Source organism: Alosa alosa, chromosome 19 (genome assembly GCF_017589495.1).
Source record: "Alosa alosa isolate M-15738 ecotype Scorff River chromosome 19, AALO_Geno_1.1, whole genome shotgun sequence".
Classification (NCBI taxonomy): Eukaryota; Metazoa; Chordata; class Actinopteri; order Clupeiformes; family Clupeidae; genus Alosa; species Alosa alosa.
In genome coordinates this window covers 27,905,884-28,025,883 of record NC_063207.1, presented here as the reverse complement: position 1 = coordinate 28,025,883, position 120,000 = coordinate 27,905,884, and the positions used below count along the sequence as shown (strand labels likewise).

The 120,000-nt window shown below is 42.3% G+C and overlaps 4 protein-coding genes across 8 annotated transcripts; 2 read left to right on the top strand and 2 right to left on the bottom strand.

Annotated features, from left to right (window-relative positions):
* Positions 1-2,872: 2,872 nt before the first annotated feature.
* On the top strand, positions 2,873-29,014 carry efr3ba (EFR3 homolog Ba (S. cerevisiae)). Of its 4 annotated transcripts, none has more exons than XM_048228554.1 (23): positions 2,873-3,289; positions 8,750-8,826; positions 10,296-10,423; positions 10,946-11,096; positions 12,581-12,702; positions 12,964-13,110; positions 17,532-17,660; positions 18,205-18,283; positions 18,364-18,499; positions 18,705-18,863; positions 19,485-19,596; positions 20,693-20,744; positions 20,990-21,162; positions 21,436-21,511; positions 22,965-23,126; positions 23,343-23,468; positions 23,657-23,724; positions 24,588-24,715; positions 25,064-25,155; positions 25,641-25,689; positions 26,113-26,219; positions 26,543-26,592; positions 26,734-29,014. In XM_048228554.1, the coding sequence occupies exons 1-23, from the start codon at positions 3,157-3,159 to the stop codon at positions 26,831-26,833; spliced, it is 2,556 nt and encodes an 851-aa protein (XP_048084511.1). In that variant the 5' UTR covers positions 2,873-3,156; the 3' UTR covers positions 26,834-29,014. The 4 variants fall into 4 exon arrangements, with proteins under 4 accessions (XP_048084511.1, XP_048084512.1, XP_048084514.1 ...); XM_048228555.1 differs by lacking the exon at positions 2,873-3,289 and adding an exon at positions 4,764-5,161; XM_048228557.1 differs by lacking the exons at positions 2,873-3,289; positions 10,296-10,423 and adding an exon at positions 4,764-5,161.
* Positions 29,015-29,222: 208 nt separating this feature from the next.
* Positions 29,223-31,411, bottom strand: pomca (proopiomelanocortin a). The gene is made up of 3 exons (XM_048228572.1): positions 31,230-31,411; positions 30,600-30,739; positions 29,223-30,243 (listed from the first exon to the last, which is right to left on the bottom strand). Exons 2-3 carry the CDS (start codon positions 30,735-30,737, stop codon positions 29,671-29,673), a joined length of 711 nt encoding a protein of 236 aa, XP_048084529.1. The 5' UTR covers positions 30,738-30,739; positions 31,230-31,411; the 3' UTR covers positions 29,223-29,670.
* LOC125284577 (angiopoietin-related protein 7) lies at positions 30,528-53,902 on the top strand. 2 transcript variants are annotated; one of them, XM_048228570.1, is made up of 8 exons: positions 30,528-30,776; positions 45,928-46,077; positions 47,105-47,708; positions 49,771-50,005; positions 50,874-51,011; positions 51,331-51,547; positions 51,818-52,013; positions 52,525-53,902. In XM_048228570.1, exons 3-8 carry the CDS (start codon positions 47,316-47,318, stop codon positions 52,669-52,671), a joined length of 1,326 nt encoding a protein of 441 aa, XP_048084527.1. In that variant the 5' UTR covers positions 30,528-30,776; positions 45,928-46,077; positions 47,105-47,315; the 3' UTR covers positions 52,672-53,902. The 2 variants fall into 2 exon arrangements, with proteins under 2 accessions (XP_048084527.1, XP_048084528.1); XM_048228571.1 differs by lacking the exon at positions 30,528-30,776 and having other exon boundaries at positions 45,911-46,077.
* A 644-nt stretch (positions 53,903-54,546) lies between these two features.
* Positions 54,547-74,544, bottom strand: snx9a (sorting nexin 9a). The gene is made up of 18 exons (XM_048228346.1): positions 74,159-74,544; positions 71,950-72,036; positions 70,650-70,724; positions 68,949-69,038; positions 65,211-65,322; positions 63,772-63,907; positions 63,024-63,108; positions 62,771-62,896; positions 62,513-62,630; positions 61,766-61,896; positions 61,297-61,400; positions 60,854-60,957; positions 60,690-60,767; positions 60,501-60,577; positions 57,575-57,664; positions 57,143-57,257; positions 55,833-55,924; positions 54,547-55,676 (listed from the first exon to the last, which is right to left on the bottom strand). The coding sequence occupies exons 1-18, from the start codon at positions 74,168-74,170 to the stop codon at positions 55,629-55,631; spliced, it is 1,680 nt and encodes a 559-aa protein (XP_048084303.1). The 5' UTR covers positions 74,171-74,544; the 3' UTR covers positions 54,547-55,628.
* Positions 74,545-120,000: the final 45,456 nt, after the last annotated feature.

The window sequence follows — 120,000 nt, the reverse complement described above, 5'->3', positions numbered from 1 at the left end:
CACAAATACATAATGCAAGTACAATGATAGTACAGTACCTGATAGTACATGTTATTACACAGGTTGTACCACTGTACCTAATTAGGTACATGTAGGTACACTGTAACAGCGACACATTAAAATAAAGTGTTGCCGATGAATTTCCCCAGTAGTGGACAATAAAGACTTCTATTCTAGCCTACACGTCACATGTAGCCTACTAGAAGTGATGTTTCAGCTAGAAGTGATTATACTAATCATAAATTAACCCTCCAACTTTGCTGATGCACAGAACAGGTGTGCTGAGTTTTGTTTTTGGCTCTTCAAAGTGTTGTAAGTAAGGTGGTGTAAGTAGCCTACAGTATAGGCAGGTGGTGAGACAGGTCAAGAAATATGGTGCAGTACTATACAGTTGATTTTCAGAAGGTGGTTTAGAATAGTATAAATGAAATATAAATATGTGCACTGTATTACCTTATAAGAGCAGAATAAATATGGCTATGAATAAAAATGTCAGTTCATATTATTTTAAATGTTGGTGACACTACATTAATAAGGAGAATAGCAATAATAAACAATAATGTGAATGCAATATCAATGGGCAATAAATGGAAATCAACAAATACTATAACAAACAAACAATGACTCAGAACAGCCTAAGTGCATGGTGAACAAATATGTCTTTACACCCCTGTAGACAGGTGCATGCAAAAACACAGAAAGCAGACAAGGATTTTGTTTTTATAACACATGTAATAAGCAATGAACATTTGAAGATGTATTGTTTTGTTCTTCTAACATCAATAGTAGTTGTGCAGAGGTTGTAACATAATGATAAATACATGCTGCCTGTCACATTATGAATATATACCCTGTCTTGTCTTGCACATCAGAAGCAGCAGCACTATGCTATTACATCGTTCACCGTAGGGACTAATATGAGGGAGACTGAGCTGCCAATCTCTCTTAACAGGTCCTGCACCATATCTACAAATATCTGTTCTGCTCTACACAAACATAAGCAGGGTCTGATTTAGCGTGGCAGAGTGCTGATTGACAATAACATGGTTCCCTGCAGTGTTTGGTTGATTCCCATTGATGTTTGTGGGTTCTGTTTGACTGTACATTTTATGTGTGGCATCTCATTCCTCAGTTGTCTAACATGTTTTCTGACGGCCACCGATTGCATTAGCAGCTGAAAGACCAACTTGTAACAAGGTCCCAATTGTGGATACACCCATTAACAGTCCTTGCGACCAATGACATCCAGATCAACTACAAACTTTTGATTGATTTTCAACAATGAACAGTTAGTTCAGTGTAATATGTCCAGCTCTCTCCCCCATCTTAATAAGTCAACATTATATGATATGACCCTATTTTTACATTATAGCCTACATATGTTATAGCCTAACCCTTATCTATAGGTGACTGATGATATTCATGTTAGCATATATTTATTGGCGACACAATTAATATTGGAGCTATTTCACTGTCGCAGACACAGACGTGCTTGGTAGCCTAGGCTACGTAGTCATAGGCCAACATAAGACTTAAGCCCTCGTGTCGTCATGACTTAGGTTAGCCTATGTTCTTACTGTTGTTATTATCTGTAGGACATATTGTCTGTGGAACACAATTGTAGGCTAGGCCTATATTTGATTTTCAGTAAGCTTATATATCAATGATAAAGCTTTTTTACTTTTTTGGTGTAATTATTTAGTTTTTTTTTTTTTTTTTTTTTTATCTATGTAGGCTATTTCTTTAATGTTACATTATTATTTTGTTAATACATGGAATAAATCACCACAAACACACGCGACGGTAGCCTATGGGCTTTTCCTGTAGCCTACCAGGCTTGCGCAGCGTGGCTAACAACGCCCCGAAAACAAGTGTAACCGTCGGCTCCTCGAGGCTTATTACTTAAACGAAGTTACAGCAGCTATTAGGCCCGAGGTGCAGTGAAATGGCGTCATCTGGTGGTCATACAATTCACCCGCTATTAGACCCGAAGTGCAGGAGAAGTGGATATTCAACCACGCCATCCTTCAGGTCGCAGCGACACGTAGGTGTACTTTATGTGCTGTGTCATGCTGCCATCTAGTGGTTGTGGAATATTTAACACCCATTATAGTTCTGGGAATAGATGTGCCCTCGAATAAATGTACTTTGTTACAAATTATTTGGGTAATCCATCTGATAAATTGTGTTTTTCTTTTTATACTTCGTACCTTTATAAATTAAAGTGTATCATTAAGGTACCTTTTTCAATGTCATTACTCTGACATTCGACATTAGTCGACCATAAATTTGGGCAATGGGCACATTGTTAGGGGTTGACACTTTGCATAAGATTTCTCCACATTACTTGATCCAAATTCTGTGATTTTTGTTGTATAAATGTTGTACAATTATGTAGTTTCGTATCAAAGTGGAATGGTGGTTTTCATAAGTCAGCGGCGTTAGTTTGAGCACATAATTGGCGTTTTGTTTACATGTGTTCAATGTAAGTCAATGGGAGCCGGAAATCCATAAATAGCGGCGTCCAAAGAATCTTTTGCCGGATAGCATGACGGCGGTCATCAGCAAGCCATATAGCGCTAGCTGGCTGTCGCTAACGTTAGCCTTCACCGCTTGAGGAATGCCAATATTCTTATCCTTGCCAGCAGATTCAGCATCGCGTTTGCAGGTAGAAATCAACTGAAGCAATTTCAGCTCATGGCATCAGATATTTGCATCTTCCACTTAATCACGACCTATCCTTAAACACCTTAAGAGAAAAATCACAGTACTTGAACCTGGATATTAGATGCTTTCCCACATTATTCACGGAAGTGGGAAATCTATCCGTTCCTATGGCAACGAAGACCAAGCCAACATAATAGCATACGTTTTATACACGTTTGCAGATTCGTCACAAAGTCTGAATGTAGTTTCCTGAGCCCTTCGTTTTCTTTTCCAGAGTTGAAGTTGAGGGGAGACAGAGAGAGAGAGGGAGAGAGAGAGAGAGAGGGAGGGAGGAGGGGCAGAGGGAAAGAGGAGGAGGGTCAGCTCTGAAAGAACTCTAACAACTCTCAAAAGTTGCTGGCAGCTGAGCTGTAAATGGGATCACCTACCTTCAATGCCCCTCCATGATTTTTCAACACTGTAAGGAGCTGGAATAGGCCTACTGTGAAGATGCCATTGCCACGTTTGCCACATATGCCAAGAATGCCATATTGGCTAACTTTGTCAAATTTCCCTAATCTGCCAAGTCCTCGAACACTGTTGTTGGATTGCTGCACAGTTTTGGATCACCAGGTTGGTGGTGGTAAGTTTACTTGTAAAATTTGTATTGTAATTTCTCTAGCTTCTACTCAGTCATCTCTAAATGATCTCAGTCCAGTGCAGTTAAAAATATATCTTCATATTGATAGATATAGGCCTAAAATGAAATGCCATTGTCTAAGATAGAACTGCCATGACACAGTTTAGGCTACTAACCCAGGTCTGGAAAGTCTAAAAAAATCTGCCTAGGCTATGGAATTATGAAATAGCCTACATTTACCAGACCTGATGTAAACTTAGCCTATGTGAATTTGGGTTGAAGTCTTTGAAAAGGTCTGACAATTCTGCTCATGGTAAAACAAAAAAATGCAATAAGTTATGTATAAAAGTATAAGTATATTCTTTTGATCCCTTGAGGGAAATTTGGTCTCTGCATTTATCCCAATCCGTGAATTAGTGAAACACACTCAGCACACAGTGAGGTGAAGCACACACTAATCCTGGCGCAGTGAGCTGCCTGCAACAACAGCGGCGCTCGGGGAGCAGTGAGGGGTTAGGTGCCTTGCTCAAGGGCACTTCAGTCCCTGGTCGGGGTTCGAACCGGCAACCCTCCGGTCATCAGTCCGAAGCGCTAACCAGTAGGCCACGGCTGCCCCAAATGTGAAAAAGGTATCAAAAGTTAGGCCTATGGAATACACATTGAAATAATAAGCAAATTAATTCATTATAGTTTTACAAAAAGATTTGTGTGACTAGGCCCTAATGAAAACACAGTAAATATTTGTGTCCAGAATAGGGATTTAATTTTCTTGTGTTATGATTTGTGCCACAACCAGATTAACACTGAGCCAGTTCACATGGCAAGGATCATACAGGCCCCACACAGTCTTTTCTACATCAACTAAAGCTCCTAGGCTACTTAAAAGTGTTATTAAAAATATAAAAAATGTTTATTCATTTATATATATTTTAAGTAAACTCTACCTCATAATAAGATTAATTTATTGATTGAAAAAAAATCATGAAAAAAATCATTATTGTATTTTGAGGTAAACATAACATCAAAATAACATTAATTCATGGGAATATATCCTTTCTGTTTAGGCAGCATTATAATGAATTTGTAATGTTTTATTTTTTATTTTTCTATAGGCCTAGTCTTAATCCATCAGAGTAAAATACACTTAAATTCAGGTTAAAATAAACCATCACTAAACATAGGGTAATTTCACCACAGCCCTCTGTCAATCCATAGCACTGTAATGATTTCAGTAGGATGCTGGGATGTGCTGTAGAGATGCTGCCACAGTAGGGCTGGGGTGGGTTGGGGGAGGAGAAAAAGAAGACTGATGTCTGGTTTCACCAGTAGATTCTCTCCTTTCCCTTATTTTTCTCTCTCCCTCCCTCACTGGTTCCTGCACCCACTCACACACACACTTCTGCTGTCCCTCCCATCCCCCCCAATCCCCGCCCCCCGCTCTGTCTTTGTTATGCATGATTGGGTAGGGGGCGTGTGTGTGAGGTTGTGACGGGAATGCGTGTAGTCTGTGTGTGTGTGTGTGGTGAGTGAGAGTGCGGCAAGCGTGCATGTGCGCGCGTGTTTTTGCACCTGTGTGTGTGTGTGCAGCCAGCATTGTTCCTGGGAGATTGAGCCAAGCGGTGCCACGCTATTGGGAAAATCCAAGGTCATGGAGTCTGGTCACATGCACCGTGTGTGAGTGTGTGCACTGTTGAGAACGTGACTGTTTGCGTGTGTGTGTGTGTGTGTGTGTGTGTGTGAGAGAGAGAGAGAGAGAGAGAGAGAGAGAGAGAGAGAGAGAGAGAGACAGAGACAGAGAGCATCGCTCTGACACAGAATAGGCTTCAGGCTAAGAGCAGCAGGGTGGAATATCAGCGGCGTTTCCATCGATGTACGGTAAGGACAGTTCCCCTGCACTGTGTACAAGGGCAATTGTGTGTGCATAATGTGAGAGTGAACATTCAGCCAGCCTGTGGGTGTCCGTACCTGTGTGTGTGTGTGTGTGTGTGTGTGTGTGTGTGTGTGTGTGTGTGTGTGTGTGTGTGTGTGTGTGTGTGTGCGTGTGTGCATGTGTGCGCCGTGTGTGTGTGTGTGATTGTGATGTGGTGTGTTGGTGTGGTTGTTTTCCCTGTCTTGAGACCCAGTGACTGTTTTCTCTCCTCATTGCATCTTTATCATTAGCTGCGCTTGGGGAATTATGTGTTTTCCATGGGAGGCTAGTGTTTTTGACAGAGCAGCGCAAAATATCTTATCCAGTTTCTTTCCGGTAACAACTGCATTTTCATGGATAATCTTAAATAATAATTTAGAAAATGTGGTTGCAGATTGTTGTTCAGTACTTTTGTCTGTAATCAGGCTGGTTATTAAGCTGGTATGATAGTCAATGACAGAAACATATATGACCTTTGACTGGCCCCAGATTTGTTTACACTGTCGGTTGTTACTTCCTGCTCTTTGAAATGCACACACAGAGGGATTGAGCGAGAAAGAACTTATTTCTGGCAACTCCCAGGAGATAGAAGATTTCATATTTAATCCACTTTCTGGTGTGAAGCCCAGACTCCTCCTGTAATTAAAACATGCTCTGAGTCTAAGTCTTACTTAGAATTTGGAGCTCCATCACTCCTTTTTAGAAATTGTATTCCTCTGTCACAAAATACAGCAGAAAAGCTCTCTTAAACAAACGTATGGTTGGCTAGTCAGTGGCACTGTCCTATTCTGACTAACTCCACAGTTTCTGATTTATTTGATATGAAATATTTTTTTACCATACTGTATGAAATCTAATCAAGCATGTAATCTAAAGCTATAAGTTATGACATTCAGTTGTGTATCCGTGAAATACACCCATAAAATTCAGTATCATATGCAAACAACAGTCGTCCTATGGAACACCAAATCTTTGTGGTGGTATCTGACACTGCTTCTTGTTGGACATTTTTCCTGGCCAGGTGTGTGGTTGCATTTCACACTCTCAAATGGCTTTGTGGTGGGAGGGAGAAGCTACAGTAAGCACAGTCTGTGTGCTGCCCCCAGAACTACAGTATGTACTGCATCAACCTTGGACTTGTCTGAAAAAAAATCTGTTTCAAAGGGATTGCAGGCTATATTTAGTGTTGTATCCTAGAAAAAGAGATCCTCCCATTGCAGTTACACAGGACTGCTTTAATGAACATGCACACAGTGTTATGTAAGCAAAGTAGTAGTATTGAGCGATGCTCTAAGTTGGCTCATGTCCAGGGTTTCCATTCCTTTTGTTTACTTGGTGGCAGGAATAATGGGAAGCTCGGCTTGCCTTTGTAACATAGGCCTAATCCTGTTGTCATGTCTTTCAATTGCCTCATTTTGAACGGTTCCCAGATGTGGCATGCGTGCAGCAGAGGCATAGTTCATCATGGCACCAGCACGTGATGTATGTTTTGTGGGACTAAAAAAAACATGCAGGCTCCCAAGTGCCTGTTTATTAAGTCTAACACTAAATTGAATTGTTTGTGTATACATGTAGCTGTCTTCCTGGGGCAGGTGGGCTGAAAGGGATAGTAATGTCACCATTCATTAAAAAAAAAAAAATAAACATAAAGAGTGATTTAAACGTTCCTTCTGCGAGCTGTGACAAAGCTGCAACGTTTGTTGGACCCTGATCCTTGGCCTCCCTCCGGTGCAACATTTCCTTTGCAGCCAAATTCTATGGCCCACATGATGTGAATGAGTACACGCTGAAAAGAGAGTTATGAGGGGCATAAACGGACCTCAGCCCTCTGGCCACAGTATTTATGCTGTTGTCAACACGGAAGGCTGCCAGCAGGAACTTACCTGGAGTAGGAGAGAGAGAGGGTGAGAAAGAGAGAGAGACAGAGAGATGGAGAGAAAGACAGAGAGGATTGAGAGGAGAGTCAGAGAGATGGAGAGGAAAAAACATTCTCCATATTCTCCTTGTCAGTAGCATTTCAGTTTTCATCATCAGGGTTCATTTTGTCAGTATCTCCCCTCTTTCTTCGTCCCTAGAACAAACAAGTGGTCTCCCATGGCCAGGACTGTTGGCTGTCCTAGTGACAGCAGGAGAGATTTAAGACGTCAGCCTGTGATAGATAATTCACGGTCGAGGAGGTAGTGGACAAGCAAGGTGGGCTAAACCATGCATCTGTTATGGCTGCCATCTCTTTGTCTGTGGTGTCTGCTGTCTATCTTAGGGGTAGGCTCTGTCGTGCATACACACACACATACACACACACACGCACACACACATACAGAGACACAGTCGATGGAGAGAGAGAGACAGAGAGCCAGTGCAGAGTGGTGAGCAAGAAGCTGCCGCCGCGTCTTTGGGTGACTCACTGGCGCTTCTCGCCCACGGCCTCACGCTTCTTTCAGAGTCGGCAGCGTGCTCTGGCCTCCTCGCTTGCAGGAGACACAGAAGAAGAATCATTTCAGGGCAGAAGAACGCCTGCATGGCTGGCTCCTGGGAGGTGTCTTTCTGGAAAAAAAGAAAAGATAAGACATGGAAGATTTATGAGTCATGAATAGTTTAATAGCTGGTCCGGTAGTCTGATTGCAATAAAAATAGTGGAGGTCTGATTCTGAAAAGCTATTCTGTGCCTGAATCATAAGAAAAGGCACCAAATCTTAAATTTTGTCAGTGTCTACTATAGCTAATATTTGTTGCGCTTGTGGCTTGCCTGGCCAAACAGCTTGCATAATGAGATTATTGCTGCTCAGGGTTGGCCTCTTTTTTATTCTTCTTTTTTTCCATGCTGTTTGATCTTTGGATCTCTTAATCATGGGCAAATTAATTCTTAAAATCTCACCCCCTCAGGACCACGATGCCATGTCTCTGACGCGTTAGCATAGGTGGGGGTGGGCACGAATGCACTGTTGATCTAGTTAGTGCAAGGGCTGCTTGTCAGAGCAAACAAGATTTTCTTCCTTGGGGCTGATTTGTCAGTGGTGGGCAGAATGAGTTGGCAAACAGAAAGATTTCCCAGGCTTGTTATCATTCACACTTTACATACGGTGCTTTTTGCATTTGAGTAGCCTTGTTTTCTTGGTTGTTTTTATTTTATTTTTATTGTGTGTGTGTGTGTGTGTGTGTGTGTGTGTGTGTGTGTGTGTGTGTGTGTGTGTGTGTGTGTGTCAGAAACTGCAATCGCGGTGAAAGAGTAGGGAAGAGTGATTGCCATTTTCTGTAAACTGAATCACTTTGGCACAGTCTGCATCTCCCTACAATTTATTTAACGAGCTAAGCTAATCAATTAAGTCAACAACTGCTTATGGCTACAGTCAGTCAATGCAGAGACACAGGAAATGAGCTAAACTGATCATGATGATGATGACGATGAAGCTGGTTCCTTTGAGGGTGGTTCTTTTTCTTTTAAACTAGGCTTTTAACTGATTGTTAATAAAGCTCACAGTAAAACCCAGTGGAAGTCTGAAAGGTTCACTGTTGCCTTGTGTTGTTTCTCCCGGCTCCTGTTTTCCCAATCCCAGGTATTTGTGGATGTTGTGGGGCCCTGCGACCCCGGTACAAAAGACTTGTGGACAACATCTTCCCTGAGGATCCAGAGGTAAGACTGCCCCCAAGACCTGGATGTGCTAGTAAATAAGCCACTATGTCAACAACACCACAAAACTGCATCTCAGCATTTGGAGATCACATTAAAATCTTCATTGGAATTACAGTATGTAGACTATCTGGTTTAATTATAACACACATATAAGACATCTTAAATGTCCTTGCTGAATATTTTCCATTATGGAGAGATCTATGTCAGCTCTTGCACCCAGAGGAGAATCCTTTTGCTGCAAATCAGACTTGGACAGGAATCATTGAACACTCCTCCTGAAAAAATCAATGCACTGATAAATCTACTGTGTTGTATATGCGTAACCTGGTATAGGTGATTCCACATCATCTCCTCTCGGGTGACCTAAGGACAAACATGGTCATTCCAAAAATACACACTTTAGTTCACACAGTTTAGGTCATTAAGTTGTTTATTTACTCATGTGTATAAGACTGATCTATTCTCCTCCTGCAAAGCTGGCTCCAGCCAGTCTCACAACAGTAGAACAAGATAGGTGGATGTTCCACAACTCTAGGGATGATGTTCTGTGTGCACATGTTGGTCAAAGGTCAACTACCTTACACACAGAGGATCTCTTCATGCATGCGATGGAATAATAGAAGCAGGAGCCTCCTGTTTAGAGTAGATTGTCTGCTTCAGGGCTTGCAATACCTTGCAATTACGCAAAAAACAAATATCAGGAAATGTCAGAATTATTTCAGTGTGGATGTTGATAAGCTGAAATTAAATAGAGGTTGACTATCACAATACAATAACAAATAACATCTGCATTGAATTTATTTTATTTAGTGGATCTTAGGTACAAGACCACAGTGACAATAAAAACATTATCAGAAGGAAAGATCTGCTTTCAAGCAAAAGTTGTATATATATATATATATTTTTTTTTTAAATAAATGGTGTAAAAGTTTGTCTGTGGCTTATGCAGTTGGCACAAAAAATAGTGTAACATATTATGTTAATGTTCCGAATCCTATCGTATGGAGGCCTATATGATATCATGCTGAAATGCAGTTGGTATGCTGTTCTTGCAACAGCAAAGCCCTCTGGTAAATGTCATATGAAGGCAGCAAGTGTTTTTAGTTCAGTAGACTGTGGATTACAGGTCATTGCCCTCCGTGTTAGAAAACTGAAATGAAATCCAGCATATATTTTCCAGCAGCCACATTGATTCTGGCAACACCAGGGCTATTTCTGGCAACACCAGGGTTATGTAATGGAATTAAGTCTCATAGTGGTATATAGATCTTTTATTTAATCAGGCTGTGGCACTTCCTAAAAAGCAGGGCGGGGGAAAACAGCAACACTCCACACACACACTGCCTTACATACATGTTATTAAAGGAGGGATCAGAAAGGATTCTCACTGAAGGAAATGAATGGCTCTTGTGTTCCTGAAAGCCTATAAACAGCTCCGTCATGTCCCCGCCCTGTGTGACTGTGTGCAGGACGGCCTGGTGAAAGCCAACATGGAGAAGCTGACATTTTACGCCCTTTCTGCTCCGGAAAAACTTGACCGCATCGGCGCGTACCTGTCAGAGCGCCTCTCTCGAGACGTGGCCCGCCACAGATATGGGTGATTTGTGTAATGTGTACTAACAAACAACTCATATAAACAACACGTGACATTTGGTTTGCAGTGTGACAGGGAAGTCAAATCTTCCAATGAGCTTTTCCAGATGGCTGTGTGTCTTGACTCATGAACTGCCTCATTTTGCAATGGAAAAAAGTGTCGGCCAGCCAAAAGTAAAAGGGAATGGCAGCCGTTGTGGAAAACCTTGCACAAATGCAATAATTAAGTAAGTGTGTGCCAGGATGGGCTGTGTTCACACTAGTTTTAATGACAGAAATCTATTGTATAAATTGTAGAAAGACTTGATTTCACCAAGTTACAGTTTTATTCAAATGATGTTTACATCAGTAAAAAGGCCCTTTGACAACTGAGAACTAACAAAAAATATGTTACAGCATTACACCTCACCCACCAAAACAGAGGAATGCATAATTATGTGTGTGTGTGTGTGTGTGTGCGCGTGTGTACACCTGTGTGTGTGTGTGTGTGTGTGTGTGTGTGTATACATCTGTGTGTGTGTCACAGGTATGTGTGCATTGCCATGGAGGCTCTGGACCAGCTGCTGATGGCGTGCCACTGCCAGAGCATCAACCTTTTTGTGGAGAGCTTCCTCACCATGGTGCGCAAACTCCTGGAGGCCGACAAGCCCAATCTGCAGATCCTGGGGACAAACTCAGTAAGTTCACACCTCCACCCGGCATCCATTTATTATTCAGTTCACATCAGGGTTCATGGCTCAGTGACAGCTCCTTATGTGGATGCTGTATATCGGCATGTGTCAGCCTGCTCCGAAATCCTGATTTGAATGTCCAGAAGGAAAAGGAAATTATTACAAAGAAATCAATTCCATTCTGTGCAGATACCTCAGGGATGTTCATAGGCCCAGCAATTACAATGAGACAGCTGAAGAGGAGAAAACCTGTAAAGGAATCACAGTGTGTTGGTCCTTGTATACTGTTAGTATTTTAATGGCGTCCCTATGGCAACAAGGTTGAAGGAACATCAGCAGTATGTGTTAGTATGTGGGAGATGGACGTGTGTGTTTCTGTGTGTGTGTGTGGGTGGGGTGCTGCCCCCGGGCCAGAAAGGCTGACCCGGAACTACTACGGGAAAGGAGAGATCCCAGCTCAATATGATTATGCTGGATGGCTGACATCCCAGAATCATAGTGTGTGTGTGTGTGTGTGTGTGACAGACAGTGGAAGAGACAGAAGATAAGATAGTGAGAGAAGTAACAAAAAGGAGGGAGAAAAGAGGAAAAAATAAATCAGAGAAAGAGAGAGAGAGAGAGAGAGAGAGAGAGAGAGAGATTGCCGGCATTAGGCCTCATCATCGCTCTGACATGTCATTACGGCATGAGCCAATCCCTTTCCAGCATCTTATGCCGTATCCTTAATGCCAGTGACAGCCTGCTTCCATAAAGGCTGCCTGCCTTACCAAACAGTACTCAATATTTGCACTTGTTACAACCCCACCACGACTGGCAGCTTGTACAAAACAAACATGACAAAGTAGCCCTCTCACAGTAATGCATAGTAGTAAAGGACACATCTATTGCGGTTATGACTCTTCCCATTCTTCAATGGGCCGTTATTTTTGACAGTGTCGACAGTGTTTGTGGGTGGCACGTCATTTCTCATCCCCTGCAGAAACCCAAGAAAGTTGTGTGTTGGCGCAAATATGTCCATTTTCTGCAGAACCATCACAGCTGGCCAAATGGACAGGAAGGCTGATCCTGAGAGAGAGCGAGAGAGAGAGAGAGAGAGAGAGAGAGAGAGAGAGAGAGAGAGAGAGAGAGAGAGAGAGAGAGAGAGAGAGAAATATGAAGGCTTAAAGATTAACGAGAGATTACTTTCGCAGATCTAGGACAGCCAGGACCAGGGCTTAAATTGCATTTCCGATAAATATGATGGTGGTGGAGTGTAGCGCATTAGTCACGGACGTTAACATCTCTCCAAGATGTTTTTAAAAAAAATAATAACAAAAAAAGTTTTCCAAAATAGGCTGACTCACAGATCTCTATGCAGGCTTTGATCCACTTGCGACAGATGTGTCATACCCCCCCCCCACCTCTTTTTGTTTGTTTCTTTAAGCTTTGATTGCACCTGTCACTTGTTACCACACATCCTGATGAATGTTTTCCTGTACCTCTTCTCTCAGTTTGTGAAGTTCGCCAACATCGAGGAAGACACACCCTCCTACCACCGCAGCTATGACTTCTTTGTCTCGCGCTTCAGCGAGATGTGTCACTCCAGCTACGAAGATCCCGACATCCGCATCAAGTGAGGAAACACACCTCACACTTTTTTTATCCCCCCCCACACACACACACACACACACTCCCTCGACACCACCACACTCCAAAGGCTCCACATTAGCACTCAACAGCTTCCGCTTACACTCCTCTCCTGATTAGTGGGAAACGTGCTAAATGAGTCTCGAGTGCCTAATCAGGCTGGCATGTGCGACAGGAGAGTGTGCAAGGGAAGCAGACTAAACGCAGGCTCACAGACTCACTGTGCGTGTGGGTTTCCCTCCGCCAGAATCCGCATGGCGGGCATCCGAGGTCTGCAGGGGGTGGTGAGGAAGACGGTCAACGACGAGCTGCAGGCCAACATCTGGGACCCGCAGCACATGGACAAGATCGTCCCCTCTCTGCTCTACAACCTGCAGTACCAGGCCATTGAGAGGTAAGGGCAGGGAAATGGCCTCCACTGCTCCATGGCGTGGGGGGTCGGCAGAAATATCCCAAATATCTCCGACTATGTTAGAATTAATAGATAGATATATACTAACATGAACTATTAGCCATCAGTTGCCATTCAATTAAGGACACCAAAAACGCGTTTGTAGGATTATGAACACTAGTTTTGTATCACAAAATAAATTATTTGTTTGTGTGTGTGTGTGTGTGTGTGGGTGTAGCAGGGCAGCCCTTGTATGTAATAATTTTATATGAGAAGCATCACTTTTTATCACTGGGAATCTGGTGTCTTTGTGTGGGCATACAGTATAAGATGGATAACTAGATGCAGGGTCGGCGCCAGAGAGCAAAGAGTGGGGGGCCATGAGCACTGACAGAGGTGCACCTCACCTCACTTGAATTAGTTACTTTTCCAAAATTGCCATATAATAAAGAGCATTCTTTGGGCCTTTTGGATAACTGAAACAATATGATCATGGTGGAAATAGTGCAAGAACATAGCGGTCATAGCGTTTAATAGAATAGCGTTGCATAGGCTACAATACAAGTATATAGGCTATAACTGACTCACCACTAGCAGGCTACAGCTGAGTGTGAAATCTCATCATCACTGTGTCTCCATTCATTTCTAAATGTTCTTGTAAGATCCTGCTCAAAAGCAAATTGCAGATACTGATATTACGACTGCGCAACATTGCACATAGGCTATGGGATCAATCAAGTACAGAACAAATTCTAGCACAATCACAAAGTGGCTAGGTAGATGCACCAAATGTGATGGAAAGTTTAAGAGCGAACAGGACACTCGGCCTGGCTTTTAGTATTTTGTGCTGCTCTGACAGTCTATTTTTATTGACTGTTAGTCTACTGTTTTTGAATTTGGAGAGGTACTGTTTTGCAACGACAGGCTACGAATGCTGACTCCACAACTGACACATTTCCCAGCCAGGCCCATGATAGGCTTTTTGTCACTGCATCCAAAAATGTCTTCCTCCGGATAAAGCATTTTAAGACCCGTGCTGTGTTGCGCTAAAGCGCGATTCCATCTCCCCTTTTAAAGTAGCCTACATGACCCAAAGCACTATACGGGCTATCTTGCACACCAGCGCAATTGACTTTGTATACTCGCGCTTTTGTCTTTCCTGTTTTGCAGTCAGCGCATATTGGAATTTTCCCTCCACAGGTACATGTGCTGGGCATTTCAGTGAAAAAAGGGGGGCGTGTTGCGACGCAAACGGTCCCTGTTGAAATTTGGCAGTTTCAGAAAACAATTCCGCCACAGACCAGGAACCTCCTGGTCTAAAGTCAGTAGTGCAAATTCAGATGCTATTTTAAGGGCGCATGCATGGCCACAGGCCTGCAGAAATGAATGCTATGCACACCGATCTACAGACACCCTGTGCACAGATGGAAACATTCAAAGCCTTGATAATATTTGTCCGTTTCCTGGTTTTGTTTGTGCATTGGTCAACTAAAAATTTAGTAGCTTATATAGTACATCTACATGCAAGGATACAAGGAAGTTTATTGTCACATGCATATAGTTACTGGAAGTAAGAAATGCAGTGAAATTATGTCTGGTGTGCAATATCTTTACAACAACAACGCCTAATTACGACCTATTAATTTGGACAACTTTATACAGCCCTATAAAGGCTAAAGTTACCTTTAGTTTTGTTCCAATTTACCGTTGTGTATGGCTTTAAATATCGTGTGCGCTTTAACATCAGCCTAAGCATTATTCCAGCTGCGCTAAGGTTTTGACAAGCACCACAATTTTGCCTACCTTGTTGTAGCCCATCTGAAATAACTCCAAACTTTGCTACTGTATGTTCCCTCCATCCTTTCGGTTTTTTTTTTCAAAAAACATTTATATCCATGATGGCCTTGAAGTCTTGAGTTTGTGAATTTGCTTAAATAAGCTTATTATGTGCTGTTAACCAGCAACCATAGACAGTAAAAGAAAGCAGCAAGTAGCCTTGGCTACAATTTTTGTAGTTGCTGCGTCCATTCATTGTTATTCTCTCTCCTGCTCAAACAAAAGTTGTGCGTGCATTAAGTTGATGATAACGTGTTTACAAACTCTACTTTACATAAAATAAATATTGTAAATAGCCTACTGTCATGCAGTTAATGGGATACTGTGCAGAGTTGGAAAGTTAGGTCAACTTGGAAACTGTTTCTTGTTGTTGCCTGTTGGTAAGGTACAGCCGTAGCTTACACCTGCAGGAGCGCTTGCTTTGGCGCCTGTGTTGCTCAATGCACTTTGCTCCTCTCATCTATATGACGCAGTTCCCATTTCTCCAAACCATACATAATTACAAGGACAAATATTGCTACACAAGGGAAATCAGTGTGGTGTCCAATGTGAAAAAACTATATATAAATAAATATATAGCTAGCATATAAATATAAATAAATACAAATCTAGCGAACACATTTCCACGAATCACGGATGTGTTGATGACATAAATTAGGAAATATTAGAGGATTTAATGAGACGTGATGTTGAACTGCATGCCGATGCCATTTAACCCAAATGCCCCAGCAGCAGCACGGGAGAGGAGAACTTATCTGACAGATCTGCATTGTCTATAGTGAGGCAATGTTAGATTACATTGCAAAAATATCACCATGCATTCATAACCTCGTGATTCAGTGAGAGTGATCCCATAACATGGAAAGTGACATTTCTGTATTACATTTTGGAGGAAATATCAATAGCAAACTGTTCCCAACTGACTATAGCGCTGTGAACCGTTCCTGGCTGCGCCTGGCAAATCCGCCATCATAATAGCATTCCGCTATGGAACAAGCGTGCCTGTTGTTAAAGGGAATGTGAGATGACGCTCTGATTGTTTTTTTTTTTTTTTTCATTATCTTCCCAGATTTATCGTGAGACCTGTTACTGGAGTTCTTATGTAGCAGTGTCAAAAAACCCTAGTCAAGTGCAGAATCCCTCTTCATCGCGCAATTTGGGCACACTATCAACAGTAGAATAGATGACAGAAGAAGTGTCAGTCCGTGTCATGTTTCATTTTGAGTAGGCTAAATGGTCAACATCAGTGTGTATTTAACTTCAATCATAGCCTTAATAATATTTAGATGGATTTTTTTTATGTCAGGGAGAGAACTCAGTTGAGGGGCATATTGGCCTGTTTGGACGGGCCTGAGCCCTCAAGGGCCGCCCATGACGCCCACGCAAAGCGCTACAAAATATGACCGCCGCTCAAGCCTGCACATTCTCCCCGCAAAAATGAATCACACTTATCAATTTGTCTCCATCTCCTACTCCATCCCCTACTGTTTTATGTGGGTGTGTGTGTGTGTATATGTGTGTGTGTTCGTTGACACAAAATCACTGGAGAAAACAAAATCCAGAAGAAAATAATTTCTGACTAAAGCTATATGACCGCCGCTTCGCTATGCTAACTATGATAACTGGCCTCTACAGTGGGCACTGTGGATTTAAGTGTATTACAGGCATAGTGGAATGACTCATGCAGATATAATTAGTGGTGAATGCTCTTAGCACAGAATGTAATGCTATGAAGCAGGGCTCAAGTGCACAAGTTAGAACAGGGCAATCTTATCAGAGCCATAAAGGCTACGGTCAGCAGTATGCTAATTGCATATGTCCACAGTGAAGGAGTCCATATTAAAGAATTACATGTCTAGAGATTCTCTTTCCCCCTCCTCCTCCTCCTCCTCCTCCTACAAACATACATACTTTTACATCTGCTCATCCTTTCTCTCTCTCCCTCTCTGTCTTTCTCTCTCTGATTGAGGGAATGTTGCAGTGTGCAGTGTGCAGTGTGTGTGTGTGTGTGTGTGTGTGTGTGTGTGTGTGTGTGTGTGTGTGTGTGTGTGTGTGAGTGTGAGTGTGTGTGTGTGTGTGTGTCTGTGTGTGTGAGAGAGAGAGAGCTGAGTAGAGATTTTCTGATTAGACCAAATGGCATCTTGCAGCTCAAACACAGACTCCTACAGTAGCAGTGCGTAATAAATATGCCACTATAAATAGATGACTTTGCACAACATAGGGAGAGACTGGATGAAAGATGAAAAGTGAAGGAAGGCGGGAAAATGGTAATTATAAAATATGATTCCACCTTAGGGCAACCATGTGTTGGTGAGAGAAAGCAGCATAGTATTACTCTGGCCCTAACTTTTTTGTGTTTGTTTGCGTGTGTGTGTGTGTGTGTGTGTGTGTGTTTGTGTGTGTGTGTGTGTGTGTGTGTGTGTGTGCTATGCATATGTGTTTAGAGAATGTGTGTATAATTGATATGTTCATCTTATTTCACAAAAATAAAAGAACACAAATATGATGTGCTTTACCATGTCCCTGTAGAGAAGTCTCAGTATCTCCTCTCTGCTCCTTGTGTGTGTGTGTGTGTGCGTTGTCTGCAGCCAGTCCCCCTCTCCGGACGCAGAGAAGGATAAGGAGTGTCCTGCGGAGCTGACCGAGCGCTGCTTCAGGGAGCTGCTGGGCCGTGCTGCTTACGGGAACATCAAGAACGCCGTCAAGCCCGTCCTCATGTGAGTCACTGCCGCTGACGCACGCATTCACATGTACACCTACAGTATGCGTAGTGAGGTGGCAGCAGATACCTTAAGAGGAAGAATACAGTCCAGCGGTGCAGCGATTACAGGAGCCATAACAGTAAGAAAGGTGCATTAGAACTCACCAGGGCTGTGCATTGTGGTACATCATAATACAGGGCTTACGATTCAGTATGGTGCAGTATATTGTGTTTTTTTTTATTTAATTTTAAAATTTGTTTTCAAATTTAAATGAATTTAAATTTAAACTAACAAACATTTATTTTACGTACATAAACATTTGAATATTGACTGTGTATATTATAACCTTTATTTAGAAAACAATATATTGTGTTGTTGAAAATAAATACAGTATTGACTCCTACACTCCTAGCACAGTGAAATGACATGCAACATTGTTGTAAGATACAAACTTCTCCAACCTAAAATGAGCTTTCATTTTTTCATATATGTAGTGCAGTTTGTTTATTGTTATCACATGAATGGATGCTGATTGCACCAAATGTATTTGTATCTCAAGGCATCTGGATAACCATTCTCTATGGGAGGAAAAAACGTTTGCAGTGCGCTGTTTCAAGATCATCATGTACTCCATTCAGGTAAAAAAATACATTCTATTTAAAACATAGACTAGACTTATATTATATTATATTATATTATATTATATTATACCCCACAGTCCCAGCATTCTCACCTGGTGATACAACAGCTGCTTGGCCACCTGGATGCGAACAGTAAAAGCTCGGCCAAAGTGCGTGCTGGGATAGTGGAGGTGCTCTCTGAGGCTGCCGTGATTGAAGCCAGTGGCTCCGTAGGTAGGGGAAGCTGCAGTACATGTTCACACCATTAGAGGGATCTCTGGGACCCTGTCATCAACATGGGGAAATAACGGACATTGCAACTGAACAGAATAGGGTTTTAGACCCCTAACCATTAGTAGATACCTTTTAACTTGTTTAACTTTTAAGCTGTATTAGTAACTGTAGTTGGGATGTCAGTAATGTGCTGTGTTGTGTCCAGGGCCCACAGTGCTGGAGGTGTTCAACACCCTGCTGAAGCAGCTGCGCCTCAGTGTGGACTATGAGCTCACAGGCGCCTACGACTACAGCAACATCGGCACTAAGATCATCAAAGAGCATGAGGAGAGACAGTTACAGGAATCTGTCATCAAGACTATCGGTGTGTGTGTGTGTGTGTGTGTGTGTGTGTGTGTGTATGTGTGTGTGTGCGTGTGCGTGTATGTGTATGTGTGTGTGCATGTATATGTGTGTCTGTGATGCTTGTGTGTGCGTGTGTGTGTGTGTGTGTGTGTGTGTGTGTGTGTGTGGCGCGTGTGCATGTGCATGTGCATGAGTAATCATTACCAACAACTCTTACAGCTTGAGGGTTCTTTCACTGCTATGTAGTACACATTAATACTGTAGATGACACAGATGAGTGTATGGTTTAGGTATTCAGCAGTCGCTTTAGCATAATGCAAGAAGCATAATGCAACAAAATGCATATGATTATATTTAAAATCACTTGATAGGTAAAGACAAAAAAAGACATTGATTCATATTATGATAGGAGCATAGTTTATTGTTATTATTATGATAAATGCAGACATGATCAACCAAACTTTACATTAAATTAGTGGATTTAGTTAGTAATATTACTAAAAACTGTTGCAAATAATATGGATTCACTCTCTGTTGTTACATTAATATACTATATATCCTGTGTGTGTGTGTGTGTGTGTGTGTGTGTGTGTCTCTGTCTGTCTGTCGGTTACATGTGTGTGTGTGTGTGTGTCCACAGGCTCATTTGCCAGCACGCTCCCGACCTACCAGCGCTCGGAGGTGATGCTGTTCATCATGGGGAAGATCCCGGTGCCCGGCATGTACCCAGCCCTGGGCTCGGCCAACACAGGGTGGGAGAACCCTCTGAGAGCAGCGCTGTGCATGTACTGCCCCCGAGCCGACTAGACTAGACACATAGCATAGAGGCCTAGGCTCCACCTGTCTGTCGGTCTGCTTCAGAGAGTAGAGATGTAGAATAGACATTTGCATGCATACATATGATATATGTAACAAATGATGCATATGCATGCATGTGATATACACACCATGGATTAGACATATACAGTACATTCTGAACCAAGCTTAATGATATATACTGTACTGCATGTGTAACATAAACAAGTCAAGATGTTTGTGTAGCTTGTGGACTACTGATGATAATAATTCATGGATTAGAATAATGATGTTTGTAGTATCTCTCTGATTTAAAACAGTGATAGACAGTATTTCTGTTTGGTGAGGTGAGAAGTTGTAGGTTTGCTGTTCTTTTGGTTCAGGGTGCTGTTGTGCATGTAATGTTGCTGTTATTAATGCACTTACTCTTCGGGATAATAACTATGTACAACATACTTGGGGTGGAACAATCAATGTTAAAAAAACATTCTCTTCCTGTTGTTGAATCAGTGGTCTGAATTTGTTGGTCAATGAAATGCTGGGTTAGAGGTCATTGGTAGCATCAGCTGGAGGGACAGATATATGGCTGGACATAACTTTAGTTTTGGCTTCTGGAGTAGACTATTGATAATGTGTGGTTCTAGTATTCCTTCCCTATACTGATGATGTATGGCCTCATTTAAACATGGAACTGGTACCCATGATTGGCAATGTGACGTAACTACACATTTTAGCTGTTTCAAAAGCTGTTCAAAAGTCAGAACCTAATTTTCCTCGCTGACATGACCTCTTGGGAGGCCATTAACTGTTCCCGTTTATGCAGGATTTGTTGCCTTGCATAGACTACCCTGTCTGCATTTCAATTTAGTGTCCCAGTTCATTTTGGATGCGTGTGCCAGTGTGTTTGTTGATCTCATGAATAAATGACGAGCTTTGTGCTTCACTAAGTGGGAGAGTTTCAAGTGTCTGTTGAAAAAGAGACACAGTCTGCATGCCCCAGGGATCCTGTGAGAGACCTGTCTAACAGTATGCTTCTCCTTTGTTCTCTTACAGGTTTGAGGGCAGTCGCATGATTCAAGTCATGCTGCTCAAGTCACTTGTTCAGGTGCAGTAGTATTCTTAAAGGCTTAACATTTCCTGACTAATTCTGAATGGCATTCTGTCTCTGTATAACAGACGCTTGACTCAACACTGAAACATACGCACGTAACGTGACAGACCTCTCCTCCCTTCTCCATCTGTTTCGGTGGCCTCTCACCTCTCCCTCCCTCTCCCTCTCCATCTCCATCACTCTCTTTCTCTCTCTTTCTCTCACACCCTCTGTCGCTCTCCCTGCCTGTCTGCCTGCAGGTGACCGTGGGCTTCCAGACCACCAACATGCTGACGGCCCTGCCCACGTCCTTCCTGGACCCACTGCTCTCCTTCACGCTGATGGAAGACGCAGAGGTCCGCCTGCTGGTCCTGGACATTCTCATCAGCCTCATTGATCGCCATGACAACCGTCTCAAGTTCTCCCCCATTAGGTCAGGCTGCACTGCAATGATGGGAAATCTAAACAAACAAACAAACAGTGAAACAAACATCTGAATAATCTGACAGATGACAGATTTATATATTTATATATTAACACATTAACACAAGTTACATCATCATGTTAATTAAATCAGTCTGAAAATATGAATGATTTCATAGTGGAATAAATTTGACAACATTAGTACACTGCAGGTGTACACTAGTTCAGGATATTCCAGATAGGAATATGTCATTAACATGGACACCACCTTCCTGTTTCTCAGTATAATCAGAGATATCTCAGTGTTGAAACTGAAGTTGGACAAATGCTCCCGTCAGGACAATCTCTTCATGAAAAAGGTAATGTCTTCCTATACACTCATAGACACACATATACACAAAATATGAAATGAGGATATGTTAATCCAATTAAATATTTAAGATGTGTTGAAATGCATTGCAATGTACCAGAGGGACCAGAGTAATGCTTCAGCATGCAGTATGTTAATAATGTATTATCCAAAGTATGTTTCTTCGTTTACATGCAGTGCAGTTTATATTTCTTTGTTCAAAATGTAACTTTTCATAATTCATAATGATTTTATTCAGGATAAAAAGTAAGCAGCAGTAACAGTATTCCTGCACATTCTGCCTGTCTTTTTTGATTGTTTGATTGTTGTATGTGTGAAAATACATACAAATGCAATAAAGTGACAATTAGAGATGCACAAAAATATTTCAGAGACCTTGGGTTTGAGAAAGGCGCTATATAAAATAAACATATTATTATTATAATTATTATTATTAAGATAAGATAAGATATACTTTATTGTCCCTCAAGGGGAAATTTGTCTTGGGCTGTAAAGTGCCTTCTCTGTAAACAACAATCACATACATGCAGGACAACAATCACATACATGCAGGACATGGCTCTGATCCAGGGAGATTTCTAAAATGTATGTTTCCTTCCTTCCCTTGTTTTATTCAGTAGAGCCACCGACGTAGGGAGAAGGACTGCTTAAAACGGTTGCTCTTATAGATAATGGCCCTAAACCGCTTCCTTGATTGCAGTAGCTTGTATTCGGTATGGAGAATATGAGTTGGGTCATCAAGAATTTTATGTGCCTGGTTTACCATCATCTTTTCAAAAAATGGATTGAAGGGATGGGTGATCCCTTCTATTCATTACCTTCATCGCTGTTTACTAATCTAGATAGATAGATAGATAGATACTTTATTGATCCCCAGGGGAAAACTTTATTGATCCACCTTAGAGTTGAGCTGTACTGTGAGAGGGTCAAACCAGGCAGCCATACCATATCTGATTAAACTTTACAATACAGCATTGTAGAAGAGTATCATAATTGGTTGGTTCTTACACCAATCAGTCTCAACCTGCGTAAGAAGTGTAGTCTCTAGCCCAGCTTGGCACAGAGACACTTTACCTGCACATTCCATTTTAGTTGATTGTCAACATGGATTCCTAGTACTTATAGGACGCTACTTGCTCAATCTTTATGCCTCCTATAACTACAGGGTTATGGGGTCCCACTTTCTTAGGGTCAAGAGTTAGGGTTAGGGTTTCTGAATCAACAACAGGAGGTGTATTGTGTGAAACGCAGAGATAAAATCTGCAAAAAGGACTCTTATTAGTATTATTATTATTAGTAGTAGTAGTAGTAGTCGTCACACTCTTAGAATTATAGTATTATTGTTGTCCCCAATAGCAAAAAACTGCAAAAATGCAGGCTTGTTGAGCCTTGCCGTTCAGATTGACAACATCTTGGGCCCTCATCTTCTCCTGCCCTAACAGAATGCCCAGAGGCTCTACCGCCACATCTACCTGGTGTGCAAGGAGGAGAACAGCGCCCAGCACCACTTTGAGTCGCTCTTCTCCCTGCTGGCTCTCCTCTCTGTGGAGCTGGCCAACGAGGAGGTGGTGGTGGACCTCATCCGCCTGGCTCTGGCTCTGCAGGTACAGCCACCTCTAGACATTGCCCATGATTAGCACAGCTCGGCCTGAGGGTGGGTGTCTTAAAAAGGGGGTTGCACGGGTCACTTCATTTTGAAACTGGAGGCCCTCCATCCAAAGGACAGCTCTATCCAAGGGCGGGCAGGTAGTGTGTGGGGGTGAGAGTGGGGGTCTTTTTCCTCCAACTCACCACCATTGCGCCCTTGTTTCTCTCCCCAGGACTTGGCAGGCGAGGAGGCACTTCCTGTGTATAATCGCTGTGCCATTCATGCCCTCTCGGCTGCCTACCTGAACCTCATCGGCCAGCTGACCACCGTGCCCACCTTTTGCCAGCACGTACACGAGGTTGGACACCTTTTTCTCCTTTCCAGATCTTATTCAGATCCTCATGAAGTGGTGGTCACTAAGAAATGTAAATAGTCACTTAGAAATCTTAGAAATGGTTGCAGTTTAGTGTCTCTCAATCAATATCTTTCTCAATCTGTTCGAAAATGATCCGCAGAAACAACAGTTTTTCCTTATTTCCATTTCAGGTGATTGAAGCTCGACAGAAGGAGGTCCCTTACTTACTGCCAGAGGATGTATTCCTGGATAAACCAAGGTCAGCTGCCCTTACAATAGAATCCATTTTCCCTCTCTTTTACGTCGTATTTTTCTCTCTATCAGATGACTCATGGTTTAGTGGACTTTCAAACCAATTGTAAGCCAAGCATTTGCACTGGCAGGAGCTGAAATAGTGACGCAAGTTTTCTATGATGATCAATATTAAATAGCCGCCTTTCATCCCCCTTACCTGTATACGGCTAATCGACTCTATTGAGTCACTGCAGAGCAAGCAAATACCTGTCCATTTCTCCTTGTACTTTCTTTCAAACTCCTGTGAATCATCTGAGGCATCTATGAATGCCTATATGAAAGATGCTTTAAAAGGATGTATCCCTGCCATGGTCCATACAGGGTCCATGTGCTTCTTTATCTCTCTCTGTCCGGCCCCTTCTTCTATTCTCTTGCTCCTCTACGCCCTGAAGCAATGGAGCATCATTTGTAAGGGGGTAACATCTGCCCTGGCTTTGCTGAAGGCTTTTAAAAGAAATATTTCACAATATTCTGAGATCCAGAGAGCCTGTGAGCTTTGGCACTGTTTGGCTTCAGAGAGGTTTCTCTCTCTCTCTCTCTCTCTCTCTGATCAGAAAGTACATTACAGACACTCTTGCCTCATGCAACTTTAAAGATGTTATCTGAAAATAATGTTTCATGATGCTAGACTGTGATGGCTCAGCTGTGTACTGTCTGTCTGTCTCCCTATGTAGCTCTTAATCTCCCTCTCTATCTCTCCCTCTCTCTGTGTATGTGTGTGTGTGTGTCTGTCTCCTTTTCTCTCCTCCCTCTCTCTTGCTACTCCTTTCTCTCTCTCTCTCTCTCCATTTCTCTCTCTCTCCCTTTCTCTCTCTCTCTCTCTCTCAGACTGCCAGAGAGCCTGCCGAAGCCTGGAGGAGACGTTGTCTTCCTGCAGTCCAAAATAGCCGAGACGCTGGGCGGGAGCGGCTACAACACAGAGAGGCTGGCCACTCCTTACATTCCACAGATAACAGGTACGGTCCGCCTGATTACCTGTAATCCTAATGTAGATGCTTCCATCAGGGGCTAGTTACCTTATACTGAAAAGAGTCATAATATACTCAGTGGCTGTTGAGTGGACCAATGACCTTGGTGTTGCTAATGCTATTCTCAGTTTATTTTGATCTGTGCAATTGCATCCAATTAGACAAATAACATGTCGGACAACATTAATAAGGATTTGAGCTTGAATGAAGTGCAAAACTAAACTGTTTTCTTGCAAGGACAGCTGACGCACAATTGAAAGGTCATGCCGTGTTTGTATGCGTGTGTGTGTATTAGTGGCTGAGTTTTCCTGTGGTTGTTGTGTCTGTCCCCTTCAGATGAGGACAGGCTGTCAAAAAGGAAGAGCATCGGGGACACCATCTCTCTCCAGCTGGAGATGGATTCCAGACACAGCCCAGAGAGAGAGCCGGTGAGACAGACACATGAACAAATGGACAGACAGATAGACAGACAGAGACAACACATAGCTTAATTTACTAACTAAGATCGTCAAATAATTATTTTTGAGGTCATTCATTGGGCTAATCAAGTGAAATAATATTTTACTTTAAGTCAAATTCTTGAATGTAATTGAATGGGGAAAAACTCTCTTTCTAGATATCAGTTTTGTGGACAAATGTGAGCATCAAATATAACCATAGAAACAGGTTTCAAACTTGTGGAAAGCAGAACTATTTCAGAGAGAAATAAATGACAGTGTAGCCTGATAAGTGATGTAGTAAGCACATTTCTATCCTATATTAAATGAGCGCGTGGCCCTTGACTGTCCTCTGTTTTCTATTTCTATCTATAAGAAACAGTCCAAGGCCTGCCCTCCAGGTGTGTGCTCCAGCTATTCAGGTTAAACTTTGCTTTGCAGCAGTCACATGAAAGCTCTTTTCTCTGTGCCCACAGAAAACTCCAACTGAACAGATCACCTTTGAAACACTGAAGCAAGCTATTGGTAAATATTGATCACTGATCGGTTAGCATTGACAAAAATAATCATATGTGACCAGTATGTTAACTTTTCAAGAGTTTGAAGCTCTGAGGATTAACAATTTTTGGTCAACTGTTGAGCTGGACATGCAAGAAATGTCCTAATTCTTGCCTTTACCGCTGCCTGTTAAGACTACTGCACTTAATTACTTAACTAACTGTATTCATATGGAACTTTCAGCTCCTCATTGCTAATACAAGACATTATCAAGGAGAGAACTTACTTACTCGTAGAACTGTCTGGTGATACCTATGCCTATACCCAATGGCAGGACAGAAAAAAACATTAACCTTGGTTGAAATCGCTGGCAATAAAGTAAGGGTCTCTTAATGGTAGCGCTGTAGCGTATGTGTTGGCTGATGGCGTCTGCTCCCTGTGCTCCCTCAGTGGACAGCGTGACTATGGAGGAGCAGGAGAGGGAGCGCAGGAGGATGGTGGTGGAGCGCTTCCAGACGGCGCCCTTTGAGGAGATCGCTGCACACTGTGGTGCACGGGTGAGCTCTTCAGTCAAGTCAAGGCATTTCATTTGTGTAGCAGTTTAGAACACCCTAACGTTGTCCAAAGAGCTTTACGCACTAAAAGAGCAGAAAAGAAAATACACAAACCACATTGACAAAAGGCATACAAATCCACAACGTTTTCAAAAGCAAGGGAAAGCAAGTGATGATGATGTGATGAAAATGATGATGAAGAAGAAGAAGAAGAAGAAGAAGAAGAAAGTGACGATAATAATGTTAGTGATGATGATGATGATGAAAATGCTGCTACTGATGAAGATGATTATCAGAATGACTGTTAACTGGTGTTTCCCTCTCAGGCCTCACTGCTGCAGAGTAAACTCAACCAGATCTTTGAAATCACAATCAGGTATGGAACAGTACAAGCATCACAACTAGCTACAGTATGTAGCTTTAACCTTTCTGCCATTGTAGTTACGTTAAATATTTGTGTCAACGTCTTTCTGACTGAACTCTCATTTGGACTAAACCCATACCTCCGTTCCCCCAGGCCACCCCCGAGCCCCTCAGGAACGGTCTCTACTGCACACGGACAGAGCCGCTCCATACCCGTCTACGAGATGAAGTTCCCCGACCTCTGCGTCTACTGAGAGAACCATATGTCTGTGAAGCCCATTGTTATGTTTGTTTGTTTGTGTTGCATCTGTCACCTACATCAGAATAAGAGGATAATGAGTGTGCAGGTGTCATCATGGAAACGTTTGAGGGAAGAAGATTGATGATGATGGATGATGGATGATGGCGACAACAAAAATGGATTTACGTGGGAATTATACAACAACCCTTCAAAAGAAGTTATATATATATGAAATCACTTAGATGCATTGAACAAGCCACTAATCAGTTAGGAGCTTGTTGTTTTCTTCTTGTTTGTTGGGGTACAATCATGTTAGTTGTTCAGGGTCAGTGCAGAGTGCAAACTCATGTCTACCTTAAAAAAAGGCACTGAAGTATGGCCGAATGTATTCAATGCTACACACTGTAGCCTCCCTTTGGAATGTCTGTTTGTGCATTGCTTTTGTTTGTAAGGTGCAAGAATAATTGTATGGATATCCATATATGTAAGATACTCGGTGGAAGCTATTAATTGGCATACTTGTACAAAAAGTGAAGACTGCCTTAAACGTCGACGTTCAACTTTTGTCAAAGAATGTAAGAATGATGAAGAAGAGTCATCACGTGTGTTCTCTGTGTAGTCTCTCATCAAGACAACTGTTTTACCACAGATTCCTAGTAGGGACATGTGCAAGTGTAGTACAGTACATATCTTGTAGTGCATGTGTGTGTCTAGTATATGTGGCGTGTCAATATGCTGCAATAATTTTGTACCGAGAAGCAATAATCCCTGAAAGGAATTAGCTCAAAGCCATTGGAACAGACACAGACACTGGCAAGGTTATTTCTGGAAAGCTTCAGAGAAAGCTCAAGAGGTCATTGGTATGCCTTTACAGGGTTAGATTTTAAGATGATTCATTTGAATAAGTTTATTCAATTACATTTTGATGTTATTGTAAGAAACGTGGAATTCTTTTTGTCAGTGAAATACTATATTTGTCATCGGCATTAAGTGATTGCTATACTCTGATATATACATCAACAATATTCCATCTCATGCTTCTTATAATTCACACTCAGACACTATATTTCATCTCAAGAGTGGGAAAGCATAACATCTCAGTGGGAGTGGATTTCAGCTAGGCAAAGATATTTCTCTCATGTGAACGACGATGAACATGATGATTGTAATGACAGAATGTGTCTCATCTATCTGCCATTTAGTTTAAGGTGATTTGAGCTTTAAGTGGTCGTTAGCTCGGGGAGATGCTTGGAGTGGATTGTGTGAAGCTGCAGCAAGGACACAGTGTATGATACCACTGCCTCTTGTTTTCTAGAGGTAGCCTGTTGGTCTTGCAAAAGATGAAGTGATCATTCAAACAATTACACTAAATCGTTGCTCTCAGTCCTTTTGCATCGTCTGAAAATGTCGTACCTCATATTTAACCTCATGTTTGTGTTGTACTGTTGTGTTCCATGCTACTTACTTGGATTGCCTGTCTCATCTTTGTTGTGTGCTGTCGTGAGCTTATTTTTAGATGGTATTATTCCTTTTGTTTGTTTGCTGCTCCTACCCCAGCTGTTGTTGACTGATATGCACTTTCCTCTTGTTTGTACTACGTGTGTTCCATGTCTCTCAGTGAGATCTATGCGTTTTGCATGATGTCGTTCTGTAAAGTCTGATATGCTGTAGTGTTAGTGCTCTCATAGCTGCCTTTCACAAGCCTGTCTCGCTTTGGTCCTAACCTCATCATTAGTCTCTTTTGTTTCCACCCTGCTGCTAAAGAAACTGCTATTTTTTTAAGAAGAGAAGATCTCTTAACAGAACACAACTCTCTCTCTTTTTCTCTCTCCAGTTTTGTTTGCTGGGAGTATGGTGAAGATTGTGCAATTGTGCAATGGTTTTGATGAAGAAAACATATTTGTGAAATGAACTTTTACATGTTTGGAAGTATGTGGCAGACTTCGTCCTTTGAGTTGCTGCATGTTTTCACTGTGCACAAACCATTAAGCATTCTTGTGTGTGTGTGTGTTTGTCCGACAGGTACTCAGAAAAGAGCACTGTTTAAGGCATTTTCATCTCAAAATTGACTTTGTATAAATGTTTAATCCTTTGAAGTGCTAAATCAGTGATGTAAATATGTTGTATGGAAATGGTGCAAAGATTATATGTGAATATAAAATAAATAAGTAAGATATAATTTTATCAAATCACACACAAGTCTTACTGTTTGTGTGTGTGTGTGTGTGTGTGTGTGTGTGTGGTGGGGTCTTTTACTTGTTGTATTTATTTATATATGTATCTTGATTGTAATCTTTGTGATTATTTTAGTCTCGCATGAAAGATTAAAGGAACTATTTACCAGTTCAATTCTTAACATGATAAAATGAATCATCATGGAAATAAATAAGCATACCTTAAAGTGCTTGCAATAAAATATTTTTATGTATCACATGTAATTAGTTTACAGTATAGTACATCAACAAATTAGATGATTCACCCATCTTCTCATTAATACTCACAAAAGCATATGTACAATATTCAGAATTTATTTCTTGATAGCAGTGTTAATCATGGAGTAACTTGTAAAACAAAGTGCTTGTGGTCAACAAAGCCTTTTGATAGCCCCAATAATATTACAAATCAATCTACTTACTGTGTGCTAGGATCATTAGGGGGAGGAATAAGCAAGTATGTCTCCTCTTTACGGAGGGAAACAAAAAGCACGGGCAAAATCTCACAGGTCAGTGTCATGGATCCTTTTTTCCTTTCCTCACCTTCTCTTTCCTTCACTTTTTCTCCTCTCATCCATCTCCTCTCCTCTGTCGCTCCTTCTCTCCACCAACCCACTCTCCTCCCCCACAACCCCGCTTACTGACTTTTCTTCTGTTGTCCATCCTTGTTGATGACGTTCTTAAAGAGCGTGAGGAGGGGCTTCTGGCTCCTCTCGTCCCACGACTTCATGAAGCCGCCGTAGCGCTTGCTGGCCGGTGGCCCGCTCCACCTGAAGTGGTTCATCTTGTACGAGCCGTCTTTCTTCTGCTGGAGCAGCCCGGCCAGCGCTGCCTTCTCCTCCGCCTCGCCACCCACCGCTCCGTAGTCCACGTCGTTGACCGCCGCCGCCGAGCGCCGCATCTCCCCCGGCAACACCTCGGCCGACTCCTCTTCCACGCCGTTGGGGTATACCTTGATGGGCCGGCGCTTGCGGCCCACCGGCTTGCCCCAGCGGAAGTGACCCATGGAGTAGGAACGCTTTTCCTCCTGCCTGGGGAAGGCCTGCTTCACCTCGGGGGATGACTCCTCGGGGGAGCCCGCGGCAGCAAGGTTGAGGGTGGGCAAGGAGTCTGCGTCAGTCTCCTCAGGCTCTGGTGGTTGGAGGTGGCCCTCGCCAGGGTACACTGGGGTCTCAGCTGTGAGGTCTGACCTACACAGCTGAATGCACTCCTATCAGTGGGCACAGTAATCACAAGGCATTAGATTAAGATGTCCTAGTTTAACACAACAGTAAATACAGAAATAATTAATTCATTTAAAATGTCCACATTGTACACAACAAAAATATATACAATTCCATTTCATTCCAAGAGTAGAGAGTTTTTGTTTTGATAATGGAATGAATCCTGATGGCCTTAATCAATACACACTTCTCTCTTACAGAAATATGTTCAGGATCAGGATATTCCCCTCAGGGCTTTGACCATTATGACTAACTATCAATAGATACAAATACATACACACTACATTTTACTGTAAGAGTTTAAAAGTATCCCAGCCCAACCTCCTCTCTTAAGAGTACTAACCAACATGTTCTCCTCTGTGCTAAGGTCTTGGCAGTGGGAGCTCTCCCAGCATTGACTGCTGACTTCCATAGTGAGTATGCACAGCACCGCCACAGCCAAGGGCCATACAGGACACAGCGTCTTTAGTTCTTTCAACATATCTGCAAGGGACAGAGATCAGCATGTTATAGGTTGCTGGTGAGTATGATGACAATGCTATTCAATTCAATTTATTGTTATTCAATTCAATACAATATATTGTTATTCATGAATGACTTTCAAATTATCTGTATGACAAAAGAGATAAAATGGAACAACTATTTGTAGCCAACACACCTACAATGAGCACACATATGCACATTTTCATAAAATGAGAAAAAATAATTGATTTAGACAGTCCATGTTAATATATTCTCGAGTTCACAAGGAAAAAGGTTAATTTGAAAAGTTTTGAGTTCATATCTCAATAAGAACATTGTTCCATCCTGCATAAAAAACCTTTCTCAGTATGATAATTCAAGATGGAAGTTTCAAGATTTTAAATGAAACAAATTATACAGCTTTCCCATTAAGTAAGTAAGAGAAATGACTCTAAATTGGGTTATTTAATAGTCTGACTGCACATAAAATGGATATAATAATGTGACTCACCTGTTGCACAGTAAGAGAGTGTGCTGCCTCTTCTCTGAGAAGTTTCTCCTTGTCTTCTCTTCCCCTACAGACTCTTGGTCTGTGAACGAATCTGCTTGTTTGGCTGTGTGCGTGTCTGTGTGTTTGTAGGCGCGCCACTCCGTACTCTTGCACTCCCTGATGCCTGAACACCATAAGAGCCCTTTTATAGCGCACAAGAGAGCCAACCTCTCAAGGACAGTAGATTGTCCACCTTCTTTCCACTCCACTTAGCCCACCCGAGTCACAAGCAGTTCCGGGGAAAAAAATAACCATAAAGGAAAAATAATCAGAGCCCTGTTTGTGGCAATGAATGTTTTTAAAGGTCAAATGACATCAGAAGAGATTAGCAAGTAGATATCAAGTCAGGATGACCATTTTCACCGTTGGACATAAGGGGCACAAGGCTCCCCTTACATGGGTTCAACAGCAAAAGATTAAAATCCAAACTAAAGGTAGTCATAGATGTTGTCTGTTCTGGCACAGAACAATTAAAGGTGTTAATTCCACTTCCTAAGGGTTTGGTAATGGTGGAGGAGATTATTCAGATATTCTTACAGAATTATTATGACGGATACATCTAGAAGCAAAGTCTACCTAGATGCTTCAACTTCTCTCCACTTTTTGTAGAATATTATCACTGCTAAGTAAGTGTCTGTGTGATCTAAAGTTTACCAAGTTGAGTGGAGCAAAACTACACTTTTTTGACTTTTCCTTCAGTATTTCTCTTTTCTTGTATTTCACTATCTAGACGCACCCTAGTGGCAGCAAATGTAATTTGCAGCCAGGGTAGTCAACTCACGGTACCAGAGAATGTCTAATAAGGGACGGTACCGATCCACTTGCACGACACGTCATACGCATGGGGTCGCGCTGCCTCCCTTCGTTCAGTCATGTGTGGGCGTTTTGTTTAAAATGTCAGTTACCAGCTCATATTCAGTTTGTTTTAACGTATCTTAAGTGTTTTTCCACAAATGGACCACAATTTAGGCATGTACTTAACAGTATACAACGTCACGGTACCGATCCACTTTCCACTCTAGTCCTATGGGTGACGTCAAGCGACTTTAACGTGCCCGCAAAGCATTCCGGGAAGGCAGCGCTGCATAAATTATTGGAAATGTTATTTGTTGTTTATTCTAATTGCAAACCACACACATCCATTCGTAATCACACGTACACTTTTAATACCTTGAAAAGACGCTCATTTCATTTATTTGATGTTGCCTAGCAACGCAGCCTTCAGAGCAAAGATTCTAGAACAGGGCTTCAGAGAGACACGTTTATAATGTCGCGCGTCAAAAAGCTGGCCGATGCCCAGCTTTATGCAAATGAATCCGTTGAACGTGAGGCGGCTATCCAATGAAAGCACGAGGTTGTAGGTCCTTTGTACTACCACAACAGTGCCTGTGAAACTTTGGTTCCGCTTACAAGACAAATAATGTTTTAACGATCTCTTCCACGACCACCCAGTAGGCCATAAAACAAACGAAACTAGGATTTGGATGAATATATTGACTGTTGGTCTTTCTGGTGAGGATTTGAGATTGCATTGAGTAGTTTAAATAAAACAGGATTTCGAAATGGCTTGCATAGTTTGTTTAGGCTGTTACTGTGTATTTCACACCAATTTTGAATAAGCCATACTGCAATACAGATTTCATGATTGCACCATGCACATGTTCGCCGATTATGTGGCCCTCAGTAACCTATAAATTCAATGATGTGGCCCTCTATGAAAATGAGTTTGACACCCCTGTTTTAAACGAAAGCCCTAACACGACTGAACGAGGGGAGGCAGCGCGAACGTCAGCGTCATGGACAAACCGCAGATTGCGAACGCTGTCAGACCCAAGTAGAGGTCTGCACTCCCGCAGTAGACATGCAAAAGAGTGCGGCGCGGGACAACTTTTGAAAGCTCTTTGCGGGAGCGGGCGGGATGAGAGAGGTGCGTTCGCGGGTGCGGGACAAACCGATGATTCACTGCACTCCCGCAAATTAAATATGTGCGTAAAATTAAATATGGAAATTATTAAAGTACTGTTCATAACTATAGTTCAGCTGGATGTTCTGTTAGGCAGCATTAAAAAAAGTGGTTTAAGCATAACTGACGGATAGCGGGCCTATTGCCTTTATTGTCGTTTACGTGGGTTCAGTTTGTTCCTGCTGCTCATTGTCAAAACTCGAAATCGAAAGCATGACAGAGGAAGAGGGCACCAGACTAGGCCTACTTCAGTTGTTAGCCTACATTCAGAACCAAGAAACTGACATCTGGAGTCTTTCTCAGGTGTGTGTGCTCCTTTCGTGAGACAGAAAGAAAAGCTGAATAGGCTATCCCTCCTGCATGCGGGCTTTAGCGGGCGGGAGCGGGACATCATGTTACAGATGCGGGCGGGAGTGGGACTAAAAATGACACATTAATGCGGGAGTGGGACAGAATATTGCGGGAGCAATCCCAACGGCGCCATAGTTTGTCTGATCGGCCTGCTGGTATAAAATGAATTGCGCTGTCTGTCTGAAAAAGACGCGCTCTCTTCCCATGCAGTCAAAATGAATGGTAGTCTTCAGAACAGGCTTGTCACCCTGACATGACAGTGCATAAAGTAGCCTATAATGTGAATGACTTGTTATTTTTTATCAAGGATTTCTTTCTTTTTGCAAAAAATAAAGTACAATAGGCATTAATTAGTAGGCCAGCAGCATGTTGAAATTATGTGCCAAATTGCGTTTTTTATTACAATGATAAAATTGTAAAAGGACGTGACTGAAGCTGAGGCAAGCCAGGCAATAGGCCTATAGGCCCGACGGTAATTGTAAAGCAATTTACAAAAGATTCACTGAACAAAAATGCTGATGTGGTACATGAAAATGTAGCTAAAAATGTGGAGAATGCAATGCAATCAAGCATTTTGGACGATGTGGAGAGACAAGCCGGCAGCAGATTAAATGCTCGAGAGAGAGAGAGAAAAAGATGCTGTTTTAAAAGGAAGCTGCAGCAAGCAGGTGATATTTAGACATTTACTTCACAAAATCCAAGACTAAGAACAGACAGACTATGTAACTGGACACATTGAGGCCAAAAATATTGAGAAGGGAATGTTGAAGACGAAGGAGTGAATAGTGGCAAGAGGCAAGCCGAAGGTTGCTGACAAGGGCCCGATGCTATTGTAAAGCAATTTACAAAAGATTCACTGAACAAAAACGCTGATGTGGTACATGAAAATGTAGCTAAAAATGTGGAGAATGCATTTTGGACGATATATTGGCACAAGCTGGCACAGGGCTCTCAAGTTTTGAAGTTTGCAAGGAGACTTTGTTTCTCAGGGAAGAGGGGGCGTGGCATTGGCACAGTGCCACGCCCCCCCCCCCTGATCGAAGTACATGAAAGTCCTACGTCTGCTTGAACTACTCGTGGCGCCACGCCCCCTCCCCCCTGCCCTCCCCATGTCCCATCAACCCAGCTTCATGAGAGAGCACAAATTCCATTATTTCAAACACACTATTTTATTTATTCTAGAACCCTATAGTAAATAATAATAAATAATAATAACATAAATTATAATAATAATTTCACCCAAATGGGCCCTTTGAACAGCAGTGGCTCATTCTGCTCTATACAAACAGAAAACAACCAAATGAGAAAAAGCACATTTAGCCCCAAAATGGTCTCTTGAACAGTGGTGGTTCTGTCCGTGTGTGTGTGTGTGTGTGTGTGTTTATGAGTGATGTTGTGTGTTGTAAGTGTTTGTGGCAGATTTTGATGCCTTGATGACTGATACTGGGGGCTCCCATTTAAAGCACTGTTGTTCAATGTCAGCCATTTTCACAGTCATGAGGCCATCCTTAAAAATATTCTTGTTTGCAGTAACAGCCAAAAAAATAAAAAAAATGGGTCGGTAGGTAGGTCAATATATTTTTTTTCCAAGATTCAAAGTAAAAAAAAAAAGTACAATTTTGGTCATGGTGATTACGTAGGTATGAATTTAAACAAATGTCCATATTGTGACGTAACTGACTGGGTCCTCAACCCGTGCCTTCAGGCGCATCACTGCAAACCTAAATCTGATGCAGGTTATGTAGACCAGCCTTTCTCAAACTTCTTTGACCGTGGGGTATACTACGAAGCACGTTAGACATACAGTATCTAGGCTATGTAGACATAGCAAGGCTTGACAAAGCCTTGACTCAGGGGTATACGTTAAGTGATACTACGATAGCAGTTATGTGATATATTTGTCAAACTAGGCTTTCAGCTCAGATCTGTCTTGGCGTTCGGTGTTGGGATGGCGTTATTGTCGTGGAAACGTGGAGACGCACAAGACCGCCTCTATTTAAAAACAATTACTTCCGCATTCATGAGCGATAGCTTAATCTACACTGCGGTCTTTTTTTGTGTCATCAAATATCAAACATCAAATAAATCAATTGTCATCAGTTGTTGTATGGTATGCACGTCCATAGTGGGATATTTGCACGCACAGCACTGTTAAAGCGGATTCGAGATCCAAAATGTTAGTAGAGGCGGAGTTCCACCTGTAAGATATATGACAGAATCCTACACGTGAGATAACTTAGTTTTTAAGACAATTGATTGGTCAGTGTACGGTAGATTACACGATTTGAGCTATAACTTTGCACATAACCTCCTCCCGACCAGGTTTGGTTGACAGCATCCCATGGTGATATAGCGACACTAAAACAGATCCACTTTCGTGTCACAGCATAGCCTGGCTTTGAGTGCAACATACCTCGCTAACCCACTAATCGAGACTCGTAGTACACCCCACGGATGTAACGATCCTGTGTTCTGTGTTTGTCTTGCCATGTCTCAGTTCCCTGTGTGCCCCTCACCTGTTCCTCATTATTAGTCTGCTAGTTTAAATATAATTTCCAGCCCTGTGTTCACCTGTCTCTTGTTTCTAGTCCACTTGTGCCTTGTTAGCCTTGTTTAACCCCTGTGTATTTAAACCCTCTGTCTCCCTCAGTCCCCTGTCGGTCATTGATGTTGTTTCGTGATTGTAGTGTGCAGTTGCATTAAAGATTCCTGGTTTCAAGTTTAAGTGTGCCTCGTTCTCGACTTGCCCTGCGCCTCGGTCCAGCTCTCCATACTGCAACCCTGACACCTGAGGCCCAGTCATGGCAGACTTTGGGGTCATAGGGCTCATCTACACGTACACAACCCCACTCCCTCCAAATCAAATTGTAATTATCATTATCACAATCATTATTATGCCTATATTGTTATACATGCACTTTCACTTAAATGTTTTGTGACATGCACATCAGAGGACTGCTTTACTAATGTAAGATATAATTAATTTCATTGCTTTTGCATGGTTGTATGATGCTTGCATAAGAAAAGAAATACTTCTCAAAACAGCAACAATTATATGGGTGCTATTGTTTTGGGATTTTTCCCTCATGCAACCATCATACATTGGTAGGAAATGGAGAAAAAAAATACATGTTTTTTAATGAAGTTTAATTTGAATGCCTGAATGTAAGGATTCAGGAAACACAAAACCAGCTTTTTTGGCGAGCAGATAGGCGTAAATCACTGATCTGTTGATCTTTAACAGATAGAAAGAAGGCTACAATAGCTTTTGGCCACGTTATATTCAAATTTGACAATACAATACCTGACTCTCGCCAGATGAATTTCGTTCCGCTTAGCTCCGCCTAGCTTCACTCACATCCATCTGGGACCTCTTCCATTGAGAGTGATTTCTGCACCCGATTTTATGGTACAGCCAATCAGGACGCAGGGCGGGAGTTTCATAAATGTGACCAGTGTTGTGTGTAACGCGTTACAGTAACGTAACTACTTTTTCGAGTAAAAAGTAGTGTAACGCGCTACTACTGAAAATTTGGTAAAGTAACGTAGTTCCTTTTTCATATCGGCGCAAAGTTACTTTTCCCAGGGACAGGTTTGACAGCGACACTGTTTTCTCAGCTGCGCACTTGCGCAATAGGCACGAGCTCCAAATGGCAGCCTACATGACAGAGGAAGTGCAATCATAGTTCCACATGGTACGTGACAGGTTGGTGGCAATGAAGCAAGACGCAGCCAACGCTAACTTCTGAGGGATGGACATTACTTCGAACTCGTTGAAACTAAGGGGAGGAATGTGAGTGTTAGTTGTAGCCTACACTGTGCCCTGATTTTGTCCACTGCCGTTAACTCAACTGCCAGACTATTGATACGATTTGCACTAGCTTTGCACCAAATTTCGGAGGAGCGCCTGTTTAATGAAAGAGTATAAGGCTATAAAATAAGCCCTCATATATTTTGTGCTCACCTATATGCCCAAGATGAATCGAGGCTATGTTATTTGATATTGTTTCATAGGGCTTTAGTGGTGGTTGTTACAAACACGCCAAGTCCACCCTGACAAAGACACGAAAACTGCAAAGACGCCATCTCTGACAAACCAAAACAAACAAAAAGGTTACAAAGCTAGCTCACTTACCTGCTACGTTGTCTAGGGATTCTAAAGTAACTACCTGCTAGCTAGGACCTGGATTGTAACGTTAAACTTGCCCTGCAGTGTATGTGTAAATGTAAAGTTGAAAACTAGGTCAGTGTGGATGAACTGTGGGTGCGACTAATGAGAAGGCCAGGAGCGTAGCTTACCATCCGCCGAATAACCCAATCCTTACTCCCAGCGAGTGGCCAGCCCAAGCTCCAGGTCCTTCAAGTCAAAGTTCTGTCTTACGACGACAGTAGTCCACAAAAGGAAAATGTCCAAACGAAAATCCTAAAAGATTTGAGAGGTCATGGGCACGCTGCGTTGCAGACACAGAAACTCACATCATGGGAAACGCTCATCACTTCAATCAGTCACCTGTTTCCCATTTTCAAACCTTGGTGCATCAACGCCCACTAATCAGCTGACGCTTCCACAGCCTTCTCATATCAGTGTGTAGTTTCCCTGACTGTCCACTACGTAACATGGTGTTGAAGTATAAGCCTAGCCTAGAAATCTAGACGCACCCTAGCGGCGGCAAATTAATTTGCTCAGCCTGTACGTCTAGTCTCAAACCATAGGGATTTCTATTGGCTAACACCGTGGATGTTATTCAATCACAGCGCTCTATTTTGTTAGAGAGTCTTAAAGCGGGCTTAACAGGATAACGAAAGTCCTGCGACGGTGAACAACAAGGAAGGTGGCTATGGCAAACGAAGAGCGGTTGTTTGAATTGGCGTTGGCGTCAACTTTGGAGAAGTTGGATTTGTGCTTTTCTTTGAAAGTTGAGCAACACAATGCACTGAAGTCATTCCTTTCGAAGAAGGATGTATTTGCCGTTTTGCCGACCCGATACGGATATGGTCGTAGCGCTGGCCTATTGCATGCCTAGGCAGTTTGAAAGACAATTCTCTGCCCGCCCCTTGGATTAAGCGAGGTGAATGGTTCGATGCCAGACTATACATTTCAATGATATAGGATGGCCCGCCAGGCTAGTATAAGCCCTGTGTTTTCTTGTCAAGTGCTCTGTTTGTGGCATTTTTTTTTTATAATAAATAGCACAAAAGAAATACCTGTTATGTCCTCCATAGTAGAACTTTATGTAGGCCTACACATTTAGGAACAGATATTGGGTTCTGCCCAAAGTCGAGCAACATAAAATAACGTAAAAGTAACGAGTAACGTAAAAAGTTACTTTCCAAAGAGGGTAACTAAGTAAAGTAACGGGTTACTTTTTTGAGTAAGTAACTAGTAACGAGCAAACACTACTTTTTAAAGGAACACTGGATGTGACATAGCGTAGAAGCGACTGTGAGACTGTTCTCAGCGTCACGGGTTGGCTTCGATGTGAGTGGTTGAAGTAGCACGTCAATAAGATGACGGACAAGTGGCTTATTCAATCATATGCAAGCATTTTTTGATTAGGCCCAGTCTTCTGAAGCAACACTCCAATGGATTGGTCCCAGATGGATGAGTGGAGCTAGGCAGAACGAAATTAATCTGACGAGAGTCAGGTTAACAATACTAAGTGCTATACAGTGTATTATACAGTCTCTGCTCTGTTTCTATGGAAGTTCCAAAAATAAACATTGTTCTATTAAGTGTCGTTAAACAATTAAATAGCATTCAACAGGTTGAAGCGGAGCTTTGATACCAACGTTATCGATTAGTTTCAGTTTCTCTCGCGCAGACGCCTGCATTGAATGAACGCTCCTACCACCACTTTATTATATGGCTCCATGTTTAATGACATCGAATGCAAAAACGTTTGTTTTCTTTTTTTGTCGGTCCACGGTATCTTGATCAACTGCGCAGCAAATTATCAGACGAAGCACTGGGCCTAATTTCACTCCACGACTCCGCGGACCAGCAGTCTCCACGTTGCGGACACACATCAAAACAAAACTATTTCCTGATTGGTTGAGAAATCCTATTTTCTGATTGGCCCATAGGTTAGTAACTGAACAGCAGCTCTCTGAGCGCACAGACAGTTGTGACACGTTTGTAAAATATAGCCCTTAGAAATTTCTGTGCGGGCAAGTTAATCATTTCTCGGAGTGAGAAATGCAATGTGTGGCGTGTGATCGTGTGAAGTCATTAAAATGCGTGTGTCTCACGCTCAATGCGTGAGACTTGAGAGGTCTGAATGCTGGCAGAATAGGCAACAGGCCGATGTGCGTTTTATTTGGAGACTGTTTTGCGAGACAGAGACTGAGTTTGCTGCTGATATTCTGGGGATAGGATTTTAAAATTTAGCATTTTAATATATTTGCGGCATTGGATCAGTCTTTCTAGAACAGGCAAGAGCTTTCTAGCCTCACATCAGCAGCGCCGCAGCATCACCCATACATTAAAACAACCAGCAGATGCATGGCAGATAAGTTTTGCTATGCAGTTATGGTTGAAATAATAGCCCATCAGCGCATCTCTAATTTGTGTGCCTCTCTCTCGCTCAGAGGGGAGGGGGAGGCTGAGGGATCGATCAAGCATGGATTCTAAACTCTGTGGTGATATGATCTATAATTAGATGTTAATTAATATTACTACCTAGGTCAAGTACTCCCAAGTGCTATTGCGCCACACATTGTAGTTTTCCTGTTTATTCGCTTGGAAAATCGCCACGTTTCACGTTGTGTAACCTTACACATTTTTATCAACTACTTGTGCAACTGTATTTAAGTAGGGAAAACGTGGATGTGTTTGATTAATGCTATCTTCCTCTCTGTATGGCTACGTCTGGGCCTGCTAGCATAGCAACATGCTAACACATTCGCACCGCAAGCCAGAGCGTTTGAGTGCACGTACCGACACCGGAGAGGTATGACTCAACTCGTGAAAGTTAAGGGAAGAACATATATTAATACTGACATTGGGTGGCGTGTTCCTTTAAGGTTGCTTTACAAATACTTACAAAACTGGTGCTCTAAATAGCGATTCTGTTGTCTTTGAAAGGTTCTCTCATTGAACTGGAATTTGGATTAACACCTGCTTTTACAAGGCGGAAGTATTTCACATCTACATCTACTCTCATAGCAACACTTACAACAAGTCTTACTGATCCTAGCACTCACCAGCCGTTTTAAACTGACAAGTAACTGCTAAAAACAGCACTCACCGACGCACTTATTCTTACTGTACTCTAATGTTTTTTTGAAACTGTCCTAAAATTGTGAGAATTGTTCTAAAACTTACTGTTTACCATGTTGTTAGTCGCTTTGGTTAAAAAGCGTCAGCCAAATGTAATGTAATGTAATGTAATGTAATGTATTTAGGCACAGAATAGACGTGCGCTTTCAGGAGCAGTCTTTGTAGGCCTACTGTACATACCGCGGAATACATAATTAAGCGCTCTTTATGCTTCCCCTCCCATCTTTTTACGCTAAACTCCCACTTCCCCCTGGATCCTCCCATGAATGCATATGCATGACACGAAAAACACAATTAGCCATGTTCAGCTCCCGCGACAGGCAGTTTGCGCTTTTACATCATTGCGGCCTGTTTGTACATAGGCTACCTCGATTTTACACGCGCTTTGCGAAACAAATGCGCCTGAAGTGGGCGCAAAGGCGTTAGTACATCTGGCCCTCAGTTGGCTTGCGAGCTGGAAAAATGAAACTTCTATCAGGCCAATCACATTGTGTATAGAGTCGGCAACGGAATTTGAATTTCCTGCTACTTGAAAATTAAGAAGATGGATGCTGCTGCTGGCGAACAGCGGTCTTTGAATCGCGACTAGAGTTAAGCTTTTTTAAAATTGGCTAGCCAACTAGCTCTGCTGGTGGGAAAACGCATGGGACTCGTGAGTTGTAGCCTATCCTATTGTGTGCAGAGGACATTTGAAAGACAACGGTTTATGCCGCCCCTCGGATTTAACACTGCCAATGATAAGTTCCCAGACCCTACATCTTGATGTGGGTCTGGCTCGTCAGGCTAGTATTTCACTACTTTTCTTCTTAAATAATTCCTTAATAAAACAAGTTAAGAAAGAAAAGTTTAATTATAATCCCTATTCTGTGCAACGTAGACACACACACACATGCACACACACACTCTGACTGTCATGAGGTGACCAAACATGGACAAATCATGAAAGACCCTTGACTACAACCCTGAACAATGTAAGAATAACAAGCAGGTACCGTACATGGAAATACATTCTTCAGTAGTGTTGTTTACTCCACATGTTATTACCAATGTTTTTATTTAGCTTTTTAGAGTTTCTTCTAGACTTCTCCAGCTGGTGTTTAATCTCCCCTCTGAGCTCATCTAAATGGCCAGTAACCTTGATGTCATGAGTGTCACAAGCAGGACAAGTGAAATTAACATCCTTGTCTGTAGCATCACTCTCTTTCACTCTTTATGTAATTGTTGAGGGCACAAATACTGAATATAGTGAGTCCTATTATTTCCATGTTGCTTTCCAAAGGTTAAATGCACATTTGTATTATTTATGCCTTACAGGCTTCCTTTCTGCTCATCATCTTGATATCTTTTCAATGCAAGGATAGGGCAGGTAAAGAGCAAATGATTTCCCACCCGCTGTAAAACAAAAATGTAAAGGAAAAAAGAGACTTTGTTGGCCGTTATTCTATAGAGCAATTAATACTGTTTTGTGACCTTGTGGCTTTTGCAGCTGCCTCATGGCATGGTGACAAGCATAAGGGAAGGTTGTGTTTGTCTGAATGGAACCTGGTGAGTGGAAAAGCTTTTAGTGATGCTCCATGAATGAACTGCCGACCCCCAAAAGCATGAATGAGTTCTGTCACCACTGAGAGATTTCTATGACAAAGCAACTATTTTGTCCTGATGAAAATAACACAAATAAACAATTCCTCAGAATGATAGAACTGTATATCTTCTAAGCTTCTAAGTAAGATGATGGCGATGGTAGCATTGTGGGTAGGGAGCTGGGCTAGCAAGCAATAAACAGAAAAGTTGAGGGTTCCTGGCTGTTGATGTGTCTGAGCAAAGCACTTACAGGGATGCTCAATTTGCGCACAACCTAGGGTTCAAACTTTTGTTTAAGAGCAAAATCAATCAATCAGTCGGAGGAGTTTTGAGCTAAACAGTTTTTAGCTTTAGCAACAAAATGGCTCCCGACAACTGTCAGGCAAGTATGGTCCTTTCTGGGGTTTGTGACTTTTCAGTAGCTAAAGCAGAAGCTGCTGGCTGTCGGGGTAGTAATAACTCAGCAGTAAGGGGGGGCAGAGCACTTAATTGCATACACCAGCTGGAGCCTCCATCTGGCCAAGTGCAACGCTTCCCATTATAGTTCCTTCAGCCTGAGCTCCTAGCTATGAAGTGGGCACTTCAGAAATCTAAAAACTATCTATGGGATGGAAAGATGACAGTGACAGATAACAACCCCCTGGTCCATTTTCGCATTGCTAAAATGGGAGCAGTGCAAAAGAGATGGGTAGCCCAACTGGCCAATTTCGATTACCTGATCCAGGCCACAGATGGACGCTTCGGTGGGTACGTTCACCCAGAGCTGTCCTCATTGCACCCTTTATAAGAGTAGAGTGGATGGCAAAGCCCCTGTACCTGTAGTCCCTTAGGCCCCCTTCCACATCCTTATAAATGGATTTCCTGACTCTTGGCTGGCCGACGGACTGTTAACAAAAAACCTTGGTCATGAATAACTTCACTTGGTATTCTTGGTCTATCCCCACCGCAGACATTGTTGTTTATTATTGCTGTTCTCCTTGGTGTAGTCTTACCAAATTTTTAAATTGTTTACTGTTAAATTAAATTTTTGTATTGTTGTTATTGTATTTTTCCAGTAACATTTACTGAGTTGAACAATCAAGCATAGGGATATTTCCATAAGGTTCCAACCCTTGCATAACACTTATAATGACATATTGATCCCGGCGACAACCGACCAATTAATCAGCGGGCGGACATAGTGCAGACTTTTGCCCATCAACAGCCCCCTCTCCCCCGGGCAACTGCCTTTTAAGGTGTCCATGACCACGGCAGCCTTGACAGGGACAAATATTTTGCGGACATTTTTGCCCCTAAACAGAATCCCCCCCACCTGAAACTGCTCTTCTGTCTGTGACTGAAGCATTGAGAGTAGCTATCCTCTGCTCAGTCATCAGTATTAATTCTACTAGACTTATCTGCAGCCTTTGATCCTGTAAACCATGACAATCTCTTTTCTACACTATCTGAACTGGGAATTTCTGGGAAAGCTCTCGACTGGTTTGAATCCTACCATAAAGGTTGTATCAGCGATTTCAGGCCCAAAAAAGGCCCAAACATAAATGATCACATTCATCTAATCTTTCCTAACGATCTGCTAGCTGTCTGCCCCATAAGCAGGCCATCACAAAAACTGTAGGCAGCCTAGGCTCCGAGATCTGTACACAAAAACAATTGCTACCAACAAGGGTTGGCAACCCACTCAAAGGCAAAATAAACTGTTTCAACCAATAACCAACGAGATGCGCGTTTAGGAGAGTTTTAATTGCATGGGAGGGAGGGGGATGGAGTAGCGAGCTAGCTCTCTGTTTTGTTTGAAAATCAACAGAAGTGACGTATCCCCGCTATCGCTGATACAACCTTTAAAGGGCGTTCTTTCAGTCAAGCTTGGCAGGGACAGGTATCAAAGTCTCATGACCTTACCACAGGTGTGCCTCAGGGATCAGTATTAGGGCCTCTGCTTTTCTCTATTTACACCACTTTCTCCCATGAATTTGACTGTCACTGCTACTACATGCTATTTCTGCATGCCTTAATGATATTTCAGTCTGGATGAAAGATCGGCACCTTCAGCTTAATCTCTCAAAAACAGAGCTTTTTTCAGCTAAAACAGCTATTCCACCACAGATTAACATCCAGCCTGATTCATCTTCACTGACCCCAACTAGATCGGCATGTAACTTGGGCGTCATAATTGATGACCGACTTAACTTTTCTGAGCATGTAGCCTCAATTGCAAAATCATGTTGGTTTGTCCTTTACAACTTTAAAGTAGGAAGATCAGACCTTATCTGACACAAGATTCCACACAACTTCTTGTACAGGCCATGGTTATCTCCAAGCTTGACTATTGTAATTCACTGTTAGCTGGCCTGCATGCTTGTGTAGTAAGATTGTTACAACTGATTCAGAATTCTGCAGCACGCCTGGTCTTCAATCAGCCAAAGAGGACACATGGAACTCCTCTTCTAGTTACTTTCCATTGGCTTCCTACAGTGGCCAGAATCAAATTTAAATATCTCACCTTGGCCTATAAGACACTTACTGGATCTGCTCCCTGCTATCTCAATTCTATGATGAAGGTGTACATCCCCAACCGTCCAATGCAGTCTTCTGATGAGCGTCTGTTGTGTCGACCAGCCACAAACGCTAGGTCAAATTCAAGACTTTTCCTCAGTGGTTCCTTGTTGGAGGAATGTTTTTGTTCTTTCAAGAGGGGTCTAAAGACATATCTGTTCAGCGTGCAAGTTAATTAAGCATTTCTTATGAGTTATGGTTTGTATATTATATTATAGTATTTGTTTATTTCCACTGTTTATTTTCATTAGGCTATTGATTGCATTGACATTATTATGTTTATTATTGCTATTCTCCTTAATGTAGTCTTAACAACTTTTTTAAACTGTTCACTGTTCATTTTTAACTATTGTATTGTTTTATTTGTAAGTCGCTTTGGACAAAAGCATCTGCTAAATCCCATAACCATAACCATTCTCGCATGGCAGCTACCTCAATGCTGCATCAATTTTATTTTTCATCAAACAACAGGGTCCAGGTTGAAAAATGCTGGACTTGTCCTTTAACAGTCTGAGACTGAATATTTAATCCATGTACAATTTATAGTTATAACAACAAAAGGAAAATTGCGAGTTAATGCTATGAATGTAATTCATCAGTAGGTCGGGTTCTAACTGCTATTGTTTCACTGCATGTCTAAATATCATTCCAAGAATTCAGTTAAAGTTAAGTTATTCAGTTATTTTTTTATGCAACATGGCAGTTTATTTATGTGTTAATTAATGGTCATTATAAATATGTTTGGTATTCTTGTAGGGGTGTAAATGTTACACTGATAATGACCTGTGCTGAGATGGGTGTTTTGCAGGAAAAGAAGTGTGCTATGTACAGCGCCGCGGGTAGCACAGTGCCTTTGAGGAATCCTATTAGGGTGGATTATGAGGATAAGATGTCTTGTCAGTCCACAGAAACTCAGCTCTGCCCCACAGGTCTTCTCTCCCGGGAAAGAGAAATGTGCTGTTAAACTGCGTTGGCCCATTGCTGTGAGGACGACTTGTTTGTGCGTAAAAACGGGCAATGTTGCTCTTCTATCCACTGCATCGTGACTGGGGAGGGTGGGCGTCAGTGCACATCTAAGGGTGAGTGGCTCTCTGTATTATTCCACTGACAGAGCAATGGACCTAGGCCTGTGTGTTTCAGATTCATGTAACTTAACTGTGTTTTCTTCTACCTTGTGAGTGTGAGTATTGATAATAAGGTGTTTGTCAATGCAGAACTTTGTAATTATATTTCAATGCAGCAGCTATTAACCAAGGTTGGGTTGGGTGTTATAGTGATGAGAGAAATGTATAGATGTTGTACATCCTTAACTTACTTTATTAGACATAAATCATGGTAAAGTGTGGTAAAATAAACATAACGGTATTTAAAGCAAAGAGGGTTTCAAGGGATACATTCTCAAAAGTTCTGTAACAAAGAAATGTCACTACGCTGTGAGTATGCATATAGGGAAGTACAGTAGGTTTCACAGTATTATTTGCCAAATGCACATTACCAGTGCATTTATTTTTTCCTTGTATCATATTTACAAACAGCCACAATCCACATATAACATCTGGCAAACGGTCTGTTTTGTAATGTGCATTGTGTTTCTCAGGCGGCATGATAAATCCTGAGAGACTTCTCCAGCAGTTGTTTAATCTCCACTCTGAGCTCATCTTAATGGCCAATTACCTTGATGCCACAGAATCGAGTCACGAGTTGGCAGTTGCCGACTGAGGGGTAGCAACCTGACGATCAGTCCTCGGACTGTAATACGACTAACCTGAGATGACTGACCACAGCCATGATGGTGCTCTTAGATCTGAGCCATGTGTTGAGGCTGACTTTCCACAAGGCTCCACTTATCACTTGATAGGCATTGGGGAAGTCCACTTGATGTATATAAATTATCCTTCACTAAAGTTACCTAAGGCACCTGTGTGGTTTCTTCAAATAGATAGTCCCTGAACAGTCTGGAATGGCTTACTGCAAAGAGTTAGTGAGATGCTTAGTTGTCAGATTTCAGGTGATTATGCAAATTTGTCCTGTTTCTAAATTGCTGACACATTTCCCCAACAAGTTTCTGTACTGTTACTTACCCTAATTTGTATTCTAAATACACAGATCAACCAAATGTTGCTTGTGGATTGGCACTCCAGCATGTTTACAGACTGAAAAGACAATTTCCACAAAAAGATGTGAACGGACTGATGTCTCTCTCAGAACCTGAATGCAGAAGAGCCTTGGGTCTTTCTTTTGTGAAAAGCAACTGGCTGTTGCTTTCTCACTGGACCGGGGCCACCTCAGGACCTGACCTGCCGGACCAGACAGAACCATGAGGCTCTCCCTGGCCCACGCGCCGGTCCGGCTCGCTCTGTGGCTGCCGTGGGCCACGGTGACGGTGGCGTCACTGTTGCTGTCGGACAACTTGACGGGCTTCCACGGGGACGAGAGTGGTGGCACGCACCGCGTGAGCAGCGGCCTCATGCAGTGCGGTGAGTACAGCAACGAGGTGATGCCCAACGGCCAGTGCCGCCTGATGGCCACGCTGCCGCAGCTGGCCGAGCAGCGCTGCCCAGATATGTTCCGCTGCACAGACGAGGTCTCGTACTGGCTGCGCGAGAACGAGGAGCGCAAGCAGCAGGTGCAGGACCTGAAGGAGACCATATCTGAGCTGCAGGAGGAGCTACGCAGCCACCGGCACCGCATCAAGGTGCTTGAGATGCAGGTAAGGGCACGTGTGTGTGTGTGTGTGTGTGTGTGTGTGTAAGATGGGGGTCAAGAGCCACGAATCATGAAGGTGACTGAAATGCAGGTGCTTGAGAGCCAGCCTGACTGCAAATGATAGTGAGCCTGAAGTCAAGTTGGAGATGAGAAACAGACAAAATAAAAATAAACAAAGTATCTTTAACTTGAACCCATTAATAAATTAACTCAATTAACTCAATCCCTGCTCCAGAGTTAATAAAAGACTTAAAAGGTAAAAAAACAAAACAAAGGCAGTATTTTACATCCTTTGTAATGTTACATCCCCCAGCAGCAAACCCCATAGACTGGCCACCTTGGTGATATCACTCTTCCAGCAGCCTCTCCAAGCTGCATGCATACATGGGGGAAACTCCCCAAGCATCCACCCAACCAACCACGCCGCCAGCCACTTAACCAGTCTCTCCCCTAATGCCTCTTTAACCCCTGGACAATAACTGGATTAGTGCTGAGACCTGGCTCTGTCCCACGTGCTGCCCTGCCGCGGGAGTCAGTGCTCCTGACAGCAGGTGGCCCTGAGGCGACGGGCTCCTTACCTTACCCACAGCCTCCTCACTTGACATTTACAAAGGGCCCACAAACCCTCATACAGGGCTTATGCACACAACAACAAAGGACTGGGATATTTCACGCTGGACAACTGAAGCGTTCAGTTTTGTCAAGCTCTTACACTGTGCTAATCAATTTGGGTTTGTTTACATACAGTAGTTGCTAGCAGGCTACTGTTCTGACAGGGTTCAACCTGTCTGTAATACGTCTTAGGGACACTAGCCAAGCTGTGACTTGTTACCTCAGGTATTTTTTGTCTTTAAAACAGTTCCTGTTGTTTCACTTGTTTACAATACAAATGCACAAATGTGCTGTAATAGGTAGGCTAAATATAAAGCAATAGCTTCCTCAGCATATGGTCTGAGCTATTTGATTAAAGGATTGCTCCTCTCAGTGTTCTTGTTCTAATTGGGATTTGGTAATGGAGTTCAGTTTTAACCTCTGTCAAGACTTCAAGCTCCACAGGAGACGCCATGAGATACAGGTTGACATTCCTCATCTCCTCTCACAGGATAAGAATTGTGTATTACTTTGTGAGAGCCAGAACTGGACTTTGTGTAGCTATTGAGCCATAGCTTGACATTAGGGAGCCACCGGAAAATCTCAAGTGTTATAATGTAAATGTGGAAGATACTGCTGTTGCTAAACTGATTGGCGTATTCCAGAGCCTGATGGAATTGCTCTGCTAGATTACCATGATGACCACAGTATGGAGGCCATTTGATCACGTCGGGGTCACCACCCACAAGACAGCCCAAAAGTGTTCCTGAAGGTTAAATGAAATGACGCTTGACTGGAAGGCATAAGTGTGTTTGAACTTTATGACACAGGAAATGCATCAGTGGCAAATATTGTGGGAAACTATGATTTATCTGACTCGATTAAATTATTTGAATGACTGCTATATTACCAGGTAGTAGCATAAGCTTCCTTTACAGATAACAACCACTATCCCCAGCCGTTCTCTCTGTGGCAAGGAGGAGTTTAATTTAAATGATTTTGTGTAAACATTCCATTTTATTCAATTGGTCACCCTTTGTCCCCTACCCCTACCTCCTCAAACTGTTTTGCTTGTGTGCGGAGCAGGGGCGCCACTTGGGGGGCCCAGCACTGACATGGCGCCCCCAGAGAGCCCTCCCAATAATACTATATATTATCGGGAAGCCCAGAATTACTGTCTGTCATAGGTCCCAAATTATCTAGCAGCCCCCTGGTGCTGAGAACACAAGGCAAGCAGGAAACTGTTTGCAAACGTTTGTAGATGTTTGCCTATGTTTGCGAATCAGTTAACTTGTTAAAGGGTTATTATAATGTAGTTAAGATGTGGCCAGGTCATTGCATTCAAAGCACGAACACAAACAAGCCTTTTGCCACGTTCTACTCCTTTAACTATTCCTTTAACTGCTCCTGACCACTGCGGTGCCACTCCGTCACTTTTTCAATTCGGACTTTGTGGGCCCTCCTCCGTTTGGCAGCACCAGGCGCGTACGGGCTGGAACGCGTCGCTGGAGCAGCGCTTCCACACGCTGGAGGAGAGCTACACGGAGGCCACGGCGCTGCTGCAGGTGCACGGCTCTCTCATCTATGACATGCAGCGGCAGGTGCGCAACCTGTCCATGGTGGTGGAGCGCGTGCGCCGCAACCCCGGCTGCATGATCAACATCGTCCGCACCAGTCCGCTGCTTAATGCCCACGAGGTGCTCCACCCAGGTCAGTGCAGCACACAGACACACTCAGCCACTCGTCAACAACTCAAACTACATCTGGGGCAGAAGTGACCAACAAGAGGGTCCAACATGTCGTAGCTTTATCAGCTATACGTAGTCTATGTGTCACCAGACATCAGAACACCTCTGGAACCCTTTCAGCAGCTTCTGTCACCCTGAGAATGGACCCAGGCCATGTAGATATAAACCAACATTAGTTACTAGGCAATAAATAATGAAATAATAATGAAAAAAAGTGATAATGTTTAATAACATTAGCATAATGTTAAATAAGTTTGGTTGTTGATTGACCACGGGGGGAAATCTCCTGCGTACTGCAAAATACATCACAAATTATGGTTAACCTTTGCGTGCAGACTAACTAAGCTGGAGAGCTCTAAGCGTAGTGACAGCATGACTTAGTCCTGAGTCAGCACTGGGTGGATTACCTGGCAGGCCCACACAGAGAGCGCATCCTAACACGGGAGCAATGGCTAATTCTCATTTGTAATACTGTAGTTTGGTCCGTTGTGAGGCTGATGGACAGCTGAAATGATCGGAGTGGACACTGTTGACAAACAATGGTGGGGTAAACAAAGATTATGTAGGGGTAGTTCATTTTAATCCCCTTCATCAGCAAAGAGAGCAGAAAGGTGTCTGGCCGATCGTTTTCTTCTTGTCTGTCAAAAATGTTGGTTCATTTTTAAAACACATGTCAGCATCTAATTTTATAATCAGCAGTAGTATATCCCAATTTCATAGCAACGTTTCTCTCTATACTATATTTACTGCAAATGAATACAGATACATGAAATTCAGGATGTAAACTAGCTGCTGGAAGACCTTAAGAAATGCATCCTTTTCCCTTCCAGAAGTGCAGCACATCCGGAACTGCCCAATCGACTGTGCCTCGCTGTACTACAGTGGGGTCCACAGGTCTGGGGTCTTCACTATTGTCCCTTCACGAGAGGGCACACCTCTGGAGGTCTACTGTGACATGGAGACTGAAGGTGAGGAAGTGAACTATGGCCTTTTTCTGATCATGAACATTTTCTGCCTGTTCCCACTTTAAGTGTTTTCTTTGAGGCTAAAACTGTATTAATGTGTATATTTCTACAATAAAGGAAACGTCATACATTGCATGTAGATGGATGACTAAAATGTAAACAACAATGTAAACATTATGTAAAAACTAAACTAAACTAAACTTTTTCTTCTCTTTGCTCTTCAATTTATGAGCCATGCTCTTAAATGCTCTTAATACAGCCCCACGTAGTGGTAAGCATCAGCGTGCATGAGTCTGCATTTGACCATTTACCCTGATGGTAGGTGGTGGATGGACGGTGATCCAGAGGAGGCAGGACGGGAAGGTAAACTTCAACCGCAAGTGGAACGAGTACAAGAACGGCTTTGGGGATCTGCACACTGAGTTCTGGCTGGGGAACGACCACATCCACGACCTCTCCAGTCAGGGAGCCTACTCACTGCGCATCGACCTGGAGGACTGGAACGGCAAGCACAAGCATGCCTATTATGAGAGCTTTAGGTAAAATGACTCGCTCCTTATTCAATCCATTCATGTGAAATGAGATAGCCACAGCCATCATTGTATTCTATACCTAGAACTGTTGGCAGCTTATTAGAAGTCTCTCAGCTTAAAGCTACAAAAGAGAAAAAAGTCTACAAAAAACACCTTATTGTTCAGCCAATTTATCAAGACGTTTCCATCAGCCCACACATATTGATGCTAAAGGCGTCTCTTCCCTCTCCTCCTCCCCCACCTGTTCCCCTCTCTTTTCCTCCATCACCATGGCAGTACTGAGGATGAGGAGCACCAGTATCGTCTGCATGTGACTGGCTTTAGTGGCACAGTAGAGGACTCGTTCGCCTGGTACCATGACAAGCACAGCTTCAGCACCCCTGACACGGGCAACATCTGCGCTGAGATCTCCCACGGAGGATGGTGGTACAACCAGTGCTTCTTCACCAACTTAAATGGAGTTTACTACAAGGTGAGAACCCCAGAGTGGGTCTTGCTGTGCACATTATGTTGGTGATTTTCGCAAAACAACACATGACTCAGTAAATTATTAGTTATTTCACTTCTGACTGGAAAAACATAATGTGAACAATTTCAGATTTCCCACCTGACTTCTACTGTGAACTGTACAATAGTCTGGTGGGATAGATACAGTATGTCAGTTGAAAAAAAGGTGAAATTTAAAGAAAATGTAAAGAGATACTGTACTAGAAACGTAGATTTAGACCTGTCCTTTACATTTGTAAATTCCATTTCAGCATTTTTTTTTAGATTTCCCCCACTAACCACTAAATATGACTTGGGGCCCCATATACAATCATGTCTGTCTGTTAGCAATAACAATGTACATGTGACATATGTACACATTCAGAGTGTCAGGTCAAAGAGGGGAAGGAGAAAAGGGGAGAATCAGTTGCCAACTTTACAACTCTAAAATATATATGCATTCCATTGACTGGGACTATGTCTTCATTGGCCACCAGGGGGGGCGCTACTCTGCCAAAAGCAAGAATCTGCTGGGCCCTGATGGCATAGTGTGGTACACCTGGAAGGACTCAGACTACTACTCACTGAAGAAGGTGAGCATGATGATTCGCCCGCGGACATTCAGGCCTCGCCTTTCTCCTTGACAACAACAACAACTTGTCGAGAGCCAAGCCTGCTGTGACGCCACAGGGTGTAACGGCACGCCTTTGTCAGCCTTGTCTGCACACAGTTCCGGCACAAAATCTCACGGTGTCACAATATATCCATACAATACATGTTATCACACACACGCGCACGTACGTGTCCACACACGTAACTCAGATGAATGTCTTCAAATCCAGGTTTCTTATGACTTTGACTTTTGGATTCTTGCATGGAGAGCTTGGGTGTGAAGCATCACGCACATCAGAGTATGACCATGCTGCCACAGAGCAACTGCACTGGCATGGAGGACCTTACAAGAGCACTCTGCTATACATTGAACAACACTGTTCAATTCTCTCATTTATACTGTGTATATTTTCCTGTACATGCTTAACTTGCTCTGTATTAATAATTAGTATATGGGCATCACTAGCCCAGGACCATTTGAGGGCTAGTGACTTAACACAACAATATCCACCTCATTCACTCTGGATAACTGTATTCTACTACTTGTGTCATCACTATAAACTACTTTTGCCAAAGAGTAAAAGTATGCTTGATAAACACATTGATCCTAGTCTGTGAAGACATGTGATGTAGACGTGTGTGTTAGGGCTGAGGGAACCTACAGGAGGAGGATTCCCTCATATTGTTATGTGTGTGTTTCTCAATTATGATGCCATTCAGAATCCTCACGGTTAGTAATGTCCTCCGGGGACATCCTTCTCAACCTGATCCATGTTGCTGCTCTTTCCCACCTCATTAGGAAGAGAAGGACTACACTAACACAGCAGACACTATGAGGGGTAGATGAGAAGGAGAAAGAGAGATGACTTGTTTCAGGTGCATAGATGACACTACACTGTACTTTACACCATCACATCGACTTGTTCTGTGAAAATGTTTACATTTTTTAAACTGTTTAAAACTGTATATTGTGCACATATTAAATCCATCTGTTTGTAAAAGGTGAGGGATACTTACCTTCCGTGCTTTGAACCTAAATAATACAATATTGAGATGGCATCATAGTGATGTTCATGCAGTTGTTTATGGATGCTCTGCCTGCAATTTTGGTCAAGAAAAATATATATACATGTATACACATATAATATTTGGATGATAACATGGATAAATTATTGCCCATCTGTTAAATGTCAATATGAAAGTCTAATTCAGAACTATTTGGAGGTATGTTGTATGACTGTGTTCCCCACCCCTGTCTTCTTGCGTCCCCCCTGCCTGATAAAGCTATCTCCTTAATCCTGAAGTGTCTCTTGGTGCTATCTTCCTGCGCCAGGGTAGGGTGGAGAAAATGGTGGACAAAGAGGTTAAAAAACAGCTCCCTTATAAATCTTGGTGACATCACTGTTATAAGGGCTCTGGGGTGGGACAACAAGCCAGAGGATCCACAGCCAATATATTACTCAGGGCATCATGCTGCTTGGCTGAAATGTTGTCTTCAGAAATGAAAACATCTTTTACAGAATTACTCAAAGCCTCTTGGAGTTTGCAGAGAAGGAAATATTTTTTTTTTTTCAGGGAACTGGAAGTAAAAACAAATAACACCAGGTGACAAGAAAACCACAACAGCTACCACGCTACCACACACACACACACACACACATCTGCTCCAGAGGTTGACATTGGATAAACCTGCTGTTCATTTCCTTCCCTTCCTGTTTAGCGCCAGTTGGCTGTTTCCTCCTCCAGACTGTCTCTCACCAATCACTCTCTTTTTCATCCTGCTCATCCAGACTCACAAGATTCTTTGGATTCCCTGTAAAGTCTATCAGACTGTGCCCTAGTATACCTCTGTGAAATATGAAACAAAAGCTTTACACACCAACAACAAAGTACTCCTGCACACATGGTAAAGTAGTACAAATAGATATTATTTATTATTCCATACAATATATAAAGTTACATTCATTTAAGTGTAATGTGTATTGAGATGAGGATGAATATGATGACTTTACAATATAAGTATTACGTTGAAATGACACCAAATCTTACATGAAAATGAGAACTTTCACGTAGAATCTGGATTATCAGCTACATAACCAACTGTGTATGACATAAAAGCCCTTTCAGGATAAAAAAGATGCATTAAAGACATAGGGTATTAAGGGTTTTGCATTTGGTCACATGCCCCATAAGGACCAGCCTCAGTGACCTAAATCAGTGGAAATGACATAGGACCCTAATTGAAAAGGCCTACAGATGAACTAATGGCAATTTAATTGCGAGGCAAAATCCTTTGCTAATTAAATACGATGAGCAAGATCTTAAGATCAAACATCAGTGGGTTAACTCAGTGTTTGCCCACACCACACAGTGTTCATGCATAAGACACTTAGCTCACTGAGAGACTTCTTTGCCCATCATTTAAGTCAGGGCCCATGGAATCTACAACAAACATGGAGATAGGAGCAGGAAGCAGCACTGCATCTCTGAAGGCAGACTTAAATGACTGCCAATGAGATCACAGAAGGAGAAATTGAACATGGTGATGGTGAAAGTACATGTATGTTACACATATCTGTTACTAGTTGCCTCTTTGAACTGAATTCTAATGTTGTCTGGTGGCTCAGCAATGTTTAATGGCTTTAAGACACTAATTATTTGTCCAAATGCCACATTACCATCTGGACATGCTACACATGGTTTATTAGATGGATGGACATGTATTCATGTGATGGCAAGGCGCAAAACTCAATGGCATCCTCAGTTTGCTCTCAGTTCCTCTTTTCAAAGTTCAGTTCCTTGAAATGTCAAACCAAATTCGTCTGCAAGAAAGGTGCATTTGCTTATGTATCTATTTTAAACATCTGACTCACGTCACACTGAGAAAAGGCAATGGTGCATTGCACAGATTTCTGGTCATGTTAAAAAGAAGTTTTAGTTTGAAAGTGAAAAGTCACTTGAGTTACGCGGGAAGTTGAGTTACGCGTCTTCATAAATCGGCATACTGACCGAGTGCCTGCCTCAGTTTGTCAGCAATCTAAAGTAAAACACAACAAAGGGCACAGAGGAAGCGATTATACAAACACATTCATACAATGGCCAAGCATGAAGAAATATGCACAATAAAAAAAGGAACAAAGTTTTTATTCCACAATTACAGTTAACATTTGCTGTCCAATAAAGCAGTCGTTACCGTTTCATAGAACTTGACCTGTTGCTCAAGGTAGAGGCGCATGACCCTGTTGTAGTCATAGATACGGTTGCTATGGAAGTGGTTCATCTCGGCTGGGGAAACAGATGCCAGGTTAAAGGTTTAGGGTTACACCACACACAGGTGAGAAACAACACCACACTCTCGACCAAATTATACGGTAGGTGACTAGAGAAAAACACTAGATGGCACGCAGGTCTTGTGATAATGACTGTGGTAATGAATGACCACGCTTGACATGTGGCATCAGAGCTTCAACAGCAACAGGTAATGGAAACAGGAAGTAAAGTATACATACTCTTTTGATCCCTTGAGGGAAATTATGTTAGACATCCACATCCAACCACAATGGTATCAAGCCAATGAAAAGATCTGTTATGTAAACACTGTTGTGATATATGACACGTAAAGGCAAAGTGTGGTCTGTGTCTGGTCTATGTCTTTTTTTAATCTGGAGTCCTGGCTTTATGAATGGGAAACAAACAAGGTGGCTCAGACAGAGCCATACGCTATTATACCAAACAATATGTTGCTTCGTTGAGCTCAAATATCGCACATCTTTCCACTAGAATCGTGATATGTAGAGCAGTGGTTCTCAACTGGTCTGGCTTTGGGACCCACAATTTCCCATGTTCATTAAGTCGCGACCCATATTTTAGCGTTCAAGCCAATGGATATGGTGAGCTACATGGTAAGACACGCAAAGTGCCTGTAGGCCTACTTTTTTGGAACATGCGGATGTTTGGCATTAGCCTACATTTGTGAAGTCTTCAACTCTTGATGTCACCTTTCAAAGCACTCGACAGGTATGACTTTGACTGGGGTGCCTTGTTTCCATGTGGCATTGTAGTTTTGATGGTTTCATGCTCTCATGTGCCAGCCATCTACTGCACACCACACAATGGGGTTTCTGCTCTATTTTGTCCATATCCAAGCCTAGGCTACTTCAAATAATCAGAGTAGCAGCTTACTTGTGTTTACCACTAAAATTATGTCTAACACGACCTGTCACATAAACATTGTCTATGTCCATGGCAATAACTGAGGCTACGAATGAAGTTTATCAAAATAAAGGTCCGATATTAGATCTGATAAGGTAGCATTTTAAATTGGCAATTTTTTATTTATTTTTAACCACAAGCTCTGCGACCCACCCAGAACGGTTCCGAACCCACTTTTGGGTCGACCCACCAGTTAAGAAACACTGATCCTTTAAAAGGCCACTTTAGACTGTAGAGAGTGTATGACCTCTGGGGTATTTAGCAGAGTGCTAACAGTGTAGTGTGACTTACCCTGCAGCGAATAGGACATGGTGCTCAGGCGCTTAGCCATAGTAAGTTTGTCCTGGTGGTTGATTTTGTTCATGGCCACCAGACGGTCTGCCTCCTTCCATTTCTCAATGGCTGCCTGCAGAGACATATCAATATCATACACTGGTTTCTCACTGATGAGATTAAATCTAAATAACACCAACTTCTGATAGGATTCTTCTGCATTTATATACTGTACACCGACCTGATTGAAGCCAACAGTAGCTTGAAGTGTACATATCTTGTGTGTATAGATCGTAGATCTTGTACGTATCTTATTGTATTTGCTCTACAAAACCAATTGCTAAAGAAAATGATCCAACTGGGCCTCTTCAGCAATAATGATGAATGTTACAAAACAGTGTTAAGTGCCACACATACTTGACAGAAGTGGGTGTGTGCTTTCTACTGTACCTTATGGACTCCTATGGTGTCTGGGAAGCAGCCCAGCAAGCCTTTGTATTCACTGTTTGTTTCCAGAAGGAAATGCAGATCTTGCTTGGGCTGTGATAAGATGACAACAATATCAAACATGCAGTCCTCTTTAGGATGTGTCTGTTTTGTTCCTCAAAAACCTCAGCGATAAAATATATTTAAAAATAGAGGCTGGTGGAGCTGCACCCGTGTTGTGTCAGGGTTTAAGGTATCAGGGGAGGAAGTGAGGAAGCAGGCTGCAGTATCCGATGAGAGGGAGGAAGTGAGTGTGTTTTCAGCCATCGAAGGGTTCAAGGCCATGGGGCCGCACAAAGGATGCAGATAGGGGGGTCTCAGAAATATGGGGCCTGTGTGTGTGTGTGTGTGTGTGTGTGTGTGTGTGTGTGTGTGTGTGTGTGTGTGTGTGGTGTGTGTTTGATGACACTGGTATTGTGAAGGAAACTGAATAACCAAAGAGAAGAAATATGAAAGATCTACATAATAGGTTTCTGTTAAATTCATGAAAATAACTAGATGTACCGCATAGCGGTACAAAATATGACCGCCGCTCAGTCCTGTACATCCGTTCTGCGAAAATAAATCACACTTCAATTTGTCTCCATATTTTACTCCATCCCCCACTCTTGAAACTTTTGTGTATGCTTGTTTGGCATGCCTGAGTGTGTGTGTGCGGCTGCACAGAAAGTACCCTACTGGTGCTGAAAAGGTGAATAGATTGTAGAATAGCCAAAGATGTAGAATTGTTATAAAACCTTTAAAATCTCTAAACAATCACAAGTAGGGCAGTTCATCACAGTTCATCCATTGCAACTGGATTGATGAAAGGTCACTTACACCTGTAGGCTACATTGTATTTGGGAAAAGCAAAAGGTATCAGCATAATGTTATTTATTTATTTATTTATTTATTTATTTTTTATGTATTTTTAAACAAAAACATCTCTGTCAGTTCCATGCCGTTTTCAACAGCTATCAAAAACAAAGGTCATTTTTGGATGGAGGGATTTTTTGTGAATGTTTCTTCTTCTACATAAGATTTTAGTCATCTTTAGTTCATGTAATACTTTATTGTCAATGCACAAATTAAGTAACAGTAGTCTGAAACGTTATTGTTAATGCACAAATTAAGTAACAGTAGCCTAGTCTGAAACGAAATGCTGTTTTACATCTAACCAGTGGTGCAAATAACTGACATGTCCAAATGGGCCTTGATGAAATGCGTCGCTAGACTGTTCATACACATTTTAACGGGCCAAAGTTGAAGAGCTTTTGTCCGTTATTGTTAGTGCAAATATAGGCTGATTCATGTTCCCTTGCATTGTTTAACTGAGGTCCATGGCTAGTCTGGCTTTCATCAGACCAAGCTCAATCTTTTAAGAAATCAAAAAATAAATAGCGGCAGATCAGGCTGGGTTCACCCAGCCTAGTCCATAGGCACCCGATATTGTTTAATTTTCCGATTGAGATATAGCCTACACGCTCTGGCTATTCTAAATGCAAAAATGCATCAGGGAGTTATGACAAAACGGTAACTAACAAACTAGATCCTAATAGAAAGCTGTTAGCTTCCCTAAGCTACAGGTAGGATTATAAGGTAGGCCTATTGACAACATAAATTGTCAATAGGCTATGCTAACGACACAAATAAAATCTCCTTTGAAACCAATGGCTTACGCCTTACAGTATCAAGCGGACTTAAACTGTCATATCGTTGGCGAAAAGTTGTAATAACATTCACGCAGCTCCATGAGTCAAGGAAAAGCGAATGAAGTAGCCACTTCTAAATGGGACCCACTACACAGTAGCTTAAGGTGTTTTGCTAAAGCAGCCATAATGAAATGAAGGTGTCATTGTTTGGATACTTCACACACCGTGCTTTTAATTTCACAGACTACAACTACCAAGCTGTAATCAAAGCACATCGATTCCCCTCTCACACCCTGCACGCACTTAAAACAAAATAAACAGGCGCCTCAGTCTCACGCATGTATAGGCAAAACTGTATCAGACCCGGTGTAACGTTGGTAAATCTTCCATTGCACAGAATGATTTTGTAGCACGTGCAATAAATGACAGTCGAAGATACAAACAGTGCTGCTATACATTTGCTTGGTATAACCGCATTTATAGTTTTCTACAAATGCAATAAATCAAATGCCTCCATCACTCAACCAACGCTAACGGTAACATTACCTAGGTCCTTATTGATATTACAAGATTAACGCATTCCTGCAGTAAAACCAAGCATGTCCGATAAACATCCTCAGATTTATTTAGGCTTCAAGAAGAAATGGGAATTACACTTCATGTGAACATCGTCCTATCCTTATTAGATGTTAAGCTGCGTAAATTACAGTCCTTGTATGAAGCGTCCATTGTTTTTTCCAACCCACTTTTAACTTCCAACAAAATTACGCCTCACTGCAACGATCGCCATCTAGTGGACAAACGACTACTTCTCGCCAATACTGAAAATGCAGCCATGATGATGATGATGAATATTTATTTTGGCTTTCTTTTAATCCTACTGATTTTCATTTTTTACCGGGGGCAAATCACAAATGAGTGATTATGAGCCAGGTTGATGTGGGCCCTTGAGACCAACATACCATAAAAGATTCACAGAGAACTGTGTCTGCCCTACACTCCTTTCGGGGGGTCCAGTCCAGCGGGGGGGCTGCAGATGAAAACGAAAAACGATGGTTCCATGCTATCCATGTGGGGTTACATGCCCACCAAGTTTTGTCTACCCCGGTCTTTCAGTGTCCCGGGAATCATTGACGGAAATTTGGACATGCGAAAAAGAAAAAAAAAAAAAAAAAAAAAAAAAAAAAAAAATCTGACTAAACCTATATGACCGCCGCTCCGCTGCGCGGCGGTCATAATAATGCTGTACATTCTGTTACCTGTGATGCCACGATTTCTGCAATTTCTTCATAGGTTCTTCCTGTTGCAGTTAATGCTTCTGTGAGTGTGGTTTCTCCTGTGTGCAAAAAAAGGAAAACACTAAGTGTACTTTTTCTTTAGAGCACATACTACAAAAGAGTCTTAAAAGATGTTTTTGTCTGACAACAGTGTCTGTGTGCATACATTACCTGTATATCCACTGGTAGTGAAAACGTTGGAAAGGTTCTGAAACGCTTTCCCAATTTTTTGGTATTCTTTCTGTAGAGCTTGAGGACACAAAGTGACAACAAAAGTTTAGTTTAATGCTGATGTTTACTTCATGAAATAAAGCAAGCCTGTAATGGATACTTACGCCCTGTACACCTCTTCCAATGTAAGTGCCCAACGTTGAGCAGGTCTTTGACTCCATCGTCCATGGATTTTGTGAAACGGCTGTACATGTCACATTTCTGTTCACTGTGATAAATAAGGAAGAGAAAAAGAAAACTTCAGAGGATCTTCACAGGAGCTGTGCAAAGAGATAAGGGAAACCTGCACACCCACCGCAGTTAGAATGCAATATCAGTCCTCACGATAGTCAGTTAGAATCTACCACAAGTTTCTTGTAACATTAGCATTTTAGCCAGAAAGCATGGCATACATAGTATGCAGCAACTGTGTTTGCTACAGTGCCTTACTCATGAGGTGGTGCTTAAGCCCCGAGAGTGGTTAAGCATCACCGTTACACCTGCTTTAAGTCAGGAAAAGTGCACAGGTGGGACCAGTGATAGATAAATGGGGTTGGAGGTCACTGACACTTCTATGGGATCCAGATCGGGTGCCTCGGGCTCTATTGTGGAGAAGATCATCACGCCCATGGTTTCGTCTTTCTCTGCTTTCCTCTTCCCCACTTTCCAATCCTAAATCAAAACAGAGATGAATTCACGAGACTTCAAACCAAAATATCAGCATTCAATCTGTTAACATTGATGTAAAGTACTACGGAAATAACTGCTTTTTCATTTTTTTATTAAGTCAACTGAAACAGCTTTCAAGATATCAAGAGACTATCACTATACATTCACTTAAACAATCAAATACTTGAAACAGCTGTAGTTGTCCATTATTTTTTCAGCTTTGAAAAAAAAATGCCACCAGAGGCAAAGGCAAAACCACCAACACACAATGCGACAAAATCTATGTGCCTGCCTTATATTTTGCTCTGTAATTCTACATGATCAATAGCTTGATAAATCCTTCTGCAACATTATATAAGCGACATTACCCTCTCATCCTTGTAGTTGACAAAAAGCTGGAAGACTTCGCTCTCGCAGACGACAGGATGCCGACACATCCTGCTCATCCAGCCCTGCAGGCGCTCCATTCGAATCTTAATAAAGTCATCGTCAAAGCGCCCTGGGCACACACAGACAGAACAGGGCAGTTTGCATACCTAGTTTGTGTGGTTGGCACCGGGCAATGACTTACAATAGTTCGAGTTATGCAATAGTAGATATACCTCAGCATCAGGCTTTCAAAACAATCCAAAAAATGCTATGGCTATTTTATGTAGACTTCACATATACAGTGGCAGGAAAAAGTATGTGAACCCATGCTAAAGTTTACTAAAAAGAGTAACAATGTTTTTTTTGGAAATTGCCTTAATTAAAAAATGACACCAATTTTCTTTATGAATGAATAATGTTTCGTAAATAAATAAATAAATAAATAAATAAATGTTCTTTAGAATACAGGAGGCATAGGTATATGAACTCCTATGTTAAATTCCCATAGAGGCAGAAAACTGGTGTCCTTAAAGGTTGGATTTTTCCTCATTTTTTTAATTAAGGTATTAAGATCAATTTGTATTCCTCTTTTTAGTCAACTTTGGCATGGGTTCACATACTTTTTCTTGCCACTGTACATTGAATGAGCATCTTTTTACTATTCCCCTGCAACAAAATGCTTTGATATCTTTAAACAATTGACAAAAATATGCACCAAACAAACAGCTTCTGTAGCTGTGACAGACCTGTGATCTGCTTGTCTGGCAGACAGGGGATCGGGATTGCTGAGCCAAACTTTTCCAGTAGTCTCTCATACAGCCAGTCAAAGTGTTTGTATCTGTGGTTGACAGCTCTGTTTGTGGTCTACATAAAGGACAGAGCAACATAAAGGAAATTCATATATTCATTCACAAACAACTTCGCATATAAACATACTTGGGCTGTATTCTGGAAAATTAGTTAAATACATCAAGTATGCCACCAATAAGCAATGTCTGACTTACACTTGGTGTGATTTGATATTCAATGTAACTCTTCAAGCCGTACATTTTGGTGCCCTTTTTGGGATCTGCAACGATGCAGTCCAGAGGTGTTTGAGGATACAGCCACACAGGACCCACCTCTCCCATCTGGACATGGAAGACAAGACATTCAGAAGTCCACATCACTGCATATTTATTAGAATTCATCAGAAAGCAGAGCTTATGCAAAGTGTGTAAATTATGTTACAGCAGGTGGCCGCCAAGCATTTCTTACAAATATCGATAATCTTTCTTTTCCTTTGTTGGGAAGTTTTCCAAGAAGGTAGACCTCTGGATTTGGGGTCTTTGAAAAGGGAAACCTGCAACACACATGAAAGAAGACTTCATGAAAGATGGCCACAAAGGCTGGAGAAAAACCAGGCAGGTTTCAGCACTTTCTTGACTGGTCAAAATATTTTTTCATTTCAATATTTATATTGCACCATTTACAACACAACGTACTTTACAAGGCGCAAGCACAACCTTTTTCTTTTTTTTAAAGATTACCCATATATCGGAAAGTCACCTATTTACGCCCGTGCACTATTTTCACCCTTTTACGTGTATGTGACACATAATACTCATTTCTATACAAACCAAGACAGCGGATTCCTAAAGAAACGCATGCACCCATCCCATAAGTGTATGTAAATTAGCTATGTACCAAAAATGACATTGTACAGTGACTCGAAGCTGTAAACAGTGTTGTAAAGCTGCGTGTACAAATCTGCTTGGAGCTCCAGTGGGATTTTGATTTCCCAACGAGAATTCTCGGTCTAACCGTTGATGTGCCGAGTGAGTGGGGGAAATACGGCACCCACCAGCCCAGCACCAAAAAACAGATTTTGTTCAAATCTACACACCTACAGTATAGCTACTGAAAAATCCTAATTCCAATCATAATTATCGCTTGAATACAAGTGTATGCAACATCACTGAATGTTATTGCCAAACTGCGAGTGGTGTGGTTCTGTTAGCCTCACTTGTTGAGGGAGATTTTCATGGAGGGGTGTGAGGTACCCCCTCTCTGTGTGGCGCCCCCATCCTCTGCCTGGGAGTAGCCACCGGCTGACCTGCCATCATCAGATTCATCATCCCACTCGTCGTCATCTAAGGACCCTGTGAAACATACCCACGTAAACACACACACACACACACACACAGTCAGGATGAGACTTACAAGAGCAGTATCTCAGGTCTCATGGCCCGCAGTGGCCCGTAGTGCAGTGTAGTAAATGGTCAGAATATACACAGACACCCAAAGCTAGTTTAGTTCACCTAGCCTAAAAATAATGTAAGCAACTTTATGCATGTACATGATTTTTTTCTATTGTATAATACAAAAATAAATGTAAATTATTATAGTAAATTATTATTGCTGTAGTTTTATATAAAATACAATAATTATATATATATATATATATATATATATATATATATATATATATATATATATATATATATATATATATATATATATATATATTTATAATAGGCAGAACAAGACAAGACATTTACAATATATAATAGGCTGCTGCTATTTACCTTGCTCTGATTAACGAGAAAGTAAAAGCCTCCATAATTTGTCTAGATTTACAAATTACCCGGATTGTCTTGAAATCGTCTTCCTCAATAATTGAAAGATCCATTGTGGCAGCATATTAAAAATAATGTAATAATAGCCTTACTTTAAACACACAACCATGTTTTTAAGTGTTTATATATTTCAGTGTGCATGGCACATACATAAATATTATGATGACCATTTATAGACAAAGAAATACACACGGGTATAATCTCAAGCGGTAGCAAAACATCCCAGTATGAACATGATTTTTTCCACCGCTTACTTCAAAAGGTCAGTATGGTGTGAAATGAGTGCTGTGTGGAATGAATGTTTGTTTTCTAAACTCTGAGCTTCTCTGTGTGCCCAGTGTCTCGGCACAGTCTCCCCCTCGGTGGCCCCGACCCATCTTCATTCACTGACTCCCACTGACCCCTGTCTAATCTACAGCCACAGTAGCCATGGCTCTCGGGCGCCGGACAGACACTGATGAGATTCACTGCGTTGGAGAGGGAGAGTGCCCCTTTTCTTGCTGGCCGTCTTTTTTTTTTTTTTTTTTTTTTTTTTTGAGAGGGGCCAGAGAGAGGGGCTAGTCTGTCTGCAGGACCACATGAGTTGTGAGCGCCTTGAAAATTCTTCCGCCCCGAGAGCGGAGAGTGGCCGAGAACACAGAGGGCTGAATGAGTCCAATTTGAAAAAAGCTGCCAACACTGAGCTGGGTGTCAATGTTTGCCTTTCGGTTTTTAGTTCAGTTGTGTTTTTTGTGTTTATGTTTTTGTTTTGTTGTGTCTTTTTTTAATTTCAAAAACAAGTCATGCAAAGGGTGCAATAAAAGGGCGTAAAACAGCGAAAGTTTACCCTGCTGTTGGAAGGCGGGTGTTTGTTGTTGTCCACCATAGTCCCAATTCCCAGGGGGACTGTTATTGCCTGTCCATGCTGAGGAAGACCAAGGGTCACTGCCATTTGTTCCCTGCAAATGTTAAGACAAGTCAACACAAAGCAATCAAATGTGCAACAGACTAGCAGGCTAACATGGTAGTTTGTATAGTTTAAACTCTCTCAAACTTTTATTTTTCTGGCCTTGGGAGCTGACTACACCACATACATGAGACAAGGTTCTCTTACATGGAAAAGTTCCTGTCGAGAACATTTACTATGTTCGGTCACGTAAAGATGTCAATTACAACAGTCTTTTTTTCCGGCAGTCTGCAAATGGCCTATGAGCACAGAAACATTACCACAGGCTCTGCACTTCATCAGAGAATGGGCATTAGGCAGGGATGTGTGGTGGCTCATTCCTCCGAAGACTAAATACGACGTGGCTCTTAAGTCCCCTCTTCAGACGACTATCAGTGGGAGGGATGTGTCTGTAATGGCCCATCTCTCATTGATGTGTGCAACCTTGAAGCTCCTTAAAATGAGGACTCCTGATGCGACTGCCTGAGAGAGCATTTCCATTTCTCTTTCCATAACTGGTGAGTCATGCCTCTGGTTTCTAGTTTAGTGGTGGAGCAAACTTGACTAAAAAAAATCAATGCAATGCTTTGCCATTTATAGGACTCTGAGAGGCAATGGATTTCTGCTGAGGGTCTTTGGCCATTCCTCAGATTCAGAAACATTTCCGACAAAAAACTATACCATTCCCATTCACAAAAACTTCAGCTGGCTTTCTCTCTGCTGAGATAGTAGAGGTCATAAATCTAGCTGCAATGCTTTGCCATGCATATGGTTCTGAGGATGGCTGAAAAAATGGGTTTTGGCCATTCCTGAGAGAGACATTTCCTACAAGTGTGCGGCCCTGTCACAGTCTTCCTGTCTACGGAGAAAGAGGTTGAGAGCTGCACTCGTGCCAGAAGACACAGTGAGAGCAGAAAAGCTGAGGATGAATCGGCAGGCCAAAGTCAGAAACCACAGGCCAAAGTCAAAGACCACAGGCAAGAGTCAAAGACCACAGGCCAGAGTCAAAGACCACAGGCCAGAGTCAAAGACCACAGGCCAAAGTCAAAGACCACAGGCCAGTCAAAGACCACAGGCCAAAGTCAAAAACCACAGGCCAGTCAAAGACCACAGGCCATAGTCAAAGACCACAAGCTTATCTCAGACAGAATTGTGCTTATACTGCCCATGCACTTGACAGCCCGTCATCAGGAATAGGATACATCCTGTCAGTAGACTGTAAGGGGAATACTTTACATGAGCCTGAAACCAACCATCTGACCCTCAACCAGACACCCACAAAGCTTTTGGTACGCATCATGACCATGTCCATGTGTGCAACGTATTGTACACTTGGCTGTGGCTCTTCTGTAAGTGTGAAATGAACATAGCAAGTCAGAGTTCAGGGTTCCCACTCTAAGTCAAATGTACAATTCCATGACCTACAATATAATGAATGGTACAATATAATGACCAAAGATTTCAGAGCAGCCATGTAGCGTTCAATAATCTTTTACTTTTTTGCACGGAAGATGAATGGGCATTGAATAAACAAAGTTGGGCTAACCACAACTACTCAAGCAAGCAGTAAAGCTAATAACTAGATATAACCAATCCTGCGTGGAAATTTATTTCTATTAATGTATTTTTGCAAGAAGATTTGAAACTGCTACAACAAAATTCCCTGATATTCCATGACTTTTCCCCAACAATGATGTCTGGAATAGACTTTCCAAAATTCCATGATATTCCAGAAATTCCATGAGTTATGGAAACCCTGTGAGTTACACATAGCTCTTTCCCACACTCCACTGCATGTGAGTGCTGTCTCTCTGGGCTGCACGGACCCAACGCCACCACTCCTTCTGGGGGAGGAATCTGACTATGTGCGACAGATGATATTTTCCCAGAGAGCCAAGACCTTACAAAACCCTTATGGAACGGTTTACCAGAGTCCTCTTTTTTTTACCAGAGTCCCCTCTCTTTCACAGACCATATTTTTCCATTTGTAAGGCACTGGTATCCATCTACAAGGTCAACTCATCTTACACCACTAGGAGAGTATTTTGATTTATCTACAGCGTCTTTATTTTATTGTATGTATTTCTTCTTTCTTTTTTCCATTTCTAGTCAATATAACAGCTCAAGGAATGAAACTGTATCATTAGGCTTTGTGATCACTGTTCTTGTGCATATTAGGTTGAGCTTACAGATTACGTTCTTATTATTGGCAATGGTTAAAAAAATGTTCATAACAGGTTAATTTTCAGACTGTGGCCATACATGTATTACATAATACATTTTAACACTAAAATAATTCACTAGATAATGCTTGCCCATTACATTCAAGTATTTCCCAAATGGAATGGTAAACAGCCATACATACAATGCCTAGAGAGCTAACTGGGGATAATGCATGTGGGTCTTAGGGTCATTCACTTCTGTTGACTTTCACATTATGTTCACATTATGTTCACTTTCACATTTCCATAATGATTCAAGAACTAGGGAGCCCTAGGATAGCCCTTTCCACTAATCTATACACAAGGACTTCTCTCTGCTGGGAATAGTGAAGTATTTACTGCTTTTGCGCTCGAATGCATGTCATGCAATTTTACTGGGGTTTCCCAATGGCCTAGCCAGCTGCAAGATACAGCCACTGCCGCACACTGACTAGAGGACCACCACACTAGCCACTAGCATGCATGTGTATTGTACAGTATGTTTTACAACAGAGACATGACATTTCCTTGACAAAGGGACATCCAGATGCAGTACACACAAACAATGTGTGCATACAGAAACATATTGTCATGTAGCTTCCCCAGCAAAACCCAGGAATGGTAATGTTACAGGACTACATTTAGTTTTCCACTTCTCCTCTTCACTTTGACTCAGCAGTAAACACAGAGCAAAAATGGGCCACTGTGATAGTGAATTAGGAAAAAAATAGAGCAAGAGCAGATCACTGCAAATCCTGCTCGCTGATGGCGTTCAGATGTCAGTGGCTCCTCAGCAAGGGGTACAGCTCAACAACAATCAGCGTGCATTCAGTCACCCCCCCACACACACACACACACACACACACACAGACAGACAGATCTCTAGAGAAGAAAGCCATTGGACAGGATTCCCTCATCTCTAGATCCATAATGAGGCCTATTTGCGATCATTCTCATTTGATTTGGCATGAAACAGAGGACGACAATAGCTGAGCACACAGTGGCCCAGTCTCATTATGCCCACACTGACTTCAGATACACAAGGCCAGCCGATGAACAACACACCGTGAGGCAACAAGAAGGTGGAGGATTTGGGGTATATGATGACAAATAGCATCTAATCTTTTCCCAAGACAACCAGAAACCTAATCTCAAGCTTGCAGCTGCACACTACACAACACAGAGTGAACCACAGACAGGATGTCATGCAAAGACATCTGAAAAGCCTATTTGATACCAAGCAACACAGGCTTTTGTTGTATGTGAAGGCCCTTGATGGTATTCCATGTAAGCAGGCAAGATTTGCGTGGATATCTCTATAAGGGCAAATACACATCGTACCAAACAGGGACCAGAATCAATGCAGGGACTTAACCGATATCCTCATAAATCAAAGATTGTGCTTGCTGAGCTGCTGGGCCGGAATCTGCATCTGTACCTGAGTGTGTGCTGGTTCAGAGCTGTGAGCATCATAGGATCCTATTGTGGCTTGTGTTTGCTGTGCACTGGGAGCTGCACTAGAGTTCACCTGGGGTGGGGGAGAGGAAAAAGGGAGAAAGAGGTTAGCACCCTCCACAACATTATACATTTAGTAAACATTATATATTTAGTTAACAGAATATTAATATATAGAAAAGAATATATATATATATATATATATATATATATATATATATATATATATATATATATATATATATATATATATATATTACACACACAGAACACTTTAAACCTCCTAAAATATAGACTCTACAATACAAAGAGCTCTGATTTTAAAATAGAACTTCCTAACATGGGCGAAGTGCTTTAGCCTGAGATTGCCAGAGCTCTGAAAGACACAGCAAGCGTTGCTTGCTCTTGGAGCATGAGGGAACAATCTGTTATGAGTTGGAAGCATGTGTGTCGGGGGCCCACAGCCTCCATTCTGCAGCCATAATCAATAACATCTGCTCCACACAGTGATGGTGACTTTGCATTCTTCCATGGACAGATGTTTCTTTGCTTACTACACAGAGGATTGATGTGCAATGAGGAGGACTAAGAGACAGATGGATAGATGCATTCAATGCAATTCAATTTCAGTTCAAGTTGCTTAGTGCCGTTAGCAACTGACACCGTCTCGAAGCGCTCTGTAGAACACCTCCCCTACTCCCTTTGGAGCAACAAATCAGTTCTGAAAAGAGGAAACCATCTGTCTCAGGCCATCCCAATACATCACAATACCGATAGAATCTGATTCATAGTGATGGTGATGATTGTACATGATTGTACAATGTTTTTTTTTCTTTGCCTAATATATACAAGTTTGGTGAAATACTCATAGCACTAACAGAGGCAGATGTCATGTTATTCTGATGTATATGTGCTCCTGATCTAGCCCAGAGCTGGCAGATTAAAGGGGTACTTGGCAACTATGTCAACGTAATAAACCCGTTTAGAAATCATTCGGATGGTTAAATGACCTGTTCCGGTGAAAATGGTGACTTTCCCCGCTGCGCCTAGCGTCCCCAGGCGGAAAACCAACCTTGCAACATTGAGACTTACCGTCCCGAAAGAGAAGTGAGAAACAAGAAACTCGCTTTAAATCGTGTTTCTTACCTTGTAACATCCACATAGTTCTGCCAAACTTATGCTAACCGTTCGCTAGCTTGTAAACAAATCCATGTGCTTTATCGTTACCTTTTCCCACAGTTTGAAATAGCATAATGCACAATTTCTCCAGCAGAGGGGGAAATCCTGCCAAGTTTCCCTGCAGATTAAATGCCAGATCAGAGTCTCAGATCTGATCGAGAGTGCAATGATGTATCGGCGACACCCCTGTCACAATACTGCAAGGCCTTTCTTAATTTGTGACCGATGACACACTTGCTGTGGATGTCTGCTTTGGCCTAAAGTCACCACTTGTTCTAAAGACAGCTTATTTTAAAAGTATTTAAATGACATAGAAATGTGTCTCCTTGCTGGTAAAATAATTTCATGGCAAGTACACAGTCACAATTCTGAGAAAGCAGACTCACTTTGTTCAGATATATTAATCAACAGAGACATTTTTCAAATAGTTTGCATGAAGAGTCACAATGGGCAGTACTGACACAACACTGCTACAGTTCTCTCTGGCTGACTCTTTTTCTCCTACCTCTATGTAATCTTCCGGGACAAGACCCACATCCCCGTTTGAGTTCTGAGCTTCTATCCAACCACCACCTACATTCTTGGAAAGAGATATGAAAGGACTTTTTGTAAAGGATAATGCAAAGAATAAACAACATCAATTTATAACTTTATAACACTACATAACTAAAATAATAGTTAGTCATAGTTGAGAGGAATGCTACATCCTGCTGTGATATGGTAGACTGTATAAGCGCAGAGAAATCTAGGTCACTCAGAAGTGAACACTGCAGGAAAACATGCAGTCACAGATAAGCATGGAAAGGCACAGTGAACGCATGTATTTGCATATGGGACTATTCTATACTGAATGCAGACAATGTTTTCATACATAGACATACTGTAGTTTCCTATTGATTGAGAAACTTCTTATCGCAGTAAAGAGCATAAAGGGACACAGGAAACTACATGTAATTAAACCTGCTATAATTAATGGATTAAACACTCGACTATGAAATGGACTGATAGATCGATCGGTGTAATTAGTATGAAAAGTCAGCTTCTTAATCATAGTTTCTGGGTTGTTTGCTCCTTTGTGGTTGTAAACTGAACCACTTTGATATGTAGACAGAATAAGACATTTAAGGACATCATTTTGCAGTTTGGGAAATACTGATAAACTTTATCTGACAGTGTACCCCGAATAACTACAGTGATGGTCAAAAGTATTGTCACCCATGCTAAAGTTGACTGAACTTTTGGAAATTGATCTTAATGCCTTAAGTGAATTTTTTTTTTTTTTTTAAAGGCCAGTTATTTCATGATTCCAGAATACTGTGCATCCTGATAAAGTTACCTTGGCCTTTGGAATTAAAATAGCCCCACCCATGACACCCATGCCAATCTCTAGGTATGGTGAAGGGTATGTGATGAAGTGGGGCTATTTTAATTCCAAAGGCCAAGGTAACTTTATCAGGATGCACAGTATTCTGGATCCATTAAATAACTGGCCTTTAAAAATAAAAATCTGCCTGTCTCTATGGGAATTTAACATAGGGGTGGGAATACTTATGACCCCTGTATTTTAAGGAAGAACATTTATTTATTTATGATATATTATTCATTCACTAAGAAAATTGGTGTCCTTAAAGGTTAGATATTTCCCAATTTTTCACTTAAGGCATTAAGATCAATTTCCAAAAGATGATTTTATATTCCTCTTTTCAGTCAACTTTAGCATGGTTGCCAATACTTTTGGCCATCACTGTAATTGATTAATTGAGAAAATAATCAACAGATTAATCAAAAATGCATTAATCTTTTACCTGGTTTATGATTGTGATGGTCTCTCCTTCTCTCACAGAAAGTTCATTGTTACCTGCTTCAGCTATAAACTCATACAAAACCTGCGCCTATACAAATACAGAAGAAACATGTTAATCCACCGTTAGTATGTTATGTTTATAAGTTCAGTAAACTCACACAGACCTGTCCCTATAAAAATACATTTCAATGAAAGAAAAATACACTATTGTGAAGCACTATGAGTTTTATGAGCAATACACCACATTCCCAACAATACAGAACAAAACACAGATTGGAAGGTGGCATGCGACCGACACCTTATTGTAGAGGTCTGAGGTGCAACATGTGATCTTCCACTAACATAATTACAACAAAGTTGATTTCTTCAGAATGTCTGTGCAGAGCAGGGAAAACCACAGCTGTTGCGACACCATGACAGGACAAACAAGTCGACCTGGATGCATTTACACCAACAGAAAACATTGCTTCTGGCATGGGGGCACAGCAGAGAGTAAATAAAACAGAATGAGAGTGAGAGGGAGTGTGAAAAAGAGAAAGAGAGAAAGAGAGGCCGTAACCCTACAGTGTGGAATTCCTCTTGCTACACAAAACAACCAACAGAAGCACTCATTTTACACACATATTTTATGTACTGTAGTGGGGTCTTGCACTGAGGAGACAATGAGGGGACTATCCTTGAGCGGTTTGTCTTTACCACTCTGTTCCTGACAGACCGTTTCCTTTTCCTGTTCAGCAAAAATCACAGCATGAAAACGACACACCAGTGTTCAGGCATGTCTAGGCTTTTAGGATTAAATGCGAGGCATAATAGTAAGGATGCCTGCGATGAAGTGAGTGTCTTTCTCGTAGAAATACAAACTATGTTTGGGCCATGACATACATACATGTATCTGTGTGGAGCCAGAAAGATTGAGGCAACAATGGGTGACAATTAGCCACTTTTTGAAGTATGTTTCACTGAGCTGTTGGTAAATCAACAAACTAATTTTGATGTTGTGGTCAAGTGAAGACATATTAACACACTCTCATTGGCCATCCAGACCACACACTATAGGCCTAATTTAATTGGTTGGGTATTGTTTGGGACATTCCCAACAATATCTTCAAAAGAGATCAGTTGACACTGTTTTAACTGAAGTGGCTTCAGACAACATGCAACACTCAAAACTAATCTTTACTCAAAACTTTACTATAACTTGGAAAAGCTATAGACTGGCTGTCCTGATAACTATCAGAGGGACAAACATAAGTTTCTGTTGACATAAAGTATTTTTGTAACATTTGGTTTGGTTGGAATGGCTTGTCATGATAACTGCAGAAGTGACTAAGCACAGTTCTAATATGTCAGACTAACATTAGGCTACTGATGATGGGATAAGTATTGTAGGGTACCATGGGTGCTGATTGTCTAGAAAATGTTTTGTCATCCTGGCATGTCATGCTGGCCAATTCCAAATGAGAAGCTGTCATAAGCTTTTGTAAACAAAAAACAACCTTGCATAGGCGTTATGAACTTGATATAAAAGTTGATTAAAAAAGACGCCTTTACATGACAGGTTGGAAAATCCTGTAGGCCTTATAGTTGTAGATAGTTAGTCTCATACTTATGTATGTTGGTCACGAAGGGCTAAAGTGTGTGTCATGTAGCTGGGTCAACCCATGGTATTAAGTAAAAAGTTGCTACACTATAAGGATGTTTTTGAAGGATATCTACTTCATTACCTTGCCTATCCACCCACAAAGTAAACCTTAGGTTATGGCTTATGTCTATATTGTCCTACAATTCAGCACATGTCCCTAAATCAACACGCACAGGAGACTACAAATAGCCTTCTTCTCACTACTGTTGTGGCAAAATGACGTTTCTCAATGCGTTGGCCTCCTCTACTACGTTACCAACTCCATCACAACATACCATAACAGTCATGTTTACAACACAGTCACAAGAGCACAACGCTCACATTTATTTTATCTTTGCAATACACTGAAACAGAAACAGCAACACTACAGTAAGAGACACAAACAAACATTCTTCAGGGACAGATAAATTATGTTTCAACTCTTGGGTTTCTGTCACTATAACCTCTTCAGGTAGACTATTGCTATTCAGGGGAGTAACTTCACAGCTAAACAAATATGTTCACCTATAATGCTGTTTTGGTATAGTAGGCTATAAAAGAGTAGCCTAATGCCAAGTATCATACGTACCTTGTTTGCCATCTTAGCAGCATCTATCTTTCCAATGTGAAGGGGCAACAAAACACTCGTAGTTTCATATACCCGTTCGGGAAAATATCAGGAAAACGACGGAGGAGCAGTTCACTGAAACACGCAGTTGTTGTCGCCAAGCAAATATTTACCACACGAACGGAATGCACGCCCCGTTGGACTGAACAGCGTTACTTACAGTAACCTATTCTTCGTTTAAAATCCCTTGCTGTAGTTTAACAGACCCATGGACACCCGGAAACCACATTCGCTTGCCACAAAAACTGACAGGTTGCAATCCTAACCTTACCGATGAATAGTGGTTCCTCCTCCACACATACTTGCTACTAAGTATCAGTTTTCAGCACTGAAGTTTCTGACAAAATGTAGCTTGTAGATGAAGGCGTAAATGTGGCATAACATCGTTTATTTGGTTATCTATGGAAAAGATTAGGCCAAGGGACAATAAAGAAAATGTAGTGAATTTGAACAATTTTTTCTTGTTGTATGCTTCAAAAGTGGACTGGGTTACTAATAATTGGGCATTATTAGGCTGCTTTCAAGTGATTATTTGAGGAACGATAGCCTAAATGACACTCATTGGCCTTCCTAACACAAAGGCGACTGGTCGCTGAAGAAACTAGAAGAAACGGTCAACAAAAGTAAGATTACGCGAAAATAGGTGTGCCATCTTTGTCTGTTTTTCATGAGTGCTTTGGATGTGCACTGGGCGCCATCTAACGTCTAGGTATCACAATGCAATTTCCCAACAAAAGGCCTTTCATGAAGTCATATGCGCAGACTTGCAATAAGAAGATACATTGTTTTTCATCCATGAAAAGAGGCATTGAGAGAAAGGCTTAGGCAGAGAGGAGTTCTTTTTGGCAGATATTCGATACAGTAGTCTTTGGATTTTGATACAATATGTGATACTAATTCTAAGCCATGGCCTTTTTGTGGTCCTGAGTGTCAAACAGAAGTAAAGAGATGTCTAATCTGCAAAAAATGTGGTTATTGTTCAGAAAAAAAGCTGTTTGGCAATTTTCAGCCAAACCAGGAAAACCTCATATGGCATGACTGTCTCAAGCCCATTACAAGTTGGATTTTGAATAAAACCAATTAAACAAATATGTTTTCCCTTTATTTAGGTACATATTAATACCACAGATGTCTACTTGTAAGTCTGGAGACCTTTGTGGTTAGGAGGTCCTTCTTCATTCAGGAAGTATAATAACAGAAGGACATTGAAAGATTACCAGGTGAGTTACTTCTCATATTTATTTCAATAAATCAAATATTTCTAGCAGTACTTCATTACCCCTTTTCACTCTTTTGGTGTGACCCATTTTACAGGAAAATGTCAAAAGTAAATTACTTTTTTGTCAATATTACCTTTAAATCTATGTTACCATGTTGCAGTGAGCATATAATTTGGGTGCTAGCATGTAGCCACAAGACTCATTGCTATGCTAAGTGCTTGAAACCTCATATGTGTGACCCCATATCATTGTGACCAGGTTTTCTCGTCACACCATAATGTTTTTTTCATACATGTTAAAGGAACCGTATGTAAGAAATGTATTTCAATTAATCATAAAATGGCCCTGATATGTCACTAGACATTAAGAAATGTTCATTTCAAATACTTATATCACTGACAATAGTAGACCGGCCAGGATATTGTCATTTAAAAAGTGAAGTTGCAGCCCTCAACTGATGTTGATGTTGTGTTTTGTCATGTCATGTTGTGTTTTGGCCTGATGCGCCACTCTCCACCTATCTACTAATAACAAAGTCAGTAGTCTTTCGGCATGTGGGTTGGCAACCTCGAGTCAGGGGGGAGGGGGAGGGGATACACCGCTCTACAGTAATTTGAAAGTGATTGCAGTACCAGTTTTGGCCACAATCTTACATATGGTTCCTTTAATGTGAAGTGTAATATATATTTTGACAAACATGTTGTACCATTTATTATTTAAGATCTGTGTGAGTGAGTATAGTGATAAATACACCATTCATATTTACTTTTAGGATTTATTTTCTCAGAGTACTATTAAGAATGTCAAATACCCCCAAATAATTTAATCTGATTATAATGCAGGATATGGTTTTAAATATCGGAATGCTGTACATTGTTGAATTAGTCTACATGAAGAGAATAAACTCTCCCACCACCAAAGAAAATTTCAGGGAACCCAAGTGCTATACAATATTTGGTGGCATTCTGTTTTAAACAGTTTTACACAATTTTTAACAGTGAACCTTTTAGGTGATATACCTGTCTTAAACTGTCTTTTGTTGTTTGTGATATACATATAATACACATTTTTGCATTAAAGCAACACCAAAGAACTTTTCCTCTGTCACACGCACACTATTTGTTTATCCAGCACTGGCTTTGCAAATAATGATGTCCACAGACAAGCTAGAATATGTTGCATGATTTTATGAAAGTATGATGTATTGCGACATCATATGCAAGTCAAATTTGTAGTTTCTTATGTCTCATTCCATCAGATCCGCTACCCAATTTGGCAAACTTACATAGTGCGGTTATAGCTGATAGAGGGTCGCGAAGTGAATGCAGATGTGCAGCTCACCCTGTTAGGAGTTGATGAACCACTGAAACCAACTCCCTGCTCAACTGAAAAACTCCCTGCTCTACAAGATATCTATTCCAGAAGAGTACTCCTAAGAGCCCAAAAGATTCTGAAGGACTCTTCTCATCCTAACAATGGATTATTCCTACCGCTGAAATCAAGAAGATGCCTATGTAGTCACAAAGCCAGAACTGAGAGACTCCGGAGAAGTTTTTATCCCCAGACCATCCAAACTCTGAACTCACACTATACTGACTTTGCACACATTCACTCCTTAGCACACACACACACACACACAGCTACATGACTTTTAGCACTTTTACATCCCTCTCCCTATGCTACAGACCTTTTATTTAATTTCATCACACGTCAAAACACACACACACACACACACACACACACACACACACACACACACACACACACACACACAAACACACACACACATATCTGACTTTCTCCAACTTTTGCACATCTCCATAGAACTTTTTATTTATTAGAGGGGATGCAGCCTCTATTGAAATCCGGAGACTTCTTATTTTTATTATTTTTTTAGAGGGGATGCATCCCCTCTATTGAAATCCGGAGACTTCTTCTTCTTGTTATTATTTTTCTTTTTACCTTTTTGTGCGCGCTATTCAGCCCAAACCGCTTAACGTACAAATTTGGTTGAAGCACCGTTCCGTAGATCTTCCAAGGCTTTACCGTCCTATCCATTTTTCATTTTTGAGAAGTTTATACTTTTTGAGATATTTGTAATTAAAAGTGTATTTTCCCCCCATAGACTTGAATGGGGGCTGTGATGTCATAATAGAGCCAGCTGCGCTCGTTAAGTAGTTCTCAGAGCAGTTCCCAGGCTAATCAGAACACTGGCACAGGTGTCACCTGTGAGGAATTCAACTGTCTCAGCTTCTAAGCATACAATCTAGCCAAAGATAATGAATGCGTAGCAAGATGGGTCGTCCTAGTTCATGTCTATGAGGGCAAAGTGGAGTTCAGTCAGAGACGGGCTCTGGTTCAGTTCCCGCCTGCGCAGGGGCGTGTCACTGACGTATGACTTACGTTTGAATGCCTCGGTTCCACGCCAGACAAGCCGGAGTACAAAATAAACTTGGTGTAGCCTACACCTTCATTAATGTTGATTTTGTCCCGACTGGAGGGTCATACTATCACGACATTCTACTGAAATAGGGAGGGTTTGGAGATCATGATACCGTGTCCGAAATGTGCATCCATTGCTCAGAAAAATAAGGCTTTGACAAATTCTGGGAAATTCTTGGATTCTGCCATAGACCTCAATGTTAAAAAGAGAGCCCGATCACTGCATAAATGTGCGGGGGCGTGTACTGCTACCCTATTTGCATAAATTTCCAGGGACAGGAAGTATCTTCGTAATCAACCATCTTTGATCTAGCTCTACCTGAACTACACATCCTGTTAAAGTGTTTCTTGTGTGTCAAAATAAAAGTCCCAGCCATATCTCATGCATTCAGCATTATATCTCCAGAACGGCTTGACGTACATGCTTCAAATTTGGTAATGCAGTGTTTTTATGGACTCAAAGATGAAGTGAGTTGAAGTTGGAGGTTGAAGGTCAAATGTCAAGGTCAAAAACACCTTGAGTATGATATCTCAAGAATGCCATGTCACACAAGATTCAAATTTGGTTACTCCAAAAGCACCTTTGCAGGTATCACAATTACCCTACCAACCAGCTAGCAGCAAGCTCAACAGCCCCACCAACACCCTAACCAGCAGACTGCATCCCCTCGTGTAATTCCTCGGAATTGCATTTCTAGTTATTTTTGATTTCTCCTCCATCTATCCACCCATGTCCTTGACTGCCTAGCCTTTCGGCAACGGCAATGTTCCAAACAGAGTGACAGGATGCAATGCCTAATAATCTCACTGCCTTCGGCATAACTGCGCCTAGCTTAGGCCTACTGTTAAACACCTGAAAAATATTAAGCTGCTGTTTTCTTTTCATGGCGAGCACTAGGCCTATGCTTAAATGATTTATGACTGAATGGAACGTTGCGTTTTTAAGCGCCAGAACTGCTTATCACGTCGTGTGACAAAGTTTACACCAATCATCATCTTCTAATGTATCCTTATGTTGAGATGTCCATTCTCTTTGCCCTAGGCTATCATTAGTGCGCAAAGCATGTTTCAATTAAGACAATACCAGAGCTGCCAACTCTCACGCATTGGCCGTGAGACACACACATTTGATTAGTTTCACACGCTCACACGCCACACCCCCGATTTCTCACGCTGAAGTAGGCCTATCAACCCAGTCAGTCAGATGCCTGAAAAATTAGTTTAGCCTATCTATAGATCTACCAGTTGAGCCACTGTTCGACTAGTTATGCTTTCAGAGATGGTGAGCGGGTTCAAGAGCACCCCTGTGGCTTCAGGTATGCTTTGAGTATTAATGAGTATTTTTCACGCTGAAGTGTCAACCTGGTAGGTCAAACACCTGGCAGATGAGGTTCAACTAAACTAAACTATACATATCACGCATCATGTGAAAGAGCGGAATCAAAGCTTTCCAAACAGGGGCGGAGCTTGAGGGGGTGCGGGGGGTGCGGCACGCCCCCGGCCCGGGACCCGCAGGGGCCCGGTGCGAGGGCGCCCCTCCCCAACCTCCGGGTAAGGTGGGACGGGCCTCTCCCACGGCACAAGGCCGGAGGAGAAGATCATGCAAACGGTTTCTTTTCAATCATTTTCAGCAGAGTGGGACATATTAAGGGTTATAGGTTGCCCCAGTCAGGACGAGTTATGACTCACAGTTGCTGAAAAGTTTTAAAATTTACTTTGATGATTTAGTAGGTGTAAAATATTGAATAAAATGTTCTGCTGTATGACTGGCTTTATTTTAACTCTCATATTGAACTTTACGACGTGCAAATTTACAAAATTGGATCGTCTCCTACAGGCGTCAATGAGAGAACACTTAAACTTACATGATTTTGGTTTCGATGTTCTAATTGCAGTAAGTCTTTGTGACAACACGTCATGATACATTTGATAATGTTTGATCGTTGTTTTGGTATGAATCATCTTTTACGTAGCCTAATGAATGCGCTCTAGAAAGTGAAAGTAGCCTAACCTAGGCCTATATGCTTCTGTGTCTGAGCTGTATGTGCATCGCCCGCAATTGATTGATTACGCCCTCAAATGGAGAACACATCAATCCCATGGTATTTTTTGCCCTAAAATGCATGAAACATGCAAGTTCAAAATCCCGCTGGTAGCCACGTTACATCTCCTTTTCATATTTGCCTAGGCTACTAGCCTACAATAAATGAATTGAACGAACTCAACGGACAACAGGTATATCTACTGATTCGGTCATTGCGACTACAGAATACAGACTACATAGGCTACTAATACATACAATTTGAAGTTTATTTTTGTATTCCGGGGTACAGTAGCCTAATTGCCTAATGTCTTGACAATAGTTTTTCTTACAGGCTTGCTGTTTAAACCAGTGTTTCTCAAACAGACTATCGCGACCCAACTCGTGATTGTGGTAGTTAAACTAAACTGACTGCGCCGCTCTGAACTTTCCTGCCAGGTTTATGACTCAAACCGCTACATCTCGGCTCTGGCATTGCCTAAACTCATCGTGTGGGAAATCAGGTTATCTGTCAATATTGGGCTTTGAAAGTAAGGGATATTTGCTCAGTAGGCTAATAGTAGGCTACATTTTGTAACATTTATAGAGAAACCGAGGGGAAGTTAAATTAGAAATTAGAATAGTTGGAAATTGAAAACACATACAAAAAAATATTCGTGGCTTTTAAAAAGAGATTCGGGGCTTGAGCCCCCGAAGCCACCCCCTCGCTCCGCCAATGCAACCACCCAGCAGTAACTTCTGCACCGCCCTAATTTTATTTTTGACTCTTCCAGTCACAGTTGCAACCTCTGAGCGTTCATTCTCCAAGTTAAAGATCATTAAAAACCACTTGAGGAGCACAGTGGGACAGGAGAGAGTGGACTTTCCATGTTGTCCATAGAGAATGTGAGAGCAAAGAAAATGGACATACACAGAGCATCGTGGACGAGTTCGCGGAGCGCAAGGCTCGTCTATGCCTTTCAAATAGGCTAGTGCTGCGTATTATTGTTGTTTTATTATTAGGGGTCATGTAGCCTAATGTTTTTGTTGTTGTTCTCTTGGTTACACTTCGTGGACTTCAAAATGACATAGTTGCTCTCCGTGGCGCTGACGCTTGTAAGACCCGCTGTTGCGGGCATGTGTAGCCTATGTTGTAAAATTATGTTATGATGAGTTTAATAGCCTAAAGCCCCCCCCCCCGGCCCGGCTCTGACTTGTTCCGCCACTGTTTCCAATGATATTAGCGCCAAGTTGCTGTGATAAATGGTTCGCGAGAAACTGACATGCAATTTAGGCTAATCATATTTGCATTTTGCACACAGTGCACACCCATTACTCTCGGTTAAATATCTCACTAACCCTTCACACAACACACATGGCAAACCCAATATCACAATAAACAGCAAACCGTACTGAATACAAGCATATATTCTGTGCAATAAGTGGTTCCTGAGTAATCCGGTTTTGAAATTGCAACACATTTCTGCATAGTCTCATTAGGGTGAAATTATAATGTATTCAAATGTAAACTATTTATCAGTACATACATTTTTGTAAATTGCTCAGCCATAGATTATCCCACTATCATGGTTCTTGTCAGGTTCCAGCCAATCCCACTAACAGATAAATATATTTCTATGGGCATGCTTCCTAGTGACATTAATGCAAAAATATAAAGAAAATCAAATAATGAAACACAAATTTTGATATAAAGCCTGACATAAGCCATATGCAAACATTCACATCATATGTTCCCAGATATGGGTACATCCTGAAAAGGAAGAGTATGTAGGCTATAGACTAGATGGCCATTACAATGACCAATATCTTATCTTAAATGAACTAGCTGAATAACACAGGTGACCACTTCTGCATCATTTCATGGAGCGCTGAAATGTACACACATTTTTGAACATTTCTGAACTGTGAAATGTAGCATATATGTTTTGTGGTTGTGAACTTATTGCAATATCACCATAACTATTCCACCTGTGTGTGCATGGTTATAATTCTGAAGTGCAAAATAGTTTAGGCTACAGCACAAATATTTCCATAAAAATAAGCAAGTCTGACCTCTGAATTTATTTTGAAAGTGCACCTGATTGATGCATTTAAAAGTTAAAATATACAAACATTTCTTACAAAACACCCTTAGGACGACACAGCATCAGATGAACGCAGGTTCAGGCCGAGGTCCTAGTAGTAGATCCCTTTGATACCAATGTTTATTAAACTCTGGGACCCTGGTCCCTACACCTGAGAACCACTGATGTACGTTTTTTTTACTGTATGCTAATAATGCTGAATGAGCCAAACAAAAATTTCCGCAGCAAAATTTTGGTTGGCCCCACCAAATCTCACTTCAAGGTTTTTTGAAAAGTTGGCAGCCCTGCAATATACAAGCTATTTTTATTGTTGTAATATTGAATGATTTCATGAATAAATTGTACACACATAAATGCACAAATAGGCAGACACCAGACATAATTTCACTGTATTTCTTACATCCAGTAACTATATGCATGTGACAATAAACTTCCTTGTATCCTTGTATCCTTGTACCACTGAAACTCTTTGGTGTTGCTTTAATAGATTATGTGGTGTGATTTATCATACTGTATAGCGTGACACCATATCATTTGGAATCAAGAAATTCTGAAAATAAAAAGGCTTTTGGGGTCTAAATCATACAAATCTCAATGGAACAGATGGGAAATAGGGTTAGCAAAAGTCAAAAGTCACAAGCATTTTCTTTCATTTATATCAAGGTATGTCAAAATGAATATGAAGTTTATTGAAAGGTCGAGGACAAATGCCTTACTTTGTGTATTGATGAAGAAATATACTGTAAAATGTAATACATTTGCACAAGTAAATGTTAGATCTTGATGAAGTAATGATAGAAGATTATGATACATTGACTCAGATAAAAAAGTATACCCCATTACGATTTTACACACAATAACTTTCATGTCACACCACATGACAATTTTAGTCACTTTTTTTACAAAAAATCTAAAAGACCATACATATTTTTGAGTCAGTACAATACAACAGGACTAAGTGATTTCCATGCCTAATATCTGATTGTTATTTTCAAAAAAAAATTCGGCCTAAAACATCAACCACCCATATCCGTGTCTCCTTAAATCAATGAAAGATTGCAGTAGCTTTGCCACAAATATCACAGACCCTCTTTCATTTATGTACTCAGAGTGTGTGACGTGATCTGAGAAACAATTAATTATACTTTGGACACAACTGTGAAATTACCATGAAAAAAAGTTATGACTTTATAAAAAAAAAAAACTGAGTTTTTTCAGTGTGGTAACATTTTCCTATTGTATGTTAAATGCTTTAATCTCTGACTCCTAAACTTCAAGGCCACTTGGTGTCAGCCACTTACCCACAGCGTCCCATGGCAAACACACTTGCACTGTTTGGGCACATTCAGAAACAGGAGGGAACAGCATTATCATTTGAATGACATTAGAAGATGTGCAAAAAATGTTTGTGTGTGTGTGTGTGTGTGTGTGTAGGTGTAGGTGTAGGTTTGTGTGACTATGTGTGCCCATGCCAGTGATTTACTGTTCCCCTTGGATGGAGCCCTTGCTGTAGCCGAGGGGGATTCCCGTTTTGGTGAAGGTTATCTGATAATTTGCATGGAGGGTGAAGGAGATATGGAGAGACTCCAACCACTGGCCAACTGATCGTGTCCTACTTTCTGTTACCCCCCAGAGTCCTCAAGATCATCTCACAGGAGGAGTCGCATCAGGAGGGATGCTTAACAGGAGGTGCGCCCTCTAGTGCCATATTGCAGGTAAGCTGGTGCGACTTGGTGGCTGTTGGTGCTGGAACACAATGGCACCATTTAACATGGGGCAAAAACTGGTATAGGGGTTCCAGTATCCAAATTTGCGACAGTTGTGTGCAATATCTGTACCAGAATCAGCTAAAAATTGTCACTCCACCCTTTGTACAGTATATGGAGAACAGAATCTAATGAATGGTTGTGCATGTAAACTTGTAAGGTGACTCCTATAATCCCCACATTCAGATCTGAGGCACATTTCACTGTGTGAATAGATATCAACTTGGTGTTGGTAGAGGTATCCAGATGCCTGCAGAACTTTTGAATGCAGAAATTCTAAGCAATAAGCCCAAAGAGGTTGTGATTTAGAGTAATTTGCACATTTAACTGTTCATTTCTGTCAGACACATGTACCAATGCAGGTAAGCATTGGTTGAATAAGACAGCACACCAGCAATGTGATGCAAACTAAATATGAATGGATTGATAATGATTGATTCATGATCTAAGAAACTATTTTCTTTTGGGGCAGCCACTTCGGACTTGTAACCGGAGGGTTGCCGGTTCGAAACCCCGACCAGTAGGCACGGCTGAAGTGCCCTTGAGCAAGGCACCTAACCCCTCACTGCTCCCTCGAAAGCCGTTGTTGCAGGCAGCTCACTGTGCCGGGATTAGTGTGTGCTTCACCTCACTGTGTGTGTCACTAATTCACGGATTGGGATAAATGCAGAGACCAAATTTCCCTCACGGGATCAAAAGAGTATATATACTTACTACTTACTTACTTATTTTTGATCTGAAGTTGCAGGCATTTTTGATTAAATATTTTTAAATCATACAAACATTCAAGCACAAAGTATGTTCCTACTGCTGATAAAAGGATATTTTGCAAGTTGTGAAAAATTGTATGAATGTACCTACATATGATGTCCAACAGAGGTCTCTATTGCATCACTTTGCTGAGCTAGATTGACAGGACATTTTTCCCACAGTAAGACTTTGAATTTTTGTGAGTTATGTATTATTTATGAGGTGTTAATAGCTAACAAAAAAAAACAGATGAAGTATGCACTTTAATTTGATTTAATGAACTGTTTCTAGTTTTAATGTGTCACTAACTATCCGCATATTGTTTATTAATAAAACATTGAATGTCGCTTAACCTCTATTATCGCAATAAATTGCCCAAAATAAAGATTGGACAGTCAGTTCATTAAGCTGTGTGAGGCAGCTGAACTGACATTACAGATATCAAATCTCTTTGAATTAATGTTGTAATATTGGTTGCACTGATCTCATCTCTTACTGCATGGTGACTGAAGACTTTTATCTGTTGGAAAAAGGCCTTTTTGAAATGTTCACTTGCACAACCAAAAACTTTCTCTGACAGTATTATTGCTGTGGAATTGCTTTTTTTTTTAGAAAAAAATGTCTGTTCATGTCTGCATTTGATGATTCAAGTTTTCTCTAAACTGGTTACATGCACATTTAATAATTTCAAGGAGGGCTTTACTGATTCAAGTAATATTTTGTCATGAGGAATTATCATGTTTGTATAAAAAAAAACATTTGTCAATGAGCTGTCACTTATTATGACACTTGTACAACTTGTACGTATTTTGTGGTGCCATCGATGTCTACCATCCGCTATGTTTGTCACTGCACTGTCAAATGAGCTGCAGGTGTTTCCTGTACCCTCAAGGTAGTGCATTGGGGATTGTGAATCTTGTTGGGATTATAGCTCCTATTTAGCACTAACAAGCTTGAAAAAAGGGGAGATGTTTGGCATTTGTTTGTTTATTTGAGCCTGAGCTCAGAATTTTAACATGAATGCGCACTTAAAAAACTTATGAAAGCAAAAAGAGCAGGCAGTTGGTTCTCTGTTTTTAGTGGTGACTGTGTAGTGAACCTGAAAGAAGCAGAAACAGCGGCAGATGAATGCAACAGGAAAAGAGTGCAGTTTTCCATATCCCCTCACCCATTAACATAGCACTCTCACTTTCTCTCCCCTCATCACTTTCTCACTAACATTCATGCACAACCATATAAACACACATTCTCACATACAAACAGCTGTGTTTTACTGAATAACAAAGTGCTACATTTGAGGATGCCACAAAAGACTGGTCAACATTAGATATAAATGCATATAGATGAATAAATTATACATTTATAAGAGTGTATGGGGTCATTTGTTTTGTTTATGTGGTGTTATTTGTAGATATTTCAAAAACAAATTATTGTGAGGAGGAATGGGCCTCTATTTAAAATTTGACCAGAAGAATGCAGTTTAATGCTATTATCAGTACTGAACCGTATGGGATGGGACTGTGCATTTCCACATAATTTTATTGTAATACAAAATATTCTATATTCACAGTTTTTAACATGTAAAGAGTTATATTAGATACAAATTTTGTCATTACAGTATTCCCATTTATGGGTTTTTATACAAGTTGACCTATGTGGCAGGTGTTATAGACTAATGTAAGCCATGGGAAAAAGCAATGAGAACAAACCCAAAGAGCTGTTTATTTAGAACAATGGACCGCAAAGTCCCTGCAATCCCCGAATGCTAAATACTGTGTGTTGTTTGGGAATGTGTGGGGTGTGTGTGTGTGTGTGGTTGTGTGTGTGCACACACACGCCAGTAGGTCACATTGTGTAAATCTGTATGCAGTGTGTGTGTGTGTGTGTGTGTGTGTGTTAGTGTGTGTGTGTGTGTTTCCTTCCCTCCGTGTGCATACATGTGTCAGGCGGGGCATATGTCTGTGCATGTGTGTGAGGACAGAATGCTTTACCTCAGTGGCCCCCAGAGGGGCTGGGGTCCCAGGGCGGCTCTGTTTGCCATGGAAACATGGGAACATGGGGGTTGGTGGTGTGTGTGTTCTTAAATTTGTGAGAATGTGTGTATGCATACCATGTCTGTGTGTGTGTAATATGTGTGCATGTGTGTGTGTGTGTCTGTGTGTGATAAAGAGGGACATACTGAGTGTGTGTGTGTATGTGTGTTGGGAGTGGTGGTGGTGGGGGAGTTGCAAGGGTGGCCCGGAACAGCTGTGACCCAGAAATAAGGTTGTTGTCATCCTTGTTCGCCAGCAAGTCTCCCAGTACTAAGAACATCTCTGTAACTATCACAAGGGTATTGTTGTAAATCCGAGACCTCTCACCACCTCTCTCTGTCTCTCTCTGTCTCTCTGTCTCTCTCTCTCTGTCTGTTTCTCTCTCTCTCTCTCTCTCTCTCTCTCTCTTTCTCTCTTCAGTGTTTGCTTTGTGTGAGCTGCTGAAAGCGAGAACAGGTCATTCATCCTATCCCAAAGGTAATTTAGACACACTATTAAGGAGGCCCCATGCCAACTTCCAGTCAGGATTAAGAACATTTAAGAACATTAAGACTATTTAACAAGCTTAAAAAACAGTTAAGAACATAGAATGCTGGTTGTGGACATAAGCATCCTGTCCAGTGTGGCCTATAATTTGCGTCCTGTGGTACACAAACAGCAATCTGATGGTTGTCAGAGGGCCTTTCTTTTGGTCAGAGTTTCATACATGCTCAGAGGTGTCTCTGGTGCAATGCTCTCTTTTCCCTGCTCAGTTCACAGCTCAGTCAGGGGCCATAAAAATGAGTTTGAAGTGATCATGCTCCTAAACGACTAAATTATGGACTTCATTACATCCCTCCGATGCGCCTGGGCCTAATTTTCTGGGGCGTGGTAATCAGATGAAGGTAGCTTTCTGCGGAGAAATAGTTGAAGATAATCTGTTAATTCCCTGTTGTCCTACTGCTCCGCCGAATCCTCTGCTAATTGAATCGGCTGACATGTTTATGAAATGCATGCTGGTTGATTGCAGGTTGTTAGTGTGTAGGTTTTTCATGTTCCCTAAATGTGCAACAGAGAGGCAAAGGAATCACATAATTCAAACAATGTGGGGTAAATGCCTGACAGGATAACTAACTGGATCAGAAATTAATGTTTCAAAATATTAGTGAAAACTGACTGCTACCTACAGTAAAACTCAGATATCAGATTCACCTCTGTGTATGCAACATTTCTGTTTTTATATGCACTGTCTATAATACTGCTATTACATTGCATAATATTTGACTTTTATTGCATAATATGTGTTAGAGAATTCAGACTCGATTTGTTAGAACAAGAAGAAGCCATTTGGCATTGTGCTGCTTCATTCTTGTTGTGATATTTGAATTTAGTTTGCCTGTGTCTCAAGGCTTTCTCTGTGGTGGAGTGGATTAGTAGAGTGCTGTGACGTTCCCCATGCGCTGCCAGCGCTGAGTCTGTGATTCATCTCCCGAGTAACTGTCTTTGACAAACATGGCTCCCCTAAGTGTTTTTGTATTGACTCGGGCTCTTCATTATACTAACAGAACAGATTAGTATTCGCAGCACCTGCATTAATATATGAAGTCCCTCACTCCAGCGTTGACCTCCACTTTGGTGCACTAACACGTGTAATTTATGTACGCACCGCAGAATTGGCCCGCATTAATTTGCTGGTCACCTGAATGCTTTGTCGGTTTTAAAGGATGATCGGCGAGCCAGCTGGAAGAGTGTCCGGTCTCGAAGTTCTTTCGCGGAATGAAGAAAAAGAGGGGAACATTGTGTGCGAGAGATTCATTCTGTTGCTAATTATGAAATCAACTGATTGTGTAAGTCGCAGCGACCTGCGGAGACTAAGAGGTCGTGCCCAGTGTATTTTGAAAGACAACAGTTACATTACAGGCTCTGAATTAATCAACCCATTTTTTAAAAATCAGTGTTAAATGCCTGCCTCATTTCTTTGAGTCATTTATTTTAAACTCCTTTATTTCCTCAATTAAAAGTTTAGGACATTTAATGTTACCAAATTGCAGAAACCTTGTCATAATTCACATAAATTATTCTCATGCATATTCAGATGTTCTTTTAGTGGTGCTTCACGTCATTGTACCAATAATATGCTGGCTTATGGATCCTAATGGAAGGCCATTCTGTGTTGAGGAGATGTCCTTCATTGTGTAACTGGTGAGGAGGTCAGTTCTATCAGTGCACTCTTCAGACCAGCAGAAGATGAGATTATGAAAGCCACAAGCACCATGATGTTCATCGAAATTCCTCAAGGTTAGAGCCAGCAAGTGAGTACCTCCTCTCTCTTTCTCTCTCTCTCTCTCTCTATCTCTCTTTTGCTCTCTTTATCTCTCACTAATGCTGCACATGACGGACGTCATTAAGATCTCTTGCTGTTGTGCTTTACCATCCTTTGTGCTTTTTTGGTGAAAACCATGATAGCACTTATTTACAAAGACCCCTTATAAGAAAAAAAAACACCTTCAGTATTTTGTGGTGTGAACTAAATGTAGTTGAAGTTTAGTGCACACATATGTATAATGCATTGTTCTTTTGTCTTTTGAATTGAAAAATAGCATGATGTCTGCATCAGGTCAATCATGATGTTACAAAATTATAGATTTGGAATTATGGATTTGCTTATGTTACATACCATGTGTCATTTTTTTTGTACGCTCACAATATGCCTATTATGATGGTCAGCTATCTGTTGTGAGCCATCTAAATTACCTGCAAGGCCTAATCTGTCCTGAAATGGAGGTAGCGGAGAATTTAGCGTCCATTTGAGGCCACATGTGGCTCCTGAGGCGCTTCCTGGCACGGAGCTGCACCATGCTGACATGTTGGCTGAGCACCACCCCTCGCCCCTGTTCTCCCCCATACCCCTCTCCCCTTCCTCTAAAACACACTCACACCTGTCCATGCACGCTGTCTCTCTCTCACACACACATACACACACACACACACCTACAGACAAATACACACTTCACTCACACCACCTCTCTAGGTCTGTTACATACAAATTGTTCATACAGTCTACATATACACACTTACTCACACATGACACATGCACATATGCCATTTGCACTCAGATACACTTACACACAGACACTCACACATACACACACAGACTCACACATGCACAGATGCCCCCTATGCACCAGCTGAAGCACACTCACATACTGTAGGCCTACACATACTTACATGCACCCACACACACAGACGCACAGACTCACACATGCATAGTCGCCTGTATAGACTGGTTTACGCTCAAATACGCTCAAATACACACTCTCATACACACACACACACACACACACACACACACACACACACACACACACTCACACGTACAAACAGACAGCCAGATTCTGGCCTGTGAGACACAGCACATTTAAACAGTGTTTCCATACCCATCCGCCGCAGCAGCCCTCTATCCCCCTCCTGGCTCCAGCTCTGGACTGGCCTGCTCCGCTCCGCTCCTGTCCGCTCCTCTCCAGTCCCGCTGACCCTCTGAAAGGGAGCCTCTCCCCGGGGACCTGGCTGCCTCGGATTCCGCCGCTTGCTGCTCCGGCTGCTGGGGTCGGGGGGTGCGTGTGTGTGTGTGCGTGCGCGTGTGCGTGTGTGTGTGTGTGTGTGTGTGTGTGTTGTGTGTGTGTGTGTGTGTGTGTTGTGTGTGTGTGTGTGTGGGGGTTGAGTTGATGGCCTGGCCATCCTCTCTTGTACACTAAAGCACCACAAGACCATGTGGCTCTTGGCGACACCAGGCTTCACACTTCAGTTGTCAGGATGGGGGGGTCGGGAGGGCGGAAGATGTTAGTGAATTGAACAGGAAATCTGTGATTACACTGAAAAACATGCTCCTGATATACAATCATCTCTCAAGGTTAGACCGGTACTAAACTGACATCAGTTCATTGTTATGAATTGTTGAAAATGGGTTTCAAGTGGTTCTAGGTTTTGAAATTTTCATCGCTGATGAGACAGTCAAAGCCAATAGAGGAAAAACTGAGGGAATTATAAAAGCCCTAAAAAACAGGTTAGACCAGGACTGCAATGACTCTGGTACCAGAGCTGAAAACATTTTTAGTGTTTAATAGTAATATTGGTGGGTTAGAGAGGTTAACTCTCATTTGTATAACTTTGAACACGCTGATTGTTTTCATCACAAAAATAGTTTGTGAATCGAAGATGGAGATAGAGGTATTTTGGCTGGTAATGTCAGCTTAGTTCAGTGCTAATGTACCCAGCCTGTTTCACATGTCTCTCTGTAGCCTACTCGCCCATTCACTACACAGTAACCACTCTGTGAGTGGGATTGGACTGTGCACTTTTTACCTGGAGGAATTTATATGATGCCATGTTGCTTATTCTTTTCATTCATGTACATGTAGAATTATCTGTGCATCTTCACATTGCATGGGTATATACTGAATAGCAAAGGGCAACTCATCAGCGATATCAACTCACCTCACCTCACCTCACCTAAAGTTTCAGAGGATAGAGGTCATGAAAAGGGTCACAAAAGTGCATCCTGCAGCCTAATACTGACACTGTCTTCCATATCACTCCTCCTAGTCTGTCTCTCTGTTAGTCAGTCAGTGTTTTTGTCTGTCTGTCTTTCTGTCTGTCTGTAATCAGTCTGCCTGCCTGTCGGTCTGAGTGCCTGGCTGTCAGTAGCTGTTTTCAGACACGACCTCTGGACAATGCCCGAGTAAGTAATTAGGTCCCGAACTCAAACTCTGAGTGTTCAGATATAAATCTTACACACGGACATTGCAGGGGTGGTAGTTATTCACACCTGGAGTAAATACTCTGGGTGGTTTATGTGAGGGGATGAGCCAGGGTTGACGTACAGTATATTGCCGGGGTATGGCACACAATATAGGCTCAATAATGATGATTAATAATGCTAATAAGGCAAGTCCAGATTGTTAAAATGAATAGAATGTCTCAAAACATCTTATTTTCTCTTTCAAGAGCAACACATCCCGTCCCCAAGATGCACTCGCAATGAAAAGATCCTGAGGACCGAAAGTTGCCCTTTTAAGACCGTCTTTCTAGAACGTCTTAATCATTCAAATAGCCTAAACCCTGCATATGTGAATGGGTTAACTTAGCACTTTGTTCACGTGTGATTCTATCAATACATTAAGTTAGTATAGTGACTTGCTGTAGGCTACTTGAAAGAGACAAAGTTTTTTCCTGTCTGTTTATTTTAGTTTCATAATATTTTCATCTGTCATTGAGAAGTCAATAAAGGAGCAAGATGCTCCTTATCCTGGCTCATGTAAACAGAGTTTGGCATGCTTTTTTTTAACTGTGTTCACTTACTGAATGTGCATAACACACAGGGAGAACAGTACAATGGTGGTTCATGGGAACTTCCCAGATTTGCCAATTAGTGCGAGTCTATCATGAACGAGAATTAATGGATGAACTTTGTTATCAATAAGCCATGAACTTATTGGCTACAGGTAAACCAATGGAACACTAACAGTTTCGCGCAGAACGTCATCACCACATCCCCTCACTAGGTGCGAATCTGCCCGTGCTTTAACCTTTTATGTTCAGATATATGCCCTCACCCTGTCAGTTTGTCTGTTTGTCAAGGAGTCTGTCTCTCAGTCAGTGATTCTGTCTGTCTGTCTCTCAATGAGTCTGTCTTTCTCTCAGTCAGTGAGTCTATCTGTCTGTCTGTCAGTGAGTCTGTGTCTCAGTGGGTGGGTGTGTGGGCGTGTGGGCAGGTTGCCCCTAGCGTCTCTGGCAGAGGCAGAGGAGAGGCTCAGCCTTCAGGCGCAGACACGCGGGGAATGTGTTGGACACCGAAGTGAGCAAGGAATAAACGACTGCCCCCTCTAGGCTCCCCGTTGTAGCCTTGTTTATACTGTTAATTATTAGTTTTATTTATTTTCTCTCTGGTGAGAGTAAATCTGGAGGCTGGATTGAGCTAGCAGTCAGCTCCCTGATGGCAAGTCTGCCACAGTATAGTCCGCCAGTTCACTGGAATTAAAACAGACAAGTTTAGTTTAGTTTGGACAGTCGAGCATACTGATTGTGTTTTATTTGAGATATTGAACACTGATTTGTGGCACTTACAACAGCTCCTGGTTAGCAGTCAAAGACCAAAGGCTATATTGTACTGTATTACGGCTACTGTATTTAGGTATAGATTTATGGTATACAATGTATATGTATATCGGCTCTGTCTATCTCTGCATCTATAACTATCTTTATGTGAATGTATGTGCAATCAGGATTTCTATCTATCAGTGTATCCAAATGATGTTATATATTATTTTAAAATGAAATATCTCCAATTAAATATTATTTATATGACTTTTATATGAGTTTATATGACGTTTATCTTCATATCTCATGTAATCATAAATAGTTATCTATTATGAAAGCATCCAAAGCAGTTAATGCAGAATTTCATCAAGATGAATATTGAGTGTGTCTACATGTATCTCTGCATATTTACTATCTTTAAGTGTATGTGTAATCCGGATATCTATTGATATATATCTAGATGATGATGTTATATATTGTTGAAAGAAATCTCTCCAATTAAATCTTATCTAGCTTTTTATGACATTACTGTTCATATTTTATTAATTTATGTAATCTTAAATAATTATCTATTATCAAAGCATCCAAAGCAGATAATGCAGCATTTCATCAAGAAGCCTAATTGCTTTAAAAGAGTAATTCAGCTGACTGAATAGCATATGCTCATCGAGGGCTGTTGTCAATTTTCTGTTCAGTGAATGATCACAGCAGTGGCAAATGCATCTGAGCACACTCTTCACAAATAACCACTTACATGTTACATGAAGCATTATCCAACAAGTAATCATTTCCAAGGGGGGGTGAGAGAAAGAGAGAAAGAAAAAGAGAGATGGAGAGAGAGGGGGGGAGAAAAAAATGTGTCATAATTATAGCCAGTGAAGCATAGTCTCTATGTAAAACACATTAGTTTGGTGTGACACATTAATTACCTGTTTTTGCAGATGTTTTCCGACATTGTTGTGCAAACAGTTCAGGGAATAATTACGGGAAAGTGAGACGAAAATAAAATAAGTGGGAGGTGTCTTGCAGATTTACCTTCAGGCGTGCGTGCAGGCAGCTATGGACTGCAGCTGGAGCAAATGGATGGCCAAAACGAGGAGCAGCCTGCGAAGGTTGTCATTAAGACCGACGGCGCCTGATCATTTTTCACTGCGGGCCTCAGTCCCGTTTTCTTAGCTGTTTTTTTTTTGTTGTGTTTTTTTGTTTTTTGGTCTTCATATTTTTTTGTGCTGCTGATTGGGGTATGTTGGCAAATGGGGTGTGTGAGAGAGGGAGAAAACGTGTGTCTTACTCAGTGTGGAAGTGTGTGTGTGTGTGTGCGCGCGCGCGTGTGGGTGTGTGTTTGTGTGTGTGTTAATGTCTATTTGGGAGGTGTAGGGCGGGTGTGTTGGGTTATTTACTAAGGCTTTTTCATTTAATCACCACAAAGTGCTATAATCGGGAAAGATAAAGAAATTACACCTCATAGATTTCAAAAGGAGATAATGGATTATTTGTTTGCTTCTGTGCTTATTTGTGTAAATCGTAGGGGCCTGATGAAAACCTCATAGTTGTCAGGAATTTTGTTTTTCCATGGATCTCTCTCTCTCTCTCTCTCTCTCTTAACATATCTTAATTACAGCACTGACAAACAACTCTGTTTTCCCCGCCCCAGTCGAATGGTGGAAAACCTCATTGTCTTTGTATTGCAGCTGACAAAAGGGGAGCTATTATGGCTTTTAGCCTTTTGCTTGTCCTTGTGTTGTCTGAGAGATTCCTTTCTCTGTGAATATGACGGGATGTGTGTTCAGCTGCGATTCACTCTCTAACAGCAGAGGGTCATATTGAAGAGGCTCACCTGCGCGCTCAAACTATCTCTTTCTCCTTTTTAACCATCCCATGTATAATGCCTCTTTGACACAATACACACACACACACACACACACACACACACACACACACACACACACACACATACACATACACTTACACACCCACACAGATTTAAATGCTTTTATTGAGTTCTTTGCTAGCAAAAAGCATACACACACAAACATACACACACACGCACACATAAATATACATAGGCAAACACATACATTCACCCACATAATTGTTGTTTATTAGGCAGTGAGTGCCGTGCTGATATATTTGGTTGCTGATGCCTAATCAGTGAGGTGGCCATGCTGCCAGAGGTGCCAGGGGCTCAGCCAGTAAGGAGGGCCACTATACTGGCGGGCATCGCTGTCTGGTGCTGCCAAAGCAATCTTAGGAAGTCCTCTGCCCAAGCTTGGTATCTAGTGCCCATTGGCCAGCCCATCGCCTCTCAGCTTTTGTTCTTGGTCGTGGGGTTGCACTTTTTGGCCAATTTTACGAAGGATGATTTTTGTCTTTAGACATATTTGACTTGGCTTGAAGGGTGATGTGTTTAAATGTCAGTGAAAAAGCTCTCAATGGCGCTTGTTTGACAGGTGTCTAATGTCGTTGTCTGGGTATTTGGCGAAATGGATGTGTTGTGAATTTTAGAGTATGCACATGAGGAGATGGAACATTGTCACTGCCACTATGATTCTGAATATTCACCTTCCTTTTAATGTTGTCATCAGTTAACTTTACTCAACTGTACTTGTGATTGAACTGAAGTATACGTTCAGTTGAGAACGTTGACAAATTCCGGTAGAGGGCAGAGAAAGGCGCTGATTACCCGATGAGCTACAGGTATGATAAATAGCACGTAAAGATCCACTGTATTCGCTTTCTGCAGTTTGGCCATGGTGCTGATAACGCTACGTACGCAAATCTACGTACATCAGAGTGTAGTGACATACATTTTGTAATTTGACTGGCTTCTAAACACTTGAAGAACACTTGAATTTAATTCTATAGCAATAATGTAATCATAAAAAGAAAGTGACATCTCTTTAGATACATGTATGTTGATGATGCCATCTCGACAGCAGTCTAGGCTTGTGTGAAACATAATCAAAATACATTTTAAAAGGTCTTAAAGAACAGGTCTGGATCATCCAATAGAATATAATAGAGGGCTCATACTAAATGTCATTCATTTTGAGCACTGATTCTGAATATCATTTTGAATTTGCACTCATCATTGCTGTTCAGAACCAAAACGGCAAGCAAAGTGCAAATTAATTACCTTTAGTTAGACTTAAGTTGCAGTTTGCCCATCATTAAAATAAGTATGTTTTGTGCTTAAGGCTTATAAGTTTACCAGAAAAAGGCAAAGCACGCTTTGTAAATATAACTCCTAAAATCTAAGAGACTGTGTTTGTGGGCAGCTGTGGCCTACTGGTTAGTGCTTCGGACTTGTAACCGGAGGGTTGCCGGTTTGATCCCCGATCAGTAGGCGCGGCTGAAGTGCCCTTGAGCAAGGCACCTAACCCCTCACTGCTCCCTGAGCGCCGCTGTTGTTGCAGGCAGCTCACTGCACTGGGATTAGATCACCTCACTGTGTGCTGAGTGTGTTTCACTAATTCACGGATTGGGATAAATGCAGAGACCAAATTTCCCTCACGGGATCAAAAGAGTATATATACTTACTTACTTACATACTGTTTACCGAAAGCAAATCACATAGGATGTGCAGTGCTAGTGTACTCAGTTAGGACTTTTACTGTAGGAAATACACTTCCAGTGCACACTGTCATAATGACAGGTCTTGAGACAACACTCATATTTTACATATTATGCAGGTAATCCATGCTTGCTCTAAATATGTGAAATGCACTTTCTCTTGAATATGTTGAGAACGATTTGGAAAATGTGAAAAAAAAAAAAAAAATCTAAGTTTCAGTTTCAGCAATCATTTTGAATTTTAATAAACATTATTTTTGATTTTCCAGTTATTACAGTCTCAAACTACATGTGTGAATGATAGCCCCATTGTAAGAACCCTATTTTATGGCAAGTGGTGATGAAGGACATTTTTGGAGTTTATTTTATTGATCCGGTTGTGTGTTTTAAAAAACTTCTTAATAAGAGAGCTGTTATAGTATCTAGAAAGGAATGGCTGATAAGCCTGTTTAGCTGTTTATATCCAGAAGCTTTCAAAAGTGCAACAGCTTTTTAACAGAAGAAACATCTACTGTACCATGATTTTATTCATTTCCCCACTTTCACATTTTCAGTCATATAGGTCATCCTCAGCTGGAATCTGTCTAATAAAACTTCCCTGCTTTTGTTCTGCCAAAATGTCCATGTAAATGTTTTTCCTTTGTATTGTCATTTCGCTTTGATAGCCTAATCCGCCCTCCAAGTTTAAAACATTGATTTTTTGTAAAGTGAGAGTTGAAAGGCCCCAGAACAATAATGAATAAGTCATTGCAGATGAGTGAGCCAAATTACATGCTCTCTCTCTCTTTCTCTTTCTCTCTCTCTCTTTCTCTCTTCCTCACTGTTTTCCAGTGCATTCGTAATTAATGAACTAGATGGTGTGTGTTATGTGTGTGTGTGTGTGTGTGTGTGTGTGTGTGTGTGTGTGTGTGTGTTATGTCTAACCCGTGGCCCTGGCACCGTATTGGCTGCGAGTTTAGGCAGAGTATCAGAAGGATGGCTTTATCAGTGTATCAGACGAGGAAGCGCACAGAGCTGATGGCGATGTGTTCTCTCTCTGACGAGGGCTCATCCGGTCCGTGGTCCCCCTGTAAGCTTTATCAAACGGGAGAGCGTTTGGTTTTGGTTTTTGTTTGCTTGTTGTTGTTGTTTCTTTTGTGTGCACGCTGAAGCTCTGGATTTGCACGCGGGTCGGGCTTTATCGGGCCCGCTCTCCCTGTCACCTCTAGTCTTCGCAGCATATTGTGCCATTTCGCCGGTTGGCTCCTACAAGCTGCTCGTCTTGGCCAACGGAGCCAGGATTCGCTGCCACTGTCTGAGTAGGGAGCCATCTCCAACTGCTACACCCCCCCCCCCCCCTACACACACACACACACACCACAACCACTATCCTGCCTGCATGCACACACACATACACACACACAACCTCCCCCTACCTACATACAAATACCCCCCTAACACACACACACACACAATGTCCCCACCTCCACCCCCAGACCAGAGTTGCTCGTGTGTCCCCAGCTCATGAGCTGCTTATGGAAGAGAAAAGAGGGGTTGTGGAGGGGGGAGCTGTGAAATTCGACCGGCGGCCGGACACCAAAAGTGTGTGTGTGTCTGTGTGTGTGTGTGTGTGTGGTGGTGACAATGTTATCATGACATTGACAGGCACTCCAGGGGAGGAGAGGAAGGGACAAGATTTTTTCCTCCAGATGAGAGAGTTAGACAAGGATGGCAGAGACACACACCAACACCCTCCCCCAATACACACACACACACACACACACACACACATTACCACACACTACTAACTCCCAGCCCCCACCTTGTCTCGCTTGTCACCAATGACACCATGAAGGTGCTTAGAAATGTGCTAATCTTAGCATTTCGCCCTGATCTTCCAGTACCTGCCCACGGAGCTGCAGGGAGTCGCTAGGGGCAGCCAACCGCCGCACATCACCTTGCCTCGCATCGGCTATCCAGCCAGCCGGTCAGCCGTCCTTCACTTCAATCCTCCGCCACGCTGGACCGGGCCGCACCACGACGTGCCGCTTTGCTACCGAGACAGGACATGTGGCCACGCGAAGACAAAAGGGCCTGGGCGCTAATGGGCACGCGCTCATACGCATGAACACACACACTCAAAGACACACACACACACACACACACACACACACACTGACGGGCGATCCTCTGCAAAGCCTGTCCAAGGCAGGTGAAAAGGTATGTACTAATCCGCAGTGCCAGAGAGATGCCTTTGTATCAGTGCCTAAAACACAGACACACGCACACACACACAGACAGATGGACACACATGGACACACACATACATAGAAAGAGAGAGAGATACATAAACGCACACGTACACACACACACACACATGGACACACATACAGAGAAAAGGAGTCTGCGCATACACACACACACACACACACACACACACACACACACATACACACACACACACACAGAGAGAGAACTGAAAGAGCGGAGACTCCCAGGCATAATTATGGGGAGATGGGTCTAATCAGTGGCCCATCCTCTTTGCTGCGTTCCAAGCTGTTGGACGGCGCTGTGGAGCTGTTGCTTGGGGAGAACTTTGAGATAAAACTAGGCCGTCACCAAGCACTGAGAGGATTGCACTTCTTACCACAAACAATCGCCTCCTTTCTCTCAAAGATGTAATCCAGAATTTTAACTCTTTATCTGTTCTTTTGTGTGTGCCGTGCTGCCGATTGTGTCTTTTGTTTGCGTTTTTTGTGTGTGTGACTGACTAAGAGGGGATAAAGCTGCCTTGTCTTAACACCAATACCCTCCCCACACCCCCTTATCCTACCAAGACTATGGCCAGTGCTGGTCCCTGCCAATGCTCACAGGCTCTGTAGCAGCAGCAGCAGCAGCAGCAGATGCTGGACATGGGAGAGATGTGGATGGATGGACTAACATGCTCACTTTCAACATGCTCTCGTTCATGACATGTGGTCAGTGCATGCTTATTAATTGTGCATGCTAACTATGCTATGCCTTAATGTATGAGACTGCAGAACAAACCTATAAATGTGATATGGGAATCTCCACTAAGAGCCAAGATTGCTTCCAAAATACCCATCTGTGTGATGTTCTCTGACTAAGTCAGCAGTCAAATTGATCCACTTATCACATCAGAAGTTTCATCAAAGAAGCACAGAGCTCTTACTACTTACTTACTACTAACTTACTATCGATCAACACAACACAAAGTAACAACTAATGACTCTAATGAGTATTGCAAAGCAGTTTAAATAGTATTAATAATATCATTATTCTAATGTTAAGAATATGACTGCTGTTGCTTCTAATGTAGTGACTGCTCAAGTCACTCTGACTGTCTCCCATGATCCGGTGACACCCACCGGCGTCACATTTTTCACGTGGCCTTTCCTCCACCTCAGTTGTGCATCCTTCAAGGGCCTTTGATTGATGTTTAATCTTTGATATCCTCCGGTGGCCCCCGCGGCCCTCAGGGCTTAGCCCCCCCACCCCCCACACACACCCCCAGGGGCAGATGCAGACACCTGTGGAGGAGCTGAAGGTCTTCGGGGTCCTGGCGGGCGAGCGCAGAGGTGAGTCTTGGGTGGCCTCTTGGGGAGTTCTGTGGCGTGGCGCGGCAAGGCTCCCGGCTTTTGAAGTGGCAGATCTTAAGGATATGAAACAAAAAAGGCGAGCGGATTGAAATTCATCTCTAGGCTCCAGGGGAGGGAGGGGGACGTGGGTGTGGGGTGGGGCTCGGGGGTGGGGGTGGGGGGGTGCCTGTGGTGCACCGCTGGGGAAACAGAAGAAAAGGCCCCTTTAATTTGGCTACGTCTTGTAAGGTCAGGCAAAGTTCGCGGTTCCCAAAAAGGTTGAGTCAAAGGTTGCGCTGATTTATTTAGTAATTTATAGGTCAGACTTTCAGCTGTGGTCCTAGGAACACAAGGAAGATGAGGGGTGGAGAGAAGCGTCCAGTTTGCTAAGATTAAAGGTGGATAAAAGGAAAGGTGCATGTGAACGGTCACCTAAGGAGAGAGTTACACTTTCGGGCCCAGAATGAGAGAGAGAGAGAGAGAGAATGAAAGAGGGGCTGTTATCACTTCAAGGGGGGAAAAAATCTTAAAATATGCTTTGTTATTATCAGATAAAAAGAGTTCCATCTCACATTCAGAACTAAGGTCTCAATCAAAGAAGAATCTCTCCTTGAATGAATTAACATTTTCAAATGTTTTCAGACTATTAGAAAGTGACTCTTGCAAGGCAGAATCCACATCTCAAAGCTATGAAATGCTTTAGAATCCATCCTTTTGTTGTTGATTGATGTTATTCACATGATTCAGTCTTGCCATTACATGCACTTTTCCTTGAGGTCAATGGTAAACAGACATCATTGTGCACAGAGTATTATATACAAGTTTTATTTGAAAAAATAAAACATTGGAAACAGTGCTGTAGCATGACAACGTCTTTAAAATGGCATAATGTAAAAATATGTTTCCTACTGAGACAGTAATGCAGAAGATAGAAAGCAACTAGAAATGCTCTAAAACTTTTGTCACCATATCAGCATGCTGTACAGTTGAGCCATCAGTTCAAGAATCATAAACACTATCAAAACACAGCGTAATGACAGACTTCATTTAACTCCTTCTTCGTTCTAATGGAAATATGGAGTACCATATATTTTTATCTAAGAGAAAAAGAAAAAAAATCTATCTGACGCTCTGACATGGATGGCTGAACGCTTAACAATATTAACTAAAGCGCAGGCAGATCAACCCTTTGGACTGACTATTAACCCTTCCGTCACCAGGGAACTGCCTCCAGGCTCTGCCACCCTCAAACTCCCATCTGTCTCCGAGGAGCTCGTCCAACACCACAGGCACAGAGTCGGGATCACTGACTGAACACACACACACACACACACACACACACACACACACACACACATGCACTGTCTCTCTCACACACACATGCATATTCTCTCTCTCTCTCATATACATAGACACACACACACTCACACACTCAGCGACTAGGCTGAGTTGCATTGCAATGTGATTGCATTGCAAGGCTGTAAAAACACAGCATTGAACAATACAATACAAAACATTGAAATGTACATCATTGTGTCTGTAAATATTTGGAGAAAGTTGTTGGAAAGCAGTTGTTTAAAGCGTTAAACATGTATGGTGTTGTTCACAGTTCTGGAGAAGCTAGAAGTCAGGGGTGGTTATTGAGGTGGGGGCTTGGGGGTGTATTAGGAGGGAGGTGTTGGCATTTGGTGAATTATTTCTGCTGATTTGTTTGAGGTGGGTGGGGTGGGGGTGGGTTGTCATTTCATTTCATTTGTAAGTGAAGATGAAAGAGAAGGCATCTTTTGAATAGTTTTTGAATCGTGAATAGTTTTGGCAGAGCGCTAACTGCACAAATGGACCTTACTTATTAAATACACTCACAGAAAGAGAGAGAGAGAGAGAGAGAGAGAGAGAGAGCAGGAGGGAGGGCAAAAATCTTTGTAATTCAAACAGATCTGCCCACTGCTGTCATAGCTTTCTCATTTCCATCGCCACGTTTTGCTTGTTAGGTGAAAGCGTGTTTCTGTGTGTGTGTGTGTGTGTGTGTGTGTGTGTGTGTGTGTGTGTGTGTGTGTGTGCGGGTCGGTGGGGTTTGGGGTGGGGGGGGTGGGTGTGACTGGGTTTTGTGGTGTGTGTGGATGGATGATGGGGGAGTGGGGGGTGGCATGATGAAAGAAAGGTATTTTTTTCTGTTGTGCCCTGTGAGCTGCCTGTGGCCGAGAATGCCTGAGGCTTTTTTGCACTGAATGACTGAGAGAGCGAGAGAGAGAGAGAGAGGGAGAGAGAGAGAGAGAACGAGTGCTCAAAGTGCGTCTCAACCACTGCCAGACCCCCCCAGTCCTGTCCCCCCTTCCCCACCCCGTCTCTCCTTCTCCGTCTTGCCTTTCCCTTTCCCTCTGTCCCCCTCTTTCCTTCCTGTTTTACTTTACCCCTCCCTTTCTCTCTCCCTCCTTCCCTCCCTCTTTCTCTCCTTCTCTATGCCTTTCTTCCTCTTCTCTCTTTCTCTTCTGCTCCTTCCTTTACTCACTATCTCTGTCTGCCTTTCTCTCTTTCTCTCCCTCTCTCTCACCCTCTCTCTCTCTCCCTCTGTCTCTTTCTCTCTCTCTCCCTCTCTCTTCCCTGCTGTTCTCGTGGCTCTGTGTGGCGTGCTGTCCTCTCTGACCTTGGGGTGGCCGGGCCGCATGCAAGGGACTGTGGCTGAGGGGATGGGAAGAGAGAGAGAGAGAGCAGAGCCGAGAGGAGGAGAGGAGAGAAGGAGAGGAGGAGAGGAGGAGAGGAGATGGCCACCAGTTCCTCTTGTGCTGGGCTGGCCTGCCTGCTGCCTGCTGTCTGCCCGCTACCCTGGGGCCCAGTGCTGGCCTTCTGCTGGTGGGCCGCAGGACTCCTCCTCGGTCCCCCTCACCCAGGGCTTTGATGCATATGTTCTGAAGGTGGCCGCCGCCGAGACTTGGAGAGGGTGGCAGATGGCGGACCTTCAGGCCTCCGCTAGTCAAACTGGTGCTCATTTCCTCCAAACTTGTGCATTTGTGTGCGTGTGTGTGTGTGTGTGTGTGTGTGTGTGTGTGTGTGTGTGTGTGTGTGTGTGTGTGTGTGTGTGTTGTGACTTCTTCTGCCTGAAATATTTAGCTGAAGAGTCACCAGTGCAGAAGATCTTCTTCTGCTCTCAGGGAGGATAGGGGGTGGGGGCGGGTGGGGGGTTGGGTATTGTAGGGGAATGAGAGGATTGTTTAAGATTAAATTAATTAAGATGCTTCAATAATGACAATAAAGACAAATGTGTGAATGTTAATAATAACAAATTAATCATTTATAAACTATATATTTATGATAAATGCCTTTTACTGAATTCTGATGATTTCTGATCTGATGAACAAAATGTCTTCTTTTTCCTGTTCCTTTTGTGTGTCCTTAAAATATCACTGTCACCTTTAAGGAAGTTTTGATGTTAAAGCAAAGAAACTTTTGTGTGTGTGTGTGTGTGTGTGTTTGTGTGTGTGTGTGTGTGTGTGTGTGTGTGTGTGTGTGTTGTAGTAGTAGTAGTAGTAGTAGAGAGAAAAGTGTGTGAGTGTGTGTGTGTGTGTGTGTGTGTGTGTGTGTGAGTGTGAGGATGTGCTGTGCGTGTGTGTCTGTGTGTGTGTCTGTGTGTGTATGTGTGTGCATGTGTGTGTGTGTGTGTGTGTGTGCGTGTGTGTGTGTGTGTGTGTGTGTGTGTGTGTGTGTGTGTGTGTGTATGTGAGGATGTGCTATGCGTGTGTGTGTGTGTGTGTCAGTGTGTGTGTGTGTGTATGTGTGTATGTGAGGATGTGCTGTGCGTGTGTGTCCTTGAGATGCGTCTCACTCTCTCCCCTCAGGCTGCTGGTCTGCTCTCCTCGGTGCTCCTCGCCCCTCATCTCTTCCAGACGATTACGGACGCTCCTCAAGACGCTGGCAGGTATGGGCCAGCTGCCATGCTCCAGATCAGGCTGGCCCTCCGAGCACTTGGCACAAGGTGACAGCGGACAGGTGTCCCTTCTGTCTCCCCTTTTCTTCCCTCACTCTTCCCTCTGCGTTTGTCTGTTTTTATGTGCCTTTTTTCACTCTTTTTTCTCTCGCCCTCCAACTCTCTTTTTCCACTTTTCTTTTTTCACTCTTTCTTTGTCTATCTTTCCTCTAATCTTTCTCTGCTTTGGACGCTTTATACACTTCTTCTCTCTCTACTGTTTTCATTCTTTCTGCCTCCTCTATCGTTTCTTCATATTTAATTCCCATGGCCTTCTCTGTTTTTGTCTTCTTGCCCTCTCTCTCTTCCCCTTCACTCTCTCTGCCTCTCTCTCTCCACCCTTTCCCCTCTCCTCTTCTCACTTTCACATTCATTTCTTCTGTATCAGTCTCCCTCCCTTTCTCTCTCTCTCTCTCTCTCTCCTTCAATCTTTCACTTTTCCTCCATCAACTTTGACTCTGGCAGATGCTGTGGCGTGGTGACACTGCTCCACTCCACTCTGCAGTGCTGTTAGAGGAGAGGAGAGGAGAGGAGAGGAGAGGAGGAGAGGAGAGGAGAGGAGAGGAGGCGAGGCGAGGACAGGAGAGGAGAGGAGAGGAGGAGAGGAGAGGAGGCGAGGAGAGGAGAGGAGAGGCGAGGAGAGGAGAGGAGGCGAGGAGGAGAGGAGAGGAGAGAGGAGAGGAGAGGAGAGGAGGCGAGGCGAGGAGAGGAGAGGAGGCGAGGAGGAGAGGAGAGGAGGAGAGGAGAGGAGGAGAGGAGAGGAGAGGAGAGGAGGAGAGGAGAGGAGAGGCAAGGCGGGCGAGTGGGACAGATGGGGAGGCCTCACTGCCCTGATGTTTGTGTTCTAATTATATTAGCTCCAGCCCTGCGCCGATCCACGATGAATGTTTATCCACCAGCTGATTTATAATCATTTAGCCAACACCTGTTTGGTGGAGTGAGGGGGTAGAGGGGGGAGGGGGAGGAGAAAAGACGTCAGGTCAGGGGGCCAGGTGGGAGGAATAGTGGTGAAAGTCGCATATGCTGCCTGCTACCGGGTGCCTGCCAGTGGAATGCAACGGAGCGACCCTCGCTCCGGGAGACAGTTGCCGTGCGACAGGCTGCGGGGAGCCAGTAACTACCAGTAGCCTTGGTGAGACCTGACTCTGTGCATCAGTTAGGGGTGATTAAAGAAAGTTTACTGATACTTTTTTGGTTGACTGGTGGAGAATTGAATAAAAGGACACTGTGGATGCTGTTGAAAATCTTGATAAGTGGTGGGCAATGACAAATAACCAGCTCACTCAAAACAGCTGTGTAACATAAAGGATATGTATGAAGCCATCACATATGTTCAGTAAGAGGTCCAAAGTAATTGGGGAAATTAATTAGAGAGGGGCTCCCTGTGAAAGAATGTCCTCACTGAGTCACATTACAGGCAGATTTGTGCCTCTGTTGGACAGCACATCTTATACCACCCCCCCTCATACCACCCACCCTTCTTCTCCCTTTAACAACGCCCCACACACACACATACAGACACACACACACACACACGCCCCATCCCTGCTCCCTCCTCAGGGGGGATGGAAGCTCTGAAAGGTCAGGCACCGAGCGTGTCTGTTTGAAGCCTGGCCTTCAGCGGGGCACAGGGGGTGTGGGCGGCCAGGGAGGGGGGCTACCTCTGCAGCCCAGCTGTCCGATCCGATGGGCCCTCACAGGCCCATTTATTTACCTCCTTGACCCCATCCCGCTGTCCTAAGACTGGGAAAGAGAGTGTGGGAGGGGGCAGGTGAAAGGGGCCCCTGTCTGGTACCCCAGCATCAGGAGAAGGCTGAATCACCCAATTTAACTGAGATTTGATTCATGTATTTGTTGATATATAGTACCTATAACAAATCTACAGTCTTACAGTTTTTACAAACATGTAATGTATACATAAGTGAAATGATTTAATTGTCTTTTAAAGATCAGACCATTTAATTTTTATTTAATTTGAGTCATTATCATGGCAATTATTTATCAAGCTATATATGACAGTTGTGCCAATCTCATAGTGGCTTTACCTTAGTGTGTGTGTGTGTGTGTGTGTGTGTGTGAGAGAGAGAGAGAGAGAGAGAGAGAGAGAGAGAGAGAAAAAGAAAGAAAGAGAAAGAGAGAGAGATATGGGGGGCAACAATATGACCCGAATCTCCAGTATCCTGGGCCATGATATAATGGCTGCATGGCCTTGGTGTAACCATGACTTTTTCTCGCCGGGACAGAAACACTCATGGAGCGAGTGAACATGCTCATGGCACAATGGCCCGTGAGAGACGTGATGGTCAATTATGAGCTCTCAGTGCTTCCCCTGCACACACACACAGATCCTCTGCCACAGGGCCGCTCAGTGGCTGTCCAGCACAAAGCCAAGTGATCTTCAGGCCTCTTCAAACTCTCCTGATAATTACTATTATCAATCACATTTATTTTAAAAATCTGTGATAAAGGAGGACTGCAATTAAAGCAACTGGAACTATTACTTTACCCATTGTCATCTCTCTCTCTCTCTCTCTCTATCTCTGTGTGTGTGTGTGTGTGTGTGTGTTTTATTCTTCTTCAGCACCTGAGATGACAGTAGAACAATTCATGCAATTCATTATTTTTCCCCATTCATTGAGATGGTGAGAGACGTTTTATTGTTCTGTGCCATTCGCCGTCTTTTTCAGCGGCACAACTGTCGTTAGTGTCCCATTCCATTTACAATTAAATACGCTCTTCAAATACTAAGCCTCTTCATCTAAGTACATAATACGGTACCGTGAGTGATCATTGTAACAGTCGCTACAATGGAGCAGATCTTTTTTTTTTTTTGCGTGTTGGTTAGAGAGAGCGGGCAATGGATAATCATATTAATATGTTGCTTTGCTGAACAGCCTTATAAATATTCAAACAAAATAAAAAAAGAAGAAAAGGTAAACTGGCAAAGCAGCCACAGCTAATGATATACAGGCACATTTGTATTGCACGCCTGTGTTGCCGTCGGAAACTGTGGAGTAAACAGCACTCTTTGATGACCTCAGATCTCTCTTTTTTGTCTTCACCTCCTGGAGTCTTTGTGCACGTATGTGTGTGTGTGTGTGTGTGTGTGTGTGTGTGTGTGTGTGTGTGTGTGTGTGTGTGTGTGTGTGTGTGTGTGTGTGTGTGTGTGTGTGCGTCCATGTGCGTGTGGCAGCGCCAGGGAAAAGACAAAAGGTTGTGAGCATGAAATAACAGTGCCTCGCCTTCCTGATGACTTAGTTTGGAGAGGTGTTTTGTGTACATGTTTGTGTGTGTGAGCTGTAGGGTGGGAGTGTGTGTAGGGGGGGGTAGAAAGGAGGATGGGGAGAGAGTGGGGGGAGTGAGGGAGTGGGTGCGCAAAAAATCCTCTAATAAAAACATTGACCCATGTAATTGATTTTAATGGCAGCTTCGTGCCCATCTTTTTCCGCGCTCGCTGGAAGCCGGCCAGATGCCATCAGCGCGGCCCCTGGGGGACCGGGCCGGGGCCGCGGCGCTCGCAGATGAGCGAATGCCTCTGAAGTGGAGAGTAACAAGAATAGATTAGTTTGGTTGATAAACACCGCGCGCAGCGTGCTCCAAAGGCAACCGAGGGTACGACTGACCTTTTTGTTCTCTGTCAGGGGCTGAGGAGAAGTGGCGAGGGGGCCGGCAGGGGCAGGGGCAGGCGGGGGCAGGAGGGGCGGGGTGGCACAGGGTGGGGTGGGCTGGGGGGACAAAAAGACCAACGGTTTTCCCCCGACCGCGCGCCTCAACATGGTGCGTCTGGTTTGCACGCGTGACTCAGACTCCAAGGATGGCTGTACTATCTCTCTCTCTCTCTCTCTCTCTCTCTCTCTCTCTCTCTCTCAGTGTCAAGGTATATCTGCCTATTAAACTAGCATTGTGTTTTTGTTTATCCATTGGCAGACAAAAGTATTACAAAAGCTGTTATTAAACCTATTCAGGGAAATGTGTTTGCTCCATGGGGGAGGTTTATTATTTCCCTATTACAGTGAAGAGAGAGGGAGAGAGAGAGAGAGAGAGAGAGATAGAGAGAGAGAGAGAGAGAGAGAGAGAGAGAGAGAAAGAGAGAAAGACAGAGAGAGATGGTAATCAGGGGAGGGGGGAGGGGGTGGGCAAGCGAGATGGAGAGGGACTTCAGGGGGTCGCTTTTATTTACCCGACTTTCTCCTGATACTTCCAGGGTCTTGGCAGCTTTTAGCCGAAGGGAAGTGTAGCCCCTACCTGGAAAGGAGCCGTTGTTTTAAGTGCTTCACACTGTTTGTTGCCTTTGTTGACTGCCACCACTGTTTGGCGGAGCAACGGGGAGAGAAAAGAGACACGCTCATGCACACACTGAGCGGATGAAGGTTGCGGCGAGCGAGCCTCGCGTGCTGAGGCTGTGGGAGAGATCACATCTGCTCGGCGCCCAGGGAGGAGCTCAGAGTCACATCGACCCCAAATAAAAACACCCGGGTTATTATTATTGTTATTATGCCGCCATTGATTGTTTTAGCTGCTGCCTGCAGGTCTGAAAAAGTATAAACAAAAGTAATAAGGGTTCCTCCAGTGGGGTTTTTCAAAAGCTGTTGGTGAAGGCAAACAAAAACAATCTCAAATTGATCCTTTTTAGAAAATACAAATATACAGTTTTGCTGCATTTTTTAGTTAAATAAAAATGTCAATAATTTAAAAGTACAGTTCATTGAAATAATGTAGAAAATGTATTTAAAGACTGGAGAGAGGTGACACTGCACAACATTACCCCTTGGTAAGTTTGCGAGGGCAAACTTCAGTGTTTAATTTACCTTGCTGATGTCTGCCAGATGCATGTGAACTCAGATAAATTAGTGAGCGCGTGCCTAATGCTCAACCGTACCAACTAGAGCATCTGTGTCACCCTGGAAATGAAACGGCTGGGCTCCTCAATGAGCCTCACACACACACACACACACACACACACACACACACACACACACACACACACACACACACACACACACACACACTGCAGTCTCTCCTTGTTTCACATAGGCTTGGGAGATTATAGTTTCAGTGAACACATTCAGAACAATACCCATGTGTGTGAGGAAAGGAGGGAAAAAAGGGAAAGAAAGAGAGGAAAAAGGTACTGTGTCTAATTGTATTAATTTACTGCCTCAGCAGCGTGGAGGCAGTGGGGGGGAAAGACGGCGAGCCGGAGCCTGCCTAGCAGAAGGGGTTCCAGGCATGGTGCTAAGGGACAGCGACCGATACAGGGGCCTCTTCTTATTCCGCATGGGTGACCGCTTTCCTGGCTTCAATCCCCCCCTCCATCCTCAATCACGACTGACTACGACCACAACCATAACATCCCCCCCCCCCCACCCCCCACCCCTCCGCCATTGCCTTGGGCTGGGCAGGCCAGATGTTGCAGAGGGAAGGCGGCCTGACACAGTGAGGAGACTGCTGCTGCTCCCCTACAGCAGGTGCCACAGTGGGTCATGATTAGCGCTCAAACTTACCGCCACACACACACACACACACACACACACACACACACACACACACACACACACACATGTACGAGCCAGTGCTCCTCGTTTTTTCCCTTGATTGCGCAGATCAGCTGTCTAATTGGGCACCAGATTCGCCTGACAAGATTTCTTGCAAGGATACCTGCCTCATCAGCTGCCTAATGAGTCTCCTGTAAGATGCCTTCAAGGGCCACAGTGGTGGCAGCAGCAGCACTGAGACAGCGAGACAGTGAGACAGTGAGGGGGGGCAGGAGGCTCAGTGGAGTGTTGATATAGCCACCGCTGCTGCCTTGAGGCCCACCAGCACGGCTCTACCAGACTACAGCCTGTGAGTCACAGCGTGGCCCCGTCTTCAGCTCAATTGCACGGCCTGACGTGATGCGCTCAGACCCCCGCCGCGGCGCTGAAGAAGCGGCGGCTAATGTGGATTTGACTCGGGGGGGGCGTCATGATACTCAAGGAAGAGCCAGATGTGTCCTGGCACTTAACCTCTCCGGGAGGAAGTGTGAAGTTGCAGCTCCAGAACTGATGCGAGTGTCAGGTTAAACCTGTGGCTCTGCCTGGGTCCTGCGGCAGGATGATACTCTTACTGCTCTAAACGGCACATGCAGAATTATCATTTTTGAACTCAATTTAATAGACAATTTAATAGGAATTTAATAGACAATACTAATCCTGTGGAAAATGTTATCTCATAAGTTTATAGCAGATTATTTGTAATTCTACGTAGATTTCACCACTGCCTCCACAAAACATTAACATGACATCTGTGTCCACTACAACTCTGACATTCACAGACAAAGAGGGAGAAATATCCCTACTCGAATTCAAGATGAAAAACATGACTTGTTTAGCATGTGAACTAAACAGGAGAACTGGTGCCAAGGTACTGGATGGGGAACGGGAGGGGGAAAGAGAGAGAAAAGAGAGAGAGAAAACAAGGGGAGTCTAACACTGTGCAAGTGAATTAACAAACTAAAGTGTTGGACGGACCCGAGGTGACATTTGGAACGCAGCATTCCCTAAATTATTAGACTACCGCGCTGTCATTATCATGGCACTGTCGGGCCAATTCATTTTCAAAGTGCACCAGATGTGCTCCAGCAATTATTCCAGCAAGGACCGGGTTCAGATGTGAGCGCTCCCACTCCCGGTCTTGCTGGAGCTGCAAATGTCTTCCATTTGAATTCCTGGCTGACCTTCTCGCGCTCTCTCCACGTTTGGATTCCACTTCGGATGCCCATATTAGAGAAGCCGCTCTGGGCAGAGTTTATAACAGGTCAGTTCCGAGCGGAGTTCTGGGTATAGCTGAACCTTTTTTGGGCGAACTTAGGATAGGATTTCACAGTTTTATTTTTGGGCAGCACTTTTTAATGCTGTCAAACTTCATGTAAGATTTCATTTGTATGCATAGCTTTGACGTTTGGCATGCTTTATGGACTGTTTATTAAAGTCAATAGGTCAATAGGTAAACATGTTTCCTCTGATAAGACTGTTATGCCATGCATAGTATGAGAAGTGAAACATAAGTGTTGTATTTCACTTTCTGAATTACTTTTGGAGCATATGACAGAATATATTTCGTATGCTATGCACTGAGCCTCAGACTAACCTTTGATAAGAATTTACTGGTATATTAGTGAACACACCCTGCCCCTGACCTCCCAGTCTTCTAATACAGTCTTCTAGAAGTCTTCTAATACAGTATTTGTCAAAAGAGTGCCGAAGAGCAAATAGACATACTGTAGAGTTAACCAAGGACATTTATTGTCTCATGACTGACAGTTAAAATTGTGCCAACAATCTCATTGCCAAAAAAGAAGTTCAACCCCAATCCCTTCAAGGTCCAGCTTTCTTCCTTTGAAAAACACTCTTATGTGACATAAGGTGTTTGAGATGCCAGGGGACTCCAGACTGCTTGCTCAGGACTGACGGGAGCTTAAAGGGCTTGGATCGGCTCCTTCAAGGAGAAGGTGGCGTATGCAAATAGCCTGGGTGAAAGTCACCTTCTTGTAGATACGCCTGCGGTTGAGTAGACGTTGCCGGGAGTACAAACATGAATAAATCAAATATGCTGGGTTAGATGTGTCTTCAGATCCGTCAAATGCTCTGTGCATTTTGGTAATGGGGTCAGTGACATATGAGGTGATGTTTTATCTTTAAAAAAGATACTGTATTGGACCAATATACAAGATGCAACCACACTTTATTTTTTAATTTCATTAATCTCTAATTTCTTTAATTTCAGTCCATTCATTTCAATATGATGGAGTTCAATTTTCAATTCAATTGTTTTTAAATGATGCCATTTAAAATGAACATTCTGTAAAGATGCCTAAGACATCAAGCCGTGAACATCCTGAACCAAACACAGAGGCCTAAGCTTTTAAGTAGCCTCCTACATCAGTTGAGTACTTAACAGTTTTAATACAGTACTTCTCGTGTACTTCTCTCCCAAGTACATACTTAACATAAAGTGTTTTCCTCCACTGCTCCTTCCGCAGTAATAAAAGCTGACAAGCTTTTATTCTCTTCCAGGGTGAGATTTTGAGCTTGAACATCGTTTTTTGTTGTAAAAGGTTATAGACTTGTCTTGTTAGATTTTCCTCTTTTTTTGGGGTGCAAATGCATTTCTTTTCAGCACCGCTCTTTGCTTCCAATTAACTGAGTAGGCGTTTTATCCCATAATTAGTATCTTCATTTCCTGTCTGAAGCCTCATTATCAATGCGGCAAATTCACCCGCAGTAATAGCTTCTAGTACTTAATGATGCCATTATTCTTAATGATACTGTTTTTAGCTACAAAGGAATAATTACAGTTCACTTCTGTTGGCAATGCACAAGGAGAAAAACAGTTTGGATTTCTCCTGTCATTTTGTTTTTAGGATGTGCACTGTAGACTGCTATCATATTTTTTTACAACCTTGCGCTTGCAGGGTAAATAAGAATCCCTGGCGTGAGATGATCACACGTGTACATTGGGCTACAGCTAGTCAATGAGCTGTGCATTATGTGGCTATCTTTTAGCACATAAAGGCCTATACAATATTTCCAAAGATGTCTGTATTTTGACGTATACTGTACCACTGAGACGTCTTCATATCAACATGTCATTCTGTTTAAAATGCCCCCCCCTTCGCCCCCATACATGCTCCTCCTCCTCTCACATTTTCAGGATGAGTCTACCACCATGGTACGTCCCCCTTTCACTCTACCAATACATTACAAATACTCAATATCAATTTAATCCAGTGCACCTTGTGAATGGCTCAAAATGGAGGCCACTTGGAGGAGGGAGGCCAAGCTCTCAATCATTTTGACTGTGTGTAAGATGCTCTGTACTGCCGGACTCCAGACAATGATTGCATTCATGGAAAATGTCCATGGCGGAGTTGGAGAACTCCCTCATAACTGTGAGGGGTCAACAGAGCTCCAGTAACAGGCTTCTCTCTCTCTCTCTCTCTCTCTCTCTCTCTCTTCCCCCCTCTCTCTCCCTCTTTATCTATCTCTCTCTGAAAGTTTCTGGCAAGCTTTCAAATGCCCTCGCATGTCTGCATTATGGCTGTCACAAATAAGACTTGGTTTCGCCTCTAATGGAAAAATGCACTCACAGTGGGAATCTTGTCTTTACGTGAAAAATTAGAGTAAGTACAGCTCCTCTTCATCAGGAACAATACAACTTCTGTGCTGACATTCATGTTTATTATTATGCCTTTTTAGGATCGATAATATAATATAATATAATATAATATAATATAATATATGTTTTTGAGTGATATTGACATCAATAAAATTAACAGTTTAAAGTAGTCATAGACAAAATAATAATAGTGATAAAAAGTACCAATATTAGTAATAGACCAAAAAAAACTGAATAAAACAATAACCTTAAACATATACAAACTACAACTCTGTGAGAATGAATAAGTTGGATATAAGGTATACAAATAACACTTTTTGTACATCCTAAAACTATCGCTAGAATGAAGAGTAGTAGTTAGTAAATCAGTTCACCAACGAGGGACCACAGAAGAAAAGAGTCTTGACTGTGACCTCTTAGTGTTGATGGAAGGTCATCATAGCAGATGCTCATCAGAGGACCACAGTGGGTGAGAAGGGATGTAGAGTTGGATCCTGGAGTTAAGATATAGCAAGGAGCAGAATAATGTGTCACTACACAAGCAGGTAGGCCCACATGACTTTGTGACTGAGACTACATACTATCATGTCATATAATGTCATATAATGTCATATGATATCATAGCATATCATATTATATCATATCATAGCATAACATAGTATAGCATATACGTACAGTACAGTGTTATCATGCATTGCTCTACTGTATTTTATAAGGCCAGTAGCTATAGTTGTACAATACTGACCATTTTCCATTTTGCTAACTGCATTGCTTGATAAATGGAGTGACTCAGTTTTCATTTGTAAATCTCCGATACAAGTAAGTAATGAAGTCTGCTGAACTACAAAACCGCTGTGTAATTATCATATTATCAGGGCTGAGTGAACTTGAGCAAGATATGAAACTGCTGTCGCATACCATCAGACCACTGCAATACAACTGCTTCACAATGTAAAAAGTAATTTAAAAAAAACTTGCTGATCTGCCAATGTGGCCTCCATTTTGGATTTCACTGTGTTACTCTCCCCCTCTTTTTGTCTCTAAAGTGTGCTTCTCTCAGCTCTAGAAGTTACATATGTAGCATGAACAGTGGCATCAATACAAAGTGAGGGCTGGCAATGTGGAGTTAGCACATGCTGCATTATAGCGCTTTATCCAGGGCCAGCCCAAAAGCACTTGAAATTCTATTCCCCCACAACGCTTTAAGTTGTCGGAGTTGAGCGTCTTCCAAACCTCTGCCGATCAGATGGCTAGTGGGTGAAATCAGCCATTTTAAGTATTATATTAAAATGCCCTTAGCAGTCGTTACGCTCCGGACCAGAATCCAAGAGAGTGGGCTTTGCCATCCAGCGCCGCACTCAAATGTCTCACCGGCCAGATGTCCAAGTGTACGTCATAAAACGGTGAGAAGTCACCCAGTCCGTCTTTATGGAGGTTGTGTTTGCAATGATCACATGGCTGGGTCCAATGAAATTCAAAAAGAGAGACTTGCTCGGCTTGGATAATGTGCCTTATCGAGAGCCATGGGCAATTTAATGGCGCTTTGTGAGTGACTATGTTGCAACGGTTAATTGGTAGTGCTGAATCGTGCGCTGGGTGTTTAGCTGCGAATTCAAACCACGGCCTTCCGCGCATACACACACACGCACACACACAAAGGCCCGGGGGCAAGCAGGGTTCTAATTGTTTCATGCTAAAAAGCCCTACATAGTGCCTCTAATGCGACTCCACATTATAACACTTTTAGTGTTCCTTTATTATGACGGAAATAAATATAATCCATGTGTCTCGCTCATTTTCTGCCCGATTCGCTCACTTTTGAGACTCTCAGGCTCTGGGGCATCAGTAGGCTGCTGTGGCGGGGAAACTCTGATGCTTTGAGGTGAGGTGGAGTTCTACTCAAACACCATGATAAGAATATACGATCTTTGGGGGAAAAATAATAATGCTTTGTAAACGGCCTTTTTTTATTTTTTGAATTGGGGGCTGAGATAGCCTTAGGATTGCTCTCGCTGAGAAAGATGAAACAGCTCTGTGAACTGCAGTAGCACTAGATGAAGCGGAAAGTTTGCATGCAAATGTCCGAATGAATATGCATGCAAGTCATCTTATGGCTTAGAAAACATGGAATTGTAAAGCAACTAAACAAGGGTCTTTGTTGTTGCTCCGCTCTGATACCATGCCAGCGTCATTTCCATCTGTCCACCCACACTGAACTCCCTCCATTCTCAGCACTCCCCCTCCCTCTCCCTTGTCTGTCTATCTATCTATCTATCTATCTATCTATCTATCTCTCAGTATATATAGCTCTCTGTCTCTCTCATTAATTCATCCACAGGCATACACACACACAAACACACATGCACGCGTGTGCACTCACGCTCCAACCCCCCCACCCCATTTCCCCAGCCCTGGCATTCTAACCACAGGAAACAGTGTCCGTTCCTTTACACGATGCGACAGTCTGCTCAGCAACCCAGGGCTAACGCGGCGTGATGGGGCTGAAGCGGTGGTGCGGGAGCCGTGGCGCTGCACTCTGAGATGCTTGAGCTGGCTGAGGAGAGGAGGCCTCTCCTGCCCACACCTGAGGCCCCCCACCCCATTACTGCTTTCTCTCTCTCTCACACACACACACACACACACACACACACACACACACACACACACACACACACACACACACACACACACACACACACACACACACACACACACACACACACACACACACACACACACACACACACACCGACTCCCTCCCTCTCTCTCTCTCTCACACACACACACCTCTCTTTCTGTCTGTCTCTCTCTCTCTTTTTCACACACACACACACACACACACACACACACACACACACACACACACACCCTTTCCTCTCTCACCCTATCTCTCTATCTGAGTCAACCTCTTCCTCAGTTTCAATGGCCGCTGTTTGTCTTTGCTGGTCACGCTGCTTCTAAATGATGTGGGTTTGTTGCTCTTACTCCCTGTCTGTGTACCTGACCATCTTCATACCTGTCCCTGTTACTTTCCCTCCTCTATGGATCCTCCTCTTCTAGTACCATGTCCAGTGTTTGTGTCCATCTCTGTCTGTCTGTAGAATTCCCTTCTCCTTCTACACGTTTGTTGATTTCTGCCTCATCAATCATCACTCAAGATGAGACCAACTCACATGACACCAAATCACATAGTTTAATTTTTCCCAGCACTGACATTTACAATCATGGCATATTCCTCAAATCTAAAGGAATTTGACTAAGAAGATCACTAACAGTCGTCTTATCTTGTTTTATTAATATAGTGGTGAATCTGCAGTGTGCTGTACTGATTCTACAGTTTTTCTCAGTCGCTTTGGTGCTTTTTTCACATCACTATTAACATTTGCACAGCAGTTAGTGCATTTCTCAAAACAATTAGTGCAATCTGCAAAACCTAGTGGATAACCTGCAAAAGCACGTCACTCGCTCAAAATGGATAGTCCATTCCTCAAAAGCAAGTATTTATGTCAATGAAACTGCCAGTGTCATCAAAATGAGAAGTCTTGACACCATCGTTTATGAACAAGATAGTCACATGGCTTTGTCATGTTTTCATTACAACAGTCTATGCTCTTTTCCATGCAAAAAAAGGTCAGAACTCGGTGACACTACATGAAAATGGTCAAGACAGCGCTATACAGTACCTGTACAGCCATTTGAAAACTACAGTAAAGTTACAATTGCTGTAGTTAGGGGAGTAAGTGAGTACAAGACACTGAATATGTACGTTTCACAGTTTTACTGTATATGCTCTTTGCAATTCTACAGCATTGTGACAGAAAAACTAGTTCACCAATTTTGTATGTAATGACTCAAGCAATGAAATGAAGACTATTAGTTTTATTGGGAACGACTATTCAGCATCCATAAGTATAGTTAATTTTGACTGACATGACAAAGCAACTGAAACATGTTCAAAACCATTTGCAATTTATGTTATGAGAATTTTCATTCTGATCTGAGAAAAACACAAATGCGACTGAGAAAAACTGTAATTCCAACATGATGTTGAATAGATCTTATTTCCATTCAGTTGTATCAAGAAAATTATAATGGCACACGTAAAGTAGATGTCAACAAGTGACATACTCTTGAAAATATAATTTTGGCAAAAAAAGATACGTGTGTGCTAAACGTGATCAGTAATGTCCACTAAAAGTGCAATTTCTTAACGCTTTTGGGTTTAAGGTTTTAGTGGTCTGGAGATATTGGCCACAACCTCATAACATATATTACTGTAAGAGGGAAGATCTGTCAGTCATTTGAGTAGGAAGGTTAATCTTTATGGAACTTGCTCATTTGATCAAGTGTTCTGTCAAATGAAATGACCGAGAACCACAACACACCACAAACTAAAATAGATACATTAATAAAAAAAGAACACAGTTATACCATTTTCTCTTTTTTCTAAATCCTCTGAATCACACAAAGGATCTTACCATCACCAAAGGACGTGTAGATTCCTAATTTGACTAAAAACTGTTTCAGAAACAGAGGAAATGCTTTTTCCAATCAACTAGAGAAGCACTTTTGGGATTGATTGTGAGGAGGTAAAGAGCTTTCTAGGACAAGCGCACAACAGACTTGGGAAAGAAGCGGGCTAAAGGAGATTGGGCTCAGACAAGCCATGCCTCGGAACGTATGGCTCTTCTAATAAGTTGAAAGCATAATAATCAGACAAATATTGAAATACCTAAGCTTTAGAGCACACTGCCAAGCCAATGGCAATAGTCCCAACATATGGCAGGAGAGTCTTAGAAAGATGCTCAAAAGGCATCATGGGAAAAAAACATGAAGCGTGAATACACTCTGGCCGTAAAAAGTTCTCATGAGATTCTGAATGTTGTTTGTGTGTGTGTGTGTGAGAGAGAGAGTTTGTGTGTGTGTGTGTGTGTGCGTATATATATATGTGTGAGAGAGAGATAAGTGTGTCTGTAATGTAACCTAAAATACATTAAGCTTTGTGTTACTGTTATAAAATGTCAATTTTATTTATTTATTAAACCCATTTCAATTCATTTCAACGCTAAAGACACAGATCTTCACACCTGTCTGAGTGCTGAATCTGGGCATGACATCCTCTGCATGCCAGCAGCCTTGTCCTCTCTGCCACCCTGCTTTAGCCGTCCTGCTTTATCTGTGGATGGGGGAGTGATTAAAGAGTGGTTTGGGGAGAGCTTCTCCAGAGACTGGATTAGGAGGACTGTCGGTCGGGGAAGAAATCCGGGAGATAAAGTCAAACTCCTCGTCCCCAGATTTGCTTTTCACATGCGACACTCGATTGAGGTCAGTGATGATGGTCTAAAGACAGAAGGTCACTTCTGAGATGATTTTTGTCAGATGCACTGCAAAGCTACATGGATAAGAAATGTTTTTAATCCGTGAGACAGCATAGATAAAACTGTAGTTTATACAAAGCTTACAAATACGCCTACCATCTGTAAGACATGTGTTACCATTTGGATCATGTTGTGTGGATATAGGTGATGCATTTCCAGGAGATTCCTTTGGAAATGGTAAATGGTAAAATGTAATGACAAAACCAAGTTTAACATATAATATAATAATTTTCCACAGTCCCACGCTGCAGTTACAAATTAAGCCATGAGCAATTTTGTGTAATGGATCAAAAATCACTTTGATGAAAGAGATAATGTACTGTGGAACAAAACACAAAAAAAGAAAACCAACAGTGTGAAAAGTGTATTTTCCATAGTGAGATGCCTGCTGTTTCTCCTTATAACCAGTAGGGGGACACGTGTGCTATGCTGAGGCTTTGGTCTCCCTCTCTTCTCTCTTCTTTCCTCTCCTTTCTTCCCTCTTTTCTCTTCCCTCTCTGTCACTCATTGTGGTCCACCACTAACTCGTGTCTTTCAGCTCTTCGTTGAGGACCTCTGGATTTTGTTGCCCGGGATGCGACCCTCATTAAAAAGCCAAGAGCGTGCGTACAGGAAAGGGTGAGGTGGAATCCTACGTAAAATGACCCACGAGCTAAATCTGTTCACTTTGGTTCAAACAAAGACCTCTGACACAGGGGAGAGAAAAAGAAAAGACAAAAGCATGTCAGCACTGCAATTAGTGTTAAGTGAAAAAAAAGTTTTCCATAATTTACAATATTACAATAAAGTTAGTCAAGGCTATGCATACCTTGTTAATTTACAGGGAAATTACTACTTTTATTTATTTACATTTGAAAAAAAAAACTCTCATATTGCAAAGCACAACAAAATCAGTATTCTGAGAATCATGTATAAAAGAAACACAGGAACCTCTGAAACACTCTCCGAAAGCTACCACAAATTGTTCCCAAAATTAAATTTTTTTATGATTTCCCTTTCAGTAATATTTGTAGAAACACTGATTAACCTACAGAGACTGTTTGATTCTGAGGAGGGGAAATCAGCACACCACCACACAGGAAAAAACTAAAAGTCTCTGTACTTATGACTTCTACCTCAACTTCCAACAAAGCCAGCAAACTTATCAAGGATATACTCTTAATTTGTCTAAAACCGGTCAGCCGGGAGTTGGCCATCTCCGCCGATGGGTCAGCCATTAGAGGGCCTGTCAGTGGTGCGGTGCTCCTCTTGTGTTTGTCATTTCTGACAGCTCAGTGTGTGGGGGGGTCCTTCACATGGCCCCCGCCGTCACTGTCACACTCGCCCCTGACACCCCAGCCAGAGACAGTGCCCAGTGTGTGTGTCTGTGTTGGAGTGTGTGTCTTTGCATGGGCATATGCACATGTGTGTTTGCTCAAGTGTAAGAATGTGTGTATGTGAGTGTGTGTGTAATTGTGTGAAATTGTGTGTGTGTGTATGTACTTTGTGTGTATGTACTTTGTGTGTGTGTGTGTGTGTGCTGTGTGTGTGTGTGTGTGTGTGTGTGTGTGTGTGTGTGTGTGTGTGTGTGTGTGTGTGTGTGTGTGTGTGTGTGTGTGTGTGTGTGTGTGTGTGCTGTGTGTACTTGTTTGATTATCCCTCCAGGTTTTGGAGTGCTACTTCACACACTGGTCCACATTGTGATCAAAAAGCCAAACACACTGAGCAGACACCATTATCACTCTCCGCAGTGCCTCAGACCTGGCT

Bases quoted from the DNA above. Each gene is read 5' to 3' on its own strand.
- efr3ba (XM_048228554.1), top strand. From the start codon at position 3,157: ATGCCATTGCCACGTTTGCCACATATGCCAAGAATGCCATATTGGCTA. The intron at 21,512-22,964 runs GTAATGTCTTCC...CTGCCCTAACAG, and splicing joins ACAATCTCTTCATGAAAAAG to AATGCCCAGAGGCTCTACCG. The intron at 24,716-25,063 runs GTACGGTCCGCC...TGTCCCCTTCAG, and splicing joins TTACATTCCACAGATAACAG to ATGAGGACAGGCTGTCAAAA.
- pomca (XM_048228572.1), bottom strand. From the start codon at position 30,737: ATGTTGAAAGAACTAAAGACGCTGTGTCCTGTATGGCCCTTGGCTGTG. The intron at 30,244-30,599 runs GTTAGTACTCTT...GCCCACTGATAG, and splicing joins GCACAGAGGAGAACATGTTG to GAGTGCATTCAGCTGTGTAG.
- LOC125284577 (XM_048228570.1), top strand. From the start codon at position 47,316: ATGAGGCTCTCCCTGGCCCACGCGCCGGTCCGGCTCGCTCTGTGGCTG. The intron at 51,012-51,330 runs GTGAGGAAGTGA...CCCTGATGGTAG, and splicing joins CTGTGACATGGAGACTGAAG to GTGGTGGATGGACGGTGATC. The intron at 52,014-52,524 runs GTGAGAACCCCA...ATTGGCCACCAG, and splicing joins TAAATGGAGTTTACTACAAG to GGGGGGCGCTACTCTGCCAA.
- snx9a (XM_048228346.1), bottom strand. The intron at 60,958-61,296 runs GTCAGTGACCTC...TATTTATCACAG, and splicing joins GATCTGGATCCCATAGAAGT to TGAACAGAAATGTGACATGT. The intron at 57,258-57,574 runs GTACAGTAGAAA...ATGTCTCTGCAG, and splicing joins ACACCATAGGAGTCCATAAG to GCAGCCATTGAGAAATGGAA.